This window comes from Hydra vulgaris, chromosome 15 (assembly GCF_038396675.1).
Source record: "Hydra vulgaris chromosome 15, alternate assembly HydraT2T_AEP".
Taxonomy (NCBI): Eukaryota; Metazoa; Cnidaria; class Hydrozoa; order Anthoathecata; family Hydridae; genus Hydra; species Hydra vulgaris.
The window spans coordinates 28484732-28628910 of NC_088934.1; the positions used below are offsets into that span (position 1 = coordinate 28484732).

Genomic DNA, 144179 nt, shown 5'->3' on the forward strand with positions numbered 1-144179 from the left:
ATAATAATTTGCAACCGTTAATTGCTAAGATGCGCACCGCTAAGAAATTGTTTTGCCGTTTTCTGACAGAAAATAATTAAACACTCCAAAAATCCACATAGATTAACTTGGTAAAATTCTTTCTCTAATATTAATACTAATAAAAAAAACTTTAAATTTTTATGTATTAAAAAATAAAAAATCAAATTCACAATCATTGATTGACTTTCACAATAAATGAGCGACAAACAATATTTTATTATTTGCTGCACTACCTGCTCAAGGGCAATTAACAAAACAAAAATTTTGATCCAGCGAAGTATTTAAAGAACTTTAGCAAATCTGTAAAGGCTATAATTCAACTGAATTAGTCGCGCTTGCAGTGGTACAAATAAAAAGCGGCGAACTTTCACTCAACAAAGTTGCTCAATCATTCAGCATACCAGTAGCAACTTTTTAAAGGTGTGTCAACGGCATTGGTGAAACATTTAACAGTGGTTCAAATACAAGATTTCTGCAACATTTTGAATTAACTCTAGTAGATACTCTTACTAAATAATCCGATTGGGGATTTTCGTTGAGCTTACAATGACCTTATCACTTTAGTTACCGAGTATTTGCAACACCAAAGTCTGATCTTTTTTCCAACAATATACCAGGGAAAGATTGGTACAAGCTTTTCATCAACCTGAGGAGTCATAAGTTAAGCATCAGAGCCGTTGGCAATATTTCATTACTCAGAGGCGCTTCTTGCACGCAAGAAATAGTAGCGAAGTATTTCAACACGCTGCAGAGAAAATTTAACGAAGCAGATATTAACTATAGCAGATAATCACTATAATTCATTTGTGAAATTTTGATAAAATTGGCTAATCTGGTGATCAAAGAAAGCAACACATAGTTTGTGGACGTGGTGCTAAACGACTATTGAAATTGGCAACAATTAAAAAAATCAGTTATACAGCTGGATATAAAATTTGGATATAAAAGTTGGATATAAAATTTGGATAAAAGTTGGATAAAAAATCAGTTATACAGTTGGATAGCATTAATGCTACTGGTTATAAACGTGCGTCATTCATTATTTTTAAATAAGAAAAATGTCTGGACGAAAATTGGGGCTTAGGTGGTCCACACAATTCCTTATACCTAAAATCTTTGTTCCGATGGACGGAAGATAAGTAGTTTGTACAGTAGCTCTTTGGCGTGTAAGTTTCGCCATTAAAAAAAGTCTTGGTTAATAGTCGATTTGTTGAAAACTGGTATACTTAATTAATTGTTTATTTAAATAAATTGAACCTTGGTTATTCAATTATAGCTACTCATATTTTAATCGTAGATGGACACTTGACATATGCTACCAATCGGTTTGTACTTATTGGCATCAAAAAAATATCTTGTTACTTTGCGTACTAGTTCATTCGTTACATATTCTGCAGCCACTAGATGTCACTGTTTATTTCAAGCGTTTAATGCAGAGGCAAAGTTCAGCAATTTGTCCAAAGAATATTTTAGTAAATTAAAGAATACTAACTCTGGTAAAGTTTTTACACGCACACAATCAGTCACTGGATTTAAAATACTGGTTTGTTTCCACACAACATCAATGAAATTAATCAATCTAAATTACAAATTACAAATAAGTTTCAAACATTTCAACCATCAGAACCTACCATTACCATTGCCATTATTACCACCACCAGCACTACTAGCTACATCATATCAGCCTTCTGAATCTACACCAACAATATCTAGCATCAGCATACGTCGTACAGCACAAGCTCCAAATTTAACTCATCATTCAACTCGCCTGCAACCAACCTTCAATTTAACTCCGGCTATTCAAAATGAAATTCAAAATGAAGTTGAAAAACAATTTTAATCGGCTCAATCGCTTGTCACAGCTTTGCAGGAGATGTTTGGTATCCAACACTATAACATAAAAAAACAAAAAAATGTAGACGTTCCAAGATGCGAGGGAAGGGTGTCTCAATAAATATGAAACATTCAGAAGATTTAAAGATGCTGACAGCAAAAAATAAGGCTGGAAAACAACGCAAGCTTGATTTTAATTATGAGTAGCAGATAAATCAATTAACAACAGCGACATGCTTTCCAAAGCGATATATGAAAGACACCGAGTTTTAATAGTTAAAAAAATTGATTTTAAAAGACTGTTGTTGTATTAAGTTGAGAAAAAAAATTCTTTATATTCCCATAGAAGATTAGATTGTGTGGTCAATTGTAAGGTCGGCAAAACTGAGCATATCCCAAGATTTTATCAGTGATTTTTGCACTTATTTACAATAAACATTTTATACGTTATTACACAACGGTTTTTGTGATTGACATACGATGTGTTTGGAACTATATGATAATTTAAAAATTAGTTAACAAAAAAAAATTTAAAACGCCTAATTAAAACCAATTTTAGTTAAACTTGAATCAAAAACAAATAATAAATCAATTTAGCTAATTTATATTTAACTTTTCCATTTAAAAAACCAAAATTCATTTTTCAAATATTCTACTAAGAATAATCATAAATTTTATTTTTTGTGGTGTTTAAATAACAATCTTAATAGCTATAAAGTTTAATAAATTTTAATTCGGTTCGATTCTTGATTCTCTGTGATTTTTGAAGTTTTAATAGATTCGATTCTTGCTTCTCTGTGATTTTTAGCTGCACTTTGAAAAGGGTTTTTTCAGCAGTGTATTTTTTCTCAGTATATTTTTTTAAAATCGTTACTATATATACTTTTGTCGAGCATTTTAAAAATTATATAACAGTAATGTATAACAAGTAACAAAACTCATATTAAATTTGGTACAACTAAAACAATAACAAAACTACAATAACAACAACATAACTTTTTAGTATAAGACAAAACTACGATTGATGGGAATTAAAAATGATACAAGTATTCCAAATTGGCGTTTGGGTATTCTGTAATATTTATAAAAATGTTTAAGTAACTCGTCGAGTATTACTCAGATACTAAATAAACAAATGCTCTGACTGACATATACATATTTTAAGTTGTAGTCGGGTAAAGAGAGTGTATGGGTCCCACCTACATTACTGTATCAGTTAGGCACTGCTAACAACTACTTTAATTGCATATGTTTGCGTTGAACTACAGGATAAAAAAGTTGCATAAAAAGTTCACACTTCTACATTGTTTGGATAATGCGGCTATTTGAAATTAAAAATACTGTTTCAAATAAATTCATTCTTTCTTTGTATTAATTTAAAAATTGCGGTAAATATAAAAATATACAATAAAAAAAACTCCTTTGCCTTTTGAGGTATAAAGCATTGCGATAATTTCACAACCTCAAAGTTTTACAATATCGGAAAGTTAGTTTGAAATTTGTTACCGTTTTTATTTGACATCCTAAAAAGGTCTTATAAATAAATATTATTAGTTTTATTTCACACTTTTATGATTATTAATACAAGTAATTATATGATATATAACTTTTTATTTATAGGTATAGAATTGTTTTGTTAGTGTGCTATTTTGCCGGCGTTTCTTTTTAAGTGACATATGTTTACAACAACATTTCAGACGATTGTTCTATTTACATACTTATTGACTAATAAAAACAAAAAAGCTATTATTAGCTGCTTTATTTTGTAATGTTTCACAAAAATATACAATTGTTATTGCTAAGATTTATATTCATTGTTGTTGAGACAACAATTTTTTACACCAAGAGTGTACACAAATTACACAAAGGAAAGTTTGTAAAAAATATTTTTTAACTCAGTTTCAATCATAATCTTGAAATCAATTTTAATTCCAAACCTCATAATTTATTTGAAATCGAAATTCGGAATCAATTTTTATGTATAATCCATCTACTTATTTTTAGCAAATTTCAAAAAACATAAAAAAAAAAACCCGCTAAAAAACAAAACAACAACGTTAGATTTTGTAAAAGGGTAGACATAATTGGATGTTGATAAACGGATGCTGATAGAGAAAAATCCGTTCAATTTAAATGTCTTTCTAACTTTTTGAAATAACATCAGATGTTGTTTATGCAAGCTTAGATTCTTTTTTTTTTAAATGATCACATGTTTTATTGTTCTCAAATATTTTAAAATTTTCTGAATATTAAAGACTCTTACATCTTATATCAAACTCAATCTTTCTTATATCTCCTATCATACTCAAACATGGTAAACGATGAGAGTATAAGTTTTAGGTTTTCTTGAGTTGGTAAATAAAGTTTAAAACCAATTTTTAATATATTTTATGCTAGGTGACCAGAAATAACCTTTGAACAAGACGAGTAAGTAACTTTAACTCTGCTTTTTTTTAGCGTCACAAACAATTTATTTTGCTAATTCTTTTGAAAATATACAGAAAATTAAGTCTTGACTTAAATCAATTGTGAATTAAGTACTAATAAAACCTATGAAATACAAGACAATGACAAACATAATCACACAAAACTGTTAGTATCTCCAGTCATGGAGATACTGACAGACTTGAAGCCATTTTTGTTCGTCTGTTCATCATTTTCAGACATACAACTTAGCATTCTGTGGAAGAAATAATAGGTTTATTTTTAATTTGAAAAGCGGTTTCTAGGGTCGTAACCATGAAAACGTACAACACTTCATTTAGAAATAAAAGTAGACCAACTTATAAATTTAGTTAAAGCTATAAAAATTCGTTAGTCGAACAAGTTTTGCATAGAATTATGTGAAAATTAAAAATTTGAAAAATTTTAATCTATATGTATCATATATGTGGTATTGGACCACCTTAAAGTACACAACAAAGAAATAATATACACTTTGTTGTACGGTTGGAAATGGTTTTTAGGAGATTTTTTATTTATAAATATTACAATTTCAATTATTAATTGAAAATTATTTTTAATGTGGTTATAAGGTAAAAGTACAGTAATTTTTGTAAAAATAGTTATTTTTAATCATAATTTTTATTTTTTTCGCCAACTTTGTGTAAAATTTAATTGGCTTTTCAACCATATATAACATGATTTGAGCTTAATAACAAAAAAATTTAAAAATTATTTTTGACGATGAGAGTAAAAGAACATTGCGTGGTGATGCGCATAGCAACCATTTTTTTATGTACAAAAGTTTACCTGAGAACTAGATTTTAAATAATTATTTTCTTGGGTCTGAAAAAAATGGCTATCAGGAAAAGGAGATGTATCGGGAAGGGTTACATTGATTAAGGTTGTTTCTTGCAAGAATCTTAAACTTTTTTCTAATTGACATTTGGTTTTCGTATTGATAATATCTTTTAAAACTAAAATAGCTGCCATTCAAAAAAAAATTATTATTTTTAGATTTTTAATTAGGCTTTATCTATCAGTATATTAAGTTTCAGCTTGTCATAAAATAGCTGAAAAAATGTCGTTTTTTTTTTAAATTCGTTTTTTCCATTTAAATCTGAATAAGCCAAAAGAAAGCGTAATTTTTTTTTTTTTTTTGAGCCTCTTTTTATCTTATTTTGCAGTGTTTTTCTTTGAAACTAAATTTGGCATATGATTAAATTGGCAAAAAAAAATTTTTCAACTTTATAATCACCCTAATTACAAGAGTTGTTTATCGTTTAGTTAATTATTACGACTATTTTGTAAAAACAGATAATTTGTAAAAGTTTTTTTACATATTGTCAATACTTTCTACTAGTGTAAACTTCGATTATCTTAGATACTTATAGTATTAATATTAACTAGCAGAAAGCAACCCGTAATACGGGTTACGGTCGGTCTGTTAATTTATAGTGGCTGTTTTCCACAATTTAAAGTTGCGATACCTTAACTAATACCCTGTAAGAAAAACTCCTTCAAATTAAAAAATTAAACTATCTGTAAAATTAAAATAAATTAATTTACCAATTATTTAACGTTATTTGAGTAATTTACAACTGACATAGGTCATATCAGTGTATGGCCGAACCATTTTCCTAGACATTACTAAGTTCAACACAATACGTTTTTAATTACTGACACAAAATAATAACACTTCATCATGCCTTAAATTGACGAAAGAATAAAGCTAAATTCTTGTTATATTTTTTATAACATGAACTTTAATTAATAAGACTAATATTAAGTGAAGTAATTTATTTATGAGTTATTAATTTTTTGGTATCCCCTTGATACATGTTTCTTTAAAAAAGGAAATTGTCTTTAAAACGATAAATGCACACATCTAAATAAATTTATTATAAATAACTAAGCAATTGAGTACAAATACGTTTCAAACAAAAAAAAGTCGATTTACAATCAAACATGTGTATTAGGGTGGAGCGATTTTCATAGCAAAAAAAAAAAAAGTTTAAAAACCAATATTACTGAGACACGAATCAATGTCTATTAATTATAAAATAAAAGTAAAAAAATATTTTTTGATTTTTATGAGATCTTGAGGGTCCTCTCTTTGGAATTTAAATTCTTGACAGGTCCTAATATTTTTGAATTTTTTTTTTCTAAACCATATCAACATTGGACTCAAAAAAAGCAGAAAAAAATGCTTGTTTCATAAATAATAATTTTTTTAGAAAAATTTTAATCAATTTAACTATATTTAAGTTTAATTGGTGAAAAACAAATAAAATTTCAATTAAAAAAGACAAAAACAAACCAAATACAAACAATAGTATATTATAAAAAATAAAAAATTACAAATTAAAAAAAAAGTTACAAAATTAAAAAAAATAAAAAAAAGTCATCAAAGAAAAAACGGCAACAAAAAAGTTATAAATATAAGTTTAAAAATGCCATATTTATATTAAATAATTCTTTCACCTATTGCACATAATTCTCCGTAAAAAAATATATAAAATTTAAAACACAGCCCTACCAGTTATGCTTCTACCAGACACTAAAGACAAAAAATATACCTCAGAATAATTGATAGAATTATATTTACATATAAATATTTAACAATAATTTTTTTTACCTATTCCCCTCATTTCTTCCATGAAGTTGTCTAAAGTAAGATAAAAGATAACTGAAGCTAAAACTAATTAAAACTAAACTAAAATTAACTATAAACTAAACCAAAACTAAAAAGAACTTTAAATTTTAATATCTGTACCTCAGAAGACAAAGGTCGGTTATCCAGTTTATCCAACGGTTATCCAACTAAGAAATAGTGTATTTTACAGAATACAGAATTGTAACTAATATCGAACAATAGGTATAACTATGCGCACTAATAATAATAATAATATTCACTGTGCTATTTCAGATAAAAGTCACTAATTTATGTTTCAGCTTGAAGAAATTATATTAATGTATTTATATTAAGAAACAAAAGCAGCGAGTTCTAGTAATGAAACTACCTATTAATCATTTTTAACAACAGACACTAACATAAAGATAAGTCAAAGGTAACAACATTACACAAAAAATAATTAAAGATGTTATGTATTTTCAGAATAGTTATATTGGCTAGACTACACTTAGACCTAAAGCAGTAACACCACTTGACTGGTAAGGTTGACGAATCTTGCTCTAGATCTATATCTCAAATATATTGTGTGTTATAGTTATACTAACTATAAAACACAATTTTTTTAAATGTTATATAACATATAAAAACACCTCATTTAACAATCATGTACACATTATATAAAATCAGGGATGCAGAGTACCAAAAAGGACTCCGGATTTGAAAGTCACAAAAAGATTACTTTATCCTAGTTTTTGGTATACAGGAGCACTAAAAATATAAATAAGTTTATGGACTACTAATAGGTAAAAAATTAAGACTATTAGGTTAGAGGAACAATCATTTTGTTAGCCCAGAATTCTTAGGTATTATGGCGGCAAGGACTCCTGGCTTATAAACAATAAGTTTTAAGTCATCAAATCTTATGAAATTATTATAGCAGATAATAAGTCAATAAACATGTTTAGAGCTTCTGGACACAACAGACTTAGAAAAAGTAGATACAAAAAGCTGGAGTCTTTTTGGGACTTCGCATCCCTGGATAAAATACATTTCATACTATTATAAAAACACATTTATATAAACACATTTATAAAACAACTATATATATCACTACATACACGTATTTATCAAACTACATATATCATCTCATACACATATTTATCAAAAACTTTTTAACTTTGAGCATAAGATAAACATATAAGCAAACCTTTAACAGCTATAAAACGACATTTATTAGCATTTAATATTTTTAATGTAACAAAGAATGCAGACTACAATTTACAACATTGTAATGATGAAACCATTAAAGAACAAAATTATAAATTTCAAATAAATACATATTCAGATACCTTAAAATGAAGCATTACACAACATTCTTTTGACAAATTCCAGAAGATTTTTTTTTTATTTTTCTATTCCTTATTATTTTTCCTAAGAATATAAAATATACATATAGATATAGAGCAATATAAAATAGATTGAAATAAACGCAAACTTATGTATATAAACTTACACGAACACAAACAACAATCTTATTCTATTTAACTTTCATATTAAACACATAAATAAAATTTTATACTCATTATTCTTTCTACAAAAAATAATCTTAATCTATAAATAAGAAAATGAATTGAACTTACTAAAAAAGCCATCAGCTCCTCTTAATTGCTCCAGAAAATAAAACAATACTTGCTTAAAATGTTCTAAAAAGACTAACGACAAAACTGAAACAGTTTACTTAAACAGAAATTTTAGTTATAAACTTCTTCTAAAAAATGAAAACAGGCTATAAAAATTAGAAAAATAAAAACAACCAACAACAAACAAACGATTATTTGAATTTTCTATTTTAAACAATGAACAACATCAATTCTTATTGAAAATAATAATATATCAGCTTTAATTTGCTCGCTTGCTTGCTTGCTTGCGAAAGACCGCATGGAATATATAACCGTGCATTAAAAAGTCTAGAAACTTCTTAAAAACTAAGAAATAGTGTATTTTACAGAATACAGAACCGTAAATAACAATACGAACAATAGGCGAAACATTAGGCGTAACTATGCGCACTATTCATTACCGTATTAATATATAGATAATAGCAATAATAACAACGATAGTAATAATAGTAATAGTAATAATAACAATATCAAAATATTAAACAAGGTTCTATCGCGCTGAAAAATGTACTATTGTAAGCACGTATTTGATTTCAAAAACATTTAGATACGGTAACAGCTAAAAGATAATACTTGCAAGATTTTACTTCATTGGGAAGTATGGTCCTCATGAAGAACATTTTACTAAACTCTTTTTTTTCCCATGAGGATAATCCTCAGTAGCAGCAAAATGGCTTTTACATCTTTGCTGCTACTGCCTCGTGGTTTAACTTTTAATCGAATAAGTTGCTGTTGGCAACCAATTGACTGTTAATAAAGTTTAAATGTTGACATTTTTAAATTTTAAGATAATTTGTTGTAAAGCATAACATATAAATTTTACAAGTGATGCTTCAAAATTACATATTACGTGTTCTTAATATCATTTAATTTCTTAATAATTTCAATTTTTTCAACTAAATATTAAAAAAGTACAATTAAAAACATGATGCAATAGAAATGAAGCAATTAAAAGGAAAGTGGAAAAATTTTAACAAAAAAAATGGTTTAAAGTTTTGGTTAAAAAAACCGTGTTAAAACTTAATAAACTTTTTTAAAATTTAAACTTTAAACATAAGAAAAATTTGAACTTATAAAATTTATGAAATCTTATATATTTTGTCTCACTATTCATTTGTAATTAAAAATTTACATATATTCTTATAAATGTTATATTTCATCCAAAGCTTACGTTTTTGATAGAATGATAAGCATCCTATCAAAAGCTTTGGATGAAGTATAACATTTATAAGAATATATTTAAATTTTTAGATTTAAATCATAATTTTTTAATAGCCAAAATAATCAAATTAGTGTCAAATGAGCTGAATAAAATGTTAAAATATTTTTTTCTTTTTTTTTATCTTTATTGTCACACAGAACACACAATTGCTTCTTAAAAAAAAAAATTAAAAATGAGTAAAATATAAAAAATAAATTATAGTAGTATGTACTATTTTAGAGATAAAATATAGGGAATGTGTAAAATATTAGAGATAAAATAAATCAAATATATAAAATATTAATTATAAAATATAAGTTGTGTGTAAAATGTTGAAATATGTGAGCAAATTGAAATAAATGTATAAAGTATTAGAGATAAAATTTTGAGGATACAAAAATTAGCTAAAAGTTATGTATCAAAGCATAATAAACAAAAATATTCATTTTAAAGTATATTAAAGGGTTTTAATGGTTATATCTTGTTGAGAAGCGTTTCAAAGTGAAGAAAGTAACAATGGCGAGCGTTAAATTGTCTAAATTCAATTTTTTTAATAATATTTTATACCATCTTTTTTTTTTTAATACAGAATAAAAATGGTTTTTAACAAAGATTTGGTTTGTCAACTGCAATACAGAGATTCAGCAAAATACCCTAACAATTCATTTTTAATTGCTAGTCATGAAGTTAATGTTATTTTGACATTAATATCTAACATTGCATTAATTTTTGGATTATACAACACAACAAGAAAAAAGAAGTATACTCGGAATGAAAAATTTGTCATGTTACTATCCGTTACTGATATAATAAATACTTTGGTAGTTTCAACATCACAAATTGTATTGCTTAAACGTGTTCAGTACTTTGGTTGCTTAGAGATCTCGATAATATTATTTTTTCGAGTTTGGTTTCTAGGTGTGACCTGCTCTATTTTTGTAATGATATCGTGGGAAAGATTTTTTACAGTTCTGTACAACAATAAAATCTGCGGAATTTTTATAAAAGATTCATATTCAATTCGGTACTTTGTATTTGTTGCTTTTGCTTCATTTTTTGCTGGCGTATGTTACGGATTCATTTACGCTTCTTCAAACTTACATCTACAGTGTTTACTATACATAGGAACTGGTAGTTTTACACTTACTTTGCTGATATTGATTGTTATTGCAAATGTTTTAATGCTACTTGGAGTAAAAAAAAAACTAAGAAATAGTTCGCTGGAACTTCAGAGAAACGCTGCAGTTGAAAACCACGTCACAAAAACTGTAGTTATAACCTCTCTCGCCCACGCGTTATTTTTTTGCCCTTGCATAGCTGTTCAGTATTACATGTCTTTTATTTTTTCAAAAAATGATGCTTCTCTTATTCCTCCAGCTCTTAAAATACTATTGTGGACCCTTGTACTTAGGAAATCAAGCTCATGGATTAACGCAATTATTTACACTTTTAGAAATAGAAAAATTTTAAAGTTGTACGTTTCTAAAATAAATTTAATATTCAGCAGTACCAGCGTTGAAAGTGGTCAACAACAACGGTAAAACCAATTTAAAAAAACAAGCTTTATCCTAAAATTCTCGCAATAGATCAAATAGTGGCAGTTTAAAACGTTTAATTGGAAAAAAACTTGTAAATAACTATTGAAAACTTGTAAACATTAAAATACTTAAAATAATTTAAGTCAAGTGTATTTAAAAAAATCTGGTTGTTAATAAGAATTTAAATAAAAATGTTTTTGTATTTTTGTATATTGCCGCAATTTTTGTTATTGAATAATTTTTTTTTCAGTTTATAACAAATTTTAAGGACTGAGAGTATTGAACACTATTGGCCAAACGCATTACAAACCTTAATCGAAACTTGTCACTAGGTATTTATCAAACTTTTACCAAAATGTCTTAATAAACTTTTTGAAAATCTTTTACCAAACTTTATTTAAGTTCATTACCAAGTATTTACTAAATATACAACCTTTATATATAGATTAGAAATATAATATATGTGGTTTGAAGCCTGCTCTAGCCATATATACATCATTGGTAAGGAATATTATAGGAATATTAAGAAACAATATAGTATTTGCAAACTATTTTTCTTAAACAATAAGTCAAATAATACCCTACCTCTACAGAACATTGATTACTATTGACTTCGTTTATTAAACTTTATTCTCATTAAACGCAAATATCATTTTGTAACGATGGAACAATTTAAAAACGTTCTATACGATAAATTTTCGTTATTCGGGCTTTTAAGTGTTTCAAGTTTTAACAAAAAGTCAAATTGTACCAAAAACAAATTTTGCTCACAAGAATACTAGAATATATATGGAAAAATATTACTGTTTTTTTTATATGTTCTTATAAACAGTTAATATAGGAAAAAAAACTTAGTTGTATAAGATTCGAGATTCGATTCGATTTGCGAATTCAAAAGTAAATATATTCAAGATTCTATTTGATGTTTAAATTTCCGGCTCGTTAAAGCCTAGTAAGCACGGAATATTAAGAAAAGTATATTGTTTTTTGAGTTTCAATAGATTTAAAAGTATTAGTAATTGTGAGATTTAAGAAAGAGATTCAAAACTATCAATGGTTGAAATTGACAAGTTAAAATCAATTATTGAAGCAAGGTAATGAATATTGGTTATTTGATTAAAAATAAATATTCCTTTGATACATACAGAATAGTATTTTTTTTTTTTAATTTTATTCCAGCTACTATAAAGATTTTATCATAGTCATTTTTATATTACGCACTTCTATATTAAGCAAAGATGGGCTCGCTATCTTGGCTTAATATCATTGTGTTGTCTTCAGTCATTAAACATTTTAAATTTGCTTTTATTTTGGCAATAGTAGACAAAAGAAAATTTCAAATATAAAATCATTCAATAACAAAAGGGCTGAAACTTTCAAATATAAAATCATACAATAATAAAAGGGCTGAAACTTTCAAATATAAAATCATACAATAATTAGTATGTTTTAATTTTTGCTTCTCGGAGAAGAAAAAAATGCATTTTGATTTTCATAATATAGAAGAATAATTTCGAAATAAAACATCCTGTTCTACTATATCTACACGGGATTATGAATTTAAATCAAGTTTTACGAAGAACAACAAAACGCTTTAAAGTGAAAGACGGACATTTATTTTATAAGAAAATAATGGTTATCATGGACAAAAATCATTAAGTGGAAGTTATTAGAGACGTGCGCAGAGTTATTGGAGATTGAGATTCCAAGATAATGGCCTCGCTTAAAGGAAAAAAGACTACGTATGACAAGATTGTACTATAGCTTTTCTCATACATACATACATACATACATACATACATACATACATACATACATACATACATACATACATACATACATACATACATACATACATACATACATACATACATACATACATACATACATACATACATACATACATACATACATACATACATACATACATACATACATACATACATACATACATACATACATACATACATACATACATACATACATACATACATACATACATACATACATACATACATACATACATACATACATACATACATACATACATACATACATACATACATACATACATACATACATACATACATACATACATACATACATACATACATACATACATACATACATACATACATACATACATACATACATACATACATACATACATACATACATACATACATACATACATACATACATACATACATACATACATACATACATACATACATACATACATACATACATACATACATACATGCATGCATTCATACATACATACATACATACATACATACATACATACATACATACATACATACATACATACATACATACATACATACATACATACATACATACATACATACATACATACATACATACATACATACATACATACATACATACATACATACATACATACATACATACATACATAAAGTTAAATGTGTTGTTTTAAATTAGTTTTGTTTATGTTAAAACTATTATAATTATCAACCGAAAATAAAGTTTTAATAATAAAGTTTTTTTATTAAAATGTGCCTATGCATTGTCGAACCTTTCCTAACGCTAGAACGCTGGTATATGTTTTATTTCAGCGACGAAGCTTGTGTATGCCCCCGAGTCGTTGAAATTTACGCAAAGTCTGAGTGAAATAGTCTTTTGCAACTATGTCAAAGTCCAATTCTGGGTTCTCCTGTTGTCGGTAAAGCTGCGACTACAATAAATGCTGAGTTACAGGAGTAGTTAGAATGCAGCTTGATCTGCAGATGATTCGAATATCACTTGCAGTTGAAATGTAAATGATTCGAATATCACCTGGTCGAGTGAGCAGAGAGCTTTGATAGCAATATAGTCATTCCACAGTGTAAGGCTGACGGTAGGGTTGACCCGACCAACTTGCTTACCCTCATTTTTAAAACGGAAAATGAATGAATTAACACTATTCTTATTGATTCGGATGCTCCCGGGCTCATGATCTACCTCCCATACTGCTATAAATAGACTTTTAACGCAGTTGTTTGTTATTACGCACCTACATCTAGAGAAGGTCTCCAAATTCAAAAAATTGTGAAAAAACGCACCAGCAGAGTTGAGACCAAAATAGCATAAATCCATTGTATTTTTATATATATATTATACATATATTATTTTAATAAATAAGTTAAACTCAAAACAAAAATTTAGTTGTCTAAAATGCTATTGTGACGCGTCTTACTGAAGTTAAGGTGCTTTTCAAGCAATTGCTTATTTTTAACTTCAGTGAGATGCGATAAGATAGCGTTTCAGATGACAAATAAAAAATGTAAATGTCACGCCATTATTATAAAAGTCTAACTTTAGTATAATTGTTTTTTTATCACTATTCAAACATTTTATTAGTCATGAAACGTCGCATTTAGTTTTTAAAGGTGGCTTGGAAAATCGAGCTTGCAGAAATCTCAACGTAGTTAAAGCGAATTAGTAAACTCAAATCTAAAATTTGAACTTAAGACTTTTTTTTTATTATTACAAAGTCATTTTTTGAACTCTTTGAGATTTTGCCAAGTCGATTTGCTTCAAATTGTCTAGAATAGAATTTAAAAACGTCCTAAATTTGGACATAATTATAGATCAAATGAGCTAGAACTCTATTTTCAGGAAATTTATAGGTTTAAAATATGTTTAAACCTATAAATTTCCTGAAAAAAGTTTTTTTCATTCAATGTTCTCCGCTTAATAAAAGTAAACAAAAGAAATATATGCTCATAGTCGTAGCTTACATTTACATCCATTTCTTTGAGGAATATTCCATGGTTTAACTGTCTTTGAGGAGTATTCTATAGTTTAACTGTCTTTGGAATAATTAAATTAAGCACCGAGCTAAGACCTCAATTAAAAGTAGCATTCAAGAAATTGTGATTTCACAGGTCTGGAAATTAAGGCCAAAGTTAGAATTCCAGAATATATCGCAATTGTATTATTTTAAGTTATATAAGGTATAAAATATAGAAAGGCATATTACATTTTAAAGAAGTTTTAAAAGATTGCTTGTAATCCGCAATAAGATCTTTGGCGTTTTCCCTTTAAACAATCTATTCGTTTATCTTGTTTTTTTTAAACCAGATATTTTACGGCAATATCTTACTTGTTTAAACTAATAACCGACTGATGGCAATTTCTTGAAAGGCACCTTTTTGCTTTAGTTAGATGCGAAACGATAACATTTTTGAAGTCAAATAAAAAATTTAAAATTCTAAATATTACGCAAAATTTAATATCTTAAAGACGTGTGGTAACTTTAATTTTTTGCGTTGCGTAGAAAATCGAGCTTCGTGGCATATTAGTTTTATTAGACAATATGGTGCACATTCTAGTGGAAATATTTCGTACGAACAAAAAATACAGCAGAAACTGATTACATTTTTGAAACCACCTCGTACAGTTATAATATAAATTTTGAAAATATTCTGTTGATATCTTACAATATATAAAAATAAAAAAAAAAGGGGGGGGGGGGAGTGGTTTAACAGGCAGTTCCTGGATTTTGTTGTTCAAGACAGGAAACTTTAAAAGATGGTGCAGTTTGAAAATTTTTTAATGTTGACACTGGCGTCAAACAATAATGCTTTACAGAAAGGTACGTTGATTGGAGCCTGGAAACAAGCTCTACCAGAAAATTTGGATTCCTTGCCCATGTATGCTTAGAATGAACAAAAATTAATTTTTTTCATGATATTTTAAACTAAATAGAAAATAAAAATTGATGTTGAAAAGTGTCTATTATTTGCCCATTTACCTCGACAAACAACTAGGCACCAAATTGACAGAGAATAAAAGAAAAGCAGTCGACTTGGAAGAAATTGGACCGAAACAATTTGGAAAAAGTTGGAAAAAAAGAGTCGACTTATAAAAAATTGGACCAAACAATATGCGAATTGTTTCGGTCCAAGAGGGACCCAAGTATGTCTCATTTGGTCCAAGAGGGACCCAATGAGACATACGATGGTATTTTAAAAAAATCTAAAAGCGCTTATTAAAGAGGACTTTCAAATAAATGAACCAATAATCATAGACAGAGCCCATAGTGTTGGAAAATTTGAAAACAAGCCGAGGACAGTTATTTGCAAATTGTTAATCTGGCAGGAAAAAAAAAAGCTCTGGCTAGGGCATAAAATCTTAAGAGAAAAAATATTTTCATTAGTGAAGACTTTAGTGAAGAAACTATGAGAATCCGTAAAGAATTATTTGCTCAAGCAAAAATGCATCGAAGTCAAGGAAAATATGCGGAGGTAGTACACAACCGCGTGGTCGTAAGAGAAATGCCTAGTATAAGTAATGCGACGACAAACAAAGATAAATAAAAACAAATTTATTTTTATTGTTTTTATTTTTTATTTTACTTATTGATTAAAAGTTATTAAACGATCTAATAGAAAATGAGTTCAACTGGCAAGAATAATATAGCAATTAATATCGAAAACTTAGAGTCTCCAATATTAAACTTTTTGAGAACTAACAAAAATGAACATAGTTTTTTAACTGAAATAAATATAGGCTGTCTTGACTACTCACACTATAAACCTGACGAATTTAATAGAGAAAAAAATAATGATTTTAGTATCTTAAGTATAAACATAAGATCAATGAATAAAAACTTTAAGCTTTTAAACATTTTTATTACTCTCGAAACTATTTTTTTGATGTTTTATGTATCTCAGAAACTTGGGAAGATGCTAAACTGCCTTTGTCAAAAAATTCTTTGCACAATTAATCATTTTATTAAATCATAAGTCACCCACGTGTTGGAAGCAAGAATCTGTATTCTTGACAAGTTTGTATTTAAAGCAAAAAAGACTTTTTGTAAAGCAAACAAACATATTGAAACTTTGTGTATTGAAATTCTAAATAAAACTGGTAAATTTTTTAATCTCCTCGCTTTATCGACCGCCATGCAGTAAGCAAATTAACTTTCATATTAGCCTTAGAACCATTATACCACAAATGAGTATTCAGAATAAACATATTTTTTCGCTGGTGATTTAAACTTGGATGCAATGTGTTATGAAAAGTTTGTAAATACAAAAAACTTTTGTTAATTTGTTACTTGAACTTAACATTATATCTACCATTTTTAAGCCTACGCGTATTACAAAAACTTCGTCCGCAATTGATAATATTTTAACTAAGAATTTTTTAGATCTCATTTTGAATCAGGTATTTTTATTACCGATTTCTCTGATCATTTTCATATTGCGCACGGAGTTTCATCTAACGACGGCAAAAAAATAAAATTTCTTATTAAAAGAAATCTTTTTTTTAAAAGCCTAGATAAACTTAAAAAGAAGCTGTACGAAGAGAAGATGTCTATTTCTCTGCAGACCCCAATAGCGTGTTTGATAATTTTTCGAATACTTTTCAAAATGTTTATGACAATGTCTGTCCAAAATTAACCACTGAAACAAAAAGCAAACAACTTAAAAATCAATGGATGACAAACAATTTGATAAAATCATCAAAAAGAAAACAAAAGCTTTAAATAAAATTTCTAAAATCTAAAAAGGAAAATGACGAAAAAATGCGTACAAATCATATATGAAGTTTTATCAAAATAACTTAAAACAAGCTAAAATAAAGTACTATTCTAACCAGCTGGATAAAAATAAGTTTGATATCAAGAAAACTTGGTCTATTATAAATGAAGTAACTGGAAGAGAGAAAAAGAAAATCTCTTGCTTAACAAAAAAGTAATTATTAACCACAAAGATATAACAAGTGAAAAAATATGTCAAGCATTTAACAAATATTTTGTTAATATAGGCGCCTCTCTTGCATCTAACATTATCCGGGTGAATAAAAATGAGCAATTGCTCTTCTGCTTACAACTACCGTCCTATATCACTACTCCCTATCTTTTCAAAAATATTTGAAAGGGTAATTTTTAATAGAATTTATGATTACATGACATTAAATACACTTTTATACAAAAATCATAGATCAAATTATCGATCTTTCTAAGGCATTTGATATTGTTGATCACGGAATTTTACTTTCAAAGTTAAAGCATTACGGCAATAAAGGTCTAACGTTAAAAGTAGGGTGGGTTAAAAGTTATCTTTTTAATAGAAAATAGTTTGTTGTTCTGAAGGAGTCAGGAGCTCTTGATATTGTTTGCGGAGTTCCACAGGGATCAATCTTAGTCCCTTTACTATTTTAAATATATATTAATGATATGAATAAAGCTTCTCATAAAATATCGTAAATTATATGCAGACGATACAAGTTTATTCTACAAAAATTCTGATGTAAAAATATTGTTGGAAACAATGAACACTGTACTAGATTGCTATAACCAATAGTTTATAGCTAATAAGTTATCATTAAATTGTGAAAAAACATATTAGTCTTATTGAAGCAAAAATATCTTCTGCCATAAGTGAATTATATAAATCTAGGGCCTTTCTTGATTATAAATTACGCAAAATACTTTACTTCAGTCTTGTTTATTGCATCTCTCCTCCGCTAATATTATTTGGGATAACACACACAAAACCAACTTAACAAGATTACAGAGCCTACAAAACTACGCATGTAAAGCAGTTATTTAAAGCGATTAGAAAATCCTTCCCCTGTAATGAAATACATGAATGTGTTAAATATATCAAAACTTAATTCGCTTCAAATATTAACATTTATGTATAAATATAAAAATAACTTGCCGCGAAAAGTATATTTTGATACTTTTACATCGGCGTTTTCACAAAAATAAAATCTTTGGTAAAAAACCAACCATAACTATCACTCGAGCAGAGTAAAATAGCAAGTGTCAAAATTCTCAATTATTAGCCAAGACCCGTCATTATGGAATCAATTAAAAAGTAACAATAAATTTGAAAAGCACTTCCTCTTTTTAACGACAAATGAAATTGCATCTCTGTTATCTCTGACATATGTGTAAGTATGTTTGCATATACGTGTGTGCTTATGTGTATAAATATATATGAGTATGGATGCATATATGAGTTTTTATTTTTCACGTAGTATTTTTCAGAAAAAATATTTTATTGTAAATTTACTAAAACCACGTGGGCTTTAAATGTTTTTGTAAAGGGGATCTATGAAAAGATTGAAGTGACACCAGTCATCCGTATCTTCTTTCAGCCCCTGTCTGTTTTATATATATTCTTTGTGTAACGTAAAAGTTTCATTGTAATTTTATTATTTTATTTTTATATGAACAGCGAAATAAAAAAATAAAAAAAACAAAAAAAACTGCAATCACTTTTGTACCTTTGAATAATAATAATAAAAAAAATAATAAAAACTCCCGTATTTTTGATAAAGTTTTTATTGGCTCCGATCACTTGAATACAAAAATAAAAGAAGATTTTAATATTTTTTTTAAGGACTATAGTGGTATTTAACAAATTCTCAAACAGTAGTTATAAACAATAAATGCGATAATGCAGTACATATTTGCAAAGGGTTAGGTAATTTATAGAATTATGTAATACATATTAGGTATATACAGTAGTGGCCAAAAAATTAAGGCACGTCATAAAAAATAACTCAAATTTTGCAGTGTAAATTCTTTATTGAATAAACACAATATAAAATGTAAAATAAATGAAAAAAAAATAGATAAAAATTATCAAAAATTGTTAATATTCAATAAAATAATAGTTATAGCACCAAATTATAGCAAAAATTTAAATGACTTGAATGTTATAGTTCAATACTTTGTTGGATGTATTCTTCTTACCATACAATATACTAATGTTTTACAAAATTCTCGAGTGATTTCATTAGTCCACACTTCTTTAAGAACTTTTTGAAGATGTTCTTCAGATTTTGGCTGATGTGCTGCAACTTTCTGCTTCATTATATTCCAGCAGTTCTCAATAACATTAAGATCGGGTGAACTTGAGGGCCAATTAGATAATAATTAATTTTATTATCAGTAAACCACTTCTTAACTGTTTTAGCTGTATGACAAGTCACTGAATCTTGCTGGAAAATGCTGTTTTAGTAATTTCTATGTGCAGTTTTAATTTGTCTTTCGACAAACTTAGATACTTTTGTGCATTGACTTTTTCACCTTTTTTAAAGATGTGCAACCCACATCGACCTTGCGCTATGATTGCTCCCTATAACATGACTGAAGGAGGATGTTTTACTGTTTTTAAGGTATACTTTGGATTCAGGCATTCTCCCACAAATCTTCTAACATAATTATAGCCCGTGCTTCTAATTTGTTGAAACGTACTTTCGTCTGTAAACATTACGGGTTCCCACCATTCCGGTGTCTTGTTTTTTCAACTCTTACAAAATTTAATCCTAGCTTGTAATTGAGATGGAGTTAATAGAGGTTTTTTAGCTGGTCTTCTTGCAACTAGACCAAAGTCATAACACAACCTTCTTCTAATTGTTCTCAAACTAATACTAAGTCCCGTTGTTTTGCTATACTACTTAGAGAATAGCCCTCCGAAAATAGTGCATTTATTTTACCTTTAAAAAAGTTATTAATATCATGCTTTTTACCCATAATATCACAACTATGGCAACCTGACGGTGTTAAATAAATCAAAATATCTTCAAAATTCAAAATATAATAAAAAAATTATTTGTATCCAAGGTAATAAATAAACAATAAGTAAAAAAAGTTTAAAAAACGCAGCCTGCCTTAATTTTTCGGCCACTACTGTATATTAGCGTAACAGGATAAGTATTTTGCAAGATTTGGTAACTATTGATATCTATATTAATATTTTATATATATGATCTCAAGTGAGTACAGTGTACACACTTGTAAATTGGGGTGTACTCATCTTATAAATGACAATTATTCGTATGAAATTTAAAACTGTTGATAAATTTAGATTTTTTGAAATATAAAACTTTTTTTTATTATTTCTTTTTTTCTTTTTTTTCATGGCTTTGATCACTTGAATACAAATTTTAGCACACATAACTTCTAAAGTAATACAAACCAATCTCTCTGTAAACAATCTGTACAGTTGTTATATTAACATTTAAAACAATTCTGTAAAACTTCACATTCCATCAACTATGACTTCATTTAAAACTTAGCAAGATCCTTGGGTCACACAAGAAGTATTGAAAGCAGTAAAAGCAAAACGTACTGTTTGGACAAAATACGTTACTGCATGTAGAGATTCGCACGCAAAAATACGTAATGAACACCAGGCTGCATGTAAAAAAGTGACTAAAATGTTCAACACAGCTGTCCTTCATTTCAAACAAGAATTAGTAAGCAGTTTCAAAGAAAAACTTCTATGCTCAGGCGTAAAAAACTTAAAGTACATAATCTCATTAGTATGCTTGAAATTAGCGATGACAAAATTGCCACAGATTAAAAAATTACAAGATCAACAATAAAAAATTATTTGCATTCAGTTATTGTAGAAGAACCATTAATACCTATACCAACATAAGAAAACAACAACAACTTGCAAAGTTAATTTATAGCTGCTACAATACAAAACCACTAATTCAGCCTTGACAAAACTAAATCAATATATATATATATATATATATATATATATATATATATATATATATATATATATATATATATATATATATATATATATATATATATATATATATATATATATATATGTATGTATGTATGTATTGATATTTAAGGCTGTTTTGTATTATAATAATAAAACAAAACTCATAGTCGTAAAAGAGTGCTCAATATTAAAAAGACTTCAAATAGAGCGATATACATATATATTAACAAAGAAAAAACAACTTTTTCTATGGTACTTTAAGTTTCATGCCTATACGGCAATCATCAGCCATTGAATACAAATTCAAAAACAAAAAAAACCGCTAAAAATTACAAAATACTGTGTAGTGGGATCTTAACGTCGCTAGGACATACTTGATGGCAACGAAAAAACAAAATATTAGCTAACCCTCGGTGTCAAAAAAAGATAAGAGGAATTTATTCTTGTGTCTGCATTTTGAAATCAACTCATTTCGTTTATTTAACAAGTTATCACCTTTATATGTTAAAATAAAGAACTTTTCGTATAAACAAAGATTGCAAATTTTTGACGAAGTGTTATAAGGATTGCAATGTTTTACAATTTTCCACTTAATTAAGGGTGTAAGCATTTTGTCTTTTATGTCCCAAATTTCTTTAGACAATTCGGTATCATTTTTATATTTAATAATGTTAAAAGATTTTATATTTAATAATGTTAAAAGATATGGTTAGCATACCGAAATTTAAATGGAGTTTCACATAAGCCAAAATACACTTTTTCTTTGTAGTCAGGTTCATTTGACGACACGGTCGCTTAATAAACGATGTTCTTCGACAAGCACTGATTGTTCATGGGACAGATGGATTTAGTGACACAGTTGCATTTTTTTCCCTCACCTTTACCTTGGCTATATAATATCCTGTGATTGTGCGAATTAATGATGGACTTGATGTTTGGCATACATGAGTAGCTTATTTTAATGGTATTTCAATTAAATAACTTACAAAGTTTGTGACTAACCGGAAAGTGCAGGTCTACCATGTTCAAAAAACGACCTCCTATTTTTGTTGCAACATTGGTACTGAAATGTGGGTTGTACCAGATTATGTTTCGCCAGTGACTTTTGAATGGAATCTGTTTTTTATTTGAATGGTAGGCGAATTTGCAGATTTAAATAGTGCATCTTGATAAGGAGGAATGGATTGTTTAAAAATATTTTCGTTAGAAAAATTGGTTGACAATCTTAGTTCGATAGTTTGAGGAAGGCTTTTTAGTATACTAGGAGGGTGGTTAGAGGCAGCATTTATATAACTGATGGAATTACCAGGCTTGCAGTAAGGTTGGAAAGAACTGTCATTAAGATTTAACGTTAAGTCCAGATAATTAACAATTTTAAAATTACAGCTGATGGATATAAGAAGATCATTATTATTAAAAATTTTCACGAAGTGCTTTTTAATTTTTTCCATTTGTTGACCACTCCGGTTCTTAAACACTGCTAGACCATCATCTCTATACAATCCGAGTTCATCTTTATTGTAAGATTGTGATAATTGAAACAAGATAAATATTCCAACTAACTCACAAACTTCTGCGTCATCAAAGGCTCCCATGGTGACATCAAATAACCCTCCACTTTTTTTAATTCAGGCTTCACCGTTGTTAAATAATAATGATTTCCTGGCATGGTATATTAACTTTTTTTCATCTTGTTTTATAATTAAGTATTTTTCAGCAAAGCTTATAGCGTTGTTCAGTAAATTTTCATTAATTGAAGGATAAAAATCAGTTATATCGAAAATTAAGAATTTGTATAAATGTTTTTCTTTAGTACTTTAAAACCAATCTATAACGTTCTGTGAGTTTAGCCATTGGTTGATGCAAACTTTTTTTCTAAGATCAATATTTATTTTTGATAGAATAACTTTAGAAACTCTGCCTACTTTATTTTTTTACCGGATTTAATAGGCGAACTTTAGGGTTGTTTAAAAAATTATCTTGTGGTCTTTTAGAGTGATAAAACAATTGGAGGTACCATTTAATTCAATTTGTTGAAAACATCATGATTAGTTAAAAGGTGTTTGCTTTCAATATTTATTTGATCTTTCAGATTTTGGTCAGCCTTTTTATATGTAGATGTAACGGCGTTCTTAAGGAGGTGGTTATACTCTTCTTTGGAAATTCTGTACATATTAGAGGTTTTGTCGGCTTGAGTTAAAGTATTACGCGATTTGCGCAAAGATTTTATATCGCTAGAAAGCCTTTCTTGAAACTTGTTGTTCACTTTACAAAATTTAATATTTTTAACTAGATTAATTAAATTCATCTGTCCCATGAACAATCAGTGCTTGTCGAAGAACATCGTTTATCAAGCGACCGTGTCGTCAAATGAACCTGACTACAAAGAAAAAGTATATTTTAGCTTATGTGAAACTCCATTTAAATTTCGGTATGCTAACCATATCAAATCTTTTAACATTATTAAATATAAAAATGATACCGAATTGTCTAAAGAAATTTGGGACATAAAAGACAAAATGCTTACACCCTTAATTAAGTGGAAAATTGTAAAACATTGCAATCCTTATAACACTTCGTCAAAAATTTGCAATCTTTGTTTATACGAAAAGTTCTTTATTTTAACATATAAAGGTGATAACTTGTTAAATAAACGAAATGAGTTGATTTCAAAATGCAGACACAAGAATAAATTCCTCTTATCTTTTTTTGACACCGAGGGTTAGCTAATATTTTGTTTTTTCGTTGCCATCAAGTATGTCCTAGCGACGTTAAGATCCCACTACACAGTATTTTGTAATTTTTAGCGGTTTTTTTTTGTTTTTGAATTTGTATTCAATGGCTGATGATTGCCGTATAGGCATGAAACTTAAAGTACCATAGAAAAACTTGTTTTATCTTCTTTTATATATATATATATATATATATATATATATATATATATATATATATATATACATCCATATATATATATATATATATATATATATATATATATATATATATATATATATATATATATATATATATATATATATATATATATATATATATATATACATATATATATATATATATATATATATATATATATATATATATATATATATATATATATATATATATGCATATATTCGCTGACCTATTGTGGTCAGCGTCATCAGGTAATGAAAAAACGTTACAAAATAATATAAAACAAACCGGGATACTCCCGGATTTGATTTCAGATATGGTTTTGTTTTGTTGTTGCATAATATGTTATTTAAATAGGGAGCTGAAGTAAATATAATTCTGATGTTTTGTTTTCTAAACTCTCTTCGGAGTTTGGGGCCAATAATAGGTATCCAAGGTAGTTGAACAAACTGTTCATCTAATTGATTAATTGTAGTATTTTTTTAAACTTTTTATTTTTATTTTTCTATACTTTGCAAAAATGCTTCAGCTATGACCTTACTTATTGAGCTAGAGCCAAGGTTGAACCTCGGAACTCTTGGTTCTGTACCAGAATTCTAACCACTGCGCAATGGCTGCACTAAACCATTACAATACCCAAGTGTTTTAAAGATCGACAAATAATGTATTATGCAAAAGGGTACTCACGTCGCTTATTGGGCTAGAGCTGGAATCGAACCGCAGACCTCATGGTTCTGAGCAAGAACTCCAACTACTGCACCTTGGCTGCAATTTTCAATTATGTTATTTCAAATATATTTTATTTAAAACTCAGTTGAGACATTTTATGTTTTGTATAAATAGCGGTATAACACGGCTGCAATTATAATAGATAAAAATTGCAACAATCCTTACAAAAAAACTGGCAATTCACCGTAAGAAAAAAAAAAAATTCATCAGAACAAAAATTAATTATATACTGGTAAACTGGTATTAAAATCCCTAACTCAGATGTATTAAAATGTATAATGTAGAAATATATTGATCAGGAGTATTTAAAACTGACTTCCTTTTTAATAAAAAGGGAATACCTTGAATAGTAGAAAACTTTTTCAAAAAAATTATTTGAAGTTAGATGCATTAAAGCAAAAAGAAGTTAGTGTTTCACCTTAAAGCAACATAATCTTTATTACCTTCATGCTGCAAGATAAAACAATCCATTTCAGAATTTAAAAAAAAACTGAGAATATGGCTTCACTGAAAACTTATTATATAAGCTTTTAACTTTTTAGCTAAATAATTTTTATATTCGAAATATTAAACTAGTGTCCACCCTTAATTAAATCGTGATTTAATATTTTTTGTTTATTTATAAAATGCGCACATATGGCTTTTGCTGACCATTGTTAACTTAAAACATAGCAGTTTTTTGAACTTAACAAGTTTGTTATTTAAAATAGAGGTATGCAAATTTTATTAAGAAATAATAAAAAAATTAAACAAAATATAAAGTATCTAAACTCTACTTTTCAACATCCGTCGAGCAGCCATCTGCTTTGGTAGTTGGCCACTTGAAAATATTACTTTTATAGTAACTTCGTTCTCAGTAGTCCGTTTTACAATTTTTTTTAAATCGGCAGTTTTTTACTATTGATAGGCACTTTACCTTATGGATAAGTCCTGTCTGTTGAAAAAGCAGGTGGAATGTTGGTAAAATCGGCCGTTCTAAAACTTTTGATAGTTAAACTTGTTAACCATTTACTTGTAGCAGTCAATGTAGATCAAGTTAATGTAGACAAGCTGTAAAAAATATCGATATCAAAAAGATAATTTTTTGATTTTTTTGTATGTCTTTTCCAGGTATTTCATCAGAATTTTTATACTTTTGTAACCACAATGTTTTAAAGGAGAGATTAATCATCTTACCAAAAATTAAGCTCATATTAGAAATTTAACTCAAGTTGCTCGGCATTGTCTACTTGATGAAAACGACAGATTAACTTTTTAATATTCTTAAAGTCTCGATTGCAGGATAAAAATGAATGACTCCTGATTGAAAATAAAGTGTGATGTTTAAGTAAACTTTGGATGACCTTTACCTTATGTGATAACAAGGATGTTTGGAAAGGGCAAATTTTCCACGAAATCGAAAGGCAATGCAATGAAGGGGAGACGAGAAGACCCCTCGGTTCCGACGTCGCAACGATCTATGATTAATTGTATGTTGTATATCAGGGATGTCCAACCTTTTTACAGTAAGGGCCATTAATTCGTTTTAAAATCAACTTGAGGGCCACAAACATAAATTACCCAAAATAAAAATTATTAAATTTGAAGTTTTTATTTAAATTTAAATAAACAGTTACACTTATAGTTAAGGTTCAAAGTGAAGTTATACAAAAGTTCGATCAATGTGAAACTTGACACTGTTTTTTTTTGCATAAATGATCTATGTCTGCTTTTATATTTGATGATGCAATTCGAAGGGTATTAGTAAGGTGTTCATCTGTCAATCTATTTCTCTGTTCTGTTTTTACATGCTTCATTTTTGAGAATAACTGTTCGCAGTTGTATGTGCTTCCAAAAAGTGAAAAATATTTAATAGCATGTCTGCACAAATGAGGAAAAACTTCAATGCTCATGTATTTTTTATAAAATTCTAACAATTCTACTTCTTTGTAGGCTTCTTTAAGATCTTTATTGTTTTGCAATTCTATTAATTCCATTTGAAATTCATTTCTAACTGTCTCAGCTTTGATGGGAAATGGATGCGCAAATAAGTCTAACTCATTTTTTTCCTTTTTAAAATCACAGAATCTTGTGTCAAATTCATCAATTAATTTTAAAATAAGAGTACAATATCATTCAGAGTCAATTGTATTAATATTTCTTTCTGATAATGCCTTGAAATGGACAAGTACTTTAGAACTTAATTGTTGTTTCAGAAGTTTTAATTTTAAAACAAATGTTTCTACATTTTCAAACAATTTACTAATAAGTTGATCTTTACCCTGCAACTTAAGATTTAATTCCATTAACATCTGAGTCATGTCAATCAAAAATGCCAAATCATTCAGACAGTCAATATTTTCAAGCAAGCTTGTGTCTTTCCCTTTAATTTTTAGAAACAGCACTATTTCAGGTAATAGTATCCAAAATCTTTTCAGAGTAGCAGCTCGACTAAGCCATCTAACCTGGCTGAAATAAATTACATTTTCAGCCTCACTACCACAACCTTCAAGTAATTGTTTGAACTATCTGTGATTAAGGCCACGACTTCTTATAAAGTTAACAGTATGAATAACAAGTTCCATAACATTCTTCATCTCCAATACTTTTGCACATAACTGCTCTTGGTGTATAATGCAGTGATATGAAATAATTTCATGATTAATGGATTTCTTAAGTAATGCAATAAATCCAATATTTTTTCCTGTTAGTGCACTTGCTCCATCTGTAGTGACACTACAGAGTTTCTTTTCTGGTAATTCAGATTTCACCAATGTTTTTTTCACTTCAGAGAGAATATCTTCTCCTCTTGTTGTGTCCTTCATATGATTAATATCTAACAGTTCTTCAATTACTTTTAAGTTACTTTTTATACCTCTAATAAAAATGGCTAGCTGAGCAGTATCACCTCTGTCTGTTGATTCATCCAGTGCCAGACTATAGGCTTCACATTTATTTAATTTTTCTTTTAATGATAATTAAATCTTTTTTGATAGATCTTCAACTCTTCTAGCAATAGTCTGGTGTGAGAGGCTAAGATCTTCAACAGTAGGTGTTTTTTCAGGACATATCTCTTTACAAAATATTTTTAAACAGTTTTTTAATAAATCTCCAGTACAAAAAGGTTTACCACTTTTTGCAATAGCTTCTGCCATTAAAAAACTTATTTTGGTTGCACTGTAAGAGCTAATCACTTTAGTTTTCATCACTGATTGTTGTGCTAGAAAAGTTTTCTTCAACAATTCAATCTTTTCAATTCGAAATTGGCCTTTAAATTTGTCATAACTTACAGCATGTTTTGTAGTGTAGTGCCTGTTCACATTATAACTTTTACACACGGCAATTTTCTCCAAACAAAATAGACATATAATAGAATTACTTTGTTCATGTACAAAATAGTCAGTTGTCCAAGAAGGATTAAATACACGACCCCCATGATCGCTTTCAGTATCACATCTACGTCTTTTAGCTGAAGCCAACTTTATTAAATATATAAAAATAATGTTTTTTCTTTAGCGCGCGTTTTATTATTTCAAATGCGGATTTATGTAGTGAAAGTATTATCGAAATCGAATGTATAATTCGAATTATAAATATATAAACAATATGCTGTAGAACTTATTTTACTATTGTTATTTGAAATTTTTATTAAAATAAAAATTCAAAATTAATGGACCGTGATATGTGGGCCATACCATAGGCTGACGAGGGCCACCTTCTGGCCCGCGGGCCACGCGTTGGACAACCCTGTTGTATATATCTCTTTGGTTTATAAAATAATATATTATCGATTACAATTTAATTTGTTTTAAATTAGTTCTATAAAGTTATGACAGTGATTATGACTTTTTCTATCAATATCTTTATATTCTAAGGTTCACCTAGAGATTATTTGCAAATTCTTCGCATGGAAATTTTTGAAATTTTTAAAAACGTGTTATCTTCAGATTTAGATGACCAGCTTGAAGTTTTGCAATAGCAGTTGAGTGTAAAAAGAAAAATTAGTTTCTAATTTTTAATAGATGATAGAAAGAAACTAAAAAAAGTCTTGACAAAATTAAAAATAAAATGGAAAAGTAGTAACCGAATAAAAGTAATATTCGTGAATACACACGGTTAAAAGCCTCAACAAATATTTGCGTAAGTTATTTAATGTTATTTAAGTTATGTTTTAATCTCTATTAAAGTCTTAAATTTTTTTATCTTTATTAAACATTTAAACATTTTCAAATTGTTTAAAATAAAGGGAAAAAAAAAGCAATGGTTCAATGGGTCGACCACCTTTAAATTTAGATGAAGCAAGTAAACGAACGAAACGGTGAAAAACAGAGAAAATGCGTTTCCTATTTAGTTCATTCGAGTAAGCATTTGCTTTACAGATGAGTCTTCGGACTTCAGGAGTATGCAATGCTGCAGTTACAGTTAAAGATCTACCTTACACTATTCAAAACCCTAAAATAATACTCTATTGATTTTAAGCCTTAAAATGAATAGAGAGTTATAAATTGTCCCAAATTTCACAAACGACTGAGTTATATGCTCTTTCTATACTAATGGAAGCAAAGCTTTCTAAACATCAATATTCAATAATAAGAAGTGCAGCAATTGCTAATAACCTTCATTTATACCATCTTACGACAAACTTAAAGAAGCCAAGAAAATGTGTTATCCTGAAGATATAATGGTAACTGAAATAAGAGCCGAAGTAAAACTGCAATCTTTATTAACTCACACTTTTTTACGAATAATAAAAACTCAACAAGATGTAATCGATTCCTTGAATGTTAATATTTTATCAAATTTCATTCTTATTTTTAAGTGGGCAGCTCCGGTCATAAGGTATATAAACAGAGCTTTGCTAACAGAAACTCAGATGCAAATGTTTTTCTCACTTCACTCGTGCTATTACAACTTTTGTGTACAAATTCAGTTTTAGATCAAGATGTTGTTTTGTGGAAAAATAGGACATCTTCATCTCCTAAATTTTGCAAACCTATTTGACTGCAATTTCTTTCACGAAAATCTTCAGACAAGCATTAATGAAAAAGACTCTATTGAATATAAAATTAAATTACTGGCTTCTCTCATCATAGTTCAACATAAAATAGAAACGAATAAATAATAAATTATAAATTGGTCTCGACAATAATTGATGAAAAAGTTTGCAATACATAACAATAACAAAATCCACAATGCGGAGTCAGGGCCGCCGTGAGGGGGGGGGGTCTACTGGGTTGTTTTGTCCCGGGCGCCAGGTCGACAGGGGCGCACGAAGCCGAATATAAATAATTTTTTTTTTCATGTTTATTTAAAAAAAAGATGAAGTACTGGGAAGCAGCGTGGAAAATATGAGATCAAAAGCAGCCGGTCAATTTGACCAGCTAAAACATATAATAGACGGTCAATTGCTTTTTTTGGCCGGTCAATTTTTTTAGTTTAAATTTTCAACTTTGTAATGAAGTGCTTCATAATTGGACTTTTTAATTAAAAAACGTAATTAATGCTTTAAAAATAAGAAATTAGCATTACTTTCAAAACATTAGTTTTAAATAAAGCGATTCTTTTTATATAGCGGAAACTCGCAAATAAAGTGAATACTAAAGATTAATTTAACAACCCGCTGAATTAAATGTTTAAAATAACTTTAGTGCACGGAGATTTTCATTCAATTAAAAACGGAGATTTTTTACTTTATTAAAAAAAGAGATTAGATTAAATTCATGTAGTTTGATATTGATATAAAATATTAAAACAATTTTATTAAATTTATTTCTCTAATTTTTAAAATCTCTCAAATTTGAAACAATTTTGAAACACGTGATATCGATGTGATAGTCTGATAGACCAAATCAAGAAGAAATTCAAACAGTTCTTTGCTTATGAGCGGATGCTGTTTCAAAAAGAATTAAAACATGTCTGGTTTTAAAAAGAAAGATTCTGGTTGTCAAGTAAGAAAGAATGCTGCTCAAGAACTGCGAATGAGATTCTGTGCTTCTACAGGGGCTTCCTCAAAATCCTTCAGCTTTCCCGAAAGATTCTAATAAGAAGAAGGTTCCTGAATCAATTTTCTACGAAACTTCTCTCAACGGGGAGACCAGAAAGGTCTTCAGCCGCTCTTCGAATCAGTCTGCCTTTTGCTGCGCATCTTCAACACCATCCCTGTTTCTGTTGCGGAAGGCGAGAGATCTTTTAGTAAGCTTGCTCTAGTTAAGACACCTTTAAGGCCTACAATGAGCCAAGAACGACTCACGAATCTTCTGGTTATTTCCATTGAGCATGATCTTGCCAAAAAGTTGTGCTACGGTGAAGTGATTTCCAAATTCACCATGAGTAAAGCTCGAAAGATCAATTTCCTCTGAAGTTGAAACAACAATAGCTGTTGTATTCTAGACAAATTTTTGCTCTTAACATCCAATAGTGTTTATTGATTGTCTTTGGTCTGTTTCTACCATGTTCTAGTGTCGACTTTATCATTTTATGTATGAGTGTATAACTAAGTCAAAAGACCATTCTAATTACCTAGAAATAAACTGTTCAAATGTTCATTAATTAAAATCAAAAAATTCTATATTATTTTATCCTCTTTGATTTGTTATCAAATGGCTTATTATATGTATTGAATTATGGATCATTAGATCAACTTTCACTTTCAGTAGGGCGCTTGGGAAATTTTGACCCTGGGCGCCGCAAAGGCTCACGGCGGGCCTGTGCGGAGTTATATGTGTTCTGCTACTTTGACTCTATTCAATAAAATCAATTTTGTTAAAGAAATAAAAGTTGACGAATCTGAATTGGATTACGGTTTATTAAAATTGCACGCATTGATTCGTTTTTTTGAATGTTTTTTTGCATCTTGGGTATAAACTTGGGATAAAAAAACGGCATCCAAGTTCTGAGATTGAAAAAGTATACTATTAGAACAAAAAATGTTAATCCAGGAATGCGTTTTAGCTGCAGCTAGGCTTAATTGTTGATTGACCGAAACCAAGATATGTTAATACAAACGACAAAGTACAAAGGTAATACAAACGAAAAAGTAGAAATTTTAAAAAACTAACCAATTTATTTGTTCCACATCAACTCCTTGAATATTAACCTTCATTAATATTCAAGGAGTTGATGTGGAACAAATAAATCGGTTGCACATAACTTTACAGATATTATCTAGTGGCTTTCCTATAAACGCAGACAAACTCTATAATTATTTTACAGAAATTACTTCTTACATTACTGTTTTACAAAAAAATATCGTTGGCACAACATACCTACAACAGTACACAAAGTACTTATTCATGGTGCCTTAATTATAAAAGCGGCTATATAGGATAACTATCTGAGGATGCACAGGAATCGAGAAACAAAGACTTAAAAAAAAATCGCGAGGATTTCTCGAGGAAAAACTACAGAAAAAATACAATGAAAAACGAGAGAAAAAATACAATGACATCTTTTACAGATTTCTGGTTTCGTCAGGTTTTTGCAATTTCATCACTCGTAAAATCTCATGCAAAAGCCAACAGAAGTTTGTCTTCTCAAGCTTTACAAATGTTATTACCCCCGGAGATTAACAAAAATTCTGAAACTCATTCGTTTGTCAACAATAATTTATTATCATTCGTTTGTCAAAAATTTATCAACAATATTTCTGCCATAAATGTTTCTGATGTTGAATGATAGTGGTGGTTACATTAAAAACAATTTAATTTAAACAATTATGATAAATGATGTAAACAAAACTTTTCCTTTTTAAGTAAATAAATAAGTAGAATCAATAAAGAGTTTTTCGATTTTTTTTAAAACATTCGCTTTTTAATAATACGGCTACATTAGTCTATCAAACTTTAATGTCGAATTGAAATTAAATGGTTAAAAACGATGGTCCAAATGCATCTCTAATGGTTATTTTTTTAAAAACACAGCCATTTATGTCAAATTCAAAGTCAGGGATTCAAAAAAATGCTATACACATAATTTCAAGTAATTCTAATCATTTTTTGACTTATGTCCCGGTTTTTTGAAATTCCGCCCTCTGACAGAGACGAAATTTCGAAAAACCTGGACAAACAGCTCCCATAGGCTCGGTGAGCTGTTCAGTTTTGACGATTTAAAACTTTAAATAAAAACATGGAATTTCTAAGAAATGCCGTTTATTATTTTTAATTTTAGTAATGGCCGACAATGTAACAAATAAAAAATCAAAAGTTACTAAAACAAAAACATACAACAAAAAATTGAAGAAATATTCATGGAGGCATTCGCATGTAAACCTTTATGCACTTTTTTAATGTTTACTTTTGAAAAAATGTTATATATACAATGTTAATTATACAATTACTACAAAAGAAATTATATTAATAATATAACTACTATAAAGTAATATATATATATAATAAAGTATCGAATTTCTAGCAAATTATGAGTTTTCTATTTAAAACAGAAATATGGCATTATTCAGATTTTATTTTTACACGAAGAGTTGACAATGAACTAAATAATAAATAACGAAGTTTTAATGCTAAGTTAGCAAGTTTGAATAATGGAAATATCAGTGAAAAATAAACAAAATATTTGGGAAAAAGTTAAAGAATTTTATTCCAAAATTATGGCGGCAACCCTGAAATAATAGAGTTGAATCTTAGAGTTGGGTTAGGATGTGATTGAACAATAAAAATAGAGTTTTCATGAAAGTGTAACATTTTCAACTTTTTTTTATGAAGGGAATGTATTCTTTACAGAAGATACATTTTAAAAAAGTCACTCGACTACATTTATTTTCTAATATCTCTGCATTTAGTTAACATGAGTTCAGACTGTTGCATTTTTTTGAGAACAAGCTTTTTGTGCTCTTTGACAACCAGCAATATATTCTGGGGTTGATTTTTATTGTGGGGCGTATCAACAACTTCTTGGATAGAACCAAGTTTAATCGACTTTGAGATGGGTATTCCCCAGGAACCACTAAGCTTAATTCTTTCTTGTTAGTATAAGGTATGTAAGTACCTTCTTTATGCTAGCAATTTTGTGTTAAAGATCAGCCAACACATACATACATACATACATACATACACACATACATACATACATACATACATACATACATACATACATACATACATACATACATACATACATACATACATACATACATACATACATACATACATACATACACACAATAGCTATGAAGTAATTTTAGATCATTATTTTGACAATTTTGTACCTTAGTGAATGCAGTTTTTTAAAAATCTTACTAAAAAATTAAAAGGATTCCTTTTTCTATTTCAAACAGACAGACCTATGGTGGCATTTTTGTTGAACAGTTTAGAAAATATCTAGCAAAATTTGATAAAAATGACTATCAAATTTAATTTTTCTTTTGCTTTTTTATTAAAAATAGAATAAAATTTTTTTAAGTTTTACATGCAGTAGTACATAAATAATTTTTAGTTTATTTTAGCTACTTCATTATCAGGATAGTTTGTTTGCTATTTGAAACTAAATTTATATATATTTTTTATTTTTTTTCTGATTCACTCCCAACAAGACTGCAAGCAACCACTATTAAGTTGGGAGTTACTAGAAAAAAAGAATAAAGTTATAGAGCAAAGAAATGGTTGACAGAAGACTTTAAAAGTTGAAGGTTGTATAAGTCAGGAAAACATGAAGATGGGAGAGAGCTCAAAAGGATTGAGGTGCTAGGAAAAAAAATAGACAAATAAAAGTTTTTAGACGATGCAGTGACAGATACAGTAAAAGAATGAGACTTTGCAGAATGACTAGTCAAGCAAGAATTTTAGTTGATGGAACTAGAGATGATAGCTCCTTTTAGTAGTGACCATGGTAGTATTTATAGAAAAGAGATGCAACTTTATGATGATGGGAAAGAAGCTCAAGCTTAGCCGATAGAGATACAAGCTACTGTTAGCCCCAATCTGTGTCAGATGTGAGATCATATTCAAGACCAGCTGCCTGTTCTAAGCGATCAAAATGAGAAGACTTTTTGTCATGACAGGAGTATAAAGTTGAGTTATCAGCAAAAAGAGCTACTTTAGATGAAAGGTTTTCGGCAAAATCATTAATGTAGATAAGAAACTAAATAGGACCAAGGATAGAACCTTGAGATACCCCAGAAGTTACTGGAAATAAAGAAGAGTGTTGGTCTTTGAGGATGACTTTAATACAATGGTTAGAAAGAAAGGATTTGATAATCTCAAAAACTTTTCCAGATACACCATATGAAACAAGCTTATGGAGAAGACCAGCATGCCAAACTTTGTCAAAAATCTTAGGTATGTCAAGGGTATAGCCCTAGCCTCTCTGCCTCTATCTAATGCATGATAAAATCTGTTAGTCACTGCAGTTAGCAATTCAGCTGTAGAGCGAGAGGATTGAAAACTGTATTGATTGTCTGACAGTAAGTTATTTGACTCAAGATAGGATATGAGAAATTTGTTTGTCAAAGACTTAAAGATCTTGCTAATAACAGAAAGAAGACTGATTGGACGATAATTAGAGTGTTCAGAATGTTCACCAGAGTTTATGAAAATCGGAAAAACAGATGCCAATTTCCAGCAAGCAGGTAGACTCAGTCAAGCACTTATTAAATAGTTTAGAGAGAATTAAGGAAAGTTCTGGAAAACAATACTGTAAGACTATTGCAGGAGTGTTGTCTGAGCAACAAGTCGTAGAAGAGTTTAATTAAGTTACGGCTTTAGCAACGGAGTGAGCTAAAGTGATATGAATATCTAATAATGTGTTAACCTGTTAAATTAGAAACGAAGGAAGAGATTGACCAAAAGATTGGAAAAGTCAAATTAAAAGAAAAGTTCTTTGCAAACTGTTCTGCTTCATTCTTGGCAGAGTTGATAAGATCAGTCTCAGGAATGAGAAACACTGTTGAAAATTTTCCAAAAGTCTCTATAGCATAACTTCTGCAATATGATACAAGATTTAGTGAAGTGAGAGTAGTGGAGTATAGCATCTGACAGCACCTTTTTACATCAATTTCTTGCAATAATAAATAGCCGATTGTTCTCCAGAGAGTTGTTCTTTTGAAAAAGATGAAAAAAAAAATTATGATTAGATATAGCAGCTGCACAAGAGTGTGGAAATCATGGAGTAGAATGAGACTTGGAACCAATGAGAAGGAACTAAAGCTTCCATTCCTGCCTGAATCCAGGAGGTTATGTAGGAGGCGCATTTTTAGTTGAGAGGAAAAAGACATCAGCCCCAAGACTGTCATGAAGTAAATCATGAAAATAATCTCAGTCAGTTTTATGGTAGTAGTAAGTAATGTTATGATAGGGAGAGTTCGAAAAGAAAGTATGAGATGAAAGATTTAATTACATCATTGCATGGTCAGAACCACCTAAAGAAGAAAAAAGAGAAACTGAACACAAGCTAGGCTCAGAGACCAGACATAATTTTTTTATTTTTATTTTAATTCACCTCCCTAGTGCAGAGAAGGCCCCTTCAGACGAGGAGGCTACCTAATTATGGTTATAACCCTCTATCAACTCTCTTTTTTATATTTTTTATATATATCAAGTTTAATCACCCCCTTCCCTCTCAATTTGAGGGGGTTATGAGTTTTTTATGGTCATTTTTGGACGCTGAGAGATAATACTATGAAACTTGAAATTTATCGAAAGTTTACTTGCCTCACTTATCATTAATTTGGCCTCACTCATGGTTACAGGCTTCACTCATGGTTAATCTAGTCTCACTTATGGTTACAGGCCTCACTCATAATTGATCTGGTCTCACTTATGGTTACAGGCCTCACTCATAGTTGATCTGGCTCTCATAGTTGATCCCATCATAGTTGATCAGTTTTAGAAAAAGTTATTCTTTCGTAACTTTTACGCTTTTGTAACAGGAAGAAAAAAAATTATTGATTTACATATAATGATTTGATATAGATATGATGAAAACTTTAAACTTTAAGCACTTTTTTTTTCCCTTAAATTTAGTTTAGGAATTATCAAGTAAAAAAAAGTTGTTTAACCATATACTGAAAAGTACTGAATTTAATCAAATATAAATTGTTTCACAATAGATCTGTTCCCAGTGGAACCGCATGCTTTTTGCCGCAATGCATTCTGGATCTTTCTAAGGGGTAATTTAAAACAGTGCTTTTATAGCAAATGCTGAGATAAAAACAACTCTTGTTACTTGTTATAAAAATTTAAATCCCAAACTCAAATGTCAGCTTTTAGTAAAAAAAAAATTAATGGAGATTATTGTGCTGTTTTTGGATGCCGTAACAATCAGAGAAACGATACCATTTCTTAAAAACAAAGGGAAGTTTACCAGTAAGTTAACCTCTAAAACTGCCCTGATACCCCGAGCAAGAATTCACGTAGAGCGCGCTATTGCTCGCGTAAAAGACTTTTGACTGCTGCAAACACCTTTACCGCTGAGTATGATTTGCTAGACCATACCTTTATTATAATTGCAGCTATTACTTATTTAGCGCCTTCTTTAGTTGATTACAAGAATCATAATATTTAAATTACAAGACATTTTAAAACATTAAAATATTTCATGTCTAACTAATTAAAATAAATGTAATTAAAAAAATATTTTTAGTTTACAGCCCTTATTTTGACCTTTTGTAATATTAAATGTTATGAAATAAAAAAATCAATTTCATCGTCAATTTTATCATTATCACAAACTTTAAGTAAAGTTTCATTTAAAACAGACTCTACATTATTGGAGATCACATTGTTTATCATATAAGGCAAGATAATAGTTTTGTAAAAAAAATTTTTTAACACGACTTTGCCAAAAATCAATTGAAAAATGAACATGATAACTATATAAGTCTTTTGAAGTTCCAACAACAAAATCTCAATATGAAAAACCGGTTGAAGCCATTTGGCACTGCAATTGACTATAATAAGAATGTTGAGGATCAAGTACAATTGTATTTTTTTCAAATATTAAACATGTGCCTTTGATAGCATCAAATTCTGGAATTGTTAACCCTCTATGAGTCCAAGGACATTTAATCTCTTCACATCCAGTGCCACAACAATCACAATAAACAAGGGAATCAGGTGATGCATTAACTATTGGTAAATCTTTATTTACAAATAAACCACACTCAGTCACTTTCATAAATCAATGATTTTTTTTTTTTTTTAAGTATGCTTTGAGTACATCTTTTTTATGACATAATCTCCAGGAAGTAGCTTTCATTTTAAAACCTTTTAACTTACATAATACGCCAATGATAATGGATGTTATTTTTTCTGGACATAAAATCTCTTGGTCATTATTTACTTTACAAACAACATTACAAACTATTGATGCAGTGACTCTGCCTTTGCAGTGTTTATGCCAATCATTATTATATGACTGCTTTCTTGTTAAATGTTCTAGTTCAGAAAATTTGTCAAAATTTGTAGCTAGCTGCACCAATAAAACTTTATATGTAATCTTACAATCTAAATAAGTTACAACTTCATAAGGTGTTTTAGGGAGAGATGGATGCAAGGAAGTATTAACTTCAATTTCTTGAGCAACATTGGAAATATCAGGTATAGGAACAACATTTTTTGTTTGCATAGGCATGACATATTCACAATTATAATGTGTTATCTGTGCCAAAAAATCTGCATCTTCCTTTGTCATGGAAACTTCTTGTTGATTTGTAAGTCGTGGATCAAAATTTAAACGGTTTGAAAGTTTTTTCTTGTAAACAATACGGTATCTTTTAATAGAGGTTTTACTATTTTAATTTCACTTAGCATCGATGTTCCATAGAGTTTTTGAACTTTTTTTGATGGTTTGAGCCATTCGAGCAGTTTCGATGCACATGTTTTATTGTCACCAATCTTTACACTATGTTCAATGTACCGTAAAAGTGCACCAGCATGTTTACGGCAACCAGAGATTCTAAAATTAAAATAGTATATTTTTCAAAAGTAAAAATTGCAGAAATGAAAAACAAATTTAATAATCAAAATATTAAAATCTTTCTATCAATATAAAAGTTTCAAAATTTCAAAATATTTACAGAAATAAGTCTTTCTTTAAACTAGACTCCATGACAAAGGTTTTGAAAAAATATTTATTTATCAATAAAATAAAGTTAGTTATTCAGACTGACATAAAATCAAAAAATTGTCAAAAAATTCAATTTTGCAAAAATATATTACTTTGAAATAAATTTTAATAAACATACCCAGCTGCACAATTACAATCTGCTGATTTTATTGTGCCATGCTTTTTGTTAATCAATACCCCAACATTATAAACAGGTTTATTGCTTTTTTGTTCAGGTAAACAAAAAGCTGCAATGTAGCAATACTTAGAGTCAGAGTTGATATTGTGATACCGAATATTGGAAAGATGGTCTGATTTAAATAAACTTTTGCCACCTCTAAAAGCTTTTCTAGCATTTCCTTTGTTTAAATATAACTAAACTTCTGCATATGTTACATCTGGAAATAGCGAAGGACCAATAACCCAACCATAAGTTAATGATTTTGGGTCTACAATTAATTTTGATGAAGTTTTTCTTTTATTCATCGTGTCATTTTAAAATTTATTTTCTTCATCCTGAGCACTCTGCACTTGAGCTTGCAAGTTCAGGCAATAAGCATAGTAAGCATTCTTTGCCAAAGTTGCTTTATTTCCAGTTTGATTAATTAATCTTTTTGATAAAAAGTTCTGTAGGTCAGATATTCCATTTTAAAAAGTCATCTTCAGTCATAGTGTCTGTAATTTGTTTGGAAGAACATTTCTTTGCTTTTAAAGCTAAAGCTAAATTTTCATTACTAGCACACACATTTTAATCAAATTTATTTTCTTCTTAATCATTTCAGTAATAAAGTAGAGACATTATTTGAAAAGGATTTACAGCCAAAAGCTTTTAATAAAAATGTAAACGATCACTATCACCCCTTAAGCGATACCAGCATGCAATGCAATAAGTTTACAGCAACCGGACTGGGAACAGATCTATTGCAGTTAAAATGTTTTTTAAATAAATGAAGCATAAGTAATATCAAAAGACAGTTTAAATTTTTGAAAAGATAAATCTCTTCATCTGTAGGTTAAATCATCATTTCAAATCATAGTATTTCTTAACAAGACCTGTGATAAGGTTAGCTGCAACTTTGTCTAATATTGTGTTGGATATATTTGAGATAATCAAGCTACAATATCTGTAAAGGAAAACAAAATTTGAAAAATTGAAGCCTGCAATCCATTGTGTTAGATATATGGTTTTCAAAAATTTAACAGCTGTCTCTTAAGGTAATTTGTCAAAAACACTCAGTTTTCATTTATTCTTTCACATTAAGTGAAGGTTGTTAAATAGATACATTCTTGTATGATGGTGTCAAACCTAACAGTATAACCAAAACGTTTGCAACAATCCAAAATGTTACAAATGTAACAAATAATTAAACTTTTTTTAATTAAATTTTTTTTTCCATAAAAAACTAAAAAGGAAGAAGTTAATTAAAAAAATAAATAAGGCATAAGAAATCAAAGGTGAGTAGTCAATTTGACTGGCTAACACATGGAATTGACAGTCAATTTTTTTTTTTTTGGACGGTCAAGGTTAGGTTCAAGGTAAAAAATATGAAAAATTTTAAGTACTATGTTAGTAGTAGTTCTTCATGAACTTTAAAAAGATACAAAAATAACTTTGTGCATGAAAATTAATAACTTCATATTCCTTTGAAAACATAGTGCAGCCTTCCCAGTAATGACATGCATTTGCACCACTTGTTTGTCCACACTTAAAGTAACTTTATTAGACAAAATGGTGATTTTTTATCTTTGAGTGATATTTTTTAGTTATTTCCACTATAAAAAATGATACAAGTCAAGAAATATGAACGATAAAAAGAATTTTTTATAGTTTATTATTATAAAATTTAAGTTAAATCTATATGAGTTATTAATATTAATTTATATAAATTTAATGAAAATAAAAAGATTTTTCGATTTATAGTTTATTCACAACTTTTATCAGTCAGTTTATAAGAAAAGCAAACTTTAACATTTACGCTAGAACTATGAACAATTTTTAAATTTATTCCAAATGGTTTTGTTAAACTTTACAGTTTTAATACTAAAGTAAGCAAGAAAACTAAATGCTATTTATTTGTAAAATATGTTTTTTTATTTTTAAATGTAACAAAATTTTATTGTCAAAATATAACAAACTTTTAATAGTAATGTTTAAATATAAAATATTTGGTCATATTCACTGCAACCATTGCAATGGCAGATCCATTAGGGGAGGGGGGGGATATATTTATGGGGGCGACCCTCCTTAGAAATTTAGTTTTTGTTAATTTAAAGCAATATATTCAACACAGTAGGTTCTTTGAAAATGTAAGTAAATTAGGGAGATTGTTTAAAAGTAGCATGAAATCCTAATAAAATTGAAAAATAAATTTTAAATTATGGGCTTGCCAGCTTACAAATCATTATACCTGGAAAGACAGCCTTCCTCCTCCCCTCCTAATAGATTGTCTGGAACCACCAAATTAAAAAATCTAAAAATGGCCCTCTATTATTACATGGTCTGGCTCTGCCAATTCCTCATTGATACAGTCTGTGCTTACGTTGGATTTTCCAAATTATGAAACCAGGAGTTTATTTTCTGAATATCTCTAGTAATTCATATTTACCTTGGACAGTTAGGCAATATTGAGGAAACGATTTCAGACAGGCATCAAATGTAGTAAATACATTTGTAAGAGAAATGATGGAAATATTTTTATTAAAATTTTTTGCAATTAATTGATTGCAACATAATAAAGTAAAGAATAATAAAGGTAACAAAATCTTGTTATTTTTAAAAACTCAAATGATAAAATTCTAATAATGAATAGCACTTTTATTTCTAGCTTGATTAAGTATTGAGAAATAACATCAAATGTAGCAAAAATCTTTGTAAAAACTAAATCAAAATAAAAATTTAACTAAATTTCTCATAGTAGTGTAAATAATGAATTAGTTTCTTAATATACTGACTGATTAAATTCATGAATAAATTATGTATCAAGTCTTTTTATTGTCATTAAATTTTCATGACCTGTAGTTTTTTTATCCTTGAATGGTATCAAATTTCTCAAACTAACAACCCAAAAAAAAAAAAAAAAAAAGTATGAAGAATTTGCAAATTTATTTATTTATTAATTTTCCTTATTCCCTGTGGATAAGTTCAGCTTTTCTGCGAATTGTTGCTGTCATCAGTTTGACTAAAAGAATTAATTTATGTGTGGACAAACAAGGCAAGAGACCGCATGCCTTTCCTGGGAAGGTCTGTAGTGACTACATACAGTTGAAAACAAAAATGTTTTTAGTTAAATATAGAAAGTATTATATATTATTATTAAAACAATATATTAAATATTTTTATTAAAATAATAATAGAATAAGAACTTCAATCATTTATAAAATTTACTTCAATCATTTATGAAAACAAGATTTTCATCAATAAAATGAAAGTTATCAAGATAATTGAAGCAAAAAATTGATAAATTGATATCATGTATAATATGCGTCAACGAAACAAATTAAAGTTGCATAAACAATAAAGTTGTTTTAAATGGTTTTTCAAAATTAAAATGATTTGAGAAAATTTTAGTTTATCCATCTCCTAAATCACATCCTGATTATTTGTCAAAACTTGTATTTCAAAAATCCGATTTTTTTCAATCAGTCAACCATGACTGACAAGAATTCATTTTGGGAGGTCAAAATAGCAGTTTTAATAATTTTTGTCATTAACTGGTTGTTATTTTCCATGGTGAATGAAGCAGACATTCATGTAGAATACAGCCATATAGAACTTTTCAAATAGTACTTATTTCTAACTTAAAAAGTAATTTATAGAAATAGCCAAATAGAATTTATTTCTTATTTAAAAAAAGTACTCACCTTTTTATTAGTTTAATAAGTAATATGGTTAAACTGTAACTTTTCTTATTAGTCTTTTCTAATTGATCTATAAAGAAATTAAACAATACTAAATATTAAAGCATAGTGCATAAACACCATAAAATGTCAGTGAAGGACTATGTATAAAATGTATAAAACTTTCACTTTAAAAAAATACTGATTGAATAATAAAAACAAATTTTTAACTTGTAAAATTCTGAAAAAAATGACTAAAAACAAGAATGATAAATCAGTATTTTTGCTCTAAAGTAGATAAGTCAGTGATTTATACTTTCTATCTATTCTATATATATGCAGTTGCGTCCCAAAGTAATTGGACAAACAGCTTTTTTGTTTTAGTTTTTTTTAAAGTTAACTTTTTAAAATGAATTTTTTTATAAATATGTCTAGTTATACTACAATTATGAAAAACCAAACAAAAAATCACATTTTGGAGTAATTGCTCAAAATTTTAATAAAAGAATAGAAATTATTCAAAAGTAATTTTGCTCAAATAAATAAAATGAAAAGTAAATGGCTCAAAAGTAATTGGATAAACAATTACAATTACTTTTAAAACTTTTTTTTTTTTAATTTTTTTCTGAAGGCATATTTTTATAAAAACAGTCCATAATCAATAACTCATAATAAGACATAATAAATATTCCACAATCAACAGTTGCTGTACATTGAAAGTTGGTTGACAATTATTGGAATAATTTTCAAGCATTGCCAAAGTCAGGAAGGCCAAAATCTTTTTACCAAGATAGTTTTATAGTGAGATTAATAAAGGCAGACTTGCACAAAAGTGCTGAAGAAATCCATAATAAGTTTACACAGTCACATCAGTTTTTTTGTTCTTATGTAACAGTAAAGCATTACTTAAGACAAAGCAATCTTTGGCTGCTATCCTGTTAAAAAAAACCTTATTTATTCCTTTATACAAAAACATGAAAATAAAGGGAATAAGAAAATAATGCTGCCATATGCAAACAACAAAATATTGCATGGTTGGAGTTTTCAACAAGACAAAAATCTAAAACATACGTCCATGATAGTCACCAAAAAAAAAAAAAGTAATTGTATATTAGCATGAGCTTTATTTCACCTTTGTAAATAACTTAAATGGGTGTAAGTTATTTAAACAAGCCTATTTAAATATATAAATCTCTCTTCACAAATTGACATGTCATTGATGAGGTTATAATTAGAAATGAGAAATAAAGCATAATTTTAAATTATGCTTTATTTCTTTGCTGAGCCATAAAGTCTGCTATGATTAATTTTTGCCAAGGCTTTCATTCTCATTGCCAAGGCTAGATATCAAAATTTCAATAAATAAAATATTTTTAATCAAAAATAATTCTGTAGTATTTTTTATTCTGAATATAACTGACAAAAAAAAAGCTCTACGAGTATACTTGTAGTTGGCAGCGAACATGTTAAACTGAAATACAGGACTTCAGTACCTATATCAATTGAGGGTATGGGTAGGTTTTATCTAGATATAAAGAAATTTTAAAATATCAAGTTCATTATTGCTAGATAAAATGCATTCAATCCACTCTAATCTTAACCTTGTGCAAATCCTTTTTCTCTTTATTTCAAATACCTGAAAATTAACCAAATCATGCCTATTTACAATCAAGTTAAAGACTCATCCAATCTCAATTTCATATGTTTTAAGCAAAATTGATCATTAAATCTTATTATTAACAATATAAAGTTGTGCTTTGATGATGTTTAAGTTTTACTTGGCTAGTGCAATTAGTAAAGTGACTCTTTACTTCTTTACAAAACTTGTGCATGTGGTTTTGTGGTTTCTTTATACTGATGACAATAAACCAATCATCAAGTAGTCATCTGATGTAATTGTCTAATAGGTGGTTTATAAAATCACATATTAGACAATTATAAAGTCAAATGTGAATACATGTCATTCAATGCAGAGAAGACCAAGGTCCAGCATGGAGTAGACCAAGGTTTAACATGGACAATATTAAAAGATATAATTTGGTTGGATGGTTCAATTAGAAAAACAAACCCTGTAAACTTTAGCTCAAAACTATATGAAGTGTACGAGATACGGTTGTTTTTAAATTTCTGAATTTTCTTATAGATTGCTTTATTTTTAATATGAAATTTCAGATTAACATTTAATTTTTGTTTAAACATAGACAACTTTGGATTTATGTAAAGCATCAACATTTTGTAATATCTTTTTTTATTCATAATGGCTAATTAAACTATTACATAATAAAAAAGACATTTTTTTAGAATAATATGAAAACTGATTTCGTAAATTTTTTAATAATATCAGAAGAAAATAAATTATGGAGTTATTGGAAAGTTTTAAAATGAAAATATAAATACAAGCAAAAAAAATGTTCAAAATAATAAAAAAAATATTTTTGATATATTTTGATTATGAGTTTATATTTATGTAATTAGGTTTTAGATCCTTAGATACCCAAATTGGAAGTTTTTAAAATTTTACATTATCAAATTTTAAACTAAATTTCTAATTTTAAACAAATATTTTAACTGTGATGGAGAACCAAATCTGAAGTAAACATTTAGATATTTAATTTGAACTACTGTCAACTTCCGATATTTCGAACCTTGAGTTATTGGGAGCCTAATCCCATAGATAAAGGTTCAAGGGAGATTCAAAGTTAGTTCAAGTTACTGGCAGTTCGAGTTATCGAGGGTTCGAGATATCAGAGCTGTATTTAAAAAAAAGAATAATAAAAAAATATGTTTTTGTTTCTAAATTATTTAAAAAATTAAAAATATCCAAAAATATAATAAAAACAGTTTTGATTCTAATTTTTAGTGTTACAAAGTAAAGATTAATTTTTTCTATTTCTGAAACCAACTTTTAGTCTCTGTAATTGTTTACTAAGTTGTATCATTTCAGTAACTACTACAAATGTTTAATGAATTGATATACAAAACTAGGATTTGTATATATATATATATACATATATACAAAATTAACTCTTTAAAATTATTATTATTTTTTTTCTTTTTCCTTTTGCTTTTTAGGCTGCCATTATGGTTATAATATGGCTTTAAAAAATGACAATGTAAAAAAGTAAGTCTAAAGTTTTCTATAAATTAAAATAAATGAATAGTTTTTCTAAAATTTTCTTAAAAAATATAGAGCATCGAAATACAAGCAAAACATGTTTTTGCAACTGGAGTTTTTTTTTGGGAAAATATTTATGGAGAAAATAGGAAGTTTCAATTGACTGTATCTCTCAAAACAAGGAAATGAATGAATTTAAACTAAAATATTTTGGATTTGCTTTTTTGATTGATAAAAACCAACTCAGCAAGTTTCATCAAAATCTAATGTAGTTTATGGGATGGACAAACCTGCAATCTCTGACTGATTTCAGGTCTCTTGTTTTTATCTAGCTATTAAAAACAAGCACCATACTTTCTTAAAAACATTCTGTATTAGAATCCAAAAGCATTTTACATTTTCTATTGTACATATGTGAGTCCCTTATGGAGTATTGCTCAGTGACAATACTTCAGATTAGATTATAAACAGACTAGAAACTGTTGGAGCCACAAAGCTCATAGTATTTAGACATCTGTAATCATAAATTAATTTATGATAATAATTAATGGTAATTTAATAATTTTTAAAGCCTTAAAGGCTTTTTTTTTTTTAATTACTCTTTTTCTAAATTTAAACACTAAAATAGTTAAAAATTTGTTTTAAGTGATGTTTGTTAAATGAATTATTTACATTCTTGTATTTAGCATAGATTAAAGGCATGGTCCCCATTTTTTTGTAGAAAAATATTGCCATATTTTTCTCTACTTTCTGGACTAATTGGAGCAATGAAACCTTTGTGATTTCTGAAGTGCTGATAAACATGCATGTTAAAGTTGTTTCCAGGACTCAAGACAAAAGGGTGGGAAAGGGACTGAGTCATGTGTCCCACTTTTTTTTAGTGGAATCTAGCAATAGATTTTTCACTACTTTCCAGGCTTCCCTAGAGCTCTGAAAATTTCAGTATTTGTGTAGTCCTGATGAACGTGTGTTAAAATTGTTTCCAGGGCAGATTACCAGATGGTCCGTGAGCCAGGGGCCATGCCCCACTTATTTCTTTTGAAAATATTGCTTTCAAAATTTTTTTAGTTTATACTTGTTCTGTTATATTTAATTGTTTACAAAGTAAAACACAAAAACTAAAGGTTCAAGATTATGTTGAAATTTGCCTAGATATGTCAACAGTCGAAGTATACATACGTCCAGTTGTTGATACAGTTGCATCAATGATATAAATTGTGTTGGTAATTAAAACCCAACACTCATCTGTTCTAGATGGCCAGAAGAGTTTGTTAAAAGTTGCTGTGCAGTACGGTGTAGGGTTTAGACATAAACCGACTTTTTGAAAAACAGGTTTTCAAGTTCCAAATTCCCAAAAAAAGCGGTTTTAACCATTTTTCAAATTTTTTATGGAAATTGAATAACAAAAAATACTTAATTTATATATTATACAACCCTCGGAATGAGGAAAAAAAAGGTTGGCAATAATTTGCCGACCTCAATTTTTTAGAGGTTGGCATCAAGTCGGCAAAGAAAATGTTCACAATAGAATTTTCCAATATTGTAGACAATAACATTTTTTAGACTATTTAATAATGTCGATTTTTGAAGCTAAAGGAAGTAGACTAGATTTTTTTGCAGGGCCGGAAAGGTTTCCAGGATTTTGTAAATATAGTAAAAGAATTGCTAATTCATAATTTAATACATGAATGTATTAAATTATTAGATTTATAAATACATAAACGTAATATAATCTTACATATAAATACGTTTTATAAATACATATAAATGAATATTAAATCCAAGATATTTGAGAAGGATATAAGTATTTTTTGGGAATCCATTTTGGCAAAACATTCCCTAAAATTTTGTGTTTACATCCATGTATTTTTATACAAGCAACTGTTTGTATTGGGTAAATATTATGTAACATTTTGGAAAAATGAAATCCTCGTCTACTGCAGGAAAAAAATTAAAACTGCGTGTTAAAAAAACAGCTTATTAAACTAACTTAACAAAATGTTATTGTATAACAAAAATATATTATTACAATGTTAAAAAATAGAAAACCGGTTTTCGTAATTTAGAAATTGGTTTTCAAATCTATCAAATTTATTTGAAAAACTGGTTTTTTAAAACCGGTTTTGAAAGCCCTAGTTCGGTGTTAAAAGGTGCATAAACGTTGCCTTAAAATCTTTAACAGATGACAAAACTTTAACAATCTGCATAAAAATTTAACTTTAACATCATCATAAAAAAATTTCAAGATGATAAATTTCATTTATCATACCAATTCAATAAAAGTTTTCATATTTTCACGGAATAAACTCACCAAAATTTGAATGTATAATGTTAGTTTGCTGATTAGTTTGAGAACTTTAAGTTCCATAAAATAAAAAAATACCTGCTATATTAACCTCTTCACTTTTTTCTTTAAGGCTAATAGTATCTATAGATTCTGGGTTATGTTGATGATAGCTCCTAGTTCCAGGAATTGTTCTGTTTTTTGAAATTTTTTCATGATGAAGTTTAATGCAGATTTTTAAAATATTGTCATCATTTATTTCATATCTCCAAATTAGTTCTTCTCTGCCATCTTTATAACAATCAAGTCTCTTTAAATCAATCTTTAGACAATAAACTAGCTTATGACAAGTATCATTTGAAAGTTTTACAGATTTTCTTTTTTATTGATATAATGTTATGGCCGGATATATATATATTTTTTAATGTTGGATTTTAGTCAATTAAACAACTTGCTGTTAACTTTTAAGAATGAAAAGTCATCAACTTTTTTCAATTCAAAAAGTTTAAAATTATACAATGTAAAGTTCTGTTAAAATGATTTTTTTAGATGGATGACTGTTTTTAATCTGTATACTTGCAAATCAAAATTCTTATAAACATGAACTTAAAATATTTTAAAAAAGATCATTGAATATAGAATGATCAAAAACTGAATGGAAAAACAATATTTTATAATATATTTATTATTTTACAATACTTTAAAGACGATATTTTCAAAGTTAAAAGTTTCAGAGCTCCAGCTAGTCTGGAAGCCATTGAAATATCATTTGCAATATTTTGCTATAAAAAAGTGGGACAGTACCCCATTATCCATATATGGAAATCCAAATACTTGCAGAGCAAAATTCTTAACTTTTCTGAAAGATCAATAATTATAGAATGTGTAAAATTTTATTTTGATATCATCAAGGCCAGTTGGGTTTTATAAGCATCAAAATTAGGTATATAAAAAATTGTCTAAATTTATTTAAAATGATAAATACAGGTACTTAATAATATTTTTTTTATTTCTGATTATTTCATTGAAATCTTCATCCCTGAAAATAGCCAAGTACAAATTTTTAAGTGAAAAGAACAAACATTTTTAAGGTTATGCGACTTGAAACCTCTTAATAAATATTTCAATTCTGAGAAGACATGAGGGACCTGGTCAATATCTCCTATAAGTAAAATAGTCTTATCTCATGATCTTCTTGGAGCACAAGACTAAAATTTTCTTATATTTTCTTATATAAATTTTCAAGGAATTCTATTTTGCTAAGTACTCTTATTTTGCTAAGTACTCTTAACTGTATATAAAATCAGCAAGAGATATCTGAGATATTGGGTGACATTTTAAAAATTTTCTGGGTCATTTGACATGGAATTACCCTTTAGATTCTTTAACTTATATTCTTTAAATATTTCCCCGATCTATACATTTTTAGTTATTATTAAATATATGTTATTTAATATAATGAATGAGAATCAAAATATGGTTCTTCTATGAATGAAATAACACTGCATTGCAAAGTTTATAGAGTAAATATGTTAAAACCATTTACTTTTATTACATAGTTTTAATAATTGTATTTTTTTTTAATGTTTTTTTCTGTAATTGTAAATAAATTTGTCAGCACAATAAATTGGTTAATCATTGTATAAATAATATTGCAGTGGTGGATCGTAGTATTAAAAAAAAACTTTTTAAAGAAATGTTATAAAAGAAAAGCATATAATTCATTGTATGATATTATTTTTGAATCCTTAAATGTGCTAAATTATTCATAAACTATATCAGAAGTATATTTGAGTCATACAATCCTAATTATCCCACTATCATGCTATCCTAATTATATTTCACTAATTACCTAATAATAAAGTTATTTTAAAATATAAAAACTGCAATGTGTTGAAGCATTATTTAAGATTTCTAATTAATGTAATCATCTTATTTATTTAATTATTAGATTGAAATTTTAATGAACATTAATAGTAATAAAGTAGTCTGTGGTCACACTGTAGATTAAAAGAAAAACCAAATAATTTTGTTATTTATTATTTAAGTATAGATTCAAAACTGAACAAAATTTCAAAATAAGAAAGTTTTTAAAAAAGAAAAATGGGTTTTACTAATCAAAGAAATATGTATTTTATTACATTTGGCTTGACTCTCTGTTCTCATTGCCTCATAAATGTACACACAAAGGCTATTAGAATCTGTTAAGCTCAAAAAATTGGCAACCTAACATTGTCTTAGGTAGACAATTTTTTGCCGACCTCAAAATTTTACTAAATAATTAAAGTGGCATATAAAACGTTTTCATTTAAATTCTAAATAAAAGTTGATTAAGTTATAACACATAAAAAAATGTTATGATTAATTTCTAAACAGAATAATTAAAATAAAAACAGCAAAACAAACTTTTTTTATAAATTCTGAACAAATTAATTTATAAAAACACAACATAAAAATGAATGCTTTATTTAATTAAATAGAATGTTTGTTTCCATGTGTTTTTTTAAATGAGTTTAAATTTTAATTACTTTATTTAGAATTCAATTAAGTTCTAAATAAAATTAAAAAAAATAAAGTTTAATTCTTAACTGAATAATTAAGAATAATAATTAAGATAAATTCTAAATAAAATAGTTATAATAAAACCTGCAAAACCAATTTTATAAAAATTTTATTAAAATTTATATATATATATATATATACACACACACACACACACACACACACACACACACACACACACACACACACACACACACACACACACACATATATGCACCTAAAATGAATATTATTTTATAAATATTATTAATAATGTATTATAGTAATTAATTATAAAATTACCTATCTTTTGAAAAAAGTATAACAAAAGACTTTGTATTTTAGTTACAAAAGTTTTTGTATTTTAGCGCCATATTGGTTCATACCTGCTTCCATCAGTTGCATTGGTTATTGCCATTCCAAGTGCTAAAAAAATCAATCTAAGCTTGTCTCATTCTTCTATAGTCATTGCTTTGGGATTTATTTCAAAAATAGCTCAATTGTTTGTTGGGGACCTAATCCATGGTGTTGAATATCCCCCAATTTTATCCACATGTACAGTGTCAGATGATTCTGACAGTATTAATGTAAGCCAATCAGACAGTTTGTATGCAAAAGTGTCAAAGAAAAGAAAGGTTATTTATGTTAATAAATACTTTTTTAATGTAGTTCATTTAAATTCTAAATAAGTTTCATTTTAAGCTTTTAATTAACAGAGTTTCACATAGAAATTATTGTTATTAGTTTATTAATTTATTTGCTCATTATTTATCATTATTTTTTTTTTATTTATCATTAGTTTTGTTATTATCGTTATTAGTTGTCATTTATTTATTTGATCATAAAAAAATTAAAACCTAAATGAATTTTATTTTTAAATTAGTAATATATTTATATAAATAATAGGGGTGTGCCGAATAGAATGTCTGGCTGGATATACAAGTGGGTTTTGTATGTTATCTGGTATCCAGCCCAATAACAAAATAATCCCATTGATTACACCAGATATTTTATGCTAATCAATAAGAAAAAAACTTATTTTAACTATTGCTGCAGTCTTAAAGATACATAGTTTAGACCTGATCAAACCATTTGGCAATTAGCATAATGAGAGAACCTAGAACACAAATTTTAAAATGTTAATTTTTTAAAATAATCTAATGTTAGTAGATTCAAAAAAGTTTAACTCAAGTTATAGAGTTCAAAAAATTAGGAATTAACTGTTTACAAGAAATCCAGATTTTATCACTCATTTATGAATTTATTTGCATTATTATGTATAAACAATTTCTCTGTGTTGAGGTAGCAGCTTAGATCTTCCTTTTTTTTTATGAATATTTTAAATTCAGATATTATTTGCTGTGACGATATTTTGTAATATTTGACTTATCAAAGTACGTAGTGTTGGTTTTGTAATGAAAACAATTGCCTATATATACAAATATCTAATAAAATCTCCGAAAATGGAGAAGATACTAGTGGTGCTAATAATTTAGGGCTAACTTTTTGAGCAGTACATATTAACCAACCATTTAGTATTAATGATACTAATTGGTTGGCTATTTTTTAATGAACTTGCTTTGACTTTTCATCATTAATATCCCATATGTTTTTGATGAATACTTTCATATCCCATATGTTTTTGATGATACTTTAATTAAAATTACCTTAAAATGTGGAATAAAAGCAAAATTATACCTTCGATAGACATTTGTTTTTTTTATTTCATACGATTTCTTTACAATTAACATGCTTTTGAATAATCTTGTGGAGTTACAAATATGATACATATGAAGATACAAATATGGAAAAAATATCTGGCCAGATAATTTTTAATTATCGGATTATCTGGTATCTGGCCGCATATTTAAAAAATGCTATCTGGTACATCCCTTATAAATAATATTTTCTGTAATGTAATGTAATGTATTGTAGCATTTTATAAAAAATTCAATACAATTATTATACTTTAACAGAATTTTTTTTTTTTTGTAGTTTAGACCAAATGACACTAACTGTATTGAAAATATATCAACTGCTAGTGAAATAAAAGGTATCGATGAATGATTTTTTTAGAGTAGTGAAGGAATTTAGTACAATAACTTTTTGATTATTTTTATTTAAATAAAGAGTTTTATCAGTGTTTTAAGTTTCATTTTTTATTCATAATTTTTGGGAAAGTTATTACTTATTATCACATGAACTTAATGGAACATGAATCTTAATAAAGTTCATTTTGTTGAGAAATCATGAGCAACCATCTTTAATAAAAATTATTTTTACTTTAAAAAAGATTTAAAAACATAATGCAATCATTTTTCCAATAAACCAAAATATTGTGCCCGTGTTTTCAGATAGTTAAGTTTTGAAAGTCAGATAAGTTAGTTAAACATATTTTAGTGCAAGTTTTTTTATCAAAACAAGACCAAATTATCTTTAGCAAATTTGTTAGCTGGTTAGAAGTGATTACAATATTTTTTGTGCCAACCATTACTCTAGACAAATGAAGTTAATTTCGCTAGGCAAAGGAAAAAAAAGGTTCTAAAGTATTTTTTTCATAAAGTTTGATAGTAATTATTCAGAAGGTTATGTCTTTAGTAACATTCACAGTTGAGAATTTTTTCATTTTTTAAAGATTGATTTTCTTTTTACTCAGAAGTACCTGGTGATGCAGAAGATAGTTTAACTTCAGAAAAATGCAGTTCCACTCAAAACCAAAAGTTAAAAAATGAAAAACAAAGTAAGCATATGCATAAAAGAAGCTCAGAGCATTCTCAAGTTATATCTCCACAAATCATATCTTCGCAAGATAAACTGTCTGTAGTGCCACATCCTTCAAGAGATAACAAGTTTGTAGATATAAATAAAACTAAAGAAGACTTTAATAAAAGCTTATCTAAAGACACTATGACAATAAAAGAAGACTTGAATGAATGTGAAACAGACTTTATAAAGTTAAAAACATTAAATAAAAGTGCAAGTACTAGAGAAAAAAGTTACACAAAGGATGCACAGAATGATACAATTCAAAATATATCTGCGTTTAAACAAAATGACTCCAGAGACAACATATTAATAAATAGTGACAAAAAAATGTCTTTTAAAAAAGATGCATTTAGTTTTAATACAAGAGATGTTTCAAGTTCTGTAAATTACTCACAAAATGTTATTAATAATACATCGCCTGAAGATTATCTTGCAGATGGTGCAGTAAAAATAACTCCTAAAAAGAACAAGTACAAAAATAATTTTGTGTCTAATAATAATCATAAAGATAATGAAATGAAGCAATTTAATTCATTTGATGAGGACTTGCAACCAATATTTAATTCTCTTAATACTTTAATAGAAAAAGGTAAACAGTTGTTTAAATCCTATTTCATCCATCCTTTTAAAATAGTTTTTTTTGTGTCTTTTATAAAAATTGTTTTATTAATTATTTAGGTTCATCTCATAGTTATAATTCCAATGAATTTAAGCACTCAATTAGTAAACTAAACCAGGTAGTTTATTCTTAAGCAGTTGTTATGTTAAAGTTTATTTTACCATTTTTTTTAAAAACGTGTTTGTAATTAACATTTGTTTTAGTATTCTGAAATGTTAAATGAGACATTAAGAAAAGTTAACTGTAACCTATTCAATGGCTGCAACTGTGGTGCTTTTAATAATGCTCAACTCATTGAATGTTTGTTTTTATTTTTTTGTTTTTTAAGTAAATGATAATGGTGGTGATGATGATGATGACGATGATGATGATGATGATGATGATGATGATGATGATGATGATGATGATGATGATGATGATGATGATGATGATGATGATGATGATGATGATGATGATGATGATGATGATGATGATGATGATGATGATGATGATGATGATGATGATGATGATGATGATGATGATGATGATGATGATGATGATGATGATGATGATGATGATGATGATGATGATGATGATGATGATGATGATGATGATGATGATGATGATGATGATGATGATGATGATGATGATGATGATGATGATGATGATGATGATGATGATGATGATGATGATGATGATGATGATGATGATGATGATGATGATGATGATGATGATGATGATGATGATGATGATGATGATGATGATGATGATGATGATGATGATGATGATGATGATGATGATGATGATGATGATGATGATGATGATGATGATGATGATGATGATGATGATGATGATGATGATGATGATGATGATGATGATGATGATGATGATGATGATGATGATGATGATGATGATGATGATGATGATGATGATGATGATGATGATGATGATGATGATGATGATGATGATGATGATGATGATGATGATGATGATGATGATGATGATGATGATGATGATGATGATGATGATGATGATGATGATGATGATGATGATGATGATGATGATGATGATGATGATGATGATGATGATGATGATGATGATGATGATGATGATGATGATGATGATGATGATGATGATGATGATGATGATGATGATGATGATGATGATGATGATGATGATGATGATGATGATGATGATGATGATGATGATGATGATGATGATGATGATGATGATGATGATGATGATGATGATGATGATGATGATGATGATGATGATGATGATGATGATGATGATGATGATGATGATGATGATGATGATGATGATGATGATGATGATGATGATGATGATGATGATGATGATGATAAGGTGATAATCATTATTTTAAAATAACTTTTAATTTAAAAACTTTTGTTAGATGTGATCTACATAAAACTCAAAAAAATGTTTCTCTATTATTTTGAACTAAACTTGAAATAATATTTATTTTTTATTTTCAATTTTATAGTTCACGAGAACATGAATCATTTTAAAAAACAAAATGAAATTTTATGTAGTGAAAATGAAGCATTAAGAAATATTGTTTTGAGATTAAATCAAGAAGTTGCAAATTTGAAGAAAGACAAAGAAAGTGTTGAAGACAAACATGTTTGTTATTTTTTAATTTGTGTGTGTATCTATATATATATATATATATATATATATATATATATATATATATATATATATATATATATATATATATATATATATATATATAAATATATATATATATATATATATATATATATATATATATATATATATAAATATATATATATATATATATAAATATATATCAATACTATACTTTTGTTATTTTTAAGAAATTTTTGCTAGGTTTTTAATATTAGAATCTTCACCTTGAACAACAAACAGAAAGGTCATTTTTTAACATTTTTCTTAAAATCCACATTAAAGGGGCTTTTTTTTGATTAAATGTAGAGAATAGGGTGCCCCGAATTGCATTTTTACCTACTGGTTCATACCTCCATTAGTTCCATATTTATTAAATTGAGTTTCAATAGACTTTCGAACTTGACATTACGTTCCATTCCACCACTAGAAATAAAATTGTTTTTAATGTGCATAGAAAGTTGCCACGCACAGTTTTCCAATTGAGATAATGCCATCTGTTTTCAACATAGTAAACAGCCAACCTAGTGCCATTAAATATATTAAATTTTAAGGCAAAAACAAAACAAAATTTTATAGATATTCAAATAACCAGCAATCAAACTGTAGTTATGATGTTAACATACATCGAATTATTAACAAGCATTCAAATATAAAGCAATTCAAATCATGATCCAAATATCTTAGAAGTCATATTTTAGAGATTTGTCCTTAGAGACTTATCTATTTGCTCTAAAATATTTATATAAATAAATCAATTTTCATATAGATATATTTGCTGAGAACCGATACAAGAAAATAATTGCAAAACTTTGCAAAAGATGTTAAACAAAAATGAGATTCAACAAACTCAAATAATAAAATAACCTTATCTATCAATGAAGCAACTTTGCTAACTAAATCACTTCCATGGATCTTAACATTATCACCAAAACTTAAAATAATCTTTAGGAAAGCAGGTTAGAAGACCTGATGTTTTTAAATCAAGCGCAAATCTTAAATCTTTACTAATATCGCACAACAAAATAAAACAACAGTCAAATAGCTCTTCTGGTGTATACCTAATAGAATGCAAGTGTAAACAAAAATACATTAGTGAAGCAAATATGGAAATAACTAGAATAATGCAGCAGCAGCAAAAATATTTAGCAGAATGAAAATGCAATTCGGCATAATAAAACTAAACTGAGCTAAACTACAATTGGGCCTTATAAAAGGCAAATCTTCATGTACAGGCCCTATCAGAGGGGGAGCCACATGAGCCATATGGCCCATTTGGAACAACAACCAGTAGAAAATTTAAATATTTTAAACCAGGAACAGGATGAACCCTAAACCCTCATTTCAGGAAGATGCAAATGTGAGTGCAAATAAAATTCATTATATGGTGCCAGAGGTAACAGATCAGACTAAGCAAGGTAATCCAGTCCCTAATCTGGCCATTTTTATTGACATTACAATTATCAACAAGAACAGTTTTAGTCATGCAAACTCTTTTCTTAAGACTTGCTTTGAAATTTCAAATAATATTGTTCAAGATTCTAATCACCATTCATTTCCATATCGTTTAGTAAAAAAAACTCTTGCAAATGGAGAAACATGTAAAAAAGATTGGTTGCGCTGGAATATTTAAAAACAATCTTTGTATTGTGCACCTTGTTTTCTTGTGAAAAAAAAATACTGCAAATGTATCATTTTTCTCTGATTCTGTTGGATGGAGCATTAGTAGAGATTAGAGGAGATTGAAAGGTTGTATACAGTTGCACAAAAATTCACAAAGAAAATTATGTTGCATGGAAATCTGTTAGTAGCATTATGTGAAACTTCAGTTGATAATTTACTTTTATCTGAACTCAAGGCTGAAACTGAAAACTGGAAAAAATTATTCCAACGTATTCTAGATGTTATTATTTTTTTTTTGAATGTGGATTAGCTCTTTCTGGTTCAAATTAACAAATAAGTGATCAAGTGAATGGGAATTTTTTAAGTTTTATCAAACTTCTTAGCAAATATGACCCACTTTTAGCTAAGTATGTTGAACGTGTTAGAGACTCATGACAGTGTAAGCAGCAAAAGCTAGCTCATTATCTTTCAAAACAAAATCAGAACAAATTTATTGATATTTGTGGTTCACCTTTACAAACACCTATCCTCCACAAAATTGCAAAAGCAAAATATTTTTCAAAAATAGTTAATGCTACTCCAGATTGCTCGTACAAGGAACAAACTGCTCTGGTTATTCATTATGTTAACATTTTTAACATAATCTTATTTTAACAATTTAAACTTTTGATTTGAAGAAACATTTATTTTATTTTACAGTTTCACAAAAAAACTGGAAGAGAAATTGCTGCTTAAACACTAGAAATATTGAAAACTTTGAATGAATTTTGAAGCCTGCATAGGTCAAGCTTATGACAACGGCGCTAATATAACTAGAAAGTATAATGGGGTGCAAGCGGTTTTGAAAGAACAAAATCCAAATTGTATGTTTTCTAGATGCAGAAATCACACATTGAATTTAGTTGGTGTCGATTGCACTGAATCATGCAAAGAAGCAGTAACATTTTGGAACAATTCAGCAAATGTACAATTTATTCAGTTGCAGCCCTCAAATGTGGGAAATTCTAAAACAATATTTTCCTGTTTCGTTGCATAGAATGTCCAAAACAAAATGGTCAGCATGGATTGATGGTGTTAAATCAGTTGCACAACATTTGAATTCAGTGAGTAGTGCTTTAAATGGACTTGGGGTGCTACATTTAACAGCCCAGGCTATAATGGAACAAAATACTATTCAAAACTATATTTCTAAGTTTAAATACATTTTGATGTTTTCTATTTGGATGAAGCTACTCGCAATTGTTCATCAAACTAATTTAATCATTGAGGTATTAGGGTGTTCCAAAAAAACTAATAACTGTCGATCTCCCTTTTTTTTTTTGGTTTTTTCTGGTGATGGGTAGCGTAAAAATTCTAAATTTCATTTGAATTTAAAGTTATTGATTTAAATAGGAAAAAGTAACTACTTTTTCCTATTTAAATATAATTTACTACCAAGAGTTTTGTCCAATTAATGATGGAATTTATTTATTTTTTGTCACTACAGGAAAGGTTGGTGTACCTTTTTTCAGCTCACCACATTGGTAGAATTGGAGTTTCTTAACAATATTCTTTATTTCATTGTCAAAAATGTTTTTAAAAACAATGAAAAAACTTCAATCTCCTCGGTTAAATAGCAAAAGGGATTTTTAAATATTCTTGAGAAGCTTTCTAATATTTCCTTGTTGATGACTTTGAAATTCTGCAACTTATTGAAAAGATTTAAGTCATTAAAAGAAGCGTCAACTCCTTGGGGGCATGTTAACCAGTGCTTGACATTTACAAGAGCATTAAAAAAGCATATATCTCTAAGCTTCGCAGTAGTTACGCATTATAGCCTATTGAATCTCTAAAGAGGTACATTTTAGCAGCGTATATCACTGACGGCATCCATCTTTCTTACTTATGCCAATGTACATTTCTTTCTGAAATTTCTCCAAGTAAAATTAACATAAGTTCTGTGTGTTCCTTGTAATCATCACTTAGTTCAAAATTCTTATTCTTGAGCTGCTCTTTGAAAATAGAAATTGCAGAATTTTGCTTTGACGTCATCCTTGTCCAAAATAGAGTCCCATTTTTAAATTTTGCTCCTTAAAGTAGTCATTATTTGGGCTGTGATTACGTCCAAATAGCGTTTGCCAGACTGTGCTCTGCAGTCTTTCCAGTATGTGATGTTTGCATGTAAAATAAAACAACTTTTTTTTTTTATGTTTCAAAATAAAACAAACTTTGCACAAATCGACCTTTTGGGGCCTCCAATTTATAACTGGCCCAGGCCTCTCAAAACCTCTTAAAGAGTCTGTTCATGTGATATAAAATAGGAATAGGTACAAATGTTAAAAATAGAAAATAGAAAAAATTTATAAGAAAGAAATTCGATCAAAATTCAATTTTATAAACTTGGATTTTAAAATGGAGGTATGAATCTTGACAATGATCAGTATGTAAAAATGCAATTCTGGACAGATTTTATACTTAATTAAAAAAGAAGTCTTTTTAATGCAAAGTAGGGGACCTATTAAAAAGTAACATTTCCATATGTTTGTTGTTTAAGCTGAAGAATACTAGTATTAAAAATCTAGCAAAAGTTGCATAAAAATTATAAAAGTATAGCATTGAGAAAAATTGTATTTATTGATGTTTATAAATTAAAAAAAGAAATTTATAATATATATACTACTATTCAGGGTTTATGTTGACACAGTGCTGATTTTCGTATAGAATTTAATTTTCCAAGTAATTATCATTTTTTTAAAAGCAAAGTAAAATAAGAATGAAAGAAACACAATTTTGCCATAATTGTTCTCTTACATACCTGAAGCCTCCCTTCAGATATATCAATCCCTATCTTTTGTCAAACTTTATCTTTTCATTTGTACTGAAACCCAAACTATCAAATTGATTTGTGTTTTTACAAAAATCAACTTTTTTTTTTTGAGTATTTTATTTGATTATTAACAAAGAATTTTAATTTTTTTTGTTACTAATAGTTTATAATAGAAACCAATAATTTCCAACCAATAGTTTCCTGCAGCAATTATCAGTCATATAAATATAAATCAAGAATCAGAAAATTGTTTAAAGATGAAATTTGACAGGGTATCAGTTCTATTGTGAAAACAAAAATATGTAAAATTAAAAAAATAAAAATAAAAAGTTAATAAGTTAACTGAAATTTTGAAATAGATAAAATTTTGTAATAGTTAGTGATGTACCAATGAAAAAGGCTAATTGTGGCGAATAACAAGGTTTAATGTATGTATATAAAGGTAATATAGTTAACTTACTTATAATTGGCCAATGCCAATTAATCAGCTCAACTATCAGCTGATAACATCACTAGTAATAGTAATATTTTGGGTTGTAACTCATAAAATTGGTTAATGTGCAAAAGAAAAGCAAAAAGACAATCTGTCAGCATTCAGACACTTTACTAAATCTCATAATTTATCTCAGAAGTTAGGCTCTAGAGACTTTTGGAAATTCTTTGAATTCTTTTTGAATTTTTTTGAATTCTTAATTAGTGTTCGTGAATTTTTAAGTTCTGATTACAATTAATGTTTTAATTTTGACCATTTAGTTTAAACTTGACATTTTAAAGCCTGATTACTCCAAGTTTTTATTTTTATCAGTAGATAGTTTTCATTGGCAATAAATGAAATTATAAATAAAGAAATAAACAAATAAATTTAATGGATTTTAATATGCTCAGAGTAGGTACATTTTCCAAAAGTCAACTAATTACCCCTCCTTCGTATTAAGCACCTGAGAGTAAACGCTTAATCAAAAAAAATTTGACAAGGTCAGAAAATTATTACCCAGCTCTCTAAACATCGACTGTTAAAATGTAAGTATAAAAAAAGTAAAAAAAAACTAATAAGTATATAAATTTTTAGTTTAAAGTTGCAACCAAATAAAATAAGTACATATTTACAAAAATGTTTATGAATAAGTTTTAATCCATAATTATTATGAAAGCTTAAATTTCAACTCTGAAAAATTTGTTTAAAATTGTTTTTAATCTTTTTAGATATTTTTTTTTTTTATATTAGTACTTTTATAAGGGTAACACAAACATATACACATAGAAAAAAATATATATATACACATAGAAATATATATACACATAGAAAAAAAAAGTAAAAAAATTGCAATTAGTGAAAAAAAGTAACAAAATAAATAAACAGTTAAATTTGTAAAAACAAAATTTAAATTTTACAAAGATATTCGATCACACAAGTATTGTTAAAAGTTTACCAATTATGAAATAACATCAACTTATTAATATGCTAGCACCAATAAATAAAGCATTACTCCATCAAATAATCTGAATTATTTTAATTTGAATCTAAATAAATATGTTGATTGCATGGCCTCTTCTTTTGTATACTTTTCACTCACTTAAAAATAGTGCAATATAAATAGTTGCTGGTTTATGTAAAAGCAAGTCTTTTTATAGCCAAGAAAACAATCTTGAAAGTTAACTCTTTCTTTATCAGATTAACATAATTCCAAACTTCTGAAATAAAGTCACATCACTAATGCTACACAGACTTTGTTTTAACCCTCACACTCTTTGAGCCGAAACTATAAAAGTTGATAATTTACTGGTCCAAGAAAATCATAAAAGTAGAAAATTGATATTCATTAAAGTGATAAAATTATATTTTTCATATTCATATTAAGGACTAATTGATACAAAAAATCAACAATAAAATCATGGCTATTTCCAGCATTAAAATCAACAATGCTGCATTCTGTATTTATATCAGAACTAATAAAGAGTTTACAAATTTCTTTGTTATGATGATTATATGTATTATTTACATCTATTTTAATATTATTTTCATTCTTTTTGACAAGAAAATCTTTAAGATGTAAACTTTTTGTTTAAATATATAATTTCGAAAGCTTTATTTTTCTTTTATCCTTTATTCCAAGTTTGTCATCAAATCTTTAATTATTCCTTTTTTTTTTTTAATTACACCAGCTGGCAAACATTCAAGGTAGCAAGAATCTGATGAGAATAAATCCTAATAGCATTATTTTATTGCACTTTTATATACATTTTCTTCGGAATCGGTATTAAGTTTCTTTACATCTTGTTTTGTTTTTTTGCAATTCAGTCCTAGAAAGCTTTGCCAAAAGTTTATCAAATCTATTTTTAGAACGGTACCCAATTCTGAAGCATAATACTAAACCTTTTCTAAAATATTGTTTTGTTTTTAAAATATGAAGATCGCATAGATGCTTCAAGTTCAATAAGCAGTATAGCAAATACTTTTTGAGCTGCAACTAAAAATTGAAATATGCTGAAGATAAATTGAATTGAAATATGCTCAAGATACTTAATACTTTATTTTGCTTTTTGAATCATTCGCAATTAAAAACAAAAAATGTTTGACACACCCAATACTTTATTTGCTTTTTGAATCATTTGCAATTAAAAACCAAAAAATACTTTATTTGCTTTAAAACACATAGTTACTACACGTAGTTATTTGATATTTACTACACGTAGTTATTTGATATTTACTACACATAGTTATTTGATATTTACTACAAGTCACAGCTAAAAACCACACTTTTACTTTTTTAGTGACAACAATATTCAGAGGTATATTTTCCATTAACTATAACCTTTTTAGATTATGTTTACCAATTAGACACTTTTTTATTATTATTTTTTTTTATTATTTATTTATTTTTTACTTTTTTATTTATTTTTATTATTTATTTATTTTTTATTTATTTTTTATATTTATAATTAGACACAAAATTAATTTTTTTTTTAATTATTCATTTGACTAGTTAACAATTTTTTACTAATACCTTTTTAAAAACTTCAACTTATTACAAATTCAGTTTTGATATTAATACTTATATAATATAATATACTTATATATCAGCATGGAAATTAAGAAATCAAAGACGAGCGGTTAATTTGACCGGCTAACACGTGGACTCGATGATCAGTTGTTTTTTTTGGACGGTCAGAATTTTTATTTCTTTCTTTGTTTAAATTTTCATCTGAGTAATAGTTATTCATAATTGAAACTAAACACAAGTTCGTTAATTTTTAACACTCAAAAATTAATGAACTGGTATTCTTTTTAAAATGATAGTTTTAAATAAAATCAATGTATTTTTTAAATTTAAACTCACAAATAACTAACATTTAAATTACCGGCTAAGGTTAATTTGTTTTAACTGTGCGCTCGCAGGCACAATTAAAAAAAAAAGTTAGATAATATCTTCAATTAAAAAAAAAAGTTAGATAATATCCAATTAATCTACAGTTGAATTATTTTTTTTTTAAATATCAACACAAATTTAATACAACATTAGAAAAATTTTAACTGAATACCTAATAATAAAAGATTTTTTTATGTTACATTATATTATTAAAAGAGATTGTAGTATGAATGCTATTAAAAAATAAAAGCGTTGTTTGTCTCTTTTTATTCGCCTTCATTACGACAGGTTGATGTTTAATGTTTCTATTACAATTCAATAATAGAAAGGAAAAAATGTTAGTTAAACGCGTAATTAATAAAATAAAAATTTATCTGAAAATAATTCATTTATTGCAATGGCTTCACTTCAGCAGGAAAAGCTATGAAAAAAATGAATAAAAAGAAAATAAATAAAAAAAAAGAAAAGTATAGTTGGTAGAGAAAATGTTCTTAGTTACATACAAACATTTTAATCAATAATTTTATCTTTTTTATTAAATTATTATTAAATTTTAAATAATAATTTAATCTCTGATTTTAATGAGCAGAGATGTAAAATATTTTTTTATCTTTAATATTTGAAAAACTGTTGAAAATTTTTTTTTTTTAATCAACCTTTTGAATATAAAAGTTTTTGTCCTGTAGGTTTCAAAAAGTAAGTTTTTAAAAACTGGACAAAGTGCTAAGGGTCAAAAATGGGGCAAAAGGGTTAGTCTGAGAGGATCTTTGACCCATTTATAAAATTAAAAGTCGTCTTTTTTTTAATATTATTAAATTTTCATTTGTAGTTAATCTGTTACATCAAATTGTTTAAATTTTTTAATAGGGAAATTGTACTCTGAAAAAAATAAGCATAAATGTTTTTATTTAATTTCATACATAAATAACATCTACAACAGCATAGTTATAAATACCTGTAACAGTACATTCATATCAATACATGTATACACCTATGAATAATGTATGAGTTTATATACATTTATTTAGATACTTAAATAAATGTACAAACAGAAATAAAATACATATATATATATATATATATATATATATATATATATATATATATATATATATATATATATTATATATATATATATATATATATGTTAATATATGTGTGTGTATATATATGTGTGTGTGTTTATTTATGTGTTTATATATATATATATATATTTGTATATATATATATATTTATGCGTGTATATATTATGTATATATATATATATGTATATGTGTATATATATATGTGTGTATATATATATTTAGGCACATTTTTTTCTTTTGCTTTATTTTATTGAATGTAAAAAGTGAACGCCAACTTTCATTAAAAAATACATAGAATGAAAAAGCAATAGATAGAAATATCATGGGATAAGGTTACTTAGATAAGAAAACTTACTTAATAAGAAATTAAAGTATCATTCTTGTTTGTGATGTTGCAGGTTTTCGTGAAAATTTTAGGTTTTAACATTTTATCACGATAATGTTTTCTTCATTTATAATAGTTTTTTATAACTGTTTCAAATTTATAGATTGTTTTATTAGAGTTTTAAATAATTTTTTTTACTGTTAAAAATTTATAGAAAATTAAATATTCTAGTTGTTTTAAACAGTTTAAAATATGTAAATAAAATAGAAAATGAAATAGTTAATTAAAAGAAGATTATATCAAGTTCATTGATTTTACAAAAATACAGCCATTAGATTTAATGCAATGTAATAATAGTAATAATGTAAATTATAACTAAAGCTACCTTACAACCGCTGAACGTAAATGTTATGACTTCTTATGCAAAAATGAGACTTATTATATATGTTATTGTAAATAAGTTAAAATAAATAATGCCCCCTTCCCTCCGGCGGGAGTGGAGGAGGGGTTATGAGCAACAAAAAAATCGCGATTAGATTTTTTTACGTTAATTCGAGCCCTGATATATATATATATATATATATATATATATATATATATATATATATATATATATATATATACAGTAGAATCTCTCTAATTCAAATTTTATGAGGAAAAATAAAAGTTTGAAGTATAGAAAGTTAATTTCTCTTAAACGCATTTCACGGTGACTTTGCATTTAATCGAATTATGGAGGTTTTCGAATTAAGGAGATTCGAATTAGAGAGATTGTAGTATATATATATATATATATATATATATATATATATATATATATATATATATATATATATATATATATATATATATATATATACACATATATATATAAATATATATATATATATATATATATATATATATATATATATATATATATATATATATATACATATATATATATATATATATATATATATATATATATATATATATATATATATATATATATATTTATATATATATATATATATATATATATATATATATATATATATATATATATATATATATTAGTACAAATATACACAAAAATGTATAATCAAAATAAAATTCTTTTTGCTCCAAAATCCACCACTGCTGATAGTGGCCTGTCACCATGATCTGGATGCTCTTTTTGTCTCTTAAATCTAGTCCATGTTGGTTTAAACTTTGCATGAATACCTTACCCACATTGTTCAGCAAAGTTTCCTAATCCTTGGTTATGGTATTCCATATATAGCTGTACGTGACACAGTAGAATGTAAACTTCCTATGTTGTATTAATTTTTTTTTTTAATTTAATGCAACCTCTTGTGCAGAAAGAAATGAACTCTTTAAATTTGCTATTGCTTCTTTGAAGCCAGGTTGTAACTTTCTAGAAAAACAACTATTTTTTGCAGTAACACTGAACAATTTGAATCAAACATGTAAACAACTCTAACATTTTTATTTTAAGGAAATCTAAGTTTTCTAATATTTTGTTTGAATTGTTTCTATCCCAGCCTCTACCTTGATAGCCTCTCTGAATGACATTATTTGACTTCAGCCAATCATCAAATCCTGGCCAGACATCCAACAAAAAATTTCCTAGCAATGAAACAAAGCCAATTAATAAATGAAGTTCAGGCAGAGGAACTAGTTGCTCAATTAAAGAATCTGGATCTAGGTCAATATACAAAGTTTGAGGATTAATACAGTTCATGAAGTCTTCATGGATGATTTAACTGATTCATTTTCTAAATACTTATTGTACCAATAATCAATACTGCCAAGAGTTTGTTTTGTCCCTGAATCTAATATGGGTGTTCCCTCACACCATAAACAAGCTCTTTTCTCAGAATGCCCAGATAAGCCAAATAACACATTTCAACATTTTAGGTCAAAAGCAACATAAAAACTGACATATTGAAAATTTAACTTTTCTATAATTTGCCTCAAATTATAATTAGATCCAGGAATATCTTCAACAATAGCTAGAAATTGTGATCGTTGTACACCACTATTCAAAAACTTATGACAATCAAAGGTGTTGATAATCACTATTAAAAATGAATCACCGCCATCCAATGAAATTCTTGTAAAGGTTGGAGTTGGGTCTAAACTACATAATTTTAACAAGTCTAGCACAAAATTTGATGTATTTTGAACATATACAAGATCTCTTGAAATTACATGGCCTATACTGTCAACAAATGCACACTTCTGTACATAGTAGTAATTAGAAATATAATCTTCTTATTCAGAAAGAAGACCAAAAATATTAGGCTCTATGGATAGTTTACTTCCTAAACCTTTGCATAGAGTAGCAACCATCTCTTTTGTTTTTCTATTTGACAGCTCTAGCACAACCTGTAATTGCTTAATTAATTCAAGAGAAAGCTGCTGGATAGAGCTTCTTTTTGCTTTATTTTCTGGTGTGCCATTGTGACTTTAAGAGGATTTCCTCCTGTAGATAAACAAAAAGTAGATCCATCAATCAAATTTTCTGAAGCCATTTTACTTTTTATGATTCCAGAAGCAACCTAAATATAAGTTGCACTAAAACATAACTTTTGTAGTTAATGTTTATTTAATATCACCAAAAACTGTTTTTTACCTGCTCAGCTTGAAGAGAACCTAGTAGGAATGCTAATGAAATAATATTAGTCACTGCACTGGTGGGTTTACAGTTATGAGGATAACCAGGCGCAAGATATGTATAGCAAAAAGAACATAAGCTTGATTCAGATTTAGGTAAATTGATTGTCTCATCTTGAAGAATGATATTGGCAGTGGAAGTACTCCTCAAAAGAGTTTTCCACTCGAACTAAATAAAAAAAGAAACTTTTTCCACTCGAACTAAATAAAGGAACTTTTATGAAAAAGAAAGTAAGAATAATAAAAATTAGAATCATTAAATATATCTTGGTTACTTTAGCTCTCCATTTACCACGAGGCGAATCTCCCTTTTTAAGTCTACAAAGATTCTCATCTGCATCCAGAACAAACAACTGATGGATAGCATTCGTTTTTCATAGAATATCCTGGAAAGATAAACAACTGAATTTGTTCCTCTAAGTTTTTATTCATATTTTTTAATGGTTTAGATCTTTTGCCATACTTATCCCAGCAACAACAACAAGTAGAATTCATAGTTATTCAAAAAAATATATATATTAATACCAGTTAGATTAAGCGATTGAACCTTCTGAAATTTAAAACTATTTAACTACCGAACTGAACTATTTTCTAATTGAGGAAATATATTAGTTTAGTTAAAATAGAGGGTAAATTAGGTAAAATTTTATCTAATAACTGCATTAGTATTAGTTAAAATAAAAAATTAAAAACAAAATTTATTTTTTATTAAAGTTTTTATTATATAATAATTAAAAATGTATAAATTAGGGTGCATTATATTAAAAATCAATGTTATGAAATGAATTATAAAACCTATTAAATTTTTTTTAGCAGTTTCCAGTGATAAAAAAAGTTTTTTATTCAATTTTTTGAATAAAAAATTTTTGAGATTCAGCAAAAATTTGAGATTCAGCAAAAATTAAAAAAATTTTATTACAATTTTAGAATAAAATTATATCTAAAATTGTATGATAGCAACGCATTTTGATTTTGAAAATAATTTTTTTGAATCAATATGGTTAAAACTATTACATAGTAAGGATTTGGTTTGAGTGCCACGACATAAAACCTGGCGGTCTCTGTGGTTCACAGTGTACTTCATAAATGTACATACAAAGTGCTACATAAAAAACATCATTCATCTGTTACCATTTTATACGTGAAAATAAATAAATTATTAAAACAATAAATAAATTATTAAAACAATAAAATATGAACTTCAATAGCATATAGCAAAATAGCTGTTTGTGTTCTAAAAAGGGTAAGTATTAAATATTCTCAATTAATAATCATCCCTGTTGAAGCTATTTTTATAAAATACAATTTAGATTCAACATGAATTCTGGGACTATCATTTTCAAGTTCATGAGTTCTGGGGCCATCATTTTCAAAATGATTCCATATACTATAAGGAAAAAGTGCATTTAGAGAGAGCCAAGTATTATACAAATATAGCAATAAATTTGCTTGACTTAATGTAGCGCAAGTGATTATGGGATTGATATTCGGACAAACAATTTGATAAACATGAAGAGCAAAGGTCCTACAAAGTACTGTTCTTGAAGAATTTTTAGATCAGATTAGATATAGTGATAGATTACCTCCAGGAACATTTTTTATAAAGTTTCCTAAATCTGGAAATAATTAAGAAATAATGACTAACTGGCAAAAACAAATAAAAACTTTTAAATTAAAAACATGGCTTCATATGTTTGAAAGAAAAGATTTTAACAACATTGCTAAAACATTGATGATTAAAAATAAAATAGTAGTATATAAGCATTATTTGATTTTGTTGACCCAGCAAAATATGATTTAAGTTAACAAAATTCCACAAACAAAAAAAACAAAGATTTACACAAAAGAAACTAATTATAGCTCTATTTTACCTTTAAAAATTGTAAACTTATAAGAAACATCTTCATTAGAACCATGATACTGAAATATGGCAAAAATTGAGAACATTATCTGTTTTATTTAACCAATACAAATTTTTAACCCTGTATAGTTATATTTTAAACACAGCAATAAACTATAAAATTATTTTTTAAGGATCTTTTTAAAATATCTAGTAAAACGATAAGCAGCGAATAATAAACTGTAGACTCAATTTGCTCAAATCTTCAGGGTATTTTCAAATTTCTAATATAAAAGTGTGCATAATACATTGCTATAAGGGCTCTAAAATTAAAGAGACATTTAAACTAAATACTTATAGGATCATTTTTTCCAGCAAAAAACCTTGTTCAAATTTTTTTCCAATGCCAATATTAACTTATATCACAGTCATAAGAAATAAATAACACTTTATAAAGCTATGCTTACAAAAATGATTTGTTTGTTGGTATGTCATTCCCAGAATTCTAATTAGTAAAATTTTGTGACGCCAACAAAACAGTACGCTATTGTTCATAAAAAAAAGGTTTTTAACCACCAGTAAAATGAAAGTAATTTAAATAAGTGAAGCAAAAAAAAAAAAAAAATAGGATATAGTGTATGTCACAAATTCGTCAACAAAGCTAATTAAAGTAACACATCGTAAACATGAAATTTAAGTATATGCATTTTCTAAATTACATCATTATTTTTAATGCCTTGTTTTTTTAAAGCTCTGATTTTTTTTTCAACCGCTCAATAATGGCCGGCAAGAATTCATTTTGGAAGGTCAAAATAACAATTTTAGTCATTTCAGTTAGTTGTAGACTGTTGACCGGCCGTTATTTTCCACGCTGTTATATATAATGATAAAAATACTTATATAATATTATAAGCTTATATATAATAATTACTAGTATGGTCAAAAGAGCGTTACTTAAAAAAAATTTCTAATGGCTTTTTGTTATTATATTGTCATTACTTTCACAAATTTTCATAAAGATTTAGCAACATTTTAGAAATTTATTTTTTAGTTGTTCTACAATACCCTAAAATAACTTTAATATTCTATTGTGTGCAAATATATTTTAATGTAAATTAAAAATTACTTACTATAAGGTATTTTAAAACTGAAAAATGCCCCAAAATTTTTTCAATAGTTATTTTATGTTAACATTGCATAGACAACCTTTGGTTTTTTTAAAATTAAATTACCAATATTGACAATATTGACTAAAATATATATAACCTATATTAATTTTTATAGAACTTCAAATAGAACTCAGTTAGTTTGTTTTATTTTAGTGTTATACATTTCGACTACTTCTTTTTTCAATGTTTTAGTGATTTTTTAGTACATAGCTATATGTTTTTATTTTATTATTTGTAAATCAATAAATTTACGCCACTAAATTTAAATTAATTATTTGTAAATCCATAAATCCATGCCTTTAAATTTAAATCAATTATTTGTAAATCTATAAATCAATGCTTTTAACTTAAATTATTTGTAAATCATTAAATAATTGCGAGTTGCTAAAAAAAGTATTTAGTTTGTTTTATTATAATTCATATTCTTATCAAAAATTATCTATCAAATCAATTATTACATTCTCTAGCAACATTGAAATTTTATATGTAGAATAAAACTTATTAATAAACATGCACACACACACACACGCACACACACACACACACACACACACACACACACACACACACACACACACACACACACACACAAAATTTTATCTTTTTTTAGTAAAAAATTGTGGCCCTAAATAGAGCCTTTAAATTTTATAGGTTTTAGTATTTAGTCATGTTCCTGTGAGCTTTTATTACTTCTTTCAGATGGTTTTGCATAGATAAAGCAAGTCTATTGCATAATTCTTTGCTAATTTCCATGCACCAGGTCAATTTGAGAGATTTGAGAGATTCAGTTAATTTCTTCACCAATCCTGTATCATGTCATTGTACCTTGTCCTTCATTATTTTCTTAAGGTTTTCAATTGGGTTGAGATCAGGGCTGTTTCTCGGCCATTCTAGAACATTTATATTGTGTTCATTAAGCTAATCTTTGACTTTTTTGGATGTATGGCAAGGAGCTGAGTTATGTTGGAAAATTGTTGTTCCATGGAACTACATAATATTGCATAACATAAGTTGCAGAAGATGGTCATTAAGGGCTTTAATATAATGATCTCCATTCATTTTTCTATTTGGAGGCAAGAAATAAAGTCCCCCCATGTCCAAATGCAGAAAAACACCCCTAAACCATGATACTATGGGAGTATTTCATAGTCTTTTGCGTGTAGACTTGGTTGCAGCCTATGGGTCAACGCACGCTAATTCAACGACTTGAAAACATTGCAAACTTTGACTCATCGCTAAACATTACTTTTTTCCAATCTTTTTTTGCAACATCCAAATGCATGTAAGATTTAGCAAAATCAAATCGTTTCTTCTTCATGGTGGCTGTGATGAGAGATTTTTTGGCATAATGGCGCGAAGACAATCCTTTTTGCATCCTTTGCTGCACTGTCCTAATGTTGATGTTTCCAAGCAATTCAGGATTCTCAAAATTTAACTGGTGTGCAGAAATAAAAGGATTATTAATTACTACACATTTTACAATTTTATTTTTATTATTCCCTGTCATTTTCCTTGGTCTTCCAGACGTTTTTTCCTTGATGGAATTCTTGCATACAGGATCTGCCAAATACCATTTCAGCCATCTTGCTAACATTGAATGATGTCAATTAATTTCCTTTCCTATGTCTCTAGTATTTTTTCCCTAAAGTTTAATCTAAGGTAAGAATAATTATTCAGAAATATTTTTATCAAAAATTAATTATCAAATGAACTAAAGTAAAAACACTGAAAATAGTAAATAAAAAAAAAATGAAAAATAATGATTAGGAAAACCTTTGGAAATGTCTATATATTGGAGATAACCTTTAATCATTACTACCACATGTTAGGGTGGCTTTGTAATTTACAGTATTGTTTGAAAAGATTGATGTTATTAAGGGCTGGTTTTTTAAATTTTTTTTATTTTATTCACCTTCCAAGGTCGAGGTGCCAGTCTAGAAGACTATTCATTTAATATTATTTTATTGTTGTTTCAACTTTTACTCAATCCTTTAATTTACGAAACAAATCTTGATAAATGAGGGGCCACTGCACAGAGAATTTTTTAACAAAGTTAAAGCAACCATGTTAGTATTTTCAAAAAAGAGGTATAGTGATGTAACAAAAACTCGAGCCTAGCAACTTAAGCAGCTCTGATAACATTTGCAAAACACCTTTTCTAAAGGAGAGAGGACCTCATTTGTAGAACCCATCCTAGTATGAAAATAATGAGTACAAGGACAAATAAGAGATTTATAAGGGTAGAGGTTGCAATTAGGAGTAAGAAAAATGGTGACTACAATTAAGGAAGGAAACTTTAGAAGATGCTAACTTTGCAATGGGTTTAATAAGTTTTCATAAGAGATCAGTAGTATTTGGTAATCTTCGATGTAAAGTACAGGATTTAGTAATAATTTGCCATTTATATAATTTGTTTTTACCTCCCCAAGAGCATGAAAACCATTGCAGTTGAGGAGGCTACTTTTAGTTGTGGTCTCTTGAATCTCTCTTCAATCTTGAATCTCTCAATTCAAGATTGAAGAGAGATTCAAGATTGGGAGCAATCAAATATGATGAAAAAAATCAGCCTTTCTGGGAGCAGAAAGTTCTGTTTAGAGTTCAGAAGACATAAGCAAAAATCCAAGTATGCATAAGCAAAAATTGCAGGCAGGAAACACAAGTTTACATTTACATTTTCCTATTCATTGAAGAAGGGATGCTAGCCTTGTCAACAGATATTTTCTTCTTACCTCTAAATTATTTTTCTAAAAGGCCTCTACAAAGCAGTAGCCAGATGCATATAACATCTGCCAAGGATAAATATTTTTATTGAGAGATCATCTCTTTTTTATTCAACCATAAACCCAAGAAATTATAGTTAATTTCTCAGAAATCCAGAACCCAATGATCAAAGTTATTTTCTTCTCACCTTTGCTTAGAAATACCCTACAAAGTAGCAGGAACAAGGAAGGTTGTACTTATGGGATTTCACCAATTATGCATCGTAAAATAAAGAACATCTCCATTATGTCCTCTAAAAAAAAAAAGGTTGCAAAGAGTATATTTTGAGTGTATTTATAAGAGATATTTATATTTATACAGAGATATTTTGCAATATATATAAGTATCATATATATTACAAAGAGTATATTTATAAGAGATATTTTACAAACAACTTAGAGCATATGAAAATATTTTGTGAGAAGTGTCTTCCAGGTAACCTATTCATTGGGTTCTTCATTTGTGCAAAATTTCTAAAAAATAAATTTATTTATAATTAAACCACTTCACTGAGTTGACATTACTTACTGTTTATTTTATAAATCCAGCTAAAGCTTGAACAGAAAGAATAAGTAAACACATAAGGTTTAAAAGTAGCTTTGATCTAAAATACACTCTGTCTCAATTAATCAGTACACAAGTTGTTTAATTGGCTGTGTTTAAAAATAAACATTTTTAAAGGTTTTTATTTTATTTTTAAGGTCTGAATCTGATTTTATTTTTAACATCTGAAAATTTTGAGTATCAGAAATTATAAAACCAAAATAAATATAAAATCATACTAAATATAAAACTAAAATAAATATAAAATCAAACTAAATATAAAATCAAACTAAAGAGTCATTACAACAGCATTCTAGATTATTTTGGTGTGCAAATAAAATTGATCTATTTTTTGAGTGGTAACACCTGTCTCTAATGGTGACAGTTTACAGCAAGATGTTTTTCTTTCATTTTGGCATTATTTGAAAAAGATCTTTTTACCCCTTCAAACTATACTTCTTTAAAGTAGTCAAATTTCTTGAAAATCATTGAAACAACTTTTCAAACACCCAAAATTTCATCTACAGTCACTATCTTTATATGTGACATTTTCCAAACACTTTTAAGTAAATGTAAACATATTTATCACTTTGTCTTTAAAGTTTGTTTTTAAAGGTCAATTTGTTGGCCACACATAAAGATATTCTTTAAAACATAAAATTAGGCAATTTTGATTAAACACCTTATTTAATTATAAGCTTATCTAATTAATAGCCTTGTCTGATTAATGGCTTTGCTTGTCAAACACCATATTTAATTATTTACTACCAAGGTCATTATTATAGACTCACTAAACCTTTTTGCACCATATTGGTGCAAAAAGGTTAATTCTGTCTATTTGCTTATGACATAACTAAATACTTCTGCCTTGACAAAAAGTCATAGTTTTTTGATATCACAGCTCGTTATAATAGTTTGTATTGTAATAGGGGAAACTTTTTTTTTCCTTTTTTTTTTTGTATTTTTCTAAAAGTTTAATGTTGAAACTCTAAGCGATATTAAAAGTTTAATGTTGAAACTCTAAGCAATATTAAAAGTTTAATGTTGAAACTCTAAGCAATATTAAAAGTTTAATGTTGAAACTCTAAGCAATATTAAAAGTTTAATAAAATGCAAACATTAAGCTATTTTTAAAAGTCTACTATTGCAGGTTTACATTGTTTTAATCTGCTCACTTTTTTCACTTAAATATATTTTTAAAAGTCTACTATTGCAGGTTTACATTGTTTTCATCTGCTCACTTTTTTCACTTAAATATATTTTTAAAAGTCTACTATTGCAGGTTTACATTGTTTTCATCTGCTCACTTTTTTCACTTAAATACTAACACTTTTTTCAGCAAGAGAAAAACTAAAATGAAATTTTTTTTTTCAGATTAGCAATGAGTATATATCTGGATTGCTATCTAGTTATGATCTGCAGCTTAAAGAAAAAGATGACATAATTGTATCACTTAAGGTATGTTATATCGAATTCATGAAGTTTATTTGTATCCAAAGTAGTAAATGCAAGAAAGAAAAATGTAAATACATTAAGGTACAAAAACTTTTGGATTTTAATACATAGTAAAACAATAGTTATTGTAATTGTTTTTATAACAGCAGTACACTACAATAGTTATTTTAATTTTCATAACAGCAGAACAATATGATAGTTATTTTAATTTTCATAACAGCAGTACAATACGATAGTTATTTTAATTTTCATAACAGCAGTACAATACGATAGTTATTTTAATTTTCATAACAGCAGTACAATACGATAGTTATTTTAATTTTCATAACAGCAGTACAATACGATAGTTATTTTAATTTTCATAACAGCAGTACAATACGATAGTTGTTTCAATTAATTATCAGTTTTTCATAACAGAAATAAAATACTATAGTTTTTAAATTCTAATGTACTGTTAGAACAAAAATAATACATTAGTTATTGTAATTTTTTTTCATCACAGCAATACAATACCAAATAAGAATGTTCTTTTTACTTCTCTAATATTACAATACAATATTATTACATTGCATTGTACTGATTTGATTCATTACTTTTAAAACATCCTCAAATTTGTTTTTGAATCTCAAATTCAAATCAGAATTGAGCAATTTTTCAAGATTTGATTATTAGAGGTTAAACATAAAGGAGTATGAGAATATATTGAATTTTTCAAGCAAAAATTACTTACATATGGAAGAATTTCATCAGAAATAGAAAAGCATTGAAATTTGTTTTAAATGTAAGAAAGTATTAAAAACTAATGGTGGTTCAATAAGTTTGTTGAAGTCTAAGCTCAGAATATAGCTTAATATTAACTTATTAAAAAGAAAGAAAACTATTCTGAATCATTAAAAGTAATAAGAAAATATTTAAGATTATAAGTTGTATATGTTTATAAGAGAATTTTGAATAACATGCTGTTTTTTTGAAATATCATTTTTATTAAGCAAAAAAATATTTTTCAAAACTTACTGATAACATTCTCTTCCTCTAAAGTCAATTAAATTTTGCACTTAATTCTATTTCTATTAAGAATTAGGTTGACATTAGCTTTTCAAAAATTGGAAAGTAGAAAAGTGGTTATGGTGGAAATATCCATTAGATGGATACATTAGATATAATAACAGGGAGGATGATATAATAATAGTAAAGTACTCATAGTGATGGGTATAAGTATACAATATATATTGTGTATGAAATACACATAACTATGGGAAATGTTAAATACACATTGCAATATGGGATATGAATGTTTTTTTGTTTTAATGGTATCATTAAAAAAATTTAATTTTAGGCATAAAGTTTTTTTGTTTTAGGTATCATTAAATTTTTATTTTAGGAAATTAAAGATAAAATGATTCCAGAAGATAAGTGGTAATTTTGTTAACTTGTTTTTGGTTTAATATTATTGTATGAATTTTTACTTAAATTGACAGATAAATAACTTTTTTTTCTTCTTATAAATGGATATAAACAAAAACAAAAAATAATAATTTCAACAAATACATAACTTTTGAAAAAGATTTTCTTCAAAGAAGAGATAACTTTTAAAAAGATTATTTCTTAAAAAAGTGGATTAACATGGTTAACAGTATTTTTTTTAAAAAAGTTCATTAATAAACAGGTTTTTTTTTTAAAAAGTTCATTGTTAAACAGTATTTTTTTTAAAAAAGTTCATTGTTAAAAAGTATTTTTTTTAAAAAAGTTCATTGTTAAACAGTATTTTTTTTAAAAAAGTTGATTGTAATTTTTTTTTTTTGTAGGAATGCATTAAAGGAGCAAGCAAAGATTGTTCTTGAGGAATACGAAGATTCAATGAAGCAGATACATTTGTATAAAGAAACTATTTGCAAGTTAACCAATGAACACTCTCTTAAAAGTATTTTGAAATATTAACAAGATATTATGCAATCAATTTTTGAAAATAAAAGAAAACATTCTTTACTGATAATTTTGTCACTATTGATTATTTTTTATAATTAATATTTATATAGTTAAACAATAGCTAACCTTCTCATTAAGCTTTTAAAACTACCCGTAAGGGTATTAATGCAAAGTTTACAAAAAAAGAACAAGTTCTCATTTTCCAAATAGGTTTCCAAGCAACAATTTATATTGCATTTTGAATGAAATTTCTTTTTGTTTAGAATAGCAGAAAAAAATTATATTATTATTTATTGCCCCCATTATTTTCAGTGGTGTCCCATATTTAAAATGGTAATGTCAGTCATTACCTGAGAATTTCTGACAACCATTTATATAAATTATTTTAGTGATAGAGTTGGAAAATCAGCTAACTGAACAGAGTAAAGGAAAGAAATACGCAGAACAAGAGTTACTTGAACTCAAAGATGGCTATTTACTTTTGAAATCTCAAATTGAAAATTTTGAAAAAAGTCAAGGAAGTATCGTTTCTTTGAACGATCATCTTAAGATTGTTGAAAACTTGAGCAAGTGAGTTAAATTATTTGTAATGTTATTTTATTTCAGTTTATATTTGTTTTAAGTGTATGAATCTTTTAAATATATTTTTTTGTAAAAAGCAAACCTAAAGTAAGGTTTTCTCAAGATATCTTTTCAAAACTTAAATCTATTCCTTTGTCTTTGTTCAAAGATTTAAAGAACTGACATTTAATAATATAATGCATAATATTTACACATTTAATATTTACACATTTTACAAAAATTAATGATTACTTTTTTTCTTTCTTAATTAATGTTTACTTTTTTTTAATGAAAATAATTCACATTTTGAAAATGGCATCATTTGGCTTTAAAAAAATTTAAAAAAGACATTTAAAAAAAAAACAGTTTTTAAGAGTAATAAACAAACATCTTTTTTTTATTTTTATGATGAATATTTTAAAAAACATTTTTTTTCCATTTATTATCAACAAAAAAAATTATTTTGTTTTAAAGTTAATTTGGAATGCCTCTTTTTTTAATAATAAAAAAAATGAAATAAGTTTTCTATTTATAAAAAAATGTTGCAAATTTTTTTAAAAGTTAACTATAAGTTTCTTTTACAATTATCTATTGCTCTCTAAATATAATAAAATATAACATTGGCAGTTATCAATATTATATTTTATATATATTTACACTTGTTACATTTTTTTTTTTAAAAGAATACCAAGCAAATGGTTTCTTTAAAATCATCAATGTCAGTCGATCTAATATAATCATCAGATTTGTGTTCAAACATGTTATTATCCTGATCTCTAAGTATTGATATTTTTTTAGAAGTTGTTCTATAAATAAATTTATCTATTGCTGAATTATATTGAATTATATATTAGTAGACAAAAGTAACTATTTCTGTGAATCAATTGTATTGCTATTATGCGGTAGTGGTGTAGTGGTAGAGTGCTCGCTTCATAAGCGAGAGGTTCCGAGTTCGATCCCCACCACGTCCCTGGTAGTACCGCACTCAACTTGTTTCTCCGCGCAGCGGCCTTGTTCGTCAAGGTTCGTGTTTCGGAGTTTTAGAGTTGAGTGAGGGTTATAACCACAATTAAGTAGCCTCCTCATCTGTAGTGGCCTTCTGGGCCTTGGGGAGGTGAAATAACAAAAAAAAAATGTATTACAATTTTGTTATTTCAAAAATTTAACAACATAAGTAATACAATTTTCATTTAATTCAATGAATTATAAGGTTACATAATACAAAATAAATTTTTCATGAATAATGTAAGTTCTAGTAAGAGAAAATGGTTGATATTGATATTTGACCATTTTTGAAGATATTAAATTCAAAGAAGAGAAAATTCAAAATTTTTGATGATCGTTTATAGTTTTAATCAAGGTGAATCAAACTTTTTGCTTTGTTATTAAGGGTGATACTTTTACTCATTCCTGGAGTTGCCTAACTATCATTGTGAAATAAAAGATGTCAGATAATTGTAACAATACTTTAGTTCTTTTATAACATTAAAAATGACCCTGATTAACATTGATTAACATTGCAAATTTCTACTCAATATTTTTGCAACTATACATGGAAAAATAATTAACATTACAAGATCGGAAATATAATTTATATATTATACAATTAATGTAATATACAATTAATATATTATACAATTAATATAATATACAATTAATATATTATACAATTAACATATTATACAATTAATATACTATACAATTAATATAATATACAATTAATATATTATACAATTAATAATCTACTCTAAATAATAGTATGATAATAATAGTTCTATAATAGCTCATACTAGTTTGATAATTAGGTATTAATTCTGAAAATTGTGCACATTTTAATCATTGTTTGCATTTTATAATGTAGAAATCTCAAGTGCTGTGATAAAAAATGAGAAAATGAACAACGTTTTTTGAAAAGGAATACTAAATCTGCTTAGAAGAACATAAAAACAAAAGTAAAAAGGATTTTAATAGTAAATATTATTGCAAATTTTGAAGTGTTTCTATTCTACCAAAGATTTAAGAGTGAAGTATAGGAACAATATGACTAATGAGATCCAATTAGAGTTACATCTTCTTTTGAGATAGGGTACTGATATTCAGAAAACCTTAAAAAAAGTAACGACATTCATTTTTGGCACCCAGCAACTATCATTTCAATTCAGCCAGTAGTATTACTAACTTTGATATTGCTGATGCATAAATTTTACATTAAAATCTTTTTATTTAATTAGTTTCAGAAACCAATCCCACTCAGTAAAGTTTCTCTTATTTCAAAATAGGTATTTCGGTTTCATAGTTGATCCAAACAGTTTCATATTTTTGTTTATTGAGGAAATCAAATGTTTGAGTAAATAATCATTATTATTGATATGATTGAAGAAGATGTAAATTAATGGAAAATCTCAGTGACAGTCAATCCTATAAAAGTTCAATTTTAAGCAACTGTTTATATGATGTTAAACGATATTCACTTTCTAGTTTAATTCTGACTAAGCAATGTTGATTGTTTGCCATGACTGAGATATTGAATTTCCAAATAAGACTCAGTAAATTTTAATTTTACAATTAAAACTATTTTTAGACTTTTGTATGTCACAACTGATATCACAAAACTGATATCACAAAATTGATATCACAAAATTGATATCACACAACTGATATCACGCAATTGATATCATACAGTTAATATCACACAGCTGATATCACACAACTGATATCACACAACTGGTATGACAAAATGATATTTAGACTACAAAGAAATATTTTAATGAAAATAAAGCGCGTACACGAAATAAATGTGTAAGTAGAAAAACTACTTAAAAAAGGTACTGATTAATTTTTATTTAGAACTAAGTAATAATTTTAATACATTAATATAAGAAGATAAAACTCTTTTTAACATATATTTTACCAGAAAGTGTGGACTCAGAAATAAAGGGTGCTGACTTTTTACCACACATGCAAATGGATTGCCAAATCAAAGCAAACTCATCATGTTTTGTGCATTTAAATTTCTTATCTGCTTTTCCTCTATATTTGACAATATAATAGACAGCACCAGGAGTTTGCTGATGATCGTACTTGATATAATTTTCAATATCTTCAATAATTCAGATATTTTTAGAAATAGATTTGTCGTACAACTTTCTACAGTAAGTTCTTGCACTTTTTTTTTGAATTTCAGAACAGTTGGGCACTTTTTGTGATTTGAAAGAATGAAAACCATGTTGATTTCAAACTTTTACAAAAAGGCTATTAGAACATTTGTATCTTTTTGCACATTCTCACAGTGAGAGGCTTGGGTTAATTTTAAAACTGTTAACCTGTTTTCTAACCAGTTTTATATCCTGAAAACCCTCCTTTCTTCTTCTACCACCAGATTTACATTAGATTAAATTTTTTTGGGGAAAACGTTGAATAACATGACTAACAGAAGGGATATATTTGCAACTCTTTTGCTATTGAATGGGAGTGTCTCTTCGGATTTTCCAAATATTTGTTTTTTTCTTTTGTCATTTTTAAAACTCATTTTAAGTTAAATGGGAAAACTTAAACATTTTTTTGAAACCACATTATGTTGAAAAACAAACAAAACAAAATACAAACACAATTAAAAATATATTAATAAAAACACTGAAAAGAAATGATGTATTGATTCTTTCATATTTATTCTGTGTACATGCTTTAAAATCTATTTTTAAACTTACAACATTCTGCAAAAATTCATCGACGATACTATATTTAGACTTGATGCATAGATATACTTTGTTTAAGTTTAGGATCGCCTTAATTAACTTCTAGTGTATAAAATTTCTTTTAAACCCTTGAGAGTTAGTAAAAGCATAACCAATGGTAACGAAACAAAAAAATTGTTTTGACTATTTTTAAAAAACGATCATCAAAATTCAATTGTGTTTTCTTTTCTACATTTTTAGATTCAGCATTCTCAAAAATAATCAGGTATTTTTTTCAGCCAGTTTCTTCTGGTAGAACTTGCATTATTCATTAAAAAGCCCCATTACAGAATCAGTATGGTGCAGTAAAAAATAGGGTATTTTGGGCTGATTTTTAAAGTGTCATAACTTTTAAATCATTAGTGTTTCTGAGCTCAAATTTTACACTTTGTATTTCATTAATAGGTACCACTGGTTAAAAATTGAAGAAAACGAAGATTGATATTAAAAAGGGTGACTAAAAATGTGTATCATTTGTTTTTCTTTTAGATGGAAAAATCCTAGCACTTCTTTACTCAATCATCTTTCTCTTTGCTCTTTTTTTTTTTTTTTTTTTCTAAGACTTAATGCTTAAATGCTAAATGACCCTGCTAGCACTAAATACATGATAAACTAAGTTCAAAATTTATGTCTTTCTTAATCTGTAACACAGAGAGTTAACATTATGATTCATTATTAAGGTAACCCTAATCACTTAGCTTCATAACTTAATTTGTGTCTTGCATCTGACCTTAGCTTATTCTCAGTTTCTCCTTGTTCTTCTTTGGGTGGTTTCCTATTTCTTCTCCATCAGATTCACCTTATTTCTTACCGCCACCTTAGGGCTTAGATTCTTTTTGTGATTTACTTTGTGATGGTTATTGGGCTGATGGCTGTCATCTCCATGAAGAAATGCAATTGCTTTAAACTGCACTTTTTTTGTGATCTCTTGGATTCAGGCAGGTATAGACACTTTTAATCCTTCTCATCAATTACAAATCAAGCCCAAAACTACCCCATGATTTTCTTCTTCATGCACAGTTACTATTTCTAATCATAATCACTTCAATCATCTTTTCATAAGAACAATTCTCTAGAGAGGAAATGTCTTTTCACAAGAGCAACTCTCTACAAAGGAAATGTCGAAATTGTAAAAGTTGGGTTTTCAATTTTTAGAAGAACTAGAAATAGAACTGATGAAGTTGGGTTCTAAAATCTAGAAGATTTAGAAGTAGATGATGGATCAAGTATCAACAGACCTGCCTTGAAAAAAATAAAATATTAGTTATAAAAGAGCCTAGCCAGTTTTCCTTTTGTGAATAAATGGAGATGAGGACTATATTCAATTCAGACCTGTGTAAAACATTTGATTTTTTATTAAATTATAATTTCCATGTGGTGCAAAAGTTTTGTAATCAGAAAAGTATACTTTTTCTAACACTTTTAGAATAAGTTTTTGAAAATGTATATAGAGTTAAAGTTTATTAAAATAGGTTGGCAGAAAAGTTCTTGCGCATTTTTGTTCATAAGGCTAACTTATTAATTTATGCATAAAATTTATTCAAACAAAAAACAAAAAGCAACTAGTAGAAAACTAGTAAAAAGCAACATTTGATTCAGAAGGCAACTACTAGTTGCTTTTTGTTTTTTGTTTGAATAAATTTTATGCATAAATTAATAAGTTAGTCTTATGAACAAAAATGCGTGAGAACTTTTCCGCCAACCTATTAATATGATCTTTGAATAAGATGTATCAATTTGTTTGATGTTTAAATCAAATATTTGTTTAATAAAAATATCTCAAGTACTCTTCAAAGATTCAAAAAGCTGTTTATGTCAATAACCAGCTACTAAACTGGATAAATTAAGCCAACAATTTAATAATAATTTGTTTTCATAATGAAGTTGGATGTATAGCTGCTTTTGCAAATGCATTCTATAAACCCATTAATTTTTATTGATCAAAAAAACCTTTTAAAATATTTCTTCACACAGCTTATTTTCAAGTTATTTTGTGGTTATAGAGTTGAGAGAGGATTGTAGCAACAATTTTTTAGGCCATTGTTGGCTTAAGGAGGTGAACCCATTTTTTTTTATTTCTTTTATCTATTTTGTCAGAAAGAAATCTTTTAGTTCTTTAAATTCTGTTTCTCTATTCAAAAAATTTTTTCTCTATAGAATGTTTTTGGAAATATAAAGATAAAAAGTTTAGTGTTTGTAAGTTTTTGTAGAGAAAAACTACTTACTTGGCAATTAAAAATTAATGTGAGACTAATTTGATTATATGCCACTATTGTTTAAGAAATTTTATTATATGCTACCTCTGTTTAAGAAATTAACATTTTTGATTTGAAATGTTTAACTAAAATAATTAAATGTGAAGAGTTGGTTTAAAACAATATCAATTTATTATTTGTTTTTGTTCAATATAAGAAAAGTAATGAAAATTATTTGTTAATGAAACAGTTAATAAACCTAATATAAAACAAAGTTTAAATTTTTTTTTTTTTTTTTTTTTTTTTGTGTATCTTTTTTTAATTCAAGTTTTAATTTTAAATTTTTCTATTTCAGGGAGCACAATAATGAAGTGAACCAACTTATTACTAAAATGGACGATATGTCTTTTAAACTTGCTGTAAGTCTTGTGTTACTTGTCTTTTTGATAAAGAAAGATGTTCTTTTTTTATTAAATACTCATATTTTGTTAGTTAAATACTTTATCGATAATGTATTTTTGTTAATACTTAATTGATAACATACTTTTTTATTTGTTAATACTTAATTGACAACATACTTTTTTTATTTGTTTATACTTTAATGATCTATTTTTGTTAATACTTTTTTGGTAATGTATACTTTCGACTATCTGATATACTTTTTTTTTTAGGCATTAACAAAAGAAAGAGATACATTAGCAGTTCAAACTAGTGGTAAAATTCATCTTTATATTTTAGTTTTTTAATTATCTTTTATTCTTTAATTATTTTTTAATCATTCCATAACAAAAAATGCATAGATTTAATTAAATAAAATATGAACTAAATTGAATAAAGTTCAGGTGAATTTAGATTTAAGTAATTAAGTTATTGGTTTCCAATTAAAAAATGTTTACTAAGCATTAAACATAAAACAATGTTAAGGCATGCTTTAAAATGCATATCTTTAAAATGTAATAAAAACTATATATATATATATATATATATATATATATATATATATATATATATATATATATATATATATATATATATATATATATATATATATATATATATATAAAATTAACTTTACATAGAGTGATAGTCGTAATGCTTACTTTTTACCACTTCTGAACAAAACAACATTGTCAGACTTAATGCAGTGAATGGTATGGTAAAAAAAAAAATCCTTTGGTGTGTGTATTTAGCACATATTGATGTTATTATATGCTAAGTTTCATAGTTTTTACAAGAATTTGTATGTTTTTTTTTTTTGTTGTGATGGTCATAACGAAAAATCCAATGCTTAAAAACAATAAAAACAACCCAATCAATGATGTAACTATATATATATATATATATATATATATATATATATATATATATATATATATATATATATATATATATATATATATATATATATATATATATATATATATATATATATATATATATACATATATACATATATATATATATATATATATATATATATATATATATAAATATATATATATATATTTATATATATATATATATATATATATATATATATATATATATATATATATATATATATATATATATATATTACTATCTCGCCCTCACAATGTCGTGCGTAAACTTTTCTGTATATATGTCTACATACACAAGATTTTTATTGGCAGTAAAAATGGGTTCTTTTTTTTTAGTTGATCGTAATTTTAGCTTTGCAATTGTTTTCATACAAATTTTCTTTAAGGGTTGACCGTAATTCTTAAATAGGTTGTGATTTTTGGACACAGACTGGATTATCAGCTTTTGTTGGTTCAGTTTTCTTCCACTTAACCACAATAAGGTTGGATCATTCTTTTAAAGTGATTAGAGATAACAAAATATTCTACGATGTTCTTAATTTAGCATTATGATGCAAATACAATATTTGTACACTTGTTCAGTTAAAGTAGTTGGCTTCATTTTGCAATATAATATAACATTTGCAATAACTTTTTTATCAATAAGTTTAAATAAATAAAACTTTTAGTTAAAGAAAATTAAAACAAAAACACTTTTAAACAAAACAACAAAGAAAGCAAGGCTAGATTATTACAAATTCAGTAAGTTTTTACTGTTCAAAGATTTTGCAAAGTTTTTGTCACCAAAGATTAAATGTTATATAAACAATAAATTTTGTGTAAGCAATAAATATTTGCAATAAAAAATTATATTCTCTAATTAACAAAAAATTTTGAATTTTTTGTTAATTAGTGAATATAAATAAGTTGAATTAGTGAATGCAAAAGATTGTGATTGAAGCATTTAAGTTTAATAACAAAAAACCTTAAAACATTTTATTATGCTGTTTTCAAAAACATTGTTTAATTGTTGCATTGTGAATAAAGTTAATTTTTGATGCAATTTGATATTCACGAATGTATATATATATATATATATATATGAATATATATATACACACTCCTAGTCGGCGTTTACAGGGACATGTTTTTTTTGTTCCCGTTATGATTTTTTTTTACTTTTTTTATATTATTTTTATCATAATATATATTTTTTTTAATTTTATTTTATTTCTCTTTTTATTTATGCATATTTAAATTTATTATTATTATTGTTATTATTTTTTTTTTTTTGTAATTCACCTCCCCAAGGCCAAGAAGGCCATTACAGATGAGTAGGCTACTTGTGGTTATAACCCTCTCCCAACTCTATAACTCCGAAACACAAACCTGGAAAAACAAGGCCACTGCGTGGAGAAACAAGTTGATCACGGTACTACCAGGGACATTGTGGGAATCCAACTCAGAACCTCTTTCTTATGAAGTGAGCGCTCTACCACTACACCACTACTGCATTTTTATTATAAAGATATATTTTTTATATTTATTTTTGTTATTTTTATTTATTATATATTATATTTCATTTTTATTTTCATCTATTTACAAAACTGATTAATTACAGTTAGATAAACCTTGCCATATTTAAACCTTGCCGTAACCTTAACCCTAAGCCTGACCTTGATACTGACCTTAACCAAACCCTCAGTCGATGTAGCAGCACTCCCTTGCAAATCAGGCTATTTGATAGTTGATGTATGTACTTTTTGCTCTCTATAAAAGTTGCTTTCGGGGACATGTATTTTACAAAAAAACAATGCTTACAGAGACCAAAAAATACCAGGTACACAAAAATGTCCCCAATAATGCTGATGTCCCCCTAAGTATTCTTTTTTTGTAAATTCTGTACCCGTAAGTGATCGTGTGTGTGTATATATATATATATATATATATATATATATATATATATATATGTATATATATATATATATATGTCAACTTGTTTCTCCGCGCAGCGGCCTTGTTCGTCAAGGTTCGTGTTTCGAAGTTATAGAGTTGAGAGAGGGTTATGACCACAATTAAGTAGCCTCCTCATTTGTAGTGGCCTTCTGGGCCTTGGGGAGGTGAAATAACAAAAATATATATATATATATATATATATATTTATATATATTTATATATATATATTTATATATATATATATTTATATATATATATATAAATATATGTATATATATATATATATATATTTATATATATATATATATATATATATATATATATATATATATATATATATATATATATATATACTGTTTATTATTTTACATATTAGTTCACTAGTTTCTTTATTATTGATAATAAAGAAACTAGTGAACTGACTTTTTGAGTACTCTTAGTAAGATGCTTCAAACTTAAAACAGTACCTTACACTTTATAACATCTTTTTTTATAAGAGTTTTTCTTTTGATGGATTCCTTTTAAGGTCTAGCATAACCATCATTATGAATTTATTGTTATTTTAATAAGTTCATTGTTTTGCTAGCATTAATTTTATGTTTTATTTAATCTATTTTTCCGAAAGACATTGATTTTTTTTTTAAAAGGTTATTTTTAAATTAACTTAATTGTTTATGAATAGCAATTTTTTAATTAGTTTGATAATTGCTTATGAATAACAATTTTTAAATTAACTTGATTCTTATCTGAAATTATACAAGTTAGTCATATATGTGGTGATTTGATTTTAATGTAAAAACTTACAGAAAAATACAGAAATTTTGAAATTCATGCAAAGTTGACAACAGATTTTACCCACTCTTTTTATTGTCTTTAATTTCATATTAATATATAATAATAGATATTAAAATGGAAAAATGTTAAATAGTTATTGCAACTTGGAACCTATAGAATGAGAATGAATATTAGAGAATGATTAACTTCCAATACCAGCTAATAAAATAATGGTATCGAATATTATGAAAGTGCATTACAAAGCAATTGTAAAAATTTGACAAATCACACAAGATTGAGTTTTGATTGAAATGCCAAGAGATGATAGTTCATTTAAGCAACCAGCCCAAATTTAACAACAGTTGTCCATACCGAGATGAATAAAAGATTTGTAATGGTAGAGAACGGAATTGGATGTAAAGAAATGGCAAGCACGACAAAAAGAGGCAACCTTAACAGGTGATAACACTGCAATAAATTGTATATAATGTTTTCATTGATTATTTCCATTTTCTTCTTGGATTATCAATATAGGAATATCAACAGTTTTGTGATATTTGTTAACAGTAATTAACTGAGTTTAGTTTGGGTTAAAATTCACAAGTCATTGCAAGCCCCAAGCTGTCACAGAATTGGCTGCCTATTCTAAATGATCAAATATTGATAACTTTTTATCAACAAGTGGTATATAGTTGTATTGTCAGCAAATAAATCCACTTTAGATTTCACAAAGATTGTTAATAAAGACGAGAAACAATACAGGACCAAGTATAGAACCTTTTGGTATTCCAAAAGTTACTGGAAATGAAGAAGATTGTTGACTTTTGACAATGACTTTAATACTGCAGTTAGAAAGAAACGATTTAATAATTTCTAAAACTTTCTCAGATACACCATATGAAGTCGGCTTATGGAGAGGATCAGCATGGCAGACTTTATTAAAAGCCTCAAGAGTAATAGTCCTAACAGGTAGCCTTAACATCTACTATTTATTTAGTTATTTTTCATTTTCATATTTTTTTCATAAATCAACATATTTTGTTTTTTCTTTTCAAGAAAAGATCAATATACTTTTGAAAAACATAAAATTTTCCATGAAAAGTCCTGGAAATATCCTGGAATTTTTATTTAGTTATTGGCTGGCCACCCTGCAGTTTCTTTGAGATAGCAGGAGCTTATAAGACAGCACCTTTTTGCATTGATTTCTTGAAGTAATAAAATTAGTTCTCCAGAAAGCTGTACTTAAAAAAAGATGAATTACAATTAAAAATAATAGCTGCACAAGTGGAAACGATGGGGCAGATAACTTGAAACTTAAAACTTAAATTAATTTGAAACCGATAAGAAAGAATAAAAATTTACATCCTCGCCTGAATCCAGGGAAATATGTTGGAGTTGCAAGTATCAGCAGAAAAGGGAAAGGCATCACCCAAAGAACTGTCAGGAAGAATATCACAAAAGGAATCATGATCAGCTCTAAGAAAATAGTAAGAAGTGCAATTTTAGGATCAGATACAAATCAAAAAGTAAAGGTAAATAATTATGTAAAAGTACAAAAGTTATGACCTTTAGTGCCAGCAGATTTAGTTGTACTAGAGCAAGCCGTTCAGTGTGATGAACATTCAAACCATCATTATTAACACTATTGGCAGGTGGTTAAAGAGAAATAGATTGGTCAATATGATCAGAAATAACATTAAAGAACACAGTCTTAATAAGATGGAGGACGACAAAGAACAAAAACACATGAATTTTTTACCTCCAATTTCACAGTGAAGAATAGAGTAAGGTTAAAAATGGTATCCTTCTGTCTATTTATTCCAAATAGAGCAATTGTGCAGTAAAATTATCGCACAGCTTTTGGACAGTTAGACAGGAATTTTTTATTATGTCATCAAGACAATATACAATAAACTTTCAGTAGAGATTTCCCTAGATAGCATCTGTATTATTACATTGGCATCAGAGTTATTATTAGATCAGTGGTATCTGAATTTAAAAAAATTAAAAGTAGTTGCTGTTACAACCCTTTATCTCCAAAGCACAAGCTTTGCAGCAGTTTTGGTAAACAAAGCCACTGCACAAGTTGTACCCAGAACTTCAAGGCACATCTTGGGAATCAAACTCAAAATTACTTGCATATGAAGCTTGTGTGCTACCATTACACGGCTACCACATAGTTATATGATTTATATAATTACACAACTTAATTCACCTAACCTGTATGATTACTAACCAATAGTATGCAGTATGTGATTATTTGCAATTAATATAAACTCAGTTGTAAGCTTTGTAAGGCATTTTAATTTTTGTAATCATTGCAAGTATAGTTTTGTACTTATGATTTTTATTTTAGAATTGTATGCTGAAAATCTTTGTCTTTCATCTCAAGTAAAAACTATGGAAAAACATACTAGGTTAGTATTTTTAGTAAAAATTTTGGTAAACATTTTTTCAGATGTGCTGGTTTAACTTGCAATTATTGGAGAAACCTGGTCATTTTTTAGGTGCTTTTTAATTTTTGAAGGTGCCTGGCAACCCAGAAATACAAAATGAAGTGTTGGTTATCTGGAAAATCCTGCAGCGTACCAGGTAATTTCAAATTACCTGGTAAACATACTTAAATTATAGGGTACCTATCATCTTCCAGGGTACTTGAGCATTTGAAAAATTTACCTAGCTACAAGGGTAGCCAGGCACCTCCAAAAATTAGTTAGCAACTCCAAAAATTACCTAGAATAACAAAATATTTTGCCGGGTACCCATCTATATATATATATATATATATATATATATATATATATATATATATATATATATATATACAGCACTGTGCAAAAAAAAGTAGCGCCTAAGAAATTTTTTTAAAAATGTATATTTAAATAAATATAAGTAAATAATATTGAGTTTTTATTAAATTAAACTAAGATATTGTTTTAAATAAAGCTATATTTATTTATTTTAGTTAATGATTTCGTTAATAATATAATTTCAGTACTAATAAAATGCCAAAGATATCAATAAATGACAGAAATCACATTGTTTTACATGAAGAGGGCTATAGTCAAGTTAAAATAGCCAAATGTGTGGATTGTTCATGAGCCTCAGTTCAAAAAATAGTTAAAAAATATAATGAAACTGGTGGTGTAGTGGATAAAAATAAGTCTGGTTGTCCCAAGAAGTTAAGCTTACATGATGAACAGTTTTTAAAAATAACATCGTTATTTTTAAAAACTATTTCATTTTGTTTGACATTTTATCTTGAATATATTAAAACTCTCTTAGGTGCTACTTTCTTTTGCACAGTACTGTATATATATATATATATATATATATATATATATATATATATATATATATATATATATATATATATATATATATATATATATATATATATATATATATATATATATATATATACACAGTACTATATATATATATATATATATATATATATATAGTACTGTGTATATATATATATATATATATATATATATATATATATATATATATATAGTACTGTGTATATATATATATATATACATATATATATATATATATAATAGTCTAATAATCCCATCTATATATATATATAAATATATATATATATATATATATATATATATATATATATATATATATATATATATATATATATATATATATATATATATATATATATATAGATGGGATTATTAGACTATTATATATATATATATATGTATATATATATATATATATATGTATATATATATATATATATATATATATATATATATATATATATATATATAATAGTCTAATTGTATACTTTCTTTTATATACTTTTAAGTTTTTTTCAGTGATTCTTGGTGGCACATTAATATATTCACTTTCTTTGAATTCTTATAACATTATTTAAATCAAAGCGGTGTTTATTACACAAAGATTTATCTTGTCTTAAATATTTCTTTTAAAATAGATCAATAAAATAAAATCATCTAATACATACATCAACTTAAAAAACAATATAATTAATTTAATTTAACCTTAAACTTAATTACCCTGTAAATTCAAAAATAAAATTAAATAATTACTGACAAAAATCATTTTCATTTTTTTTTTAACTTTTGAATTCTTTTTTTGTGTTTTCTTGTTTGTTATTTATTTTATTTAATTTATCTATCATATTATCTGTTAATTGAGACAATCTTTTTTTTTTAATTATTTATAATGGTTATTTTTTTGTAATGCAATCTTATTTCTTAGTTTATACTCTTGGAAAAACTTTGTAACACAGTGCTCGGTGATTCAGAAGAAGAAGACAAAAATGTCCTTCCAAGAAATCCAAAAATGTTCTTCCAAGAAGAAGACAAAAATGTCTTCTTCTTGGCTTCGGCCATTATCTTTAGTTTGAAATTTATGTAGGTTGTAATATTTATTCAAAGGCAAAGTATAATGTCCAAAAAAACAAAAACAGAATAGAGCAATAAGTTATATTGCTGATTGCAGTCTAAGTAAAACATACTTAAATAAAGATAAGTAAAGTTTCAGTATATATGTCAACTGACAGGTTAGGATATAGGTTAATTTATAGACTAAAACCTGTTAAGATCTAAAAGCAAGAAATACACTGGCTACTGATTTAAGTAGACTAGTTTGAAAAAGGATTTTTCATCATCAGAGCTCCTTTCTTCAAAGAACATTTTTCAATATGCTATTATTATACAAGAGATAAGTGTTCTGAATATAAAAAACTATACTGTTGATAAATTAGTTACTGAATGACTGAATGACAAAAGTTTTTGACTTTAAGGTGGCCGAAAAAACAAAGGTATATGTTAAATGCAATTGTGTACAAGAAAATAAAATTTATGTTTTAGAACTTGGCTCTAAGAATAAATGAAGAAAAGGTTTATTAAAAATGGCAGTAGGTTTCCCTTGTTTAGCACAAATCAACTAAGTAATCGTTATAACATGGTCAAAGTAGACATTTCAGTTTACAATAATTTGCATAGACCTGAAATTTGGTACAGACCTTGGACAGTACTACAAATAAAATAATAAGTCCCCACCAATCCTGCATCTGCAAAAAAAAGTTATTCTAGGTCAAAGGTTGAAAAGAATGGTTTTTCATATTTTTCCGGTAAACAGTAAGTTTTATCCACACAAAAAAAAAATAGTTCAAGCAAATGTTTTAAATCATAAAATTACCTACAAAAATTGTCTTTATACTTTTTTTTCTAAAAATCACTATTGCTGAAATATTGCAAATCTTAAAATTGAAGAAGTCTTATTTGACATAATCTGTATAATATGTTTTATTACATATTAGTATAATTACTATATACTATTATATATATTGGTATGCTATATCTTCTTTGCTTTTTTTTTTCTTCTTCATCTTCTTCCTCTTCTATTTGTTCTTTTTTCTAATGTGAAAAAGATATATCAGCTGTCTCACCATTAATATCATCAAAATCTTCATTTGTTGAAATTGATTCAACATTGGAGCAAGACTGGCCTCGACAATTAGTACATAATGGTGAGCACACTACAACCCTTTTTGCAATTGCAAAAGATGGTATTAAGAAGTCTCCAAAGCAGTTCAATTATGGATAGGCAATCAACTGGTCCCAGCAGACTGTGATTTCCAATCACAGTCAGCTGGGACCAGTTGATTGCCTATCCATAATTGAACTTGATAATATGCCCGATATAAGTGTTGACCTGCAGAAGCAGATGTTGGAGGAAGACAAGATAGTTGCACTCTTTTATTATTCTGTGTATTTTTGACAAAATATATATCTATACTTGTATAACAATTTTTTTTGGAGCTCCATATACAGCCAGAAGATGCTGTTCAAATATTTCACCATAAATAACAAGATCTAGTTATGGTGTTTGATTTTCTTGTGTAAATGAAATTTTTGGGGTAACAATTTGAATGATAACCAATATGTGAAGCGTGTTATTACCTTTTTAAGTATTTACATTCATATCAGCGTTGTCTGCAACACTTTAAATAAATGTGACTGTTTGTGGTGGTAAGATAATTGGTGGATGATGAAGAACTGATTATGCCTCATACATCACAGTAGTCATTGTAGGATGTGCATAAACCAAATAATGAAAAGATTTGTATAAGGCATTTTGAACCAAACCGTAGAACCAAACCTAATTGTAATTTCAATTTAAAAGATCTAGGCCTAACAGCAGACATAAAACTGTGACTGAAACTTGTACACACTATTTTAGATGTTCTAATTTAGATTGTTTATTTCTAAGAATTACTCACTCCAATATCTCCAATATATTGCTGGTAATATGTTCAAACATTTGACTAAAAAAAATGAAAGTGTATGAAATGCATAATATTCGGCATAAAATATATATATTTGTTAAATCCAAAGAGTCATCCAAGTCGGCCTGATGATGCAGCAAAATATGTTACTGCACAAATTGAGTATGAGGGAGGGATAATTGGTATTATCAAAGACTGATAATTAGATGTCCTTTCAAATGCCGCAGTTTTTAAATTTGAAATCATCTTCATCTTTATTTTTGACTTTTTTTATTTTTGCAAATACTTTTTGAACTCAATGAAAACTGTCAATCATCACTATTTTCAATGTATTTAAATTTTTGTTTCATCAAATCATTTGTAGATTTTTTCTTAAGGACAACCGATTTTAACAACTATTATGGTACCTAGCCTCAGCAGCAACTAAATTATGTCCATACTTGTGCAGTAACATATTTTGCTACATCATCAGGCTGACTTGGATGACTCTTTGGATTTAAGGGTAACGAATATATATATTTTATGCCGAATATTTTGCACTTTCATTTTTTCAGCCTCTTTATTCTCTTCACAGCAAAATAAACAATATATTTTAAAACAAAAATTGGACTCACTCGCGAGAGCTCTAGCACAAGGTGGACTAATTTTAAATGTACTGGTTTAATCCATTTGTTGGTGTTTTTTAATGCCGTAATAGCACTCTTCCAAGTATATACTTAACAGCACTGCACATAATTGTCACAGACTTCTGACCCTTAAGGTACTCAAGCAGCCTGTCAACACTAAAATTAATTAAAGTCTTCATTCCGCGATCAACAACAACTGTTTCACTTGTTGTTAAAAGTTTACTAAAAAAAAAACATAATTGTGACATTTTAAAAAAAGTATTAAGTAGTACAAAGTGATATGAGACTTAACAATAATGTTATATGAGAAATACTTAACAATAATGTTATATGAGAAATACTTAACAATAATGTTATATGAGAAATACTTAACAATAATGTTATATGAGAAATACTTAACAATAATGTTATATGAGAAATACTTAACAATAATGTTATATGAGAAATACTTAACAATAATGTTATATGAGAAATACTTAACAATAATGTTATATGAGAAATACTTAACAATAATGTTATATGAGAAATACTTAACAATAATGTTATATGAGAAATACTTAACATTAATGTTATATGAGAAATACTTAACAATAATGTTATATGAGAAATACTTAACAATAATGTTATATGAGAAATACTTAACAATAATGTTATATGAGAAATACTTAACAATAATGTTATATGAGAAATACTTAACAATAATGTTATATGAGAAATACTTAACAATAATGTTATATGAGAAATACTTAACAATAATGTTATATGAGAAATACTTAACAATAATGTTATATGAGAAATACTTAACAATAATGTTATATGAGAAATACTTAACAATAATGTTATATGAGAAATACTTAACAATAATGTTATATGAGAAATACTTAACAATAATGTTATATGAGAAATACTTAACAATAATGTTATATGAGAAATACTTAACAATAATGTTATATGAGAAATACTTAACAATAATGTTATATGAGAAATACTTAACAATAATGTTATATGAGAAATACTTAACAATAATGTTATATGAGAAATACTTAACAATAATGTTATATGAGAAATACTTAACAATAATGTTATATGAGAAATACTTAACAATAATGTTATATGAGAAATACTTAACAATAATGTTATATGAGAAATACTTAACAATAATGTTATATGAGAAATACTTAACAATAATGTTATATGAGAAATACTTAACAATAATGTTATATGAGAAATACTTAACAATAATGTTATATGAGAAATACTTAACAATAATGTTATATGAGAAATACTTAACAATAATGTTATATGAGAAATACTTAACAATAATGTTATATGAGAAATACTTAACAATAATGTTATATGAGAAATACTTAACAATAATGTTATATGAGAAATACTTAACAATAATGTTATATGAGAAATACTTAACAATAATGTTATATGAGAAATACTTAACAATAATGTTATATGAGAAATACTTAACATTAATGTTATATGAGAAATACTTAACAATAATGTTATATGAGAAATACTTAACAATAATGTTACATGAGAAATACTTAACAATAATGTTATATGAGAAATACTTAACAATAATGTTATATGAGAAATACTTAACAATAATGTTATATGAGAAATACTTAACAATAATGTTATATGAGAAATACTTAACATTAATGTTATATGAGAAATACTTAACAATAATGTTATATGAGAAATACTTAACAATAATGTTATATGAGAAATACTTAACAATAATGTTATATGAGAAATACTTAACAATAATGTTATATGAGAAATACTTAACAATAATGTTATATGAGAAATACTTAACAATAATGTTATATGAGAAATACTTAACAATAATGTTATATGAGAAATACTTAACAATAATGTTATATGAGAAATACTTAACAATAATGTTATATGAGAAATACTTAACAATAATGTTATATGAGAAATACTTAACAATAATGTTATATGAGAAATACTTAACAATAATGTTATATGAGAAATACTTAACAATAATGTTATATGAGAAATACTTAACGATAATGTTATATGAGAAATACTTAACGATAATGTTATATGAGAAATACTTAACAATAATGTTATATGAGAAATACTTAACAATAATGTTATATGAGAAATACTTAACAATAATGTTATATGAGAAATACTTAACGATAATGTTATATGAGAAATACTTAACAATAATGTTATATGAGAAATACTTAACAATAATGTTATATGAGAAATACTTAACAATAATGTTATATGAGAAATACTTAACATTAATGTTATATGAGAAATACTTAACAATAATGTTATATGAGAAATACTTAACAATAATGTTATATGAGAAATACTTAACATTAATGTTATATGAGAAATACTTAACGATAATGTTATATGAGAAATACTTAACAATAATGTTATATGAGAAATACTTAACATTAATGTTATATGAGAAATACTTAACAATAATGTTATATGAGAAATACTTAACAATAATGTTATATGAGAAATACTTAACATTAATGTTATATGAGAAATACTTAACAATAATGTTATATGAGAAATACTTAACAATAATGTTATATGAGAAATACTTAACAATAATGTTATATGAGAAATACTTAACAATAATGTTATATGAGAAATACTTAACAATAATGTTATGAGAAATACTTAACATTAATGTTATATGAGAAATACTTAACAATAATGTTATATGAGAAATACTTAACAATAATGTTATATGAGAAATACTTAACAATAATGTTATATGAGAAATACTTAACAATAATGTTATATGAGAAATACTTAACAATAATGTTATATGAGAAATACTTAACAATAATGTTATATGAGAAATACTTAACAATAATGTTATATGAGAAATACTTAACATTAATGTTATATGAGAAATACTTAACAATAATGTTATATGAGAAATACTTAACAATAATGTTATATGAGAAATACTTAACAATAATGTTATATGAGAAATACTTAACAATAATGTTATATGAGAAATACTTAACAATAATGTTATATGAGAAATACTTAACAATAATGTTATATGAGAAATACTTAACATTAATGTTATATGAGAAATACTTAACAATAATGTTATATGAGAAATACTTAACAATAATGTTATATGAGAAATACTTAACAATAATGTTATATGAGAAATACTTAACAATAATGTTATATGAGAAATACTTAACAATAATGTTATATGAGAAATACTTAACAATAATGTTATATGAGAAATACTTAACAATAATGTTATATGAGAAATACTTAACAATAATGTTATATGAGAAATACTTAACAATAATGTTATATGAGAAATACTTAACGATAATGTTATATGAGAAATACTTAACAATAATGTTATATGAGAAATACTTAACATTAATGTTATATGAGAAATACTTAACAATAATGTTATATGAGAAATACTTAACAATAATGTTATATGAGAAATACTTAACAATAATGTTATATGAGAAATACTTAACATTAATGTTATATGAGAAATACTTAACAATAATGTTATATGAGAAATACTTAACAATAATGTTATATGAGAAATACTTAACATTAATGTTATATGAGAAATACTTAACAATAATGTTATATGAGAAATACTTAACAATAATGTTATATGAGAAATACTTAACAATAATGTTATATGAGAAATACTTAACAATAATGTTATATGAGAAATACTTAACAATAATGTTATATGAGAAATACTTAACAATAATGTTATATGAGAAATACTTAACAATAATGTTATATGAGAAATACTTAACAATAATGTTATATGAGAAATACTTAACATTAATGTTATATGAGAAATACTTAACAATAATGTTATATGAGAAATACTTAACAATAATGTTATATGAGAAATACTTAACAATAATGTTATATGAGAAATACTTAACAATAATGTTATATGAGAAATACTTAACATTAATGTTATATGAGAAATACTTAACAATAATGTTATATGAGAAATACTTAACAATAATGTTATATGAGAAATACTTAACAATAATGTTATATGAGAAATACTTAACAATAATGTTATATGAGAAATACTTAACATTAATGTTATATGAGAAATACTTAACAATAATGTTATATGAGAAATACTTAACAATAATGTTATATGAGAAATACTTAACATTAATGTTATATGAGAAATACTTAACAATAATGTTATATGAGAAATACTTAACAATAATGTTATATGAGAAATACTTAACAATAATGTTATATGAGAAATACTTAACAATAATGTTATATGAGAAATACTTAACAATAATGTTATATGAGAAATACTTAACAATAATGTTATATGAGAAATACTGAACAATAATGTTATATGAGAAATACTGAACAATAATGTTATATGAGAAATACTTAACAATAATGTTATATGAGAAATACTTAACAATAATGTTATATGAGAAATACTTAACAATAATGTTATATGAGAAATACTTAACAATAATGTTATATGAGAAATACTTAACAATAATGTTATATGAGAAATACTTAACAATAATGTTATATGAGAAATACTTAACAATAATGTTATATGAGAAATACTTAACAATAATGTTATATGAGAAATACTTAACAATAATGTTATATGAGAAATACTTAACAATAATGTTATATGAGAAATACTTAACAATAATGTTATATGAGAAATACTTAACAATAATGTTATATGAGAAATACTTAACAATAATGTTATATGAGAAATACTTAACAATAATGTTATATGAGAAATACTTAACAATAATGTTATATGAGAAATACTTAACAATAACCAAATGTGTTAACTGCAAAAGCCAGATGAAATATTGTTTAAGACAAACTGAACGCGCATAATTTCGTATAATGCGATGAAATACTTTTAGCGTTTAAAACTTAGTTTGAAACAGAAAATTTAGTTTAAAAAATCTTGCGAAAAAATATTTGTTAATTATTTATCATAACAGGTTTCATAAAAATGGCTTTAAAAAAATTGTATTTAAAAAAATTAATTAATAAAAATTATACTTAATTAATACTTTTAAATTTTTTTTCATATCACAATGATAAAAACCTAATTCATTTTAGAACGGCTAAACAATAAATAAAAACCCCTAAAACTTTTAATTAAATGTAATTTATTTTAGAACAGCTAAACAATAAATAAAACCCCCTAAATCTTTTGATTAAATGTAATTTATTTTAGAACGGCTAAACAAATAAAACCCCCTAAAACTTAGCAAAATTTTGTTGTTCTAATCCAAGATCAGAGAAAAGTCACAGAAACTTTTTTTTTATGTAAATAGTAAAATGCACTAGCAAAACCACAAAAGTTTTTATCCTTTTCCCTTGAATAACCTTTTTTGTAGATGTCACTAGGGACTTTTTATATTTTTAATAATGTTTCTAGCTTCGGTACCAATTTTCAGCTCTATGTGAATTTTTGCTAACCTTCAACTATTTTTTTTTACTATTTTGACTGCATTAAAAAGTAATATATTTGGATTTATTATATTTAAATCATATTTGATAAATGAAATATTTTTGAAATGGCACACTGGTTTAAGAGAAATATGAAATGGCACACTGGTTTAAGAGAAATATTTATGAAATGGCACACAGGTTTAAGAGAAAAATAGTACTTACTATTATTACTTATTAAACTTGCAAAATGGAGTAATACATTGATTATTGATTATAACTTCTTAACTAAACTTCGTTGATTTGTTATAATCAACGAAGTTTAGTTAAGAAGTAGAATAATTTTTGTTTTTTTATAAGAAACTGGTATTAGAAACCTCAAGAAACCTTAAGAAACTCTTAAGAAACTCTTAAGAAACTTTTATTATTAGATAAATAGAACCCTCTTAAATAAAAAACATTTTTTTAATTAGTTATCAAGGTTGATAGGGTGTAAAAGAAAATGGATTTAGGTGAAGAATTCCATCTTGAAAACACATTAGTCTTAATTTTTTTTGTTTTTTTTTTTGTTCTTTTTGGATGGCTGAAAAGATAATAAAACGGACGTAATAAAAGTTTATGGTTTATATTTTCCTAATCTTTTCAATAAAGGAAATATTTCTGTAGTTAATAGAGTTCGTAATTTCTGGAGAAAAAGGTGGGTAAAGATTAAAAAGAAACAGGTAGAAGCACAAAAAATCGGAGAGAATATATTGCAGATTATAGAAAAAAGCTTCAATTAAGAAAAAAGATGTTTAACCTTGTATCTATTTGATAGCTAAAGTAATATATTCTGGTGATTTTTACTTCAACATATATCAATGCTAGAAATTCTCTTCAATTGTTTGCAATCTTACAAATAGCACCTGTTTGCCATAGTAGATGACTCACAACTGCATTCTGATTTTGCAGAATATGGGTTTCTCTTCATGGGCTATATGGTAGCAACCTTTATAATCTTAAATGATTTACTAAATTTGTTGTTGGGACATTAACTTCCTATGGTTCTATATAAAATTCAAATCATGTTGATTCAAAACTAACTTTATGCTAATTAAAAGTTATCAAATACCAGAGTAAACACTACTATCTGTTTTACAAGCTGTAGCATCAAGTAACTATGATATTAAACGATTATGATACCAAAATTTAAGGTATTAAGTAACAAGTAAAGTTCAAGGTTTCACTGAGATTTGGTGGCATTGAATAAAAGTGCTTTTTTTTTCTACATTATTCTCTTTAATTTGTCCTGAAGAAAAAAAAGGTCATCAAATTTTCAATAAGGTTATATTGTGGCTTACCTAGCCACAGCCCAAAGATGTATCAGATAATGATTTTGCTCAACACCAAAAAAAGAATTTCAAACTGTTCGAGCATACACAGTTTTCTTTTTGTATATTAAAAAATAATTTCTATTTCAAAAAAATCACTTTTGTGAAAAATTTTATTATTTTTTAAAAATGACTTTTCTTCATACATTTTTTAAAGGATACTCTCTACTTTGTTATGACAAAAAAAAATTAAATGATATACTCTACTTGTTATTAAATAACACACTCTACTTAGTATTAAATGACACACTCTACTTATTATTAAATGACACACCCTACTTATTAAATGACACACCCTACTTATTAAATGACACACTCTACTTATTAAATGACACACTCTACTTATTATTAAATGGCACACCCTACTTATTAATAAATGACACACCCTACTTATTATTAAATGACACGCTCTACTTATTAAATGACATACCCTACTTATTATTAAATGACACACTACTTATTATTAAATGACACACTCTACTTCTTTTTAAATGACACACTCTACTTATTAAATGACACACTCTACTTATAATGACTAAAAAAATTTATTTATTTTTCATTCTTTTCGCTTTTTCTGAAAAATTTGTCTAGATTTGGCACTTATTTCAAAAATTAACCTGTTTAAAATATAATACTAGTTTATTGATCTAAGTACGCAAAGCTAAACACTCAATTATTGTTTTTTAAAATTGCTTTACTTGGGGTGAATTATTGAAATTGTGAACAAAATTTCATTTTCTATATTGTTTTTCTGTTAAAACCTTATTATATGGTAAATTAAGATAAAATAAATGTTTTTTCAAAATTTTTAGATTTATTCAAAAATTATTTATTCAAAATCATTTAGTTTAAAATTAAATCATTATGTTTCTCTTTTTTTTCGAAATTGTTGTTTCATTAAATAAAATTTCATCTTGTATAACAGAGCGCAGAAAAAACAAATTAATCATCAAATGAAAGAAATTGAATCTCTGAAAAAAATGGACTTGACCACAAAAGAAACATTATCTCAAGTTATAAAAGTGGTGCGTATTTATGAGATAGTATATTCTATATATTATATATACATATATATATATATATATAAATATATATATATATATATATATATATATATATACATATATATATATATATATATATATATATATATATATATATATATATATATATATATATATGTATATATATATATATATATATATATATATATTATATATATATATATATATATATATATATATATATGTATATATTTATTTAGATATGTATGTATATTTATGTATATTATGTATATATATATATATATGTATATATATATATATATATATGTATATATTTATTTAGATATGTATGTATATTTATGTATATTATGTATATATATGTGTGTGTATATATATATATATATATGCGCATATATATGCATATATATATATATCTGAACAGATATATATATATATATATATATATATATATATATATATATATATATATATATATATATATATATATATATCTATATATATAAATATATTTATATATATATATATATATATATATATATATATATATATATATATATATATCTGAACAAGCTGAAGTAACTTTTTTATTTCTTTTTGATGAGTTTTACACTAAATAGTTGTAAAAAAAAGGTTAAATGGACACGAGCGCAATGAAGAGAGTAATACTGTTTGTACAAGATATTATACTTTAGAGTTAAAAATAGATATAAAAGGTAGCAAGGATGCATCCCTGACGAGTAATGCTAGTCATTTTTTATCAGGCTCTCCGAAACATCATTAGTGAATATATTGTGTCTTTTAGGATTGAGTTTCACCTACATTAGTCCACCTCTTAATTCTAATTGGATCTTGTAACACCGTGATTTTTGTTATCTTTCTACTTTCCCCTTTTGGTTTATATGTGTGTGTATATATGTGTATATATGTATATGTTTGTATATGTATATATGTGTGTGTATATATATATATATATATATATATATATATATATGTATGTATGTATGTATGTATGTATGTATGTATGTATGTGTTATGTGTGTATGTACGTGTGCAAGCATGTGTGTATACATATGTATGTATATATATATATATATATATATATATATATATATATATATATATATATATATAAATATATATATATATATATATATATATATATATATATATATATATATATATATATATATAAATATATATATATATATATATATATATATATATATATATATATATATATATATGTCTGTATGTATATATATGTATGTGTGTATGTATATATGTGTATGTCTGTATGTATATATATGTATGTTTGTATGTATATGTGTATATATATACATATTCAAGTACTTGTTTTTGTTAGTTTGTACTTAGTTTTATTTCATTGTTATAAATTTTGTTGTTGATTTTGTTATATTTTCAACATTTATTTTTTTCTATTAACATCAACATATCTAGCTTGATCAGGTTTAATTCCTTCTTTAAGCAAATACATTAAGTTTTCTATTTCATGTTCTATTTTTTTAGACTTTGCGCGTTGGTCATGATTTTTTATTAAGAGTCTGAGTTTATAATTTCTATTACATAGGCGATGTCTAAATTATCATCATTATTATAATTTTTTACTTTATGCTTCACTAGAGTGTCTTTGTTTTGTTCTAAACTTCTGTTCAAAATATCTTTTTATTTAAATTTTTTTTTTTACCCTTTCTCTCCTAATTTTTCCCTTATTTCACTTGGGCTTGACAGTTCGGTCTTGTCCTTATGCATATATCAAATCCATCAATCTTAATGGTTGAAAGTTAGTTTGCGTAATTAGATAAACCTATTTTTAATCAAGACTTGTAGTTTTGGCATTTGCAGGAACTTCTAATCAAATAAGCTTAGAAGTTTAGAAGTTGTGTAGTAGAAAATATGCATTACATATTATTAATGGATTCTTACAAACTTTTTTTTTTTTAGTTTCTTCAAACTGATAAACCAATAACTCTTTTTTTTAGAACTACTACACAACTTCTAAACTTCTAAGCTTATTTGATTAGAAGTTCCTGCAAATGCCAAAACTACAAGTCTTTATTAAAAATAGGTTTATCTAATTACGCAAACTAACTTTCAACCATTAAGATTGATGTTGATTTTTCATTAGTATGACCTCCAGCAACTTAAGAGTAAGGGAAAGATTGCTGATGTTCAAATTGACAAGCTCAAGAAGGAAATATGTGATTTTCTTGTCTTAATGTGTACATAGATTATAAAGAAAAGCTTTTTCTCTTCACTGTTTGCTTGCTGTCTGATGTCTGATCACCATTTATGGTTGAATTTCCACAAAAAAATATGAATATTTCTTTTACAAACTTTTGATGAAGCTTGTTACTTATGTATTGTTATATATTAACTTATATTAGTTTACCTGTTTATATATAAAGTTTATTAAGAAAAGAAAGATTCTGTTTTTAATGTAATTGTTTCCTCCTTAAATTCTCCTTATTTTTTCTTTCAAAAAATTGTCGTTCGCAACAAATCTTCTTAAATATTAGCAAAATATCTCCTTAAATCCCCTTAAAATCCTTATTTTTAGCCTCAGTTTTAATAGTGGAAACCATATATATATGTATATATATATATATATATATATATATATATCTATATATATATATATATATATATATATATATATATATATATATATTTATATATATGTATATATATATATATATATATATATATATATATATATATATATATATATATATATATATATATATATATATATATATATATATATATATATATATATATATATATATATATATATGTATATATATATATATATATATATATATATATTTATATATATATAATTAAAAATTATATATTATATTTATATATAATTAAATATTATATATATGTAATTAAATATTATATATATATAAAATTATACATGTTTATATAAAATTATATATTATATATAAATAATTGATAAGGAGTGGAAATATTTTTATGAAGTAAAATAAAGTTGTTTTTTTTAATTAGTTTATAATGGAAAATCTAAATTTTAAATAAGTTTTGGAATAAAAAGTAAAATTTATGCTTTCATGCTTTTTGCTTGTGTGCATGTGTTTTATACTTGATGTGGTAGTGATGTAGTAGTAAAGTGCTCGCTTCATAAGTGATAGGTTTCGAGTTCGATCCCCACCATGTCCCTGGTAGTACTGTGCTTAACTTGTTTCTTTGTGCAGCGGCCTTGTTTGTCAAAGTTTGTGTTTCTGAGTTATAGAGTTGAAAAAGGGTTATAACTACAATTAAGTAAACCCCTTGTCTGTAGTAGCCTTCTCAGGCTTGGGCAGGTGAATTAACATTAAAAAAAACTTCCTTATTTTTCTCAAAAACTTTTTTTCAACAAAATCTTTGTATATTTATTGTTAAATAGTAATATTAAATAATATTTGTTCAGGCAGAATATGTAAAACAAGAAAGAGACAACCTAACTGATATAATGAACCAAAAAAAAAGTGAGGAAGTTTTGGCTTCTCATCAAGAAAGTGTTGAGCTGAAAAGATTGCAACATAATTTGAAGGTGGATTTTTTTTTTTTAGTTCTAATTATGCTCAAATGTAAATATACAAGTGACATTTTGCATTTAAAATAACAATAATTAATTTCAACATAACAAGATCTTTCTAAAAAAATTCTCTAAAATTTGTTTTCGGTTTTCTTGAACAACCACTGAAACATTTTGCATCTAATCCTTATTGTCTACATTCAATGTTTGTTTGTGTTTGTCATTTATATATCTGCTTAAAAACTACTTCTGAGCATTTTTCTGATCTTGGAAAAATCTTAAGTTCTCCTTTTTTTATTCTGTCTTATGCTCATAACTGAATTGTCTTTTAATATTGCTCATAACTGAATTGGACTCCCAGATATTTAATATTTTTCTGAGAAAATACAATATTCCAATATATTGGTCTTTTTTTTTCTATGCATTTCATTTTAAAATTTGAATTTTAAGGTAAATTGTTTTCATAAGTTTCAATATATTGGCGGTTTTTTTTATTTCATTTTAAAATTTGATCTATCAAAAAAAAAAAATTGTCATCTTTTTAATTCTTTTGATTTCTAGTTAAGTAATATTGTCTTAAAAATAATTCTTTAGTTGGAAGTTGGTTCTAAGGTAAAAAAGAAATATCTAACATGTTTAACATTTTGAATATTTGTAAGCATCTTTATTTTGGCGTAAAAAACTTGATGTTAGAACAATTTTAAAAAATTATAATAGCTTCTTTGATCATAGAGGACACTGCAGCTTTGGAAAGAAATCCAGTTATGAAAAAAAGTGTCTTTATGTCAGTAACAATATAAAACATGTTTATTTTATATTTTTATTTAGTTTAAAAATAAATTATTGAATATAATTCTCAAATGCAATATTAGTAATAAACACTTTAATAAATCTTATACCTAAAATGATTTGTACTACACCTTTCTTTTATGTAAATGATTTGTAGTACACCTTTCTTTTATGTAAATGATTTGTACTACACCTTTCTTTTGTGTAAATTTTTGTACTCCACCTTTCTTTTGTGTAAATGATTTGTATTCCACCTTTCTTTTATGTAAATGATTTGTACTCCACCTTTCTTTTGTGTAAATGATTTGTACTCCACCTTTCTTTTGTGTAAATGATTTGTACTCCACCTTTCTTTTGTGTAAATGATTTGTACTCCACCTTTCTTTTGTGTAATTTTGATTATTTTGTTAATAGCTCAATGTTGTTTTAAACTATTACTGTAAAACTATTACTGTAAAACTATTACTGTAAAACTATTGCTGTAAAACTATTACTGTAAAACTATATTATTCAACTATATACATATTTAAATAAATGAGGTTTTACTTTTGAAACTGACGTATTTTAATAAATAACATTTTACTTTTTCAAAATGATTTTCATTTAAATAATTTAAAGTAAAATATTGGTGATCATCATATAATAGAAACAGAAATTTAAAATCGATAGTAAAAATAAGTAATAGGAAATTATAATGCTAGAGGGAAAACTCCAAGATAAACTCCCCCTAAAGCTGCTAATGAATCACGCTTCATTTAATTAAACAATTTTTTTTGGGAGAAAAATGTGTCTCTAATGCAGCACAGTATAATCAAAGACTAAAGTCATTGGCAAGGTATCTTAAAAATGTGTGACATTCACATTAGGAGGCAGTTGAGTTAGAATTTGCGATCATAAAATCTATATATCTTTCACAGCATAACAGTGTAGTATGTCAGTTTTTGGAGTAATAGTTTTTGGTCTTCTACCAGATTTTTTTAGATTGATGCTATCTGTTGGCTTGATGTTCTGAATAATATTAAAAACAATTCTTTTTTTGGCCATAACTGTATATATGTATATATATACATATATATATATATATATATATATATATATATATATATATATATATATATATATATATATATATATATACATATATATATATATATATATATATATATATATATATATATATATATATATATATATACATATATATATATATATATATATATATTTTAAACATCTTCGCTTTCAACAAGGCTGCAAGCAACCACTAATTAGAAGTGGAAGTTACTGATAGAGAAAAGATGAAGATTGTAGAACAAGATAACGATTGACGGACGACTTAAAGGATTGCAAATTGTATGAATCAGGAAAACAAGATAAAGGAAACGAATTCCAAAGAGCTGATGTTCGAGGAAAAAAACAAGACGAATAAGCGTTTTTGTAGCACTTAGGAACAGTTGCAGAAAAAGGATTAGATGACAAGTTAATTGAATGACGAGTAACACGAGAATGAATTTTAGTAGATGGCACAAGAGACGCTAGCTCTTTAGAGCAGTGTCCATTATAGTATTTGTAGAAAAGAGAAAGAGAAGCAACATTATAACGATGTGATAATGGTTGGAGGTTGGCTGCAAGAGCAGGTCCAACTATGTTTACAATGCGTTTTTGCACCTTGTCTAAAAGAGAAAGGGCATCATTAGAAGATCTGCCCCAGATATGGCAACAGTATTCCATACAAGGCCGGATTTGAGATTTATAGAGATAAAGAATAGAATCCGAAGTAAGAAAGTGACAAGCTGGATAAAGAGATGCAATCTTAGCAGATGCTAATTTTGCAACTGATTTGATAAATGGTTTCCAAGAAAGATCGGAAGTAAGAGTTAATCCTAGAAGATGAAGAGTAGATGAATCATCGAGTACATCACCGTTCATAAATATAGGAAGATCTAAATTATTGCAATAACGATTGGCTAAAAAAAATTGAGTTTTATCTGTATTGAAGTTCATCAGCCACTGTGAGCCCCATGCTGTAGCAGAAGTGAGATCCTTTTCAAGCTCAAATGCCCCATCCAAGCAATCAGAGAGTGTTAGTTTCTTATCACGACAAGAATAAATGGTAGTATCATCAGCAAACAATGCCACCTTAGATGTGAGAATATCTGGAAGGTCGTTAATGTAAGTTAAAAAGAGTATAGGGCCAAGGATAGAACCTTAAGGAACTCCTGAAGTTACAGAATAAGAAGAAGAGTGCTGTCCATCAAGGACAACTTTTATACTACGATTGGAAAGGAAGGATTCAATAATCTTAAAGATGTTGCCAGATGCACCATAAAAAGAAAGCTTATGGAGACGACCAGCATGCCAAACTTTATAAAAAGCTTTTAAAATGTCAAGAGCGATGGCCTTAACCTCTCCACCTTTATCTAATGCACGATAAAACCTATCAGTTATTACTGTTAGCAAATCAACTGTAGAACGAGAAGATCGAAATCCATACTGATGGTCAGAAAGAATAGTTTTGAGAGTATAGACAACAGCTCCGGACAACACTTCTGCAAGACAATAACAGGTATGTTGTCCGGGCCACAAGCTGTAGAAGATTCTAGGCAGGAAATCACTTTAGATACAGAAGCTGGAGTGGTACGAATGTCAAGCAATGGATCAACCTGTTTGTTGGCAATATCAGGTAGAACGCAACTAGTAGAATCAAGAGATAATATTGATAAAAAGTTTTTAGCAAACAATTAAGCTTTGTCTTTAGGTGAGGTGACAAAGTCTGAACCATACAAGAGAGGTGGAATTAAAGATTTGCCCTTATTATTAGTACAATTAAAGATTCTCCAGTCACGAGAGCCTAATTTTTGAGATGAGATATGAGATTTTATGACCTGAGAATAGCGGGCTTTGGCGTTAGACAAAACCTATTTGCAATGGTTTCTCGCAGTAATAAACAGACGCCTGTTTTCTTGAGAATTGTTTTGCTGATAGATATGGAAGTAACGGTTTCGATTGGCAATCGCAGCAGCACAGTGTGAGGAAAACCATGGAGGAGAGTGAGGCTTGACCTGGTATTGTCGAGAGGGAACAAAAGATTCCATGCCAGCCTGAATCCAATAAGTTATGTAAGAAGCACATTTGTTGACATGAAGACAAAAGATTTCTACCCAAGGACCATCACGAAGAAAATCACGGAAAGAGTCCCAGTCAGCTTTAAGGTAGTTGTAAGAGGTACCATGATAGGAGGATTCAAATGATGAAGAAGAATGAGACATTCGTTTTAGAGAGATCAAACTGTGATCAGAAGCACCTAAGGGTGAATGTGGAGAAACTGAGCACTGACTAGGATCAGAAACAAGACCTAAGTCGAGTAGAGAAGGTAAATGATTCAGGTTGTCTAGAAAGCGATTTGGAAAGTTGACTATTTGAGTTAGGAATTGAGAAAGGCAAAAGTTGTGGGCTTTAATGCCCGCAGAATTATCGACACTAGAGCCAAGCCACTCAGAGTGGTGAGCATTAAAGTCACCGACAACAACTATATTAGCTGATGGATAAAGAGAGAGGGCTTGGTCAATATGATTAGAAATAACATCAAAAAGAGTGCTGTCTTGAGATAAAGGAGAGCGATATAGAACAAAGAGAAAGGCGATAGAGTGAAATGGTACTAAATGAAAGCACATGAAAGAGTAATCTGTGGATTCAAACCTAGTTTTACGACAAATGGGTGATTTCTTACAAATGTAAATGCCCAGGCCAAGCATGTGACTGTTGGAGTCTTTACGAATTAAAGGAAGATAACCATCAACACTAATATTGCAAGATGAGACAGCTGAACTCAAATTAGTCTCACAAAGAGCAAGTAGGTCTGGTGAACTTTGCAAGAGATAAGACTCAACAGAAGAAAAGTTACCTCAAAGACTATGAATATTAGTGAATGATAGGTTTAGAGAACTTCGTGATGATGGTGGTTTTTTGTGTTTTATAGTTTTTGGTACTTTATTCATTTTTAAATTTATTGAAGAACTTGACTCAAAGCATAGAAGTACTGAGAACACTGTTTAATAGCCCAAGCAATTACCTCATTACTATTAATAAACCCTAAGCCATAACAAAGGGCTCCAAATGTGGCCTCCGCAATGCACACCAAAAGTACAAACAGGGGCACCATTAGAGGAGACACAAGCAAAACCCATGCATTGAGTCAAGAAGATCCAGCATTCAACGTCCTAAACTGGAAACAATGTATTAAAAATACATCTGCGTCAGCCTAATAGATGAAGAAAGGCTGCAAGGCTGGTCAACAGATAGAATCTGTTAACCCCTTAAGTCTTTGCCTAGGAGGCCTTCTACAAGACAGTAGCAGGATGCATTTAACATCTGCCCAAGATGAGAAGAATGAAAAATCTGCCCAAGATGAGATTTAATATCTGCTTAAGATGATATATATATATATATATATATATATATATATATATATATATATATATATATATATATATATATATATATTTATATATGTTAGTAAAAACACTTATATAATTTTGTTTTCGAACTGTTTCTCCTTCTGTAGGTTCATCAGGAAGAATCCTGATGCAGAAGGAGAAACAGCCTGTTGAAGACAAAATTAGATAAGTGTTTTTACTAATTTTTTTATTGCTCTGTTCTTTAAGAACATTGAGCACTCTATTTGAATGGGTCATTTTAGAAACACCAATCATTTTTGGAAAGAAACGATGAAGCATGGAATCATGTTGTATGAGGCATGTTATATGATGAAGCATGAAATCATGTTATACATGTATACACATGTTACATACATGTCAGACTTTTCAGTTAATACTTTACAAGGCGTTGACTAAAAAGTCTGACTAATGTGATTTCTTAAAGAAACATGTATCTACCCTCAGATAACACGATATTGTGCTTGACTCATATACTCATTTATTTATATACTTTACATACGTATATATATACATATATATATATATATATATATATATATATATATATATATATATATATATATATATATATATATATATATATATATATATATATATATATATATATATATATATATATGTATGTATGTATGTATGTGTGTATGTATGTATGTGTGTATGTATGTATATATGTATATATGTATATATGTATATATGTATATGTATATATATATATATATATATATATATATATATATATATATATATATATATATATATATATATATATATATATATATGTATATATACACATATATATCAGTCTTCGCCGTTTAGTCAGCGCTTTCGCGCTCAAGTCTTTTCGCACTCGCCCACACGCCTGCAAAAGCTTTGGCGAGTGCATAAAAAAGCGCTTGCCAAAAAAATAAAAGCGTTTTGTTTTAAATTGCAACAAAACTTTTTTGTTTTTTCGTTTTTTGAACAAAATCCGTTTTTTTTAATTTTTATTCTAATATTTATTCAAAGCATTCTTTTTGCTATTTTTATTTCAATTTCAATAGCCAGCGCTTTTTCGTGCACTAGAGTTAAATTTCAAACGGAGAAGACTGATATATATATATATATATATATATATATATATATATATATATATATATATATATATATATATATATATATATATATATATATATTCACAGTTATATATGCATATATAGGGTGCACTTTTAAAATAGAATAATAGAATATGTGATTTAAATCAGATAGTGCTCTTAAGTATTTCTATGTTTTTACATCGTTTAATATTTTTTATAATTTTATAGATCAGCAAACTAAAAGCAAAGAAAAAGCTTAATCAATTGAATCAAAGGTAGAATTTTTTTCTGTTATCTAAGTTCGTATTATACTATGTACCTTGCTTGTTTTATATTGGGATTAAGTAAAAGGGAAAAGTCCTGATTTTTATACAAAGTACAAAAATCAGGACGAAATTCTTAAAAATGGTTTCTTTTACTACAAGATTAGTTCATAGGCATGTTGTTTACATTAAAATCAGCAGATAACTTTATCACTTGTTTTAAATGCTCAGAGTTTTTCTGAAGTTGAAGATGAAAAAATTTACATATTATATTTTCTTTATCTAATTCAATGGGCGTTTCCTAATCTTTTAATAGAAATGTTTTCTTTTCAGTTTTAACACAGTGAGATTTATAAACAATGTCGTTTCTTTTAGTCTTTTGTTGCATAGTATATTATTACGAGAAAATTCATTTGAAACAATCATTTGTCTTTATTTCACTGCACTCGATATTATCCTCTAATATATATATATATAATAATAATATATGCATTTTTTACAATGTATTACAATATTTTACGTCCTGCTATATGCATTACTTCTTCCAAAACTTTTTGTATTTATTCTTACACATAAATATATTACAAATTTGATAAAAACTTATTTGCGCTTCCTCTAAACTTGATGCATCTTTGATATGCTTTTTTTTTTTTTTTTTTTTTTTTTTTTCCATGGAACGTTTATTCTGACAATTTTTTACATTTCCAAAAAAAAAGGTCTCTGAAATTCAATGTCTCTATTGAAAAAAAAAATTTATTTTATAGGTTGCAAGAACAAAATGAAGAGTTTGATAAACTTCGAAAAACTTATGAAAATGAACTGAACGATCTAAAAGATATTGTCAGACAAAAGCAGAACCACATTGAGCGACTTAATTTCAATAAAAGGTTAAAAAGAAGTGTTTTTAAACTTTTTTTTTGTTTGTTTGTTTGTTTTTTTTACTACTAAATACTATCTGTTGAGAAGATTATTTTTTTAAATTAAACAGTATTTCTCTTAAAAATATTACGATCGTTTTTGATAGCTCATACGACGAACGTTTCAATGAATTATGGTCGTCGTTTCACGAAAATGACAAAGTTTGACTCAATTCGTTTTGCGGATGTCAAGATTTGCGCCTTTACCACCTCTCTTATTATTTATTGTGAAATATAAATTGTTTAGGTGAATTTGTTTCATTAAAAATTACTATTGTAAATTAATTTTTTGTGTTTCTAGTAAATTTTTAATATATACGCGTTCTAAAGAGTATAAAAAGTAATTGTATTTTTATAGTAAAGCTTTTGACTTAAGTCGAAAATATTATAATTTATTAATTATCAATTTAATATTCTATTTATTTCTACTGTTGAACATATACTTTTTAATAAATGTAAATAATGTATAACTAAAATATAAATGCGAATAATATATTTTAGAGTAATAAACAATTTTTATTTATTTTTATATGAGTTTAGAGTTACTTTTAATAACGTATACAAGAGAAAAAGTCATCAAATTTAGTAAAGGTGGATAAAATTTATTCGCTTTACGTCCTAATGAATTACATATCTGACAGAAAACGTTAAATATAGCTGCATATGGAGCATTTTTTTTTTTTTTTTTTAAAGTTTATTTTACTAGACAATTCCTTTAAAATTTTATTCCTTTTAAGTAATAGTTTAGCGTTAAAAAGACAAGTTTTTAACTAAAAAAAAAATAGAAAAATGAGTTTTTTTATCTATTTCACGCAGATGGCAGTTATTAAATCACAGTTGAAAAAAATTACCTGCATTTATAAAAATGTCTTAAATTGAAAAATTTTAATTAAGTTGAAAAAAAGTTTTTTTTCAATTTGATCTAATATACTGGATTATTTGACATTAGGCTAACATCTTTAAAAAAGGATTATTTGACATTAGACTAACCTCTTTAAATAAGAATTGTTTGACATTAGGCTTCTTTAAAAAACCTCTTTGAAACAACTTTGATATTTTATTAGTTCTCTTAAATTTTAGGATGTTCTCATCTTTTCTTTATCCTAAAATTCAAGAGAAGTAATCGTATGATCCAGCATTTTTAATATTATTTAATAAAATATTTTATTATTTTAATAATACTTTCTTAATATTTAATATTTTATTATTTTAATATTTTATTAGTTCTCTTAAATTTTAGGATGTTCTCATCTTTTCTTTATCCTAAAATTCAAGAGAAGTAATCGTATGAGTTTAGTAAAATCTGAGAGATAAGCAAGTAAGCAGAAAAAATTAGAGTAGTTGTGGGCCAAGTCAGTTTAAAGAAAAACGCCTATGATGTTAAATTGTTGTAATTAACTAAATACTGGATTGTTATAGGTATTAGTAGCCTAATTACTTTAATTCAAGCTCTAAACGTATAATTACTATAATTCAAGCTATAAACGTATAATTACTTTAATTCAAGCTATAAACGTATAATAATAAAGTAGTATGTAATTTGCAATAAGCTTAAATATTATTTGCAGTTAAATTGAGTATTAGGTTACTGGTAACAGGGGCGGATCCAGCATTTTTTGGTTATTGAGATAGTTAACTTCCAGACATGGAGCAAACTCAAAACATTTATATATTTATACTTATGTCAAATAAGGATGCTTTGCAAAAAATTGCGATGATTGGAGCCTAGAAACAAAAATGCTCCAAAATTTTCGCCAAAAAATGCTGGATCCACCCCTGACTGGTAGTATGTACGAAAGAATTACTGGAAAATAAAAGTAAAATTATATTTTTGCTGGTTCTTCGTTTTTTTAAGCACATTTTTCAGTACTCTTTTTATGTTTAACTTGAAGTTAAGGTATATTTTGTTAATAATTTTGTTAGTTATATTTGCGAGTGTAGCGCGTATTTTTGATAAAGTGGAATTAATATGTCCATCTAAATCTGTGTCATCAATTTTATTTGAATACCCTCAGTCCCATAAATTAACGATTTAGAAATGTTCTCTTTATTTATAATATTGTGACACATTTATATTTAAAATATTAAATTTAAGTTCAGAATAAAATTAATCTAAACAAACACTAGCGAACTTGATTCATTGCAACACTTAAAAAGGCTTGTTGTTTTATTGCTACAAAAAATTATTTTGTGACGTTAGAATTAACTTGTTCTTTCTCCCCATTTTGAAATAATGGAGCTTTATAAGTATAAATAGTTATTAGTAAAAATGTTGCAGAGAAAATAGAAGTTTTAAAAATGTTTTTAAATGTCTCTTAGAGCTTCGTCTTTTCAATCGTTTTATCTTAAAACTCAAAAAAGTAATGATAGAACAAGATAATTGTAACGTCTTCTAACGTTGTGATTTACAAGGAAACAGCGAAGCAAATAGTTTTTTGGACTTTAGACTTCACTACTGCACAAGCATATATAATAACTCCTTATGACAGACAGTTCCCGAAATAATTATTTGTTTTTTCTCATTGGGCTTTTCAATAATGTGCAACTCATAAACTATTTTATATTGTTATTAAACCAAAATTTAGAATTAAACTTTCAAGTATAAAAACTATTCTTAAGTAATGGCTATAGTTTATTATAAGTTAGATAAGACTGAGTATTACCCCTGATATGTATCAACGTGTAATCAAAAAAAAAAAAAAAAGTAAATGGAGTATAACTTTGAGGTTTATAACGTTAATTCATAAATAATGAATAAAGACGTAAATTATAATTGGCATGTTTTTGAATTTTATTATTTAAGTAAAAAGCACATAAATTGTTAAATTTTAGTATTTTTTTAGAAATTTAAAAAAAAAAAGAAATAATCTTAAATATTCCTTTATTTTTTATGATTGTCAAGAGCAATTTAAATAACTTTCTTAAAAAATCAGGTGTCTGAAAAACTTGTTTATAGGGTAGGGTGAGTTAATGTGGGTCTAATCAAAAAAATTTTTTCCAAGTTTTTCAGAAGAATTGCTTTAGATAGAAACTTGTCTTTCCTCTTACAGTTGTTACAGGTGGTTAAAACTGCTCTCTAAATTTTAATTATCTGGTTACTGCATCAAAATGTAAAAAAGCTAAACACACACCACAAAAATGTGGAACTTAAACTTGTCAAAGAAAATAACTCTAGTAAGTTTTTTAGTTACGTAAATAAAAATCTACACAACCCCCAAAAAATATATCCTTTAAAAACCAATAGCAACTTTTTCCTATAACTTAAAAAGGATCAGATGCTAACAATTTTAACTAAAAATATTAGACGCTAACAATTATAGACCTATCTCCCTCACATGTACTAGCTGTCGTATCATGGAAAGTATTGTTAGTTAAAATATTGCTGATTATCTTAATATAAATAATCTAATAATACCTGATCAACACAGCTTTTTATCCAAGATCTAGATGCACAAATATTCTAGAATCAACTAATGACTGAAATCAAGCTTTAGATAGCATTTTAATTACTGACGTGGTGTAAATTGATTTTCAAAAACCTTTTGACTCATCCAAAACTTTAAAAAAAACTTACAATGTACGGTATAATAAGTAAACTTCTTTATTGGATACCAGCATTTCTTTCCAGCAGATATCAAAGGGTTCTGGTTAGAAATTCACTATCCAATCAACTTTGAAAAATACTGTTCTTGCTAATAAATTTTTGTTTTACAACTGTTGTCTTGAATATAACAGTAATATATATTCATAGATTTTTTTAACTAGCACATGTATTATGCGATTGTAGAACACGTTGTCAGAGTCCTTCATATTTTATGGACTTGCGTGTTCTTTAGAACATGTATCCTTGTTCTAATAAATTTTAATCTAATCTAATCTACTAGCTTGTGATCATATAATTTAAGTAAGAGTTTGCCTATTGGCAAATTCTTAAGTATATTTTGATTTCAAAATAGCGTATACACATAAACTTCAAAATCGTAAATAAGAAAAATTACTTGAGAAATAGATTTAATTAGTTTTAAGGCAGTATGATGCATATTTTTTTCGAAATTAACAACATTGTCACGTGGGTCTTTATGTCAATATGTATTGTGCCGTTAAGAATCTAATACTTATACACTAATAATATTTTTTACAAGGAAAATTAGTATATATAAGAAGTCTGACTATGTTTCTGGATTCAATTTTCGGTTGTCATGTTGCTATGGATTAATTTAGATGATCATTTAATATGTAATGATATTATATTTTCAATTGAATTTAGTAGATAATGCAGCTAGTAGCTTTGAAGTATTGAACATTGATTTTTTTTATTGTATAAACTATTTATATAATAAAAAAATCAATGTGCTACAAATCAATGATAAGAATCAAAGTCCTTCAAAAACAACGTTTTTTTAATAAACATGTTGTTTTTGTAGGATGATTAATCTCTAATATATAACACAAAAATATTTGGTTAATTTTCAATTAAGCTTCCGCTTTAAATACATCTTTTAACAAAATTTCACGATTTGACTTTTTATAAGTACTTTGACTCAAAATTGAATATTATATATATGGAGAATTATAATAGGAGTTATTCTATATAAACAGAAAGGATTTATTCTATATATACAGAAAAGATTTGTTCCATATAAGCAGAAAGGATTTATTCTATATAAACAGAAAAATTGAAGCACAAAAAAGCTCTACAATCATTGGAAAACAGCTAACAGAAATAAAAAAATATATTTATTTTGTATTTCTAAATTGGTGCTGTAAACGTGTGCATTTACTTTTGAATTCAAAGCATCTATTGAAGTACTACTATGTTTAAACTTTTAATCAAATAATTCAAATATAATACGCACTCAATGATTTCAGTCATATTTTACTATAAATTGGTATATTTCATTGAAAAAAATAATTGTAATTTAGACCCATATTACCTCTTTAAACTGGTTATGTAATGTTTATGGGTAGGTTATGTTGAATAAAACCTAAACTAGTGCCAGACAATTTTAAAACCGATTTTAGTTGACTAAAAATGATGTCTTATCATGATTTTAAGTTATCTTCATAAAACAAATAACTTTGAGATAAATATAATATTTTGCCTAATATCATAAGCAGCCTAAAAAAGGCTTACATTACCCCACCCTACACCACCCTACCCAACCTTTAACTTATATATTTACATTATTTCGTCCAATATTTTGACACATTTATATCAAAGTTTGATCTGTTGAATGTTATTAGTAACTTTACATTATGTCATTAGTAACTTTATAACAGATTATAAACTCAAAAGTTATGGCAAATATCGGAAAATAATAAATATCTGAAAACAGTAAAAACATCTGAAAAAATATACAGTAAAGTATGCATGTGTACTGCCAAATTAGAATAGTACAGTTTGTTTTGATTTGTTAATAAATTAAATTAAGAAAAAGATATCTGATACCATTTAATAAAAAAAGTAATAGAAAGTAAAGCTTTAAAGAACGAACTATTGATAGGAGTTATCAAACTAGGAGGCACAGACAGATCCGATGTTAATATGAATGATACAGAAGAAAATCTCAGAAGCTTTAGCAAAATCAAAGTTAAAAAGGTTTAATCAACTTTTTTTCAAAGTTTTAAGAAAATGAGTCATTTGGTTTGATGAGGAGATCATAGTTGAGAGATTGCTGCCACAGATGCAGTCAGGTTCGGAAAGACTTTGGTAGAACTAGGAAGACATAGGGGAGAAATCCAAAAGACTAAGATTTTTTGATCTCTCTGAAAATCATATGAATCTCTTGTGAATCTTTTGGAACTATAAAAAGTCCATTCCTAATTTAAGTGATCTTGTGTTTTTAATCAAAAAGACTACAAATAATGCTTCAGAAATCAGAAAACTTATTAGTGTTGATGCTCAATGCTAATGACACCGCTAGATGTTCGTGCATTGAAGATTGATCTGGTATTAAATATGGTATTGACTGTCACTGAGCTTGTAAAAGTGACAACCAATTACATGTTTACCGAAGTTGCCAAAATATTTTTTTGATTAAAATTACGTTTTACTTAAAAAGAGACCTAGTAACGAGTTTATCAACGAGTGAAGCATGGTGTAGCTGCAATTGTTAGCAAGTGTCTACAAAAAATATTAAGTTAATTTTGTCGTATTTTTTGTTAAACTTTATTTTATTTTGGTAATAATGTATATTTTCTCTGAATTTATAACATGACTTGTAAGATTTAAAAGTAGCGGTTAATTACAAAAAGGTCCCACTTAAGTAACACTAAATAACAGAGATTAAAAAAATGCAATTTTAAAAGTAGCAATAAATTTAATATTTCAATATTGAATAAACTTTATTCAATATCAAAAAGATAAACAAGTTAAAAAGTAAAGTATATATCTTTTTCTTTCAAAAACAATTTTTCACAAAAACGTAGTTTTGTTTGTAATCAAGTTCTATCAAAAGCTTTACCCACAATTTGTTGTTTGTATTTTTATCGCAAATGTGTTAACAACCAAAAAAGTAAGAAATCCAATACTTGTATGCAATACAATAGAAAAATGACTCTCAGTTCATCTTGGTGCAGAGCAATTTCTTTTTAAATACATTTATTGTTGATCATATTGCAGGAAACAATGGTATATAATTATCTCTAAACACGGAAAGGCATTTAGTGAGTCAAAACCTATACCTCTAATAGCCGGAGGCTTTAATTTAGATTAAAAAAAACATGGTTGAATTACGCCACCTTGATAACGAATTCAATCGCAACTAAATTTTTAAAAAGTCTTGAAAATATTTATAATAATTTGATATTATTCCATCCAAAACGCCTGAAAGAATAGTCTCACTTACTCGTAATGCTTTTTAGAAACTACATTAAAATAACGAGCTTATCTCACAACAGAAGAAACTACATTAAAATAACTAGCTTACAACAGAAGAAAGATACAGATGAACCCTTATGTTGTCTTAAAAAAGTGTAAGGTAAGATGAAGTTGTAACAAAAATTATACAAAACTCTGTTAAATATGAAAAAATAACAATTTCCGTTATATATTTAGAATGAAAGACAATAATGGAATAAATTCCTTTAAATCAGTGGTCCCTTACCCTTTCGATGCCACGTTTTTGTAAGATTTTACAGTGTTAACAATGCTTTTTGATTCTTTAAAGTCATTATATAAGAAAAAAATTTTCACTTTAGAAAAAAACGTCAAGTAGTATCAAGTTTAATTAATCTTAGACGAGTTTTAGAAACAGTTTTTATTTGTAGGATTTTTAAAAACTTTCAAAGATGTGCGTCTAACCCAAATCTTACATTATTTTTAATCTTAACTAATCTCTGAATGGTCAAACATGTTTCTAGTAATATGTTTTAATATATGTCATTGGTAGGATTGAGCCTTTTTTTAGGAAAAAAACAAAAACAATAATATCAAGGATTATTCATGAGACATTTTGTGGCTGTTCCTATGCCAGCAACATCTTCGGATATAAAAACATCTTATAGAAAAACATAGCATAAAATTCAAATAAATAAAATAAATAAAGGAAAATAAAAAACGAGAAAAACAACTTAGGAGTCCAGACTTTTATTGACTTAAACGTTTATTGACACCCAACATGGCTGTAAGCAACAACTATTAAGTTAAGAGTTACTAGGAAAAAAGAAAAGAGTTTTAAAGCTTGGAAACCGTTGACAGAAGACTTGAAAAGTTGAAGACTGTATGAGTCAGAAAAACATGAAAATGGGAGAGGGTTCCAAGGGTTAAAGCGCGGGTAAATAAAATAGAGCATGCAGTGACAAATACAGTAAAAGAATGAGGCTTTGCTGAATGACGAGTTAAGTGAGAATGAGTTTTAGTTGATAGACCTAGAGATGATAGCTCCTTAGAGCAGCGACAGTTATAGTATTTTTAGAAAAGAGAAAGAGATCCAACTTTACGACGATGGGAAAGAATTTAGAGTGGGTCCAAACTACGTTTACAATGCACTTTTGGACCTTGTCTAGTAAAGAAAGAGCATCATTAGATGAATCAGCCCAAATAGAAGATTTGTTGAAGTAGAGAATGGAATCAGGAGTGAGATAATAGCGATCACAATAAAGAGAAGCAACCTTTGCAGATGCTAATTTAGCAATCAATTGTATATATGGTTTCCATAAAAGGTCAGTAGTAAGCAATAAACCAAGAAGAGGTAAAGAAGAGGACTCAGTAAGCGGGTTGCCATTTATTAATATAGGAATGTCGACAGTATTGCAATGTTTGTTTGCAGCAAATAACAGAGTTTTTTTAGAGTTAAAATTTACAAGTCACTCTGAGCTTCAATCTTTTACAGAAGTGAGATTAAGATCGGATTTAAGATCGGCTGTCTGTTCTAAGCTATCAAAAAGAGTCTTTTGTTCTAAGCGATCAAAGAGAACTTACTTTCATCATCAAAAAAGAGCTATTTGAGATGTAAGGTTGTCGTGAAGTTCATTAATATAGATAAGAAGCAAAACAGGACCAAGGATAGAACTTTGAGGTACCCCAGAGGTTACTTGAAATTAAGAAGAGTGTCGGCTTTGGAGTATAACTTTAATAAAGTGGTTAGAAAGAAACGATCTGATTATCTCAAAAACTTTTCCAGAAACACCATATGAAACACGCTTATGAAGAAGACCAGCATCTCAAACTTTGTCGAAAGCTTTAGGTATGTCAAGAGCAATAGCACTAGCCTCTCTGCCTCCCTCTAACGCATGGTAAAAAATATCAGTCACAGCAGATAGCAAATCGGTCGAAGAGCGAGAGGATCGAAAGCCATATTGATTGTCTGGAAGTGTTCAGAATGTTCTCCAAAGTTATTGAAAATTAGAACAGCAGATGCCATTTTCCAGAATGCAGGAAAACAAGAGTTAGTCAATTACTTACTAAATAGTTTAGAAAAAATTGATGAGAGTTCTGGAAAACAATTTTGTAAGACTATAGCAGGAATGTTGTCTGAACAACAAGAAGAGTTTAATTAAGATTTTATCAACGGAAGCTAGAGTGATTTGAATGTCTAATAAAGTGTTGATCTGGTTAATTAGAATGGAAGGAAGAGAATGGACAAAAGATCTCAAAATTCGAATTAGAAGAAAGTTCTTTGCAAATAGTTAAGTCTTATCCTTGGAAGAGGTAATACGATCAGTCACATAAATGAGAGATAGAATATTAGACCAAGCTATAATAACGACGCACAACTACCTACTGATTCACTTCAACTCATACACGGGTAGGAGTAAACCATGTAAATAGTAGGAGAAAGATATTATCTTTACTTATCTGAAAATTAAAGTTCTTTGGTTAAATAAGTGAATTTTTGGTAATAAAAAAGTTTGTAGTTTAATTAGTATAAATAATTATTTAACAATAATAAAGTTTTGCATTAATTTAAACTTATAAATAATTTAGTAAATAAAACTGATAAACTTTATAAAAAAAAACTTATTCACGTCCTATATTTTTAATATCTTAACAAAAATGCAACCAATTGCCATGGTGAAAAATATTTAAAGTAATACGTAATTCTTTTCTCTCTTTTTAGTAATAAAATCACGTAAGTTTATTTCTAGGATTTTTAAACCTTTTCTATTTAAGGCTGTCAAATGTTTCAATATGGTATGACTTATTTAAATTGTTTATTTAAATCGCCACACTTTTGACTTATTTAAATCGCCACTGGTTTTACTTATTTGAATCGCTTTTTTGTTTTTTTTTCTGTATTCATGCTTGTAGTTCGTTGATAGGATTTTTCAGCCTTTGCAGCGTATTTTCTCAATTAGATCTCTCCAGGAGTCTATGAGAGTAATAAATTAAACCTTACTTATTTACTCTATTACTCTGCTTTTCCATTTTTAAGAAAACCTCAAAATTATTCAAGGTTTATAAAAGATTCTGATGAGAAAATAGCCAATGAGAACATTACTAATTAGTTAATTTGAATCTAATGATAGCAGAGGTGTCAATATGTTTAATAAAACGAAGGAGGTATAATAGACTGGAGGGAGAATGAAGTTAAAATAAGTAATTTCTCATGGAACAGTCTTAATAATAACATAATTTTATATTAAATACCGCGTAATTATCATAATTTACAGCATAAATCACATTTCAGCTTTAACAAAAATTAACCAATGATATTGCTTCAAAACGTCATAGGCAATTGAAGCATTGCAAATAAAAGATGGAAGTTTAAAAAATTCGTAAACAATATTTAAAGTTAGTCTATCGTTATTTTTTTATGTTGTGCTTTTTGAGCGACTAATTATAAATTTTTAGATTCGAATTGAATTAATAAATGTCTAGATAAGAATTGGTAGTATTTATGCCGGATTTATAAAAAGGTATTTTATATCTCTATACTTAGAATATAGCAATTTATTTTTAAATCTAGCAAAAATGCTACAACGCAAAAATAAAATCCTGGAGAAATATAAAAGTTCCTTGCCGAAAAAAATTTCTTTAAGAACGGGACAAACTTATAGCTAAACGGCGAAGCAAAAGATAAAGTTCAACCAAGTAGTTGTAGAGAGACTAAAACTTTGATATTTATACCTAGTAAAGAGGTATTCAAAAAACGAATAATTTACGTAAACCATGGTTTTTGTTGTGATTACTACTTGATAGTTGGAACAGTTGTTGAAAACTTATCCAGTCAACTATTATTGCAAAGGCGCTATTTTGACTTGCCGCTGAATTCATTATACAACAAAGAATGTATTGCGATTTTAAACAATTTTCGGCTTCGGTCTCCCTCCAACCTATTATACCTCCCTGATATACCTGAATATATTCTAAATAATTATGGTTTAATTTATGTTTAAATTTCTGATATTTGAGTGGGTTTTCCATTTGAAGAGCTTTTAAAAGGAACATTTTACATGCTTTGAGAAAAATTAAAAAAAAAAAACATTTTCAGGCTAAGTATTTTTTGAATCTCACTAATTAAGTAATAATAAATAAAGATGATAAACATTTTTTTTTATTCATACTAGCATAGTTAACACTTGTGCCATAAAATTTAAGAATGGCTTTAATTACCAATAACTGGTTAGTAAGTTTGATAAAATATTTAGCATTTGGTTCAAATTAATTAAATCTTTCCTCTATCTAGTAGAACATAAATTGTCTGATTTTTTTTATTTAGATAACAATTTAAAATGCCAAATCAACAATCCCTAAAAAGGGATGTGTATGATTTTTATCGAAAAAAGCTTAAAGTTGGAAAACACGTGGTTCGGAATCATTTCAAGATGGAGAGCTAATCTAAAGCTAAAATTTATAAGTATATAAACGGTTACAATCAAAATAAACCGTTGGGTTGAAAAGCTGGAAGTGGAAGGAGGCCTACTTTTAATACACAATATAACCGCACCAGATTAAGAAAAATGTTTAAACATTGAAGAGCTAAAAAGCTTGGTTGTAGCAAAAGTACCATCGGAAGAATCTTAAAATGCCTTAAAATTATTATTTTTTATAAAATAAAAAAATTACCAGGCAGAACTGCTGAACAAAGGCTTTGGGGTCGCTAAAAATGTTGTCAACTTTATTCAAAATATCGTGATCAAAATTAAGGTTGTTCACGAAAGCAAAAGTTGAATTTGCGATAAAAAAAAAGTTTTCGAAACTTTATTTTTGTTTCGATAAGTTCGAAATAATTTCAAACTAATTAATTTTGTATCGATTTTTTTATTTCGAAATTGTAAAATTTGTTTCGAAATATGTTTGCGATTTCGAAATTCTAAAAATAACGCCGAAACAATTTTTCACTTTCGGAATTCTAAAATTTGCTTCGAAATGTGTTTGAGATTTCGAAATTCTAAAAATAATATCGAAAGAATTTTTCACTTTCGGAATTCTAAAATTTGCTTCGAAATATGTTTGAGATTTCGAAATTCTAAAAATAATATCGAAACAATTTTTCACTTTCGAAATTCTAAAATTTGCTTCGAAATATTTTTGTGATTTCGAATTTCTGAAAGTAATACCGAAACGATATTTTACTTTCGAAATTCTAAAAAATGCTTAGAAATATTTTTGCAGGGATTAGAACCCCGACGGTTCTTTTGCAGGGATTAGAAACCTCAGGATAAGATAGGGGGTTAATATTTTGCGGAAAAGGGAGGGGGTATCTGAAAAGTTTTTGCGTGACATAATTTGCAAATGACCCCTTACATCTACACGGTGAAATGTTTCATATAAAATATTAGCTCTCTCAAAGTGAATGAAACCTACCTATAGCAAAAGCTACTTAAGTGTTTTTGTCTACAATTTAAATTGTAAATTTTGAAGGTATAACTTTTTAAATTTTTACTTATTCACTTATTCAAGTTTTTACTTATTAGTTATTGAATAAAGATGCTTAAAAGCATCTTCATTCAATATTGAATAAAAAAAATTAGAACTTCTAATTCAGAATAAAATTCAAAACTATATTTGGTTAAACTATATTTAAACTAGTGATGATATTAAAAGGTCGACTGTCGACTAATATATTTTCAAAAGTCAACTAAAGTCGACTTTTAAACTTACATTAAAATTTTTGAAGTTATAGTTTGAACGACTAACACTTTTTTGAAGTCGACTAAAAGTCGATTTAGTCGAAATGTGAGGGGGGGGGGGGGGAAAGTAATAAAAGAAATCAAGTAATTTACGTCTGTTTTATATATTTTTAAATTATACAACTTAAATATTAATGAAACAAAACAATATGAACGCCACGCAGGATAAATTTTGCTAGGTCTAAATGATTTAATATTGTGGAAAAGTCTTTTTGATTTCTTGATAAATGTAAAACAAATATAAGTCTAAAATAGTAAAGCAAAAGTAAATATAAGTTTTAAAATAAACTATTTAGATATGAAGGGTCTCACAATTTAATTATCTTTAGAACCTTAGTTAAAGAACAAAACGGATCGGCACTGTATATCGTATCGATATTGTATGAAAATCTTTTTAATAACCACATGCAAAAACTGCTAAAAAAAGGAACAAAAAAAAACAACACATAACTATAAAGTTTTTTAATATAATAATTATTGTCATCTGTTATGAAGTTGTTTAATAATGCAGGGCCGTCAGGAAAAATCTTTGGACTATAAAAAAGGAGATGCCAAAAAGCATGCGGAAAAACTATTTTTTGGCGAGCCCTCGTTAAATGATCAGTCGTAAACCCAGAAATACAGAAGCTAACTAACAATATTTTGGATTTAAATTAATTGGGATATCGAAAAAAGAAATTTTTAATTTTGATCATTTACTATTTATAAAAATACTGAAGAAATGAAAAAATAATATAAATAAAATGTTAATATAGTAAAAATAAAGAAAAAGTATACAAAAATAGTGTAAGATGAAAATAATATTATTATTACAAACACACTCAATGAATCTTTCCCAACCTCTTTTCAGGCCTGGTTGTTTGTATATTATTTTTTAGATACTATGTTAGAACTAAGATTGGGCAAGTTACTTACTGTAAACATTATGAATTGTTAACTTAGGCGGAATTTAATTCTAGTTACCATACATAATTACCGGAAGACGTTGTGAAGCTACTTTCGGTGTATTATAAGTTACTCTTGAGTACTTTTAGTTGTTCTCAAGTGACCGCAGATACCGGAACTGGGAACTAAAAGTAATTTTTTTTGAAGTTGCTAAAATCCTCAAACCTTTAATAGAACTTCAACAGAGTAAACAAAAAACTTAGTGCTGGATTAGGAGAGAGGTCGTTGGGATGGAGGGAGATACTATATTTTAATTTTTTAATTTAATATTAAAGAAGCTTTCATATTAAATTAAAAAATTATGATTTCAACAGTCATATTTGCTTTTGATAAACAAAATAAAATTAAAAAGATTTATAATGTTCAATCAAATAAAAAGATATTAGAAATGCATGTATAAGTACTATTATTCGACTAAATCGACTTTTAGTCGATTAGTAGATAATCCAAAGTCGATTAGATCCGCTATTAGATTTTTTAAAGTCGACTTATTCCGACTAGTAACTTTTAGTCGATTTAGTCAAAGTCGATAGCAACACTAGTTTAAACACTTTTTAATTTTAAATTTGCATAACGTGAGTTTAAACCTTAGATTTAGAATTTACATAAAAGTTCGTGCGCTTTTCCTAAATGATATTATTACGAAGTTTAAAAGTTATAATGTGCAATTCCCTAAGGGCCTCTAACGCAAGTATATGAAATCATTGTTGCAACGTAAACGGCTAGTTACTCTCTAGTAGTTATTTAGATGAGATTTACAACAATTTCAAACAATTATATTTATATCTTAGCAATCTTTTTGTTACATAACTCTAAAATGTAAATAAAGTTATAATAATCTCCTTAATCGCTTAGTAACCTAAGTGAAGTAACATGTGTTACAAATTTACTAATAACATAAGATTACTAATTTATTAATGTTTGTTGTATGCGTACGAGTAAAGAAACTACTTGCTTTTTAGTTTGAATAAACATGTCAAAAACAAATAAATCCGTTATTAAGAAAGGAATAAGAAAACGAAGCTTCGTTTGGACATATTTTGAAAAAGACCAAAAAAATCAAACAAAATGTAGTATATGTTATAAGGTTCTACCTTACAACAGTTCGACAAGTTCAATGCAATCCCATTTATCAATTGATCATTGCATTAATTCAAAAATATCTAAAAAATCAACAATTTTACTCAACGATGACGATATATCCGATATTGAGAGCGGTAATGAAAATAGTTTTGAAGAGACTGGTCATAAAAAATTAAACAAGTTATTGATGAACTTTATTGTTGGTACTGATCAGCCGATTTCAATAGTACGTCATCCAGATTTTGTAAATTTAGTTAGTGAGTTAAACAAAAGCTACAAAATGCCATGCATAAATACGGTAAGCAAAAAATTAATTACATCAACTACGGACAATCTAAGATCAATTTTAATGCTAGAATTGAAGGGACGTCATTTCATTACAATTACTTGTGATGTTTGGTCATCATTGAGTAAAAACAGCTACCTCGGTGTGACTTGTCATTTTATTGACAAAAATATAATTCTTGTTGACCGAAACCTGGATCTTAGGTTTCTGTCTGAAGTGAAAACAGCTGAATATTTATTTAATACGTTAAACGAAATCTTCAGTGAATGATCAATCAGTAATAAGATTATTGCACTAGTTACTGACTCAGGTGCAAACATTTTCTCTGCAGTAAATAAATTTGATGATAATGTTCTTAAGATTCCATGTGCCGGTCATTGTTTGAATCTTGTGGTTAACGATCTTTTAAACACGAGAGAAATTAAAGTAAAAAAATTAAAAAATGGTTCAAAGTGTAACGAAGTAAAGGATTACGACGGTAATGGAAAATTAATTAATAAAGAAATTACAGAAAGTGAAGTTAAAGAAATTGAAAAAATTAACGAAGACAAATTGGAAATCGCCAAGGTAATATCATCCTGTAGACACATTGTTGGTTCATTTAAGCATTCGGAGATGTTGCAAAAAAAGTTAAGAGAAGTTCAAGCAACACTTCGATATGAAACTAAAATAAAGTTAGTACAGGATATAGCTATTCGCTGGAATAGCCAATTTGATATGATTGAATTTATATTAGTTAATAAAACTGCGTTGGAAATGATAAGCATCAAATACCAAAATATTAAAGACTATCTTCCCACTGCTAATGAATTTAAGGTGCTGGAGGATTTATGTGATTTGTTACACCCAATTAAAGAGCTAACAAAACTTTTTAGCGGAAAGAAATATGTTACAGTAAAATTTTTGTTTCCAACATTGTATTCTCTACTAAATGAAATACTTGAATCGCAACCCATTTTTACAGAACTAGTTAAGACTTTTCAAATGGAATTATTAAGGTCTCTAAAAGGGCGTTTTAAATACATTTTTGCTAATGATTTTTTCTTAGCTGCTACTTTTCTTGATTTCAAATTTCGTAAATTTGAGTTTATCAAAAATGATATCGGTAGATATGAATGCATTACAAAGGCAAAAATGTTTATAAAAACATTTTATAAAATGCATCTAAAGAATCCGAAGAAATCGATATAACAATTGAAACATATTGTTTAAATAACACTTTAAATTCATCAAACAGCTCAACTGACAATACCATAAAAACATTTCAGCAATCGTCAACGCCACCGTTTGCGAATACAACAACTTTCGTTAAAAACAAAAGACGAAAGCTAATCAACTTAATTGAACTTCTAACAGATAAATCATGTTGTCATTTAATTGAAAACAATGATAAACTGGAAAAAGAAATAAACGATTAAAGCCTGCAATACTTTCAGAGCTACGAAAATAGTGCCATCAAATTTTTCCAAGCTAATCAAAAATTGTTCCCGGTTTTGACACAAACTGCACGGGTAATATTTTCAGTTCCAGCGACATCGGTACCATCAGAATGCTTATTTAGTTCAACCGGTTTAATAGATACGGAGCTACGGAATCGGCTGGCGCCGAACTTATTAAAGCAGTTAGTTTTTATTAAAGAAAGCTAATAATGAAAAACATTTCATAATCAAATAATGTTAAAAGAGTTCGAATTGAACTAAAATTTGTTTTCACTTATAATTCTTAGTAACTTAAAACACTGGTATTCTTTTTTGTTTATCTGATGAGCTTTTTTAAGAAACAGCTTAATTAATGTCAAGTTGTTTTCTTTCCAGCCTTTATTTTCTTTTCCTTTCTGGAAAAAACACCAGTATTCAATCATTGAGCTGCCACCAGGGCAGGTGCTAGTAGGTGTCACGTGGTGGGGTGCAATTAAAACTTTTGCTAAGTAAAAAAAAAAGGTGCCTGTTTTTTGAAATTCAACGACTGACTGGTCTAAAAGGTCAACATTTGCCGGCTTATTTAAAAGGGTAAATTTTTCCGACTAAATGCACAAAAAATGCATTGAGGAGGGAAGGGGTGTGAATAATTTTAAATTTAAGTAATCTTTCCCCGTCACTGAATGGTTTAGAATTTGTAACTAAAGAGACTAATTTCATAGCTTGCAACAGTAGCATTTACTGTTAAGATAATGCCTCTTTTTAACAAATCTTGTTGTCCAACGAACTAATTATAAATTTTTTTTTTTTTTTCCCTAATTCGTTAAGAAACTGGTTAAGTTTTTTAGATTTTTTGAATCATGGTGCCTCTTTAAATTATATTTCACACTAAAACAGATTCATTACATACTAAGCATACTGGCACCAAATTAAATTTACCAAATTGGTATTATTTTGCTATATATACATATATCTCTATATATAACATATATATGTGTGTATATACGTATATATATATATATATACTTGTATATATATATATATATATATATATATATATATATATATATATATATATATATATATATATATATATATATATATATATATATATATATATATAAATATATATATCAAAGCCGGAACCAGCTTTTTTTTGGTCTTTGAGATAGCTAAATTCCAGACATGGAGCAAACTCCAAACATTTATATATTTATACTTATGTAAAATAAGGATGCATTGCAAAAAATTGGGATGGTTGGAGGCTGGAAACAAAAAAGCCCCAAAATTTGTACCCCCCTCCTGCCCTAAACGTGAGAGCGACAAGTTGATGAAATATTTTTTCTACTATTTTAAACTAGACTTATATTCATCAATAAATTTTAAATTTCATAGTAAAATATTTTAGCTTTCAAAAATTATGACCATATAAAGTTTAAACCGCCCTCAATTTAAGGGGGTTGTAAATAGTTTATATAGTCATTATTTTTGAACGCTGAAAGATATAATATATATATATATATATATATATATATATATATATATATATATATATATATATATATATATATATATATATATATATATATATATATATATATATATATATATATATATATATAATAAAAGGTCTACCTGCTGAAACACCCCGTGGTAAATTATTTAGGCGCCCGGTTATTTTAATATTATTATGCAAATAACATATAATGTATTAAAATTACTTTTGGAATAAATTTAACTTTCCAAAATTCTTTTTTTTTCCTTCCTGAAATTAAATAAACTTTTCGAAATCTAACTTTATTTTCGAAGTTAATTTAGGTTATCAAATATTGTTTGGTGTTTTTCGAAATTAATTGCACATTTCGAAATTATTATTTTTCTTTCGAAATTAAGCTCACTTTTCAAAATCCTTTTTTTTTTAAAGCCAGTCTCAAATTTTATGGTACAGGGGATAGGCTTCTATCTTTTTCAATAATGAATCCAAATGTTGAAAAAACTTTATTTGTAAAGAAATAGGCTTTTTTTTCAAAAGACCCTTCTAAAATTTGCTAAAGATGTTTAAGTTAAAACTAATTTTAACATCAAAAACTCTGTTGCAAAACTGTGCACAAAGTCATTATCAGTAAACACTTGACAGTTATATAGAAATAAACCTGTTTTAAATGCAGTTACAATGTTTAATGGTGTTTTTTTTGAAAAGCAAGCCCAACTAGCTATTACTATGCCCTAAGAAACTACATTGTAAATTATACATATTTTGCCCAGACTATGGTGGATCCATTAATTAATTACTGCACTATATGTAGTTTTAATTAGCCTAATTACTTCCACATTAAGTGGCTGTAATTTTTGTATGGAATGAGGTGGTTAAGTCAAAATGATTTATGCTCTTTATTTAATACTGTTGAAGACAAATAAGCTTTATAGTTTTTCTCCACAAGCCACAAACACTGGCAATGTATAACTGCGTTCTTAAAGAAAAAACAGTATTTAATATCTTGATCATTCAATTTTTTTTCCTATGTAGAAAGCACATCAGATGGTAACGTAGGCTTTGGAAGCCTTTGAGTTACTACTTAAAGTTCAAAGGCTCGATTGCAAAGATTGTAAGCATCAATATATTTACAGTAAAAACACTACAAAAAGAAGATTCTGTAATAAATTTAGGTACAAAACAACTTCAAGTGACTAAAAATTCCTACTGAAAATGTAAGATTTATGACGGCTACAAAAAAATTTTAATTGATGGCTGCCAAAGACGCTTCTAAATGTTTGCAGTCAGTAAGTTTATCCTCAGGTGTCTTTTTGTTGATATTGGATATATCATAAAAGAAGCCAAATAGTATATAATGCAGTGGCGGATATAAAGGAGGGGGATGCCCAGTGGGCACAGTACGTTTTTAAAACGTTCTTTGGACGTTTTTATTAGGTTCAAACTTTATAAAAACGTCTAAAAAACGTTTTAAAACGTACCGTGCCCATTGGGTGGGGGGCTAAGGGTAATTACCCCACCCCGCACCTTCACCCCTCCCCTTAGAAATGTGAAACTTAAAAATATTATTGAAAAATTTGTAAAAAAAATAACACAATACAAAAATTTATTCTATTTTTGTTTTTCGCAAAACTAAAACTATTTTAGAGCATTACAAAAAAAATCTATTGCTGCATTTTTAACATTTTTACGATATCGAAGAAAAACGATGAAAGTTTCAAAACAATTTTATGTTTTCACTTTTATGTTTAACAATTTTATGTTTTCAATTTTATGTTTAAATTCATTTTATTACATAATTAAATAACAATAAAAAACAATAAGTTGCTATCGTTATATTTTGAAAAATTTTTAAAACTGTTTGTAAAAACTTTCGAAAAAAAAATATAGATTTGGTTTTAATGGTAAATTTTTTTTTTTAAATTTAGTATTAGTTTGTAATATAATTTGTATATGCGATGCCGTTTTTGGTAGTTAAAATTGAAGTTCTAACACTTCAGTTTATAGTACACTTATATACACTTCAAGTTGTATTTAAATACGAAACAAAGAATTTCTTTTTTTTAAGTAGTAACTGAATGAATTTCTTATGAATTAGTCTCTTATTTTGAAAACAAAAGTGTGTTTATTACTATTTTAAATAAATAAATGACAAATGGTTTTTACTAGTTTAAATGAAATTATTTTTATTAGCTACAATGACCAACAGCCTATAATTGAATCAATAATATTTCTTGGTCAACAGAATATTGCTCTGCAAGGTCATCGCGATCAGATGCGGGCGTACCATTAAGGCAATGGTAGGCGACTGCCTGGGGTCCCCAATCAGCCAGGGCCCCGGGCTTCCGCTAGTTATCTACGCCCCTAACATTTCCCCTCCATTGTTAATGTACGTTTGAAATCAAAAAAATTATAGTACGATGGAAACTATCACAGCAAACGCAACATAATGTAAGATCGATTTAATCCCCCCCCCCCCCAAATGGACTATTCCGTACGTGACATCATTCAAAAAAACAGGAAATGCTGTGTGCTTGCTTGAATGGGAAGCGGGAGACGAGAAGAAAGAAAGATGAAGCGAACGTACAAAAGCGGAGCAGAGAAACGAAAAAAGCGTGAAAAAAACAAAATCTATGTTTCTACACTACCAAAATTGACAACATATTTTAATGTGTCTACAACGTTGTCGATGGCTAATAATGACGAGCGGCTCACTGAAAGTGTGGAGGATAGAGAACAGGACAACATACAGGAAGAACAAGTGAATACCGAGGCAGTGGCGCTTCAAGACGGAGAGGAGGATTCACAAGATGAGGTATGATGATAGAAGGATGTACATTACAGTTTATTTTTGGTCTGTTCATCGGTCGACAATTCCCCAGCAGCATGTACAAGGATTTTCTATCAAGGCTTTGTTCACAACATGAGTGTCGGGTGGAGGCTGTAAAAGCTGTACGTTATCAGCTTGCAAACACTGTGAAACCTCTAACTGCTTTGAAAGAATATGCACAGGAGAAAAAAGATGCAGAGTGTGCATCAAGTGCTGACAGTCTTTGCAAGGACATGACAAAAATGCCTTTCTTGGTGAGTACCATTGTTTGGTATAATGTGTTGTATCACATAAACAGAGTCAGTAACTGTAGTCTGTAGAAACTTCTTTCACCTAAAGCTTCAGTCCCTGTGACTGTAGCTTCAGGTGAAAGAAGTTTCTCAGTACTTAAACAACTAAAAACATACCTGAGGTCCACCATGTTACAGGACAGGCTTCCCTTGCTGCCATTGCCATTGAACTTGAGGTCAGGAAAACAATGGACATGGACACACTTATACAAAGGTTTGCAGAGGCCAAAGCCCGCATGGTTAAGTTCAGTAAGTGATGCCAACTGTGCCAGCTAGCTCAAAAGTGAGAATATCGTTAAAGTTGAATAACTAAATACAGTATTACCAAAAAAATACACTTGAAACAAATAAACAAAAAAGATCCTAAAGGGAATATAATGAAGAAACGAAGAGGAGTACAGATACAAAAGCACAGAGAATGAATAAAGGAAAGGATAAGAAAAAAAGGAAACAAAGAGATTCCAGGAAAAGAGGAATAAAAGAGGAGACAGAAATAGGGAGCCTTGAAGAGATAAAAAGAGTAAAGGTAGTACTTTGTAAATAAGTAAATTACATTAATGTATACCTTTTATATTTAACCTGTTGTGCTCTCATGTGATTACTTTTCTTCAGTAAAACAAGATAGAAGACAACTTTCAAGCAGAGATCCACCTGAAGAATCAAGGTAATTCATGATCATATAATGCTGTAAAAATAAACTGCAGGTAAGTGAGTTTATTTCCTCCTAAATTAACATTTGTGTTGTGTTTTATTTAGATGCAGTCTTTAACCACACGTCAATAAAGACCAGTAACAAGTAGAAGATAACTTTCACAGAAGTCCAGCTGAATAATCAAGGTAATTCGTGGTCACCTAATACTGTAAAAACACAGTACAGTACAGTACAGTACAGTACAGTGAGTTTATTTCCTCCAACATTTTTTTTTCAGATGCAGCTTTTAACCACACATAACAGAAGACCAGTAAGTACAAATTGTTATCCATACAAACCTCACGATTAATCTCTGCCAACTCTCTAAACCAGGGGTATTCAATGCAGGTCTAATTCAATCCGGTCTGGCCCACCAGACCGGATTGGATTAGGCCTGCAGGCTGCCAGATGAAAACCCCTGGTTTAGAGAGTTGACAGAGATTAATCATTCATCTCTTAAGTACAAGCTACAAGTTTTATACTTTATTAATATAAGTTATAAGAAGTTAAAGTTCTAAAGTTAAAATTAGCCATAAATGGTTAATTTTCAATTGATAAAGCCTCCTATATGGGAAGTGAAACATCTTCTGCTTCAGTCCAGTTGTTTCTTTTTTTAATTAATTTTTTTGTTTTGTTTTGTTTTGTTTTTTCTCCTTTTGGGATTTAATATGACCTGGATGACTGAGAATCTTCAACAACCTCTGCTGTTTGATTTATTGTGTAGACAACAATTTCAATTGAAATCCATAAAGTCAAGAGACAAATCACAAGTTTTACAAGGAAAAACCAACAACTTTTTATTGTCATTTTTACAGGTTGCACAAGAGAGCCTCTTGTCTGGATGTCTTGCTATCCATATCGGGCCAGTGTGTGAATTCACCTCCAAGTACTGCATCTCAAACACAGGCTTTTTCACATTTACCTGACAACTTTTTCCTGTTACAGAATATGTAATAACTAAAATAATTAAAGTTACAAAAATCTTCTAATTTAGGAAAATATTATATTCTTACTATATTGTTTACATCTCTAGTCATCTTTTTTTAGTTAGTGTTTATGAATTTTGATGTAAGACTTTATTTAGAGCTTTTTATTGCAATAATAAAACAAAAGTTTTTGCAAAACGATTTTAATAAGTAATTGTACCTTATTAAAGTAGAGAAAAAACTGTTGATTTTATGGTATGGTTCTCAGCATTGGAGTATAAAAATGAAAACCTTTGACCCTCAGAGCCTAATGGTATTTTTAGGCCAGAGATAATAAATTCCAGTCCTCAAGGTCTACAGCCCTGCATGTTTTACTTTTTTCTATTCTCTAACACACCTAATTCAGTCAGTAAATTATCTCTTCCAAGTTCTGCAGAAGCCTGTAAATCATCCATTCATTCAAATCAGGTGTGTTGGAGCAGATAAACGAGTAAAACGTGCAGGGCTGTAAAACCTCAAAGACCAGAATTGATTAACCGTGATTTAGGCAGACTTGGGGGGGGGGCCTTTATAAAAGTTTGCCTGGGACCCCAAAATGTCCACCACTGATCGCAATGATGGTCAGATCTTTGAAATATATCAAAATTCTTAAGTAATTAATGATGGCAATCTTTGGGAATGGCTTCGCTTTCGAGTGAGCGCTGGGGACAATATTTTAAAAAACCATTTAAATAACTGTAATTCTAAAGCAACATACATAAGTGAAAGTATTCAAAATAAAATGATTGAACTATGCGCTCAAAAAATTCAGGACTTAATTAAAACAAGAATTTTTAAAGGAAAATTTTATAGCATTATATTTGATCAAACAACGGATGCCAGTCATTGTTGTCAAATGACATTTTAGTATTAAGTATTAAGATAGATTGATATTAATACCTGTGAAATCTGTGAAGATTTTATTGGTTTTGTAAAATCCCATACTGAAAATTATTCTGATTTTACTTATGAACCTCTATTAACTGGAGAATTGCTAGCAAACACAGTTGCAAACACATTGACAAAATTTGGCTTCAATTTAAAGGATTGTGTTGGTATATGTACTGATGGATGCAGCCTTATGTTAGGTGAAAATAAGGGGCAGTCACGAAATTACAGAAGCTTCTATTAAACGCAATAAAAATTCCATGTTACAACCATGCTTTAAACTTATTTTTCAAATTTTTGTTTGTGCAAGCTGTAAGAAATACAATTGGCACAATGAAAGAAGTAATATCATTTTTTAAAGCTTCGCCGAAGCGATATAACGCTCTTAAATATAGAAATAAAGGAATGCTTACGAGCTTATGCGAAACGAGATGAATCGAACGGCATGGTTATGTGTTAAGTTTTAGATTTTGTTATAGTATAGTAAAAACGCTTGGTTTAATATCTCAGTGGAATGAACGTGATTCTTCAGCAAAGGCAATCTCGGTAGCATTAGTTAAGAATCAATTAAAACCATCATAACTCCTACATTTTAATTTACAAGTAATTTTAGTCACTTGAACGTGTTTTGTAGCTGAATTTATAATAAAAAATTTTTTTTTAATATTTTAATAGTTTTTTTTTTTTTTTTTTTTTTTAATGTTTTTAACTTTTTTCTGTTTATATAATAAGAAATATAATTACAAAGAAACATTAACATACAAAAAAAGTGAATTTATAAAAAACAGGCAGGGGCTCAAAGAAGGATGACTAAAGTCACCACAATCTTTTCATAGAACTCCTATGTGGGCTTTACAGGTTAAAACAAAATAAGATTTTATTTTAACCTGCAAAAAAACTTTGTACATCTCCAATATAATAAAAAGGTTAAAGCTTGCATAAATATTTAGAATAAATCAAGAAGGTAAATAATATCGTATAGTTACTTTCACTTCATTAAAATTGTTGTAGCATGTGACAAGAAATACCGCAAATCTGAATTTATAAATTGGTGCGCATCTTAGCAATTAACGATTGCAAATCATCATTCAGTTCAATCGGAATTTCTAAATGTAGGCACAAAAATAGTTTTCTTCTAAAAAACTATTAAAATTTTATTAGGTGATTTTCTACTAATTTTTATATATATATATATATATATATATATATATATATATATATATATATATATATATATATATATATATATATATATATATATATATATTATTATTATTATTATTAAATAGAATAATTATGTTATTATGTTACCCTGTTTATAGTTTATGCAACATAGTCAAAGTTATTATTTGTTAGTTATTTTTTCAATGAAAAAGCTTTCGTGTAGCCTATCTTGTTCTATAAAACCCTTTGTAATTTAAAGTTCTTTAAGTTAAAAAAACCTATAAACAGGCTGGATCACTGGCACCCATAATTAGCCTCGGTTTCCTTGTTATGTTGGTTTCCAATAACAGCCCCAACTCCAAGTCAGATATTTAATAACTAGAAAAAAATATTATAAAGAGTTATATGACACTTACCTATTGCATCTTGAATAAATTCAACTAATTTTTTTTTATATATATTTTATTTAGGTGCCCCAAAAAGTCCTTACGGTCTTATCACAGAGCACCGCGAATGAGCTTTAATTGGAAGTTCACGCCTCCTTCCTAACCTATGTCGCAAGACTTGTCCAGAGGTGGGGTTTGAAATACGGATCCTTTGTTTCTGAGGCAAGTGCGTTACCACTGCGCCACGGCTGCTCGTTTTTTTCAGTAGCGGATTCATCCTCGGGTGTGAGAACGAGCTGCCCTCCGCGCCTTCTAAGTCGGTCAACTGGTGCCTCCTAAAATAAAATTTTCTCATTACAAAATTCTTCATTTATTTTAAACAGAAGTAGAAAACTAGGAAACAACAAACCATTGTTTACATACCTGGTTTACAAATTTGCCCGCATTCAAGGCGAAAAGCAAAACGTTTCCATTTTATTTTAAGAAAATGTCTCTTATAACCGTAATAACAATAATCAAAGCTGTTGTGGCTGTACAGTGACCGATGTTCATAAACCTGCGATGAACGGTAAGCGACTGTTTTTTTTCAAAGGAGAAAAGCAAAAAATTAGCTAATTTCAACATTGTGCAGCAATTTATATTTGTTTTTATGTGTTAAAAATGTCTTCGGCAAATGCGCTTTATGGGTGCCCATACCACCACCAATGTGGTGGTTGTGGTGGGGCAACCGTAAGGAACCCCAACCACCATCACCACCACCACATTGATTTGCATGCATAAATATTTCCAGCAATGGCAACTGAACTTCAAACGAAAGACATACACCCATTCTTAATTGAGAAATACGTGATGTCATGTTTATACTTTGACTAGCGGGCACTGACGTTTGAAAGACTCTATACAACGTCTTCTGTCCATCCGTACAATTATAGAAGTCCGTACGATGTCCTTAAAACGTCGGACAACGCTCTGTTCATGCTGGAAATTTGTATAAACTTGCAAGAAAGTAAATTTTTTTATTAATGCTTTCTATAGTATGTCTAATGTAAATACATTTTTAAATAATCGAACCATTACAATAATATTAAATGTTTCCTTTTTTTATCGATAGTTGTTAACTAAAGCATGCTTAACAGATTAAATTTTAGATAATTTAGTGTCGTAGACGTATTTAATATTTATGATAAAAGACACGTAAAAGCATCGATAAAAAAAGGTTTATTACAAGTGCGATTCTCGAAAAAAAATATTTCTTGGGGTCAATGTGCCACCCCTGACCCCGGTCGCCTTCTACTTATTTGCCTGACCCCCAACCATCACGACGTTAAACATTAATCTTGAAATGCTAAATTTAACATTATGAAAATAGTAGAGGCCGGTTAGCTCAGTTGGTTAGAGCGTCGTGCTAATAACGCGAATGTCGTGGGTTCGATCCCCATACTGGCCATTGGTTGTTTTTAATAGTAGCCCTTCTTTTTTAACAGTAGCCCTCCTTTTTTACTCCATACTTACCATTGACGGTTTTTAACAGTACTTTTTACAAGTTTTTTTTAAAAAGAAACCAAGCTAATACCATAAAATTTTTTGTTCTAAGGGTTCTATTTCCTCAATAAGTTACTAAAAGTTTAATGAGTTTGTTAGTTATAATATACGCTTTACCAATTCTATTCGAAATAGTATTACACTCGATTTCGAGATTAAATTACATTCTGTTCAAAATTGAAAGGAATTACATTTGATTTTTATAGAATTCCATTCAATTGCACGCACAAGTTTATTAAAACTCATATAAATTGTTTTCTTATTTAAAAAAAAAACAAAGTGTTTTATCTGTTATTTTAGTAATAATTGCACTTTTATTATTATCTGTTAGCAAGATATTAATAATATTGCACAAGTATCATTATTTCTTCCATTTTACATAGCCGAAACCTTATATATAAAACTGATAACTACACTAATATTATAAAAATACTAATTTAGCACTATTTATATACTCTAAGCGACTACGATAATACGCATTTTTTTTTTTTTTTTTTTTTAATAATAAGAAATTTGTTTGATAAGAAACCAGAGGTAGCAGCATAACCTCAAGAAAATTTATTTAATAAGTTATTTTACAATAAGAAACTTATTTTGTTAAGAGTAAAAGGAATATTTCATAACTTTTAATCTATCATCATTTTACCATTACATCAACATTTCACGAAGCATTATCTACAACGGAGAACAACAGTTAAAATGAGTATTTAATTTGCACGCGTAGTCGAGTGAAATTCCATTCATTTTTGAATGATACGTAATACATAAGTATAATCAACAAACTTAAGGAACTCTAGAAAAACTTTTAGTACTAGATTAGGAAAATAGAACACTTAAAATTGGAAATTTTCTAGTATTAGCTCATTTGCTTGGTTTTTTGCTGATATTTGTTTTTAACAGAACAGAGATTTTCTACAGCTGCTTTTTTGATTAAACATTTTTAGCGGATTTGTTTTTACTATTTAAACAAACAATGATTAAATGTATTTTGGAAGATCTATTTTATGATCGCGGAACTTTTCTTCAGAACAAAATTGCTTTAAATTTTGATTTTTACCAAAGTTAGAACTTTCCAACTATCAAAAATAAGTTATTTTCACAATAGATAATATATTAGAGTTCTTTTGAACTCAATCCTCTTTTATAAGTGTTTCCCAAATGTAATAATTGAAATGCTTAGTTATGTTTGTATTTTATTATTATAAGGTTCTCGATGACAGGATCTTACGATTCTCTTCGAGTTTCTGTGTTCTTACATTATATGTACGATGGTATTTTTATTTTTAACGGTATATATTATTTTTATTTTTAACGGTATATATTATTTTTATTTTTTAACGGTATATATTATTTTTATTTCTAACGGTATATATTATTTTTAACGGTATATATTATTTTTAACGGTATATATTATTTACGTACCGAATTGTAATAAAACTATTATTGTAATAAAAAAAATTATTGTTATAAAAACAAACGCAAAATATTTAGAAAAATTCTTGAATTCCTAATCTAAACAAATGCCGGAGAATAGAAATGCTCACCCACTCACCTGTAACAATTCAGATTTAACAATAAAAATCCTCGCTGGTGGCCTGTTAGACTGGTAGCCGGTTAGGTTGGTTGCATGTTAGCTGGAAGCCTAAAGTATTCTGAACTAAATAGTTCTGTTTCTGAAATATTAGTTTCAATTTTGCTTTACCTACGTTTTAACCTACATTACTGTTTCAAAGGGTAGCGGCAAAAGGCTTTTTTAATAAGGTTCGTGTTTTGGAGTTTTGGATCGAAAGAGAAGAGTTATTAAATAAAAAGTAGTTTTCTGCGACTCGACACAAATACTTTTTTGTTTTGTTTTGTTTTGTTTGTTTATTTCACCGTTTAATAATTTTTATAGTTTAAAAGTTTATAAATAAAAACACTGGCGGGGCAAGTAAAAGATATTATTTTGTCTTATCACCGAGATTATCAGTACGATTAGGGAATCGTACGTATTTACAATAACCGTATAATATACTTATATAATAATAATCGTATAATAATACTTTACAAACAATTTATTAAAAACTATAAATGTAAAAATAAATAACAATTAGTTTAAAAAATACTTCAAGAACAATATTCATGTTAAGAGTAAAAATCAAGTGTGACTTTCGAGATCTAAATTATAAATTTTAATACTCTGCCATTTGATAATCAAGGGTCAGGTTTACACCGGTGGGGACCCTGTGTCATGTTTATGTGGAAGAAAATTCCCCCACGAAGGTCCTGTGCTGTTACTCCCAGAAAATTTTTGAAATTAAAATTGTTGTATGAAAAATAATTTATAGAAACTTTTTTGAATCTCTTTCTGAACAACAACAACAACAACAACAATAACAACAACAACAACAACAACAACAACAACAACAACAACAACAACAACAACAACAACAACAACAACAACAACAACAACAACAACAACAACAAGCTATTTATTTTCCGTAAATCATTTTTACAATAGTTTTGATAATAATAATAATAACAATAATAATAGTAATATAAATAATGATATATTTTAAGAAATTAGGATAAAAAAAAATTCATACTGGTTATAGTAATAGTAATAATAAGTATGTTTACAATAATTACAATGATGAACTGAAGAGAAGTGAACAGAGTTGATTAGGTCGTCAACGTAGATTAAAAATAAAAGAGGACCTAGAACAGAACCTTGAGGAACACCACACAAAACAAATTTATTACTGGAAATGAAACCATTAATACTTACAAATTGTTTTCGATCTGAAAAATAAGATCGAAACCAGTCATTTACAATACCGCGAATTCCATAATAATTTAATTTAGAAATCAAAATACTACGGTCAACGGTATCAAAAACTATTTGTAAATCGATAAAAACACCGCAAACGAAATGATCAGTATCTTGATAAGAGTATATTGATAAGAGTATATTGATAAAAGCTTTCCTAATTTTTATCCGTTATACTTATTAATGCATGGCAATTAGAATGTTTTGATCGAAAACCAAATTGAAAATCATTTAAACAATTAAATGAGTTTGGAGAGTACACTCTAGAATACGTAAGTTTCTCAAGAAGTTTACTAATGTTAGATAAAAGAGAAATAGGTCTATAGTTAGTGCATAAAAGTTTCGAGCCATTTTTAAACATTGGAATAATGCAAGATAATTTTAAAATATCAGGAAATGTTCCATTTATAAATGGTGGTGTTAAATAGTTTAGAAAGAATATTTGAAAATTCATAGTTAAAATCTATAAGAATATTTGTGGGAATGCTGTTTGGACCTAATGATT

General features: G+C 27.1%; 3 protein-coding genes, 1 long non-coding RNA gene and 1 other non-coding gene across 7 annotated transcripts; 3 read left to right on the forward strand and 2 right to left on the reverse strand.

The window, feature by feature from the left end:
* Positions 1–4143: 4143 nt before the first annotated feature.
* Positions 4144–11491, forward strand: LOC136091529 (uncharacterized). Its single transcript, XM_065819189.1, has 2 exons — positions 4144–4281; positions 10401–11491. Exon 2 carries the CDS (start codon positions 10408–10410, stop codon positions 11350–11352), a length of 945 nt encoding a protein of 314 aa, XP_065675261.1. The 5' UTR covers positions 4144–4281; positions 10401–10407; the 3' UTR covers positions 11353–11491.
* Positions 6748–8188, reverse strand: LOC136092167 (uncharacterized). The gene is made up of 3 exons (XR_010644249.1): positions 7073–8188; positions 6935–6964; positions 6748–6856 (listed from the first exon to the last, which is right to left on the reverse strand). It is a non-coding gene; the product is annotated as an uncharacterized LOC136092167 (long non-coding RNA).
* A 15681-nt stretch (positions 11492–27172) lies between the features above and the next one.
* Positions 27173–27814, reverse strand: LOC136091864 (general transcription factor II-I repeat domain-containing protein 2B-like). Its single transcript, XM_065819577.1, has 2 exons — positions 27686–27814; positions 27173–27562 (listed from the first exon to the last, which is right to left on the reverse strand). The coding sequence occupies exons 1-2, from the start codon at positions 27812–27814 to the stop codon at positions 27173–27175; spliced, it is 519 nt and encodes a 172-aa protein (XP_065675649.1).
* A 5787-nt stretch (positions 27815–33601) lies between these two features.
* LOC101235239 (putative leucine-rich repeat-containing protein DDB_G0290503) lies at positions 33602–114819 on the forward strand. 3 transcript variants are annotated; one of them, XM_065818673.1, is made up of 20 exons: positions 33620–33754; positions 46458–46506; positions 51694–51960; positions 53321–53378; positions 53982–54680; positions 54770–54828; positions 54914–55010; positions 56194–56333; positions 75915–75998; positions 77377–77411; positions 77801–77916; positions 78311–78491; positions 84767–84830; positions 85083–85125; positions 90817–90877; positions 103152–103251; positions 106706–106828; positions 113358–113404; positions 114157–114279; positions 114417–114819. In XM_065818673.1, the coding sequence occupies exons 5-20, from the start codon at positions 54074–54076 to the stop codon at positions 114475–114477; spliced, it is 1941 nt and encodes a 646-aa protein (XP_065674745.1). In that variant the 5' UTR covers positions 33620–33754; positions 46458–46506; positions 51694–51960; positions 53321–53378; positions 53982–54073; the 3' UTR covers positions 114478–114819. The 3 variants fall into 3 exon arrangements, with proteins under 3 accessions (XP_065674744.1, XP_065674746.1, XP_065674745.1); XM_065818672.1 differs by lacking the exon at positions 46458–46506 and having other exon boundaries at positions 33602–33754; XM_065818674.1 differs by lacking the exons at positions 46458–46506; positions 53982–54680 and having other exon boundaries at positions 33603–33754.
* Positions 114820–140696: 25877 nt separating this feature from the next.
* Positions 140697–140770, forward strand: trnai-aau (transfer RNA isoleucine (anticodon AAU)). Its single transcript has one exon. It is a non-coding gene; the product is annotated as a tRNA-Ile (tRNA).
* Positions 140771–144179: the final 3409 nt, after the last annotated feature.

Coding starts and splice junctions, on each gene's coding strand:
- LOC136091529 (XM_065819189.1), top strand. CDS start 10,408: ATGGTTTTTAACAAAGATTTGGTTTGTCAACTGCAATACAGAGATTCA.
- LOC136091864 (XM_065819577.1), bottom strand. CDS start 27,814: ATGACTCAGATGTTAATGGAATTAAATCTTAAGTTGCAGGGTAAAGAT. Junction 27,563..27,685: donor AACAACAATTAAGTTCTAAA/GTACTTGTCCAT, acceptor GATTTTAAAAAG/GAAAAAAATGAGTTAGACTT.
- LOC101235239 (XM_065818672.1), top strand. CDS start 33,662: ATGGCCGACAATGTAACAAATAAAAAATCAAAAGTTACTAAAACAAAA. Junction 54,681..54,769: donor TAATACTTTAATAGAAAAAG/GTAAACAGTTGT, acceptor TTAATTATTTAG/GTTCATCTCATAGTTATAAT. Junction 85,126..90,816: donor ATTAGCAGTTCAAACTAGTG/GTAAAATTCATC, acceptor TTTTTATTTTAG/AATTGTATGCTGAAAATCTT.